At 38.1% G+C, this 144,179-nt stretch overlaps 3 protein-coding genes across 4 annotated transcripts; 1 reads left to right on the top strand and 2 right to left on the bottom strand.

The window, feature by feature from the left end:
• Positions 1 to 872: 872 nt before the first annotated feature.
• Positions 873 to 40,090, bottom strand: AGL (amylo-alpha-1, 6-glucosidase, 4-alpha-glucanotransferase). 2 transcript variants are annotated; one of them, XM_059822205.1, is made up of 34 exons: positions 40,073 to 40,090; positions 39,495 to 39,644; positions 36,766 to 36,976; positions 35,673 to 35,839; positions 35,016 to 35,219; positions 30,281 to 30,462; positions 29,931 to 30,042; positions 29,505 to 29,625; positions 29,226 to 29,328; positions 29,029 to 29,126; positions 28,306 to 28,445; positions 25,706 to 25,893; positions 24,026 to 24,149; positions 23,292 to 23,455; positions 22,629 to 22,730; positions 22,227 to 22,379; positions 21,999 to 22,149; positions 20,715 to 20,839; positions 20,492 to 20,604; positions 20,231 to 20,365; positions 19,586 to 19,716; positions 18,819 to 18,955; positions 16,984 to 17,117; positions 15,694 to 15,869; positions 13,814 to 13,916; positions 12,344 to 12,569; positions 11,597 to 11,708; positions 11,094 to 11,229; positions 9,071 to 9,183; positions 7,108 to 7,319; positions 6,430 to 6,527; positions 5,783 to 5,870; positions 5,555 to 5,688; positions 873 to 4,079 (listed from the first exon to the last, which is right to left on the bottom strand). In XM_059822205.1, exons 2-34 carry the CDS (start codon positions 39,574 to 39,576, stop codon positions 3,962 to 3,964), a joined length of 4,593 nt encoding a protein of 1,530 aa, XP_059678188.1. In that variant the 5' UTR covers positions 39,577 to 39,644; positions 40,073 to 40,090; the 3' UTR covers positions 873 to 3,961. The 2 variants fall into 2 exon arrangements, with proteins under 2 accessions (XP_059678188.1, XP_059678189.1); XM_059822206.1 differs by lacking the exon at positions 24,026 to 24,149 and adding an exon at positions 24,511 to 24,634.
• An 18,653-nt stretch (positions 40,091 to 58,743) lies between these two features.
• FRRS1 (ferric chelate reductase 1) lies at positions 58,744 to 69,364 on the top strand. The gene is made up of 15 exons (XM_009810683.2): positions 58,744 to 58,941; positions 59,176 to 59,312; positions 60,511 to 60,605; positions 60,983 to 61,133; positions 61,981 to 62,160; positions 63,080 to 63,178; positions 63,727 to 63,874; positions 64,416 to 64,532; positions 65,325 to 65,440; positions 65,727 to 65,813; positions 66,776 to 66,873; positions 67,058 to 67,116; positions 67,825 to 67,968; positions 69,109 to 69,170; positions 69,272 to 69,364. The coding sequence occupies exons 1-15, from the start codon at positions 58,746 to 58,748 to the stop codon at positions 69,362 to 69,364; spliced, it is 1,782 nt and encodes a 593-aa protein (XP_009808985.1). The 5' UTR covers positions 58,744 to 58,745.
• A 7,061-nt stretch (positions 69,365 to 76,425) lies between these two features.
• PALMD (palmdelphin) lies at positions 76,426 to 104,459 on the bottom strand. Its single transcript, XM_009810684.2, has 8 exons — positions 104,181 to 104,459; positions 98,901 to 98,981; positions 93,277 to 93,407; positions 83,683 to 83,797; positions 82,779 to 82,812; positions 82,579 to 82,689; positions 80,740 to 81,834; positions 76,426 to 76,537 (listed from the first exon to the last, which is right to left on the bottom strand). The coding sequence occupies exons 1-8, from the start codon at positions 104,223 to 104,225 to the stop codon at positions 76,494 to 76,496; spliced, it is 1,656 nt and encodes a 551-aa protein (XP_009808986.1). The 5' UTR covers positions 104,226 to 104,459; the 3' UTR covers positions 76,426 to 76,493.
• Between the last annotated feature and the right edge of the window lie 39,720 nt (positions 104,460 to 144,179).

Here is a 144,179-nt window from a genome sequence, read left to right on the forward strand (position 1 = left end):
TCAGGAAGGTGAGCTACACGACCTTTTGAAAGTGAACTAATGCACAGTACGCAGTAGCCGCAGTAAACGCCAGACACAGCTAAAGGCTAGTTTGAGCGCACGGTTGTGATTAATCGCGTCTCTACCAGCCCGATCACCCGCCGCTTGCGCTGCCCGGCCCGCCGCCAGCGCTGAGGGGGGGCCGGCCCTGCGGCGCCGCTTCCCGCCCTCTGCCGGCAGCTCTCGGCTTAGCGGCTGCCCCCGGCACCTCCACCCGCCCTCTCCACACTTCCTTCGCCAGTTTTCAGCAGGGTATTTAATGAAAAAACTATACAATAGCGTAATAGAAATTACTTTCTTAAAGGAAGTGCTTGAATAGAGGATTAGATAAATCCCGATTTGATAAAGCATGCAATGAAAGGGGGCAGTTGCAGAACACCTTCTCTCGACCACAGGCAGTTGTGCTGCGAGAGGTGATTTTACCAAGCAGAGCTAGAAAGTGAAAGGAAAGCTGGAAAGCCATAGGAATTTTGCACTGACAGTTAACTAAGAACCATGAATCACTAGGGCAGCTGTTAATCAGTATACCTTAGGACTGTTCTCTTAGGGAATTTGCAATACCATGACTTAAAACCACATTAATGATTTCTAGCCCAATCCCACTCAGACCCTGCTGAGAGAGCTGACACTGACACAAACATGAGAATCTGCATATAGGACTCAAGTTTATGTTTTTGTTTTTTTTTTTTTTTAAATGAGTTGATGATTGTTAGCACTTTGTTATTAATATTTGACCTGAGGAGTTCAGGATCTGTCCACTGTGTGTAAAACTGCCAAGAATTTAGCAAGCAGCATCATCTCTCATGTTTGACTTTTTTCCAAACAACCATATGAAAAGGTTGACTCTGAATTATTTTATTTTGTGCATTTCAGAAATAAATGAATAATGACATTTTCTAAAATCAGTTGTTGCTGTGCTAAGCAGACACATGTAAAACCCTTCTTTCCATTTTACATTACAACATGCAGTGCGAAAATGATACATTATTTTACTTCAATTATCAAGTTAATAATCTTTGAATAAATCAAGAGCTATTAACTGTACAAACACTGGTTAACAGTCAAAATTATTTCAGTTGGAAGGAAGAAAGAAAAAAGGTGTCTCAATACAATATAGGTCAAGAACCACCAACTGGAACACAACAGATTCACAGTACTACGTTCTTTAGTTTATTTCTAAAACATATTAATCCTAAAACATATTTTACTGAATGTAACTTTGCATTACTAGAAGTTTTTGAGTGTATAATATAAATGATACTAATGAATGAAAATACAGTTCAAGATCAGTCAACATAAGTCAGCTATTTTTAGGGGATAATGACTTGCGTATAGAGGCTCATTTAAGTGTTACATTTAACATTGCTTTCTTCCCTCTTCATTTTTAAACCGTTTGGCTCAACAAAGTGTTGAGTAGCTTTGTGATAAAAACAAAACAAAACAACAAAAAACCCAACAAACCACCACTAACACCTCCCAACAGTTATAATCTCAAATCTTTCTTTTGTTGCTACTTAACAGCAAAGTCAACCAATATGATACATATTTTCTTCCCCATTTAAAACATTTATCTGTCACTAAAACTATGCCCAACTTATCAGTGCAGAAGCAACATTATAAATGGGCAGGTTTAGAAGTTCTGTAACATATGTATTTTTCTGTACACAGTGGTGATTTATCTTTAAAATTTTACTATTAAATTAGGAAAAAACCTAACAGTGACAAATATGCAGTCTCTATCGGCAGTGCAGTTTGCAAAACAGTGGGAAGTCATCTGTAATAATGTAGGAAGGTTTTGATGAATAATTTCTCACTTTTTTCCAACACTGAAAGAGCGTTATTGCCAATGTATATAATTGGACACCTTGTGGAAATCTTTTTCAGTCATAGCTCTTAAGCTGCACTTAAAATTTTAAAATGTTTTCATCAAGAAGGAACAATTTATTCTGCCATATTGTTTCTGCTTTCTAAACCACAGGAGCTATAAAACATACCTTGAAATAATAAATGAGAAATAATTATCTAGGAAAACAGTAAAAAGCTAGTGATACAGTAGGACATAAACCTCAATATCATTACCAAGAATTTTGGAAAGTTCAGTACATCATGAAAAATACTTTATATGCCTCTTGTACATTAAAAAATATAATCTGCGGCTACATTTCAGTAATGTTTTTGATCAAATGACATCTCTCATGCATTGTGTCAAGAAAATAGAAGTTCCCCAACCCATGTACTGCAGCAGCTCAAAAGTTGAGGTACAATATAGAAGCTATGATTAGGGAAGGTCTAAGTACTGAACACTTCAGCAAGGGAGTTCAAATACTTATTAACCTTTCAAATAAATAGTGTAAATAAAGCCACTTCTTACAATTCATCTATCTTCGGCCTATTAACTTGCCCTTAAAATGTATCTGTAACACATCTCCCTGAACAAGACAGCACACTTGCACTGTACTTTAGACAGGGTACAGAAACTTTAAAATATAGATATAAAAAAATCTCAACCTACATGTTATTAGTGCATTATAATTACATCCTGGGTATATTTTTTCAGCATATGTTGTCTAATATTAAGAAATGCAGTCTTAGTTTTGCTTTCCCCCCCCTGTGACGTGGGAAGTGTTGTCAGCCTCACTCTATGCCTGTTTATTGTACTAAGATAGAAAAAAAAAAAGAATCACATGAATAAATAGTTGAGAATTACCAACTGCGCTTCTGAAAACCACCCTTCAGTTTGGGAACACTGAACTGAACTCAACAAGAACCTGCAGGCATCCAAATATGAAAGAACATACGTGTTTTGCATCATGTTCGCTGGATGCTGTTACCAAAGAACACCACAATAAGCATGCTACCTCTATGTTGTTGGTGTGATTTCAAAAGGCCCAGAAACCTCATCTTCTCTTCTCTGGTGGTAGACTAGTATCTCTTCCCACTGGTGTTAGGTGTTTCCACCTGCTTCAAAAGAGCTAGGATTTTCCTAAGAATAAAGGGCTGAAGTGACCATGTAATTAATTTAATTATGCAGTCAAGCACATTGACTTCTGTATCTTTGGCCTCCCCTAACATATAGACTGTGCATCGCATGCACATGCACATGTTTCGTATGAATTCCTCATGGTGAAAAACAGATTTAAATAAAGAAATAGGTTTGCTGCATGGCCCACAGTATTTAAATAAATTTAAAAATGGATTAGCATAGCGTATTACCTCATTATTGCTCAAGTTAACTCTCAAAGTAGTTTAAAGTTTTTGAAAGTTTTATATATAACTTCAAAGGTTGGTTTATTACAGTATTCGTAAACTTTATTTCTGTGGTTGATTAATGGAGTGTTCAACTGAACACATACAAAAAAATCCCCATAATACAGTTCAGAAAGACAACATATTTCGCCTTTGTTAATGTATGGTACTACAGCACAAAGCACACCAAACTCGGAAAGCTATAGGTTAGTCTTCTCCCCTTTAAGCATGCATTTGCAAAACATCCATTTACTCTTTAAGAGACAAAGAAAAAAAAAAAAACATAAGAGCTGTGCTACTTATTTTTAGCTCAGGAACGAGCCACTTCACTTTGTTACAGATCTCTGTTAAGATTTTGATTTGAAAAGTCTAAAAAACCAAAGCTACTTAAAATTAAGTTTGTGCATATTCTTAAAATTGCTCCTTACTAAAAGTTTCTGCATCAAGTGTGCACTGCAGTTTTATTTTATTGTCATGGCCTGATTTTCAAAAAACAACCCAAGCTCCACACAGTTATAGGGCATAGGAGCTGCTGGCATTCAGCATCTTTGAAAGTCAGGTCACAGCTTAAGTGATTGTGCAGAACAGGACATTTCCCTTGCAGTATAAGCCAAGTGTTCATTTATGCCCAATAGCAAGACCACAGAAGTTTCATTAAATCAATCAAAATAAACTTTTACAAGTCGTAGAGGATTTCAAGGATAACACCAATTGACCAGGCCTGAGTTTCACAGCTAAAAGGGCAATACTGTCCATTTTCATTGGTCAGTTCTGGAAGCCCTTTCCAGGATGACCTGATAAAAGAAAAAACAAATGAGTATTGTTGTTAGATTATACACTGAAATTAAAACATTTCATTTTAAAACCTTTTAGAAGATTATCTCAGTAGGAAACTGAAAACCATGACTAAAGGCCTGTTGTCCTACAGGCACAGTATGTTCTTTAATAACTGAGATCTAATTCAGTTTTTTCTTTTTCCTATAGCTGGTAATTCTAGTTTATTTGTGGGGGTGCCTCTCCTTCAAAGTAGACTCTCTGCTACTAATATCTGAACTTACACTACTGACATGTTGCTCCTGTTTCTTATTCAGATCGTTTTGCAGTTGGAAGAATGTGAATGATCTTTGAGATAACTGAATGGTATTCAAACTACACTTGAGCCTGGACTAAGGTGCTAAAAAGTGGTAGCTGGAAGTTAGCATGACTACATAAGCCTTTTTTTCCTCCACAGGGATAAAAAAACGCCACAAACTAACACACTTACAGAAATACTCCTAAGTTGAGCCTGTTGCTATATTAATAATTTTGTACGTAAATGAAATACCAAAACAGAGTAAAAGTATACTACTTAAGTAGTAAGACAGAAAAAACAAAGAATGTTACCAAACTGCAAGTTATTTGCATGATAATACTATTATAATACTACCAAACAAGATACTGGGACAAGACACTGTGTAAGGCAAAAAGTTGCCTAACAAATCCCTTTTCTTCCTCATGTGGTCAGACAAACCCTTCCATCATGACCAGGTCCTACTGAGTTACTCTTATGGGTACAAATAAATGCATATTTGAAGTATTGCAGGACAGATTATACAGAAGAGATGAAAAACAAACAAACCAAAGATCTTGCCTTTTATTTGTGTCAAATTCTTAAGAATTAAAAATAAAAACAGACAGAAAAAGGGGAAAATAGTGTGCGTTTGGTGGTTTGGTTTTTAAGAGGGAGAACTCAAAAGTACAAAGGAACATTTACGGGCTATAAGCAAGTTCCTCTGCCTTCTTAGAATATCAAGGTTATTAAGATTCTGAAAGACTGTCATACTAATTTCCTCATTTATAACACAAGAAATCCTAACAATATTTTGCATCAGCTTATCTGCCGCAATTTTAATCTGTCACTACTAGCCCTTTAAAGATTTTGTTTTGCAGGTTGCTTTGAAATATTTTTATTTTTTAAAAAACAACTCACCAACATGTTTTTCTGAAATTAATTTTCTGTGTGAAAGGGGATCCTAATTTTTACATAAGGTTTATTTCACCCAGTCTTCACATGGGTAAGTATTAGTAATTCTGCAATGTATAAAAAGCACCAGACCTCAGCTGTACTTGAAACCCGACTTGAGATCTGCTATTGCACATATAGTGGTGAACTTTGTATGTAGAAAACAGATGCTGTTTATATTATAGATCTGTACTTTTACATGCAATTGGATAGTGGATACCGCTAGCTTGAATGAATATTTTGAATCTGTGTTAGTTGGTGTCTTACCTTTCAAGGTGAACATAGTGGCGAGAAAGAACATTCTTAATCATAACAACAGTTTTTGCATATATCTCTGGACCAATCAACTTTGAGAAGTACAATTTGGCACGAAGAAAATATCCAATTGGCCACAGCCATTCCTAAGCAAAGAATGAAAAGAGATTATTATTATTATAGCTGTCAGTTTGGAAAGGTGACAGCACTTTTTCTAAAATTAAAGAAACTGGCTCTTACAGGTCCTTGGTGATAATTAAAACCTCTGGCTACATTATAGTTGTCATTGTCAAGAGCATTATCATACACTCCACAGTAAACCATATCACTGCAAGAAAGAAAAAATAAATTATGCAAACAAAGTCTTAACAAAAACGATACATAAAAATGGGAAGCAGAAATGAACCAAAAATTTGTCGTGGCATTTACATTTAACGATGGTTAAGTTAGGGAGGTCTGCACCAGGTTCTGTATTTTACATGACAATGGAATTCCAAATATGGTTTAAACTAGTAGGAAAATGGCTAAAGTCTTGGCATTACTTGAATTAATAATTTTGCCCTTATGCTTTTACTCAAACTGTAGTGCTGTGCACTATATCATACATAAGTATGTATCAAGATGCAAATTCAACATCTTTCACGATACCAAATTTGACTTGATTATTGTGTGGCATCCAAAAACACCCGGTGATCGTCTACATAAACAAAACCAACTGCATGGACTTTTAGAACAGCAAAGTAATTATTCCAAAAGTATTTATTACAGCCTTATTTCACAGGTGTATATGAGGATTTGAACAAAAAAAAATACTACCCCTACGTGTCAAATAATTCCTACTGTCATGTTTTGTAATTAACACTTATTCTTATCTCTACTATACTTACTCTGGGTCTAAGGTTTTCATGCCTAATGGACCAAGCAGTTTTTCCTCTGCTATCTGCAGAGCCTTCCAAGCTCTCTCAGGTGTGAACAACTCAGGGGCCTAATAAAATAATAAAGTTTTAATGAGTAAACTCTGCACATGTACACACATAAGACTGTGCATACAAATGTAGAAGACCACAAAAAAGCCTAAATTTTGTATTACTGAATCAACTTCCGGAACCTACAAGTCAGAGTAAGCAAAAGGACAGAAGCTATCCAGTGCATATTTTTAATTCTTATTTTATTTTAAATATGCTTGCCAAGTATTATTACTGAACCTCTTCACAAACCCAATAAAGACAAACAACCCATGCTTTTTAGCTAATTTGACAGGAAAATCAGCCTCCCAGACCTAACCTTAAAAGACATTCTGAATTCAGTGAACACTGCAAATTTTTCCTAACTATACACCGAACAGCAGTTTCATTTAGGTAAGTCCTGTCAAGGATGTGTTTTTAGGAGGTACTCCAAGATGGACCAGTATTAAAAGCATGGAAAAGAAAAACTTTCAAAAAGTTATTCTAAGCAATGTATGTTCCTGATATAATGCCATGCAGCTGAACCTTACAATGCAAGCTTAGTTCAATATTAAAGAAAATTTTAAGTGCCAATGCTTCCTCCCACCCCCCTTCACTTACCACAACCATTGCTATTGTAAAATTTGGCCTGAGTTGGTAATCACACCATGGACTTGAAGCTCCATAGCTGTCCTTATAAATTCCACGTTTGTGAACGAGATTTGGATGTTTCTCATTAGGATCTGCTGGGTTCTCAGAGACAAAGAACAGCCTTTCAAAGTGTCCTTGAATTTTTCTGTTCCACTCATCGTATGTGATAGTCTCCTCCTTTCCTGCAAGATGTTACATACAGGTTTTATTTTCTGAAAACAGCCACAGTGGTAACACCAGACATACACCTATGTCTATTTTTACTGTTTTGCTTATTGAAGTTTTACTTAAGATACTCCTAACACAATAAAGGCCACAGTAGCATTGCAAAAAGTTGTTATCTAGAAGTTGAATTATACTGCAGATCAACTCCACACATGCACGACCCTTTTTTTCCCCCCAACAACATTTTCTAACTTGCAGTTAGCTAGGAGCAAACAGTACAAGTATTTACTGTAAATAAATACTAAAATAGCACATTTATAATTAACATTTCAGCATGGTAACATGTCAACTCTTTTGTAGTACTTGGTATACATACTCTTGCTATTTTGGAGACTTCAAAGAGAGTGTCAAAACGTTAGGATAAGTGTCACTTTTAAAAGCTTTCTCTGACTGAATTCCTGACACTTAACGTAACAGGAGCAACCTAGGATCACCTCCCTCCAGCTAGTGATTCCCTACACTTAGGCCAATTCTACAGTTCACAGGAACAGCTCACTGAAACTTCAAGTAAGACTAGAAAAACATCAGGTTTTAGTCAGCAGAATTGCGCTAGAGATACCTTCCTGACTGAGATACACATTCATAAAAGCATTGCTTACTTAAGATGTAAGAACCAAAAATAGTGAAGATTTGTACATTAGTTTTATATTAGGCAAGTACAGGAGTATTACCTGTTTTTCTTAAACTACAACTGGAATGTAGCAAAAAGGACAATACTACCAAAATTGAAATATGGTATTTCCAGAAAAACAAAAAGCCTAGAAACTTTAACACTAAGCCTATTCTTAAGAAACAAGGCATAGATAGTGAACAGGAATTAAGGCTTTAACAAAATTTAAACTCAGTTACATGAGATTAACAACAGAAGGGAGTATACACACGTCAAATCAATCTAAAAGTTGCTTATGATTCTGGAACAAAAGAGATAAGACAAGTCATATAAATATTATTTCTACATATATGGATTATAATATTGCTGTGTACTGATTTCTAAATTGTCTTACTCTTCACAGATTTTAAGAAATCCTGAAGTGACAGTTAAGTTCACAACCTAAGAATCTGTACTGTCTAGGACAGACAAGAAAAAACATGCCTCACCTTCACATTTTCTAAAACAGAATAAGAGAACCATTAAATTAATTATTTTCCAATATTATCCTTTACCGAAGAGTAAAAAGGCTTTGCAGGGCATGTATATTCACTTGGGCTGGGTAAGCTCAAAGTAAAGTAATTTTGTAACCAGACCAGTATCCCTCTGAAACATAAAGGACATCTAAAGATATTTACGTAAATATTCACCAAAAGTAGTTTTCTGTGTTGTGAATATTGAAAAAAGAAAAAATAAAAGTGTCTTATGTCATTTTACTTAGCATTCCTGTAATGAATGATGCATCTCATCATAACACATAATAATCCCATCACATATCCATTTGAGTAATGGTATTTAGGCTCCAAAATTCCTTTGTAATCCACACCTTAATACATGGAATAAAATACTTGAAATATTGACAAGACAGTATCAACTCTTAATAAGTTTTTGTAGTAACAAAAGATTTTAGTCATACAAGATACACAAGTTATTCCTCTTTTCCCTCTAAACCTTCTTTAGTAGTTTGATAATTATCCCTGGTATTATATGGCCACCATTTCATCATTTTAGTTATTTTTATACTCCAGTAATACAATTATGAGATGTGCCTGTTTTTACCATGTCTTTTTACAGTGACTCCATGGAATGGAAACACATTTTTCCCAGATAAATCCAGCAACCAGCGAACAGCTGACTTGCACAGGCCAACGATTTCCACAGCAGAGCCATCTCTAAAATAATAATGATCAGAAAAAGGCCAAGAATTACTTTAAGGCAGCTATTAAAGTTGAATAAGTAACTGGGAATAAAGCCCAAAAACCTGTAAGTATCTCATTTAGACACTTTATTTTTCCCTATTCTCCTACTATTCCTCTATTTCTCCTATATGAGCATCCCAAAGTTCTACAGTATTGCAGTGTTTTGTGAATAACAGCTCCATCATCATCACTACTGTCACGATTTTCTAAACTTCAGTCATACCTCTCTCACCCATATTCTCTTGAAACTAAAGAGTCCTTAGACTTTCCAATCTCTCCTTGCAAAGCAGCTACTCCATCCCTTTGAGTTTTAGCTGCCCTTCTCTGTACCATCCTTTATTATGTCCTTCTTGAGACCAGCACTACACGTAACACTCAAGATACAAGTGCATCTTGCAGGTGCAAGGTTTCAAAGAGTCAGAATAATGCCCTTGTCTTGTTCTAAAAAAACCTTTACTGATGACATCCAGTATTACTTTTTTTTTTTTTTTAAAAACTTTTCTGGCTGCTGCTGTACATTAAGATATGACTTCAGAAAGCTACCAATGACTCAAATTTCCTTCCTGTGTTGTAGCTCAGTTCTGACAGCACTGTGTAGGCATGGTTTAGACTATTTTTCCCCTAGATGCATATCTTAACTTTATCTACGCTGAAGCTTATCTGCCACTTTTAGGCACACTGAGTTTTATAGGGTACTTCCAAATTTTCATGAAGGGCTAAGAATAAGAGAAGAGAACATTAGCGTAAGAGTAAATCGACACAGTCTGCTTATTTAGATCAGTAGGATTCCACCTGATGAAGAAACAAGGGAGGAAAGGGTGGAAAACTGGGGAGGTTTTCTATCAGCTAACAGTCAGGGAATGAGCTTGATTGTAAACTGGCTAACAGATACTTTTTGTCTGTACAATATACTAATTTAAAGTGGTATTATCATAACCAGCTAATTTGCACAGATTTAAGATAATTTTATAGCAGTGATAAAGAACATGAAAAAAGGATCAGCCCCAGACAACTTGATTCTCTGACCTTAAAACTGTGTTCAATACAGAGGTTCTCATCTGCACATGCACTTTGGTAACTTAGGTAATATTTCTGCCATACTACATTACTCAAGTCAAAAGTGAAGCATTAAAATAAGCGCTAAACGCACTTCTTGGGCTTGCTTCCTTTTTCAGGTGATTTTCAGATAATCATCATATGCATAAACTATATCATATTGAATTTTACTGCCTACTTGATGTAAAATTTTTCTCCAGCATCACCAATTTAGCCTCTTTAGGGCAGGTACCTCAACCTCTCTTGGTTCCCAATTAAAATGCCTGACTTGGCAAGCAAGGTAATGTTTACCTCCAGTTCTCACCCACAGATGGCAATCTGTTTGAAACTGATGCTGTACTAAACTCAAGCAAGGATGCCTGCAACAGTTCGCTAGTACACAGTAAAGAGATTATTTTTAAAATGTTTAATCTCAACTTTAAAAACTTAGATGCTGTGGATATTTTTGAATTCTAAATAAGAAGTATTCAAACAACACAACAATTATCAATAGGTATCTCCTGTAATAAGTCTCAATAACAAAGTACTGCTAGTGCTACAAATACACAGTTTTTCTTAAATCACATTGCACTACTTGATTTCAAAAGTTGACTCTGCATGGAGCTAAGACCATGCCAGAAGCTGAGGGCTTCACCTGCTAAAAACACAAGTTCTTTCTTCAAATAAGCACAAAGAAAACAATTACCATTAACATTTTAGTAGGCAGAAACATTTAGAACATCTGAGAGATCACCTCTCAGATGTGTTAATGGAAGGCATAGTAGATCTGCAGAAGAATTTCAGTTAAAATGTAATTAAAAATCGCCCCCAAAGCCTGGATTTTGTACCTTGGAGTAGCAGGAATTCCTCTGTTGCGAGCTCTGTCGCTCTCTCCCATTTTATCCATCCAAGTGCCACAATTGAAGCGGTTCCCTCCAAAGACAAAGCCAGTTTCATGGTCAACACCCGCAGTTACATTAAAACCTGCCAAGCAAGAATATCACCTGTGAAGTCTGTATTTTAAACAAAACAAAACCCCAACTGCCCCGGCCCCAGCCCAAACCTCCTAAATAAACAAAAAACCTTCATATGAGGGATCTGAGGTGGGTTTCTGAAGGCAACTGTAGTTTTTAGGCGAACTTTTATTTAAAGATAACTTGTAGCACAACATATAAACAATTGCTGATAATAAACAATTAGGCGCTTTTAAAACATTGGATGTATTTGAAGTAATAGTTTTAGTTGCATTAAACATAATTGTTTTTTCAAAAATATACTCAATAGCTAGAGGAAAAGAAATATAAAATACAATCATCATCTTTTGAATTGCATAGCAAGTGTTCTATGTTACCTTCATCTCTCATGTTTTGATCTATCTGCGGACCAGCATTCCTTTCTCGGAAATTTATGCCTTCCATGTGTCGTTGCATTGCTTCCTGTATTACTTCATAAAGCGGCTGATCCTTCATTTATTGCGTGTTTGGATGACATATGAAAGGCAAGATGAAAAATGAGTCGTATCTAATAAAATGAGAGTATCTAATGTGCAAATAGTAGCAATTCTTAGTCTCTAGTTTATGATACTTCAAAAAAAAGCATCTAACATTTTCAGTAGCATCTCTGTCAAAGGCAATGCATTGTATACAATTTTTAATATAAACATATTTTCAAGACAAAAAGCAAAGAAAAAAATTTAGAAGCTGATGGAACATTGCTTTCCTCCATCCCCAACCCCCTGCACCTGTCTAATCATGTGATGCAGATGTAGTGAGAATCACAGAATCACTATGGTTGGCAAAGACCCGTAAGGTCATCAAGTCCAACCATCAACTAACACCACCATGCCCATTAAACCATGTCCCACAACGCCTCGTCCACACGTTCCTTGAACACCGCCAGTGATGGTGACTCCACCACTTCCCCGGGCAGCTTATTCCAGTGTTTCACCACTAAAGTGGTGAAATATGGAATTCTTGTGCTGTAATTAAATTATACCATAAACAACAAATAGCAACAGGTTCTTGTAGCTAGAAAAATTAAATCCTTTCATTAAAAATGTATACTTGTGTTAAATACTTAAACCAGAAGTGATCTTTACCATAGTGCCTGCAGGCTGAGGAGAAGAGTCATCTCTTGGGTACATCCTAGAAACAGGACACCTGAGAATGTCTAATCCATTTGGAACAATTTTACAGTAGTCCTGAATACACTGAAGCCACCACCATACAGCATCACGACAGTTGTATCTGGCATGTGTCCCCTGACCAAGCAGATTGGGAATGAGACCATGTCTTAAAGTCCCACCAAACGCTAAAATGATGTTTCTAGAATAAAAGGAAAACACGGTTTCGACTAAGTTACTTTTAAGGCCATTATTGGACCAAGTATTAAGTACAAAGTGTTCAAATTTACCTTAATAGTAAGGTAAGTCAAGGAGACAAATAGGATCTTAAAGACAGATGCCATTAGTTTGCTGTTGAAAGCTACAAATCACTCTATTTAGCATGAACTTTTTTTACAATAAAAAGTCATCTATTCCCTACAAATTCCCCAACATTAATACATTTAAATCCATTTGTACAAAACATACAACATCTGCTAACGTGAAAAAGCAAACTAGCTATTCCATAGGTAGTCACAGAGAACCTAAATCCAGATTCCACTGAGGTCAGGGAAGGTTTTTACTGACATTGTTTATGATTACCCTGGTATCCATTCTGATGGGTGGGGTGGAATGGGGACGGAGGGCAGGAGTAGATGGGAATTTCCTATTAAAATACAGAGAGGTGACAGCAACAGAGGTTATGAGAAGTTTCATTTGAGAACTGTTATGCATACCTTGCAGAAAACATGGATTCCAACTAGCTTTATAAGGGCATATAAACATACTAGTAGACAGCAGATCTTACTGCATGAGAAACGTAATAGTTGGCCAAATATGCAACAGCATAAATACATGCTAATTTAAAACAACTAATTTTTATGTTTGTATCATGTGGCGAGCTCCACCCAAATTAAAAGATTAATGGAAATATCAAATCAATAGATCTGGCTTATATCTGGCTCATTTGTCAGTTTAAACATTTACAAACAGGTATCAAATTGTAACAATCCACAATTAGCTGATTTCTAGTATTAAGAGACAAATATGAGCAGTTACCAAAAAAAGTCACGAGACACATGCAATCATACCTTTCTGATTAAAATAGTTATTCTCTTGCTACTTCAAATTTTTAAATAAATAATTTTTAAACTATTGCTCAGCAACAATGATGCAAGTACACGTGAGTCACAATCATTTTGTTTAAAGGACAAGAAGTAGTGTTACAGGGGTTAAAACTACCTTATCTATACAGAACATCAGTGCTAAGAAAGCAAGAGAGAATCATTTAAGTAGTATTTTTATCTCCACTTAGAGAGAACTCCCAAATGCATCTAGGGCCATTAAAGTTTTATATTGCACATCAATTGTTACTAAACAGCTTGTGTGTCATCTCAGGTTTTGAGAGCATGCCTTTTTCTTAACCATCTGCAAAACCAGTAAGAACTAAGTGTAAGTCAGTCTTACCTTGCTTCTAGATAGCGCCCAGTAACTAGCATTAGACCTCTCAGTGCAATAAAGGTATCCCTTCCCCAGGAGCGAAAAATTCCAGAAGAGAAGTGAGGTAAACCTAAAAAGAAATGTCATTGTTCATCTGTTATTGATATGGCAGAAATCGCCAAGCACACATGTATGTATAAAATAACCAGAAGTAAAAATATATTCACATTTGTAATTTTTTTTCCTAGATTAAGATACTTGAACAATCTTCTAGACCAAGTTCTTGATAAAATTAAATGAAACCTCATTTTAGAGCAATTATTTTCTAGACTTTCAAGATCACACAACAGAATTTCTCCTATCAATAACAGTCACATTTAAATTTTTATTAAATCACTTTGTAATTTAACCAAGTGCCATCCTTCCATTAAAAGAAGCAGAAAGAAAACTAACAAACAAAAAGCCAGAACTATGACAAGATTTATAATGCTTTGTTGGCAAGAGTTTATGTATAAGAGCCGTGCCACCTCAGTAGCATAAAGGTGATAAGACTGGAGAGCTATGAATTTCTTCAGCCCAAAATTGTTCTCAGCAACTATAAAAAGGAACCCTGCTTCTCTTTTCCAGCAGCTTCTGGAACTACATCTTACTGCAGACATTGCGACATGTAACTTTAAGAATGATTCTGACTGATAAAGCACAATAATTACAACAGTAAGGTCCATTCTTGTCTTTTCTTCCATTTATTAACTTTTGGAATATAACAAAAAAAATTCCATATGGTAAAGTTTCAAAACAGTCTCTTGTGCGTACTTGATAGAACAACATTTTAACTTCTATCACTTACTTTTCCAAAGTATTTGCTAATACTCAAATATGGCCTCCGAACCACTGCAATTTTATAGTACATGGCAACAGCACTTGAGAATGACAATCCATGTACAAGTTAAAAATCTCACAAACAAAACTACCAGTGACTATGTGAAGGGAATAACTAAAACCAAACCTTCTACTGTAATTAATCTTTATGACCCATTTAAGGGAACACTGTGCCTCTGTGCTTCTAGGTAACACTAAAGCAGGCAAATGGAATGTTACTAAAACCGAGAAACTAGAAGCAATAAAGTTCCATGAGAGAAAGAGAGACAGCAAAAAGAAGAACAAAATAAACACCCCAGTGAGACAGATGCCATAGAATCTGTAGACGTTAGGAGTTTCTATGGTTTCAGAAAAGGAATGGGCCAACTCAGAACAAAAATAAATTCATACTAAGCCACTAAATACAGAAGATAATACTTTTGACATAGGAAAAGTGCCCAATTCAAAGACTGCCAGATGCTGGCAGAACATTCGGAGGTATAAACACTTATTTGCTGACTGCTTTTATGCTCTTTCCTGTTGGAGACAGTTTCAGATCAGGCGTTCTGGTCTGCTAATGGTTCTTTCTTTTTCTGAGAAGTTGCAAACAATAAATTCACCCTGGTACTCCATTACAATTCAGTTCTTAAATTCATGTTTAAAAAAGATAAGTATACTTAGGATAAGTTTAGTTTATCTCAAGCAAGTCTTCTGGAAAGAAAGAACATCCTTGTGGATCTCCATATATCATAAAAGCGGATATAACTAAAAACATCTCTAAAGTGTTTATAAGCTCCCCACCCCCCAAAAGCAGTAACAAAATGGTTGTCCCCAAGACAAAACTCCCATATTTTTAAGTACAGGCAAATCTTTATCTTAAACACAAGTTAAAACACAGGAGAAAAGTGAGGAAAACTGCTACCTACCTTTTACACATGGTTGCTGACATACGGATCCCAAGCACAATGGAGACAATTCTAATATAGTTACTAAAACCAGTTTAACTATTTTGGAATACTTTTTTTTTTTTAAATGTTGTCCTCACTTACCAGCTGCCAAGGAAACACAACACTGTTCTTTCTCATTTGTAATCTCATTCAGCCTATAGGGAACATCATGTAAGGAAGGAGATAGATCTGGCAGACAAGAATATTTTCCTATCCCACACATCTGGACTGAACCCAAGGAAAGGTGTTTAACAAATGTTGATCCATTCTGGACAAAGCTGTAATTCAAGATACTTAAATTAAAATAACTTTGCATTCAGCAATATCAGTCTATATAATGTACCCTTTTTCATTTACAGAAGATTATTATAAGTATTATGCATAATAAATATAACAAACTAACAATGAGTTGATATTAGTATTTTGCATTAACTAATTTTGTACATAAGCTTTAACTTGTAAATCACTTCTTTCCTCAAAAAGGGTGTCCAATGTCAGCCTTAAATTTTAATTTATGAATGCCAATGGAAGTGTTTATGTCAAATACTTCTAGGGAAAAGGGTAAAAAAGGTAATTGGTTTGGTTTACTTGATGCCTACATACAGGCCTAAGACCTCAAAAATACGATAAAGGTTATTTTACTCTTAATAAAAAAGTTTGTCAAACCTAGTCAGTATTTTTAAAGATTTCCACATTTCTATATATATTCAGATATAAAAAAAATTTTGAATCAGTAAATCAGTTAACACATTGTCTAAAATAATGCAATCCACATTCCTGACTAGCTCATCTCCAAGCATTTTTTTCATAAAATATACTACTTTCCACATGATTTTACAGCCATACCAAATTCCATGCTCATTGTAACATCTATTTTTATAAAGCAATACTGATTTGTTCAGAATGTTCATAGCTAGAATAAAACCTCCATTAAATCAATCTCCCTTCCCTTTCCAAGAAACAAACAAGCAGCAGACACTGAAGATTAAACAAGAACTAAGCAAAGTGCTCAGATAATAAAGGATATTTAGCTGTGTTAGAGAAGTGTTGAACAAAGTACAATCTAGTATTTTCTTTTAAGGAACCATTGCAGTTGTACTAAAATTATAGCAAAAAAAGTTTCCGAAGGCTAGCAAAGAAATGCTGTCTTAAGGTTTCCTCCTCCTGCTGCACAATGCCAACAGTACTTATAAATTCAAACCCTGGATAGACGTCTGAACTCTCAACTTTCCAAACCACCACTGTTATAAGATGGATTTGATATCCACTGCCAGTTTTACCCTTTTACATTGGACTAGTGTAAAAATATACAAATTACATTCTCCAGCAGAAAAAACTTAAAAGGTGCAAATATATACAGCTATCTCTACAGCTCTGATATGCCAAGCATACCTAGACATCTGATGCCATCCCACATCCAGAAGCGTTGTGTATGCACCTACTAATATGGCATCAAAGTAACATGGGATGAGGTAACGTGGAATTCTCTTTAGGTAGACAAACATGGCCTTCAACCATTTACCAACCTATTAAAATACAATATAATTAGAACTTGATAATACCAGGGTTCAAAAAACAGTGCTTTCAGGATCCATCTAGTTAAAGTATTTGTCACAGTTTTTGTACATTAATGACACCCAAGTTACGCTTGACCACCACAAAGATGAGGTTATCTTCAGTTATTAATAACATCACTAGCAGGCAACCATTCATGTCTAAAAAGTTGTCCATGCTAGACATTTGTGGTAGAATTGCTGTTTCCTCCTGCTCCAAAATTTCAGCTAAGAGAGATGAACTCTAAGAAAAGTAGTAGGGAAAAATCTGTACTATATCTGTACTGACATAAATGGGCAAGAACATCAACTATAGAAAAAGATTATATTTTGCTAGTCTTATAGGAAAAAAAGAAAAAAATATTATCACAAAGCAGTTATTAAAACTGATTAGCAAAGGAAAGCTGCAACTCAAAAGGCATCACTACAACTCAAGTGTGGGGAGGAGATTTCTCATTGCTTAAAAAGACAGGACTGAGGAGATGACGCTTGAGACCAGGGATAGAAAAATTATCAGAAGGCTAAATTATGTACGGCCACTAGTGAAAGTGACTGCAGATCTGGCTCTAGGACTCAGGATTCTGGAGCTTCACCATCCCTGTGTCACTGCAAAATGTTTGACACCTGGAAAGTATTTATCTTCTTTCCTTCTAGTACTGTTAAAGAACATTATCACAACCTACTAGAAAGTCACTAAAGATTTAAACCTTGCAGATGAAGACTGCGCAGATGAAGAAAGTACATGTCAATGTACTACATGATGACACTATACTTTTAACATGGAAATTATGAAGGGAAAGTTACTTATGCAAACAGTGAAATTGTAAAGTTTAGTTTCATGTGACTTCAGTATAGCTATAGGTACTTTATGTTTTCTGCAAAACAGAATGAGTCATTACAAATTAAGAACTCAAACAGAAAAAATAAGCAACAGTCTTTGACAAACAGAAAATCTAGCAAGTATCAGACTAAGTTCCCTTGTAGAAAAGCTCTGTCTCTGAGGTCAGATTCAGCAGTCACTTCAGTGCAACATTAGACTGCTTTATCCATTCTTCTGCTTTATAGCATTACACTTGACTTCAGGAACAAAATGGAATAGGAATGCTAAAGCCTTTATTTCAATATTTGTTACTTAAGTTACCCAAATCAGGTCTTCATCTTGTGAAATTAATAAAGCAATTGCCGTGCAGGAAAATAAAATACGACAAAGAAAGAAAAGGACTGTATTGTAATGCAGCTATCTCAGTAACTTGACTCTCAGTAATTCCTACCTTCCCAGTGCTTGACTGTGCAATCTTACTATAACTGTATCATAATCATGTATGCTTCAGTAGTATTTAGGCCCTCTTTTGAAAGTACTTACTTAAAAAAATGGTTACTTAATTTTTATTTGAGGCAAAGTAATAAACAAACAGGGAAGGACCCTTGCAGGCCTTTATGTAAGAGCTAACAACTCCCCCATGCCCTACATATTTTTCAGTTCCCTTTTGCAGTCTATTCTTAAATAGGATTGAGGAGAGGGAAGAAAAACATTAATGGTTTAATCTCCTAGAAGAAATTGCCTAGACAAGAAATGTTACAGACAGACTGAATTTTAAAATATACACCAGTAACTGAAAAGAAAACAAACTAGTACTTTAAAACCCCAGTCACCAAATAAGTATTTTTACTCACTTCTGCACAGGCTCCTGCACGTGAAATCAGACGATTACTGACATAATCAATCATCCAGTCTCCAGATCTTAAATTATCACAAAAGGGATGACCCAAATCATTCTTTGGTCTAATGTCTGCCATCACTGACATTAACCCTGAAGATACAAACCCAACTCTGTATTAAAAGACACACTATTATCACACACAGCAACTACAATTCAGGAGGAAAAGTCACTATTACCACAAACAGCAACTACAATTCAGAAGGAAAAGTATACAGCAACAGATGCTTTAAATGGATTTAACTGCATTACTTCTCTTAATCTGCAGAACGAGTTAAGATACAACTCGATTTTAGTTTCCTCAGCATACATCCTAGACAGTTATTAAAAAATCATTGTGGAATAACTAGCATGATGGAATTCATACATTTGATAAATGATCGACACTCATCAGTAATCTAGCAATGCCTAGGGTTTAATTGATGTGACTTTTCACTGGAGGTATATGTATTTTCTTTTTATTTTAAAAGCAAGGACATTGGTGTTAAAACATCTATTGAAACTTAATTTTGCAGCCCAGAGTATCGAGAGAGAGGATTCTTGTTTTAGTATACGATTTCCTGGGTACAACACTCATTAGTAGCACAGTCAAGCAGAAAAGACCTTACCGTTTTTTATCCAAACAACGGCACTAGCCATAAAATAGCATTAAGGTATGATCTAGATTGAACAGCTCTATTTTACTTTTGTTCTTGACAGAAAAAAGAATGCTAAAACTATTACCTTGGAGGCCTGCATACTTCAGCGGTGACCAGTTTGGTATATTGTAACAACCTCCACCATCTTCTTGTTCTTCTGCCTCACACCTATACAGTACTTGATTTAGGTCAGTCAAAGTTAGTTTAGATGCAATACTGAAAAAACAGTGGAGAAAAAAAAGTTCCAAACCCAAAAGCAACATTAGTAGGGAAATAGAGAAAGGATTTCAAAAACAATTCTATTTTCAGACTTACATTAAAATAATTAAATATATACAACTCTCTCACTAAATCTTGGAAATCAAGTCTCATTTTTCAGATGTTTCGAGATGTTCTGCTCGGATTTTTCGCTATTTATTTAGAAACACAGTATTAAGTACAAACCCCAAACAATCATACCCAAACACTGACAAGCACTCCCTATTAGTACATCTACTTTACACAGCAATTACAGAGAACATGAGCAAAAGAGCCTGGGAAGTTTTTAAGTGTTAATCCTGCTTAGTATTATACATATAATAAGAATATCTCAGAGTTTTTATTGCACTCTGACAATCCCAATCTATCTGTAGTAACAACAACAAAAAATCCTCACTTAAAATTTACAGACCGTTTTTGGCTTCCACTGTAGCGCTCTCAGTTCTACTTCAGAAACTTAAAGAATACTTACGAAGAAAATAATGTTTTTAATATAGATGCTGAGTGATCATCAGGAAGACTTCCAGATTTAAAATGAGGGCTGAACTGGATCAAATGATTGCGGAGTACACCAACAGCCTCTTGTGCCTTTGGGTCAAGACTAACTCTGTAAATATGAACGTATAACTTGTAGAAATGTAGCACTTAAAATAACTATTCCCAAGTTTCAAAATGAGGAATCCTATCATTCTATTTTAACTAACAAAGCCATCTGGCAATTATAATAACGTACCTGAATACTATTACACTTCCTGGTGTTAATTTTTCAAATTCTATTTCTTGAACAAATTCATTTGGCCCTTTTATGGCAGTTCCAGCTTGCTTTATAATTTTACTGTCTTTAATCTTAGGAAAGAAAACACATTTGCAACTGAAAGTCAATGTCTTTTTTCTAATGTAAAATATCACAAATTACAAAATATTACATCAGAACATGGGTGAAGGAGGCTAATTACCTGGATATGCTCTCTGAGTTCCATTGTGAAATTAGGCAATCCATTTATAAAACGTTCATCTTTTTTGTAAGGACTAGTATTTCTCTCAATAGTCCTAGCCTCGAGTACTACTTCTTCTATTTTACCTAAGAAACATTGAATCATGTTATAGCTGTTAAGGTATTTTTAATTTAAAGTGATTCTTTTGAAAACACGAAGTAAAACCAAAAACTGAAAACATAAATATTCAAAATACAAGTCTCAGTTGTATCGCTGAAGAACAACCAAATGTGACAAAACGTAGGGGGAGGTGTTTTAAATATCCTATAAACATTCATTGGCTGTATTGTATTTAAAACAGCAATGTTGTTATTTTATAATAAATTGACCATAAAAAAAAATAATCAGTCAACAATTAGTGAATTACAACCTGTCTTTTACTAATCACCAGCTCTATTAGTTACGTTACTATCTTTTAGGAGACTGTATTAGATTGGTTTCCAAACTGCAGCTACAGATGTTTTATCTTAAAAGTATAACAACTTATATTAATGTTCAAATATTCTTATTTTCTCTATCCTTTCAGTAATCTACAAACTAAGGTATACAAGTCTTGCAGCCACTTGTAAATATCTTAACATATAATGTGACTGACTTTAAAACAGGCACGCACATGCATTCAAAGAAGTGACTATACTTAAAAAGTCAGTTTGAAAAGCTTCTCTTCAGAAATACAGCCAGGTAATGTGTAGAAGTTGTTATACTTTGCTACTATTAACTATAGTAAATACTTTGCACATTTAATTAATATTATGTATGTATTACCTATATATTATCTTTATATTAACTTATGCATTACAATGTCGTTTCTTAAGACGTACTTTAAAACCACAAAAATAGTCATATATAAGAAAGCTGAATAGCAATGACATCAACAAACATGATAAGATTTTAGCCTTTTTCACCAGTATAATAAATAGTAATCCCCCCCCCAACTCTGTACACTTAACCATCTTGCTGTTAACTGTTTCTTACCAATTCACAAACAAGACAGTAAATAAAACCCCACCTCATGGGGAGCTTATTACAAGAAGTACATTCAATATGAATGCCTTTGAAAACCTTAAGCAAGGTAAGTTTGTTTCTTTAACCACTTTTGGTGCATGCATATTAGTACATATAAAAGGAGTGTTATATACTGAAAATTCTCATATTGATTTCATGTGTTTGAGGTTAAAATGTATGGAATTAGAACAACTTGAATTTTTTGTACACCTGCCATCTCTTGAAAAGACATCTGATTACCTGGGATACACATTTCAGGTACTTCTTTACTGTAGAAGGAAGTTTTAGGATCCCTGAAAGCAGTTCGACTTACAGCCACAACAGACTGGTGTGTGTTAGGACAATGTCTTGTCACTGCCACTATATCTTCATCAACTTGATCTACGTACACCTAGAAAAGACATACCATTGCAATGGTGCTCACTCAGAACATAAATATGGAGAAATCACGTTACCCTCACTTCTTGCCTGATTAAAGCCTTTAGCCCCCAGCTCCTGATGCAGCCGGTTTATGGCCAGCCTTCCTGCTAGAATTCCTGTCTGCAAATTAACTTCACCAGAAGTCAGGTGTGCTGCTGGATTCCATTTTGCATAAAACCTCTCTTCAGATACCACAGAGATCTGTGAAGAAATTAAGATTCAAGCAAATACCAATTACTGGGGGCGGGGGGGAACAACAACAACAAAAACAGCTGGAGGTCTCAACTATATTATCAATTCAAGTTTCAGATGAAATTGGACAATCCAGAGTAATGCCAGCTAGAAAACTGCTTGGAATTCCAAATAATCAATGTTAAAATATATATCCTAGGACAAGAATAAAGTTTATATTTTAAAAAGTAAGTTAGGAGTTAAACTGTAGAGACATACCTGGTGTGGTACCAGTTCATCATAGCCTTTGGTGCTTCCTGTAGCACAGCATGCCATGGAAACAATCATTGCACTAGGAAGAGCATCATATGCAGATCGGTGCTACATTAAAAAATAAATAGGTAATAAATAGTGAAACAAAGACATAATTCACCCCTCCTAATTCAGCATACAGAAGATATACTCAGTTTAACAGAAAAACTGCTAATCACATGATCATCATTTTTTGAATCACAATAGAATTATTGAAAGAAATTACTACAAATGCACTAACAACAGCAACTTAAGAGAAACCCTCAAAAAAAAGCACTCCAATTCCCACCATTCTCTCTCATTCTCTCCTGTAAAACAGGAGCTTAGGAGAACAGGTTAACAAGCAGAGACAGAACCACTTATAGTAGCTGGAATGAAAGAATCAAAACAGCTCATTAAGTAGCTTTATATATACTTTTTCCCCTTGAAAGACAAGAAATCCTGGATGTCAGAAGGAGTTGTTATAAAATTTTATAATTCTCTGCATGAAAGCTTGAAGATCTGAAACACATCTTTCCTAAAACATCGCTCAGCAAAAACATCCAGATTGCATCAAGCCCTCCTATAGTTCAGAAATATCAATTCAGAAAACATTAAATGTAAACTTTGGGTTTTGGTTTAGGTGCTCACCTGAATTGGACATTCATTATCATGTGTAATATCCATAAACAGTGCATGAGCAATAGCTGGCATCAAAGGCCTCAAACGTGGCTGAACAAAAGAGCCAACAGGTTCACCTCCAAAACGATAAACTAATCTTCCCTCTTCATGGCTATTATAAGCAGTCATTGCCTCTAAAGAACAAAATAGGTGTTTGCATAAGAATAACTACCATAGAGTACAGCATGCACAAAGATGTTAGTGCAGCATTTTACAGTTGTTATTTTGGTGTGTTCAATCATTTAAAAATCACGTTAAAACTACGTTCTCCAATTTGGTACACAACCTTGGAGTATTCTATTTACTATAAATATACTAAGGCAGAGAAAGGTAAGGGAAAAAAGGGAGAAAAAAAGCAGAGATCTGAAACTGTTTCTCATAGGCTTTAAGAAACTCATGCAACAGAAGTCAGACATGATGCAGCACTTGCATAGCAGAACTGTGCTACAACTTCTTTTTCTCTTGCTAGAATAAGAGTGAAATATTTAACCTTCTGTAAACTAATGCAGGATGTCGTCTCTTATTTTACAGTTAGTACTGTATCTTTTGCCAAATATCAAAAAAGTCACAATACAAAAACTGTACTTCTGATTACATGGAGTATGAAATTAAAAGTGTATAATCCAGAAGAAACCTCTTCCTTGGAAAAAGCACGTCATCTATAATCTCTCGTTGGAAAGAGACCACACACACAGCAAGCCTACCTCTTATTAAGGAGGTAATGCCCAGCCTATTCACAAAGATATTGTCCAGCTCCTCATTTCCTGTGAACAGTTCAGCCACTACATACAAATCCGCTCGCAATTTTCTAGCTGTGTCCAGCATGTACTGCAAAAAGCACAGCCAAAAAAGCCACAGAAGGGGGAAGGTAGATACAAAAAAGGACAAGTTTCAAAGCTAGGCAGGGATTGGACAATAGGAAAACGCCATGCAGCAAAGACAAATAGAAAGCCAAAATTAAGGAACAAAAAAGTTGTTACACAGAAGAGGACACACAAACACAAGCAAAATCAAGAATTAGCATACAACACAAGAGAAGTTAAATAAAACATGAAGAAGAAAAGGTAATTGCGTAAGCAAAAAACATGAATATGTAAGAAAAATAAAAAAGCATACCAATGTTAGTTTCACATTAAAAACTCCAAACCATACACGACAATCCTACATAATTTTCAACTGCTTATTGTACCTCTAATCAGGCTGGTAATTCCCAGGCGGTTGACAAAAACATTGTCAATGTACTCACTGCCCGTGAAGAGTTCAGCTATCACATAAAGATTAGGTCTGACTGATCTGGCTGTTGCTAGCATCTCCTATAGATCATAATATATTTTTAATGCAAGACAACCATTGTCAGCTACGTATATGCAATCATTAACATGACTCATTTATATTTGGTTAACATTCATTCATATATGCAGTTCATTAAAAAATATTAGCAACAAGTCACATTCATAAAACCATGTTTGTGATTTACAGAGACTGTTTATGGACTGAGTAATTCTAGGAGATTCTTGGAAAACTTTTAGCTAATTACAACTTTGTTTTTAAACGAAATCTTAACTCAAAATGCAAGAACAAAGGTTGGCTAAAAGAGATACCTGTTAAGATAAGAAATCTTAGGAGGACTTCAGTTTAAGCCTTCAAAGTTACCATTTCAAAACCAGTAACAATAAATGACAGAATGGCAGAAGTTGTGAAATGGCTGCATTTAAGAGCCACTTAACTTTTGTGTGGGCATATCAACTTGTTTTAGTGATCTCTTCATAGATTTAGGTAAGCTCTGTAAGCAAGCTAAGACTAAGCACTAACAAGCTGCACTACTCAAATCTATTTAAAGCTAATTTACTAGGTAAGTACAATTTCTTGATGTAGTCAGCTCTGTGGTAAACACTAAGCACTAATTTTAGCAATAAGCCTGCCAGACTAAACTTTCTGCAGGTGTTCTTTACCAAGTTTTAAATTCTGGGAAGTAAAACACTTCCTGTTTAATTCAGCAATAGCAAAATATATATATGGCAAAGAAACACTAAGACTTTCAACCAAGTCTTGGCAATGACCCCAGCTAAAACTGACATACTGGATACTGGCAGTCATGCATTAAGTCCATAGCTATGTAAGGGAAATGTTAGTCAGGTCCATCTGCAATTTTTCAGCTAAAGTGGAGGATTAAGACACTAGAGTAGTATAGCTATCATAACTGTTTAAAGTAGCTGAAACTGTTATCTAAATATCACCAGTCAAGAAACCTTGCTTATGCTGTGAGGAAGATTCAGTCACACCTGAACTCTGCCATGTAGATGCTACAGATTTTGTAGCAACAGTGCAGGACTTACTTCACAGGTAGAAGCTGCTTTATAACAAACATGCTTAATTTTGCGTACCTCAGCTACATGAATAGGTGTTGAGTGACAGTTGTCAAGACGAACACCATGGAAATATTTGGCAGTGATTTCAGTGTATTTTTTCATATGTGCCCACAGGTATGGGCAGTCTTCAGGTTTATTACCGTAACGCAGTTTCACACTGTCTCCCCAACAAATAAGCTCTCTTCTCAAGTAAACATTTGAACCTGTAAGGGAAATAAATTCACTATAGTGTATATATATAGTATAGAATGCGCACCATAATGAAAAGGTGGTATTTCATTTTCTACTGCTGAAGAGTAGAACACTGTGATGAAGAGCAAAAATTCTAACAATAATCATATAAACTCAAAATCTATGTACCCTACACTGATGCATAATTTCAGACTACTCCAAGGGAAAATGTAACTTCTACAGTGATACTGAAATAATTCTTCAGATTGAAATCAAATTCCTTTTAATTCTTCAAAGTAGTATAAAAACTGTACTTGAGAAAAAGAGAAGCAGCAAACAAATGAACAAGATCAGTAGTTCAGTTGTTTATACCAGCCAAATTCAAAAAAGCATCTCACTGTGTTACCATCAACTGCCACAGCCACAATTTAAAATTTTATCTTCTGTTAACAGCAGACTGTGATGATGTAAGGCAAATTTCTCAAGTACTTAGGCAGGTAGATCACTTAAATGGACAAAGTCCCTAAATATTTTTTTTTGTGTGTATGAAAATATTTATCCTCTATCTAGTCTAGTTTCATACACTATTTTTTTGCCTTCTTTTTGATGCAATCAGTAAAAAAAAATCTTTAAATCTGAGTTCACCTGTAATATACTTACTGCACAGAATATACTGAAGGAGGTTTAACTGTGACAAAGACTTAAATAATCAGTCATATCTAAAAAGTGACTTCTCTCCTAAATAAATCATGTATTTGACAGTGGCAGTAATATAATTTAAAAAAACAAACAAAACCACCAAAACAGCACACTATTTGCAACATGTCATATCCAGACACAATCATGGAATTGTCAATAATCAGACACCACATAAGAGAAATATAGTTATCTTTGAGTCATCAGCCTTCTGAAGGTCTGTTTACATTCATCTTACATAAACCTGATCAAAGCATGAACAGGGACAGCACCACACAGGATGGTAAGACAGAGCTTTCTGCTACTCCTAGACCAGCTATACTGATGCATCACCACAGTTATTTTACAGGTTGAACCTTGATTTAGTTCAGGAAACTTGTTCAGCTGAAAAGTAATCCTGCCTTAGCAAAGAGATTATTTTTCAGCCAGACTAATTTCCTAAGGCTCACATTACAGACACCTAAGTGATTGGGTCTACACATGAAAGATTTACAATAAGAGTAAGCAGCTAGTAAGTAAAGAGGAGGCATTGTAAGTCACCACTACTTCCACTTAAGCACAGCCTACCTTTTATCTTCATTAATGGCAACATAGCTGCATGGACAGAAAAACTGGCTTTCTTTGGATGTACACCATGATTTTTAAGGGCTATTTACAGAACTAGCTGCATTGGTTTTGCAATTCCTATATTTGTGCCCTTATGTATCATCTTTTGACATTGTATTCTCAGTTGAAATAATGTGTAGCATAAAACAAAGGTACAACACAAGTATAAAGCAGTCAAAAAGCTACAGACAAATTAAGAGAGAAAACTCAGTAATGGACGTTAGGGATCTTAACTAATGCCAATGACTAAAGAAAAAAACATACAACCATCTGCCCAGAAGAAAGGGCAATTAGCTGAAAGGCAACTGAACAAAAACACTCTTGAAACACTTATTATCTTCATCCTTGTGAAGGAGGAAAAAAGTAAATAAAAAGCAGTGAAAGGGCTGTGATTATTTTGCAGAAATCAGGTGTTTGCTAACTCCAAATCACTCTGGAGTTATCAATCAGATTAGCTTTTAAAGCAGACTCAAACTTGTAGATAGACGTTTTTAATTAGAATTAAACTGGCCTTTGTTTCAGTTTACAAAGTAAATGACTACTCTGAAAACAGGAGTTGTCAACTTTGCTTTTATTGGATATCAACACTGTCTCCAAGGGAGTTAGAATACAACTATTTTAGTGCATGGTGAATTCATACCCTATCTTACCTTCACAAGTAATCTGCATACTTATGTTGGATTAATTGGGTCACCTCTTGACTGACTGACTGCTACTCACTGGACCTTTCAAGGATCCAGTTTTTGCTGACTAATGCAGTAAAACACCATCCACCTTTTTATTGCATTAGTTTTCTGCCACACTGTCATTGTCTTACGGAAATGCCAACAAGCAGTGGTGTTGGAACAAAGTACAAAGTAAGCAAAGCAATGACAGAAGTGGAGAGGCAGGATATCCCCATTTCAGTGGCAGAAAGATGGTAACTTCCCTCACAAATCTTGCAAAACTGTACCTCAAATCCCAGTTCTTACAGTTGATTTGTATGCTGAATGAGAAGTAAAAGTGCTATAAACTGACTATCTGTCTGCCATTCTGCAGCTTCATAGGAATACAACTGAAAAAAGATGGATTAAATAAAATACTTTTTGCTTTGGCTAGAATATCAATAGGTTTATAAGATGATTCAAAGTTCTCTTACAAACCTGGTTCTGCAAAGTTTCTAAGAGGATCATCTCCCATAACCCAGCCATTATGAGCCATGAAATAACAAGCTTTATCTGGCTGATGTATCATAGTTTCTTCTTCCTCCACAGTCAGCTCTTTGAATGGATAAGTAAAATACCTACGGAATAGACAGGCAATTTAAAAAAAACCCCAACCCATAAGGTAACCTAAGCCAAAATTCATTGTCTTTGAAATTAAAATATCTGCTATGAACTGGCTTGTAGATAAAACAGATACAAAAAAATACCAGCTGCTAGACTATAAATGATGGGGAGTTTTCTATTTTGTAGCACTTCTTGAAGGAGGAAAGCACAGGTGTTGCTACTATCTCTGTGTCAGCTGGTAGCGTTAAGATTAAAGCCCTAGCCCTTCAGATACATGAGTGGCATCAAGTACATCAAACTTGAAAGGTGTAAGCTTTCCTAGTTCCACCCCTCTTCCACCTACAAGAGCAATTTGCACTATGCAAGCCTTCGATGTGCTCCAAGTATTGTTTCATGCTCTCTGGTCACATTTGTTTATTAAACAGTTATCATCGTTCCTTTAAAAAAAGGAAATCAACTCATTAAGTGGCACTTGTCCATGGGGAAAAAAAAAACCAACATACACTTGTAGATACAAATGTATACTTTCAATGAACTTAGAAGTCACTTTCCCTGGATAGATTCTAATAGTTTCCAAACAAAACAAAATCAAAATACCTGGTAACTAAAGGATATTTTCTACTGATTGGACCCAGCTTAGGACCATCACCAGCCAGTCGTTCATAAACCACAGTCCCCACAAGACAATTGACAGCCTAGAAATAATTTAAGTTATGCATTATTGAAATGCCTACATTTATTTGCAACTTAAAACAATAAAACAATTCAGCATTAAAACACAGTAATTATAAGACCTGCTCTTGATGGTGATTAGTTTGTCTGTATTGTTCAGCATTCAGTTCCTCAATCCTCTTACGAAACCAGTTACAACATTCTTCTATTGCAGCTGGTCCATTGCTTATCAGAAGGACATTAAAAGCAGAGAACAATTAATTTATTTTAAAACATGCAGTATACTTAACTAAAAGGAATGAAAAATAAAATTATTTTCAGAGATGGGAAAAATTTTAGTTTATTTGGTTTTGCAAATCTAACTTCCCTTGTTATTTAACTTGTAATCAATAATGCAATACCTGTGTGGTATGAATGTTGCCAATGCTATATTCATATCTACAGTACAGCCAAATCGTCTATAATCAGGGTCCTGAACTATTTGAAGATGTTGATTTGGATCAGATTTAGTGCTCATTTTGCCTAAGAACAAGACAGAAAAGAGTATTCATAAAGTAAAAATAGAAATTACATTTAAAAGACATACAAATTCTATAATTCTAGTATAAGCAAGATATGGGTAGATAAAGGCTTTGAAGGCATGCAAAGTCTTCAATGACTTTACTAGCCCTTAAAGCATTCTTGTATACTTAAATCAGTGCAGTACATTTCTCACATAGCAAAAAATGGGATTATTTTGTTTTCCAGCTTATTGTTAAGTTTACCTATAAGTTCCTTGAACTATAAATATATAATCCACGTGCTTCAGCAACATACCCTTCCTTTACCTTGAGTTAGAAGGGTTTTAAATTGCTGCACAGCTTTGTTAACATCCACTTGGAAAAATTCCCATAGCTTAATTTTTGGATATACTTCTTCCCAAATTATTTTACGGATACACTGTAAAAATAAAAATTATCTTAGTTAATAATGTTGATGATTAATATAATTAAAGAAAAGCTAAATGCTTATAGGAATTGTTCAGAAAAAAAATATTGGGGAGCAAAGGGTTATTTCATTAAATATATCTGCAAAATAAACACCATTTTTTGTGCATTTCCACAACCGTAGAAGCATTAAAGGTTTATTCAGCTATTTACAGTGGTCACTAGCTTTTACTTAGTTCTCATTCACTTACATTCAGGTGATGATCATTTTCAATCAAGGGAGGGACCCCTTTAGCAGTATACTTTCCATCAGCCACCATACAGGTCAAGTGCCACAAAGCTCTATCCAAGACCCAAGCTGGCTTCAGGTGAGGAGAATTTACAAGGTTATAGCCACATTCTGGATGCATCCTGAGCCATTCACTGTTAGTAGCTTATTCAAGAAAGGGAGGGGGGAAAAAAAAAGTAAGTACACAAGCTGAACACTTAGTTGTTTTGTGCAAACGTCTTAACACCAAGAAGTTAAGGTACTATAGCCTGTATATTTAGTTCACATTTTAACTAAAGTTTTCCGTGCCAATAGGAAATCATGTCTTATGCAGAGGTGTGCATTACTGATACCATTTGTTTTGCAACAAATACAGTTGCAGAGACTGCAGAGAAACAACTTTAGTTACATAAAAATACGCAATAGTACCACCAATTCTAAAACACTTAAAAAAATCAAATCACATTTTTGTTGCAGGAAATACATCAAATAATGGACATGAAATGCTCTTTGTGTGTTGAAAGCCAAACATACATCCCAAACCAAGATTTAAGATGGCCTAGGTTGTTTATTTTTTAATATTCTTAACCCTATCAGATGATATACACACAGAGCCAAAGAGCAAGAGTGCACACACACCACCCAAGAAATAATTAATGAAAAATGTAGTTAAATGGGCTTTTAAGAAAGGATTAGCTGTGACACTGTTGTGTGCATAATAAGAAGCAGAGTGGTGGGAAGCAATGCCACCAAGTCTTAAACAGGAGGATGAGTGCACTGTCTGCTGCGTGCAAACGGAACAGTCGTTCAGATCAAACACTACACTCTACTGTGTCTATTCTAAACCTCCCCTGTAGCATCAACAAGCACCAGAAGATATGCTGAATATTAAGAATTAACTCAGAGAAGGTAATGAGCCTTCACTAGAAAGTAAGTGTAATATTCTAATATAGACTGTAGTGTGCATGCAGCAATGTGAGTAAATACTTATATAGCAAAGAGAATTTTGATTTTGGAAGTATGATGATGAAGAAAAAATCCTCAAGAGTTAATTTTTTTCCATTTTTGGAACTGTCCTAAACACAGTTTAACTGAAAATAATTTTCATATATCCTTTTGAATTAGTCTCTGCAATTGAAAAACCAAATGCAAAAAAAAATGCACAGAGTGCATAAGAACAAAAAAAAAAATATTACTCAGGTTTTACCAGTTTTGTTTTTTTTCAAAATCATTTGTCATAGAACATGTCTTATTAATCCACTGTTTTAGAAGAGCAGAGAAAAATAGTAGTACTTCAGACAAGGGAAAAATATATTATTATATTGGAAACACAAGGAAAGAGCCATTAACATGTCCAAAATTATAACAGAAAAATTAACACCTAAACCCCAAGTTTGCTTAGTTCAAATAAGTTCAAACAAAAATGTCAAAGGGAAAGAAAAGTGTACTCTCTCAGTCTATAGTATGAACAGCTCTTCCGAACACCCTCTTACATTACATCTTAAGACCATTATGAACATGGTTTATAAGGTCAAACCATTTGTGGAAATTAAGATCTTAATGGTTTAAATACCACCTACAACTAAAACTACCATACTTATTTTAAAGTTACAAAAAGCAGTAATAAGCTCAGGCTGTTAAAGGCTGTTCTAGGACAACCAGCTCCACCCCCCCACCCTTTTTTTTTTTTTAAATACATATACTACTACTGAAAAAAATATTTTCATCCAAAAAGCAAAATTAGCTTACTCTATTCATCTAGCAAGAACCATGATTTACTATAAGGAATTTAATGAGTAAATACAACTAATTCTAAAAAGACAATGTATCATTTAAATCTAAGGTGTTATCATGCAAAAAAAAAAAGTCAAACAGGCCTTCCACTAATTCTGGACAGAACAGAATGATATTTTCTGATCAGAAAGTAAGCTCCAATGATTCGCAACGTAACACCAAAAGAAATCTAATTTGCCCAAAATTTGCCCAAAACATCACTTCTGGTTACATTTGTTAGAGCTAGGGAGAAAATACACAGAAGTATGAAAATATGGAAATATGAAGATGAGGAATTACAGAAAACGCTTATAAAGCTGAGAAAAGGTGGTGTTTGATGCAATTAGTCAAGTGCTTAGAATTAGGATTTCCTCAAGTGTTAAACTGCAATTAGACAATAGTAGCCTCTTCTGAAAGATAAAGAAAATATAATTTATTTCAGTTTATTTTATTACTTCATATGATTTATTACAGCCACTGAAAGCTCAGAAAAGAAAAAAACAACTCTCCTTTTTCTTTCTCCTGGTGAAATGTAAATGCTAGCAAACCCCGTATTTCTTATTTGAGGGTGTTTGAACACCCTGAAGGAAATGGCAGCCCAAAAAGAGCACATCTACCCAGTTACCAGACAGGGTTTGCAAGTTTATCTATGACACTCCTGCTAACATGCCAAAGGTACATCTATATTTAACATTAGTTCATGCATCTACTTTTAAAGTCAGGCCATGGATGCTGGCTTTCATTAGAGACTAACAGAGACATTAACATCAAAAACTGATTCCCATCATTCTCTACTATGCAAGCAGTCTGTTATCCATTCCAGCGTAAAAACCAAACACCTTAGCTTAACTGCTTAATATCGAAAGTGAGCTGTCTGACTTTACAACAGGAACAGACAGGAAGCATTGCCATTTTTATACAGTGGTCTCAACTAGAAGGCAGAAACTACCAACAGATACAACCACTGTAAGCTGAGGGCTCATGAGCTGTTAGAATTACCAGCGTTAGAAGATTTACTGAGACAACTTAAGCTTTTAATGCAGACATGCTGCAGAATTAATAATGATGTGCAAATATCCATAATCTGCTCAAAATAACTGACTATACATTTTGTGTCTTTTATATTCAAATGGGTCTATGAAACACATTTTACAATAAAATCACCCTAATGTGCAGGAATGAACTAATTTAACTACTAGAAATTACTGTTCAATTAAAATACCAAAGAAAAGTGAAGTTAAATTTCCACCTAATCAAGATCAAGTCAAGAAGAACCCCAAAAACTATTTGCCTATTTTCTTATTTCAGAAATCCCCAAAATATTTTACCTCCACAAGCATATACAACATCATTGCTTACTCAGACATTTATCATCAATTATCTTTCTGCTTATGCTAAATTTAGCATTTAACAAAGTTTGGAGTCAGTTGTTAATCAAGAGGTTTTGATTATAAACAACAAAGAGGGGGAAAAAAATTCGAGTTTAAAAGTTCGAAAGAAGGAAATAAAGCCATCGAGTATACCTTGCTTAATGAGGAAAGTCAGGACCATGGTCATTTGAATATTTCTATCCTGTTAGAAGATACCTCTAAACATCCTTTCACTATAGTATAAATGTCTAGTCATCCATCCCAATGAAGATTACTTTGAACTCCGAATGTAACCTGAAAAAGTCCTTCTACAAATGTAGCCAAGTAATAATGTGACATTTTTCTTTTAAAATATATTTTGGAGTCTAATAATTAGTTTAGACTTAGATATTTCTGTCCTTAAAAAAAAAAAATCATTCTCCTTGGTAGCATGCAAATATACACAGTAAAAACATGGCTGGATCTCAAGCATGTGTGAAACTGGACTTCTAGTTGGTAAAGTGCAAGAAATTTTTTATCCAAAATTGGGAGAACGTTTAAAAGCCTAATTCCTTCAGACACATAGCCAGTAACTATACTTAGTAACTTTTCAACAAACAGATAGGGCAAACAACAGGGCCCACACTGCATTGCAGACTGACTGGATAGGAATGTTTGGCAGTCAACACCAAAAAACTAAAGCAAATAAAGCTTGAAATTCACAGGTATCTGTGGTTAGTGTTTTTTTTAAGCCTCAAAGGACTGTAAAACCAACATAAAGAACCATTTGTTGTACTCTCTGCTATGAGAATGCTAATTATTGTGATCTTTAGGATTACAGCATAAAATGAAAACTGCATCATAAACATAATCAAAGTAAACTCATTATCCAAATAATCAGCAAACTTACAAATGAAGTACTATAATTTCATCAGATCATAGTGAAGAAGACCCACTGTACCTCTCTGCACAACAGACAACTTGAGCTATGAAAAGCAATTAAGAGAAGTAAAGCCTTCAATGCATTGTTGTGTCTATGCTTAGAAAACCTCCACCCGAAACAAAGCTATCTCTGTTTTTTCTTCTTTCCCCACAGACTGCGCTGTAATATTTCCTCCATTGCTTAATCCTAGCATCTTGCCCCTATTCTGTTCGTCGTCTGCACTTTAGATCCAAATTTGAGCAGTTTCTTGTTAAACAGGGTATTACTCTTGTAACTGCTTAAAAGTAAGTACTCAGTTTGTGTTCACCAAATAATTCATAATGCAGATTCCATTAATTTATGTGGGAGCTGAACACTGCAGATCATAAAAATAAGCATATTATAAAAATACAAACACATGCACAGTTCATTAATTCTCTCTAAGAAGGGCTCTACTCACTCTTTCAGTAACAATACTAAATTCCCTTACATCTGTTATGGAGACATACCAGTTATAATTGTAAAGAGTTATCCTGGATTTGAGAGATTCAAAGACAGAAACAACTAAGTTGCTTAAAACAGCTACTAAAAGATGGGCTCAAGGGAGAAAAGTTAAGGGAAATAATGAAATATAATTATAGGACCAATCTGGTTATTACACACAAAAATCATACCAGTGTGATTGTAGACTACATCTGTGATGCAAAGCATATTCCATTCATTTTTCAGTTTTTCCACAAGAGCTCCTATATCGCTCCAAGTGCACTTTTTATTATGGCTTGAAAATTCAGGATTTACTTCTAACTGATCAGCCAGTGAATAACATGATCTAGACAGTCCAAGCTTCTGCAGTGGTGTAAAATGAATCATGTTGTAACCTACATAATAAGAAGCCATTTATTTAATAAGAAAACCAAATTTCAAAGTTAATTGACAGAAGCATAATTAGTTACAGTTAAAACATGTACTTAAAGCTAATGTTTGGAATAACCAGTGCAAATGAATCTGAATCTTCCCCTTGAAATTCTACATAACACAAGCTTTACAAAATTCACCCTGTCAGTTCTACAAACTTCTAAGTCTATCTGAAATCAAAACAATAAAACTTAAGTGGTTTCGTGTATCAGGAAATTCCTGAATTTTTGCACCTCTGCAAATATTTTAATAATTTCACTGACTTAATCTGTTAACTAAATTGAATCTAGTGGAAAATATTTACCCTACTGACTAAAGAACAAATGAGCTGTTTACATTGAAGCTCTTCAGTGTAACTTTCGTTTTTGATCAATAAGACAAAAACATATATCCTTTAATATGTGTATTGGCATTACCTGTTTCTTTTGCAACTTTAAGCCTATCTTCCCATTCATGAAATGGTCCCAGACACTTAGCGAGGAACGTCTGGAGTGTAACACAATCCAAAGGTAGCACATGATTATTGGCTCCAACATGCAAAATAGGATCCACGACTATGTAACCTCCACCACTTTTTTCATTTCTAGGAAAAAATTATTTTCATTGGTATAGTAAACACCCATTGTACCAGTCAGTTTCAGAAAGACGACCCAACAAGCACAGCTATTTCAAAAACACAGTAGTCCAGTACAGTAGTTGCGAGGAGGTAGGGAACAGGACTGCAAGGCACCTGAAGAAAATAGGAAACACTGAAGATATGTTCATCTCTTAGGCGTCATCCCTCTCCTGGACTTATGCCAGTTGCTTACAAGAACGCAACTGGGATACAGAGCTTTAAACTCTCTGCAAAAAGTGAGATACCTTTTTTATTTTCTGAAACAGTGTACTAGTTCCTTCTTTTACGATATTGACAGCAACAAAGAAAGCATGACTGCCCATCTTTTATACAAAGTCCTCCATTTGGAGCACCATCCTCAGGAAGAGGCCTGATGACCTAAATGCCTTTTTAAGCCTGAGGAAATTTAACCACCCATCTTCCAGAAACTCGGAATACCAGACTACAATCATTACGAATACTGGGATTCTCCTCTGCACTTATCCTGTTGAAACAAAAGGAGGAAGTAAAGAGTGTGAAGTAAAGAATGCCAGAACCTCTGTGCTAGAAAAATAGAAAACGATCTTCAAAGTCAATGAAGAAAGTACAAATTAATCATTCAGATACTTAGAATGCTGATGACTGAAAACTTGTAGAAATGGCTTGCCTTTCCAACATTTACAGAAAACTGATCAACTTTGTCCTATATATTCTCCAGAATATCTTTGCATCAGAAAGTATTAGACAGCCACCACAGCTATTGTCTTTCATTTGCAGAGTCAGATAGGCCCCATGGTTGCAATTTGAAAAATGCACGGAAAAAATGTTTTTATTCTTAACAGTGATTTTTTCAGGTCAAAACGTAGACCAAGGGAGCAGACTGCATTTGGCTCTAAGTATAGAATTTCACTTACCCAAGACTGAAGTAGTACTGGTATGATCCAGAAATTTGGAGATCCAGCTTGCAGTATTTGTCAGAGTCATCTTCTTTTCCTGTGGGATTGTGCCATGATAGTGTCCTGAACTTGTGACGATCAAATATCTCCCCAGAAGCTGGATAATTTGTGTACACGGTAACGGGCTTGCCTTGAAGAGTCGGGCCCAATCGGAACTGTAGTTCAAAACCTCAAGAAAAAAGGATAAAATCACTTTATCAGACAGACTAGATATTTCTATTCTGTAATTACAAATCATAATTTGATATTATGTTAAGAAGAAAGTCCCCCAACATATCTGCCAAGAATTTTGACAGACTGGTATTTTTCTACAGCATAATCTCTCCCCAGTTTCCTAATGTTGTTCTTTGCACACTTTACATATAGTCCTTTTCCTTTACTTATATAGCGCTATTTATCTCCTTTCCAATTTGTTCCTCTGTGCTATACAAAAAGCCTTAAAAACAAAATACAGCAAAACATCGTGATCATCAGACTACGTACAATTTTTTGCAGATTTTGGTTTATGTAGTATTTAAGTATTTAGGTTTACCAAGTCTATATTAAGCTGACCCATGAAAACATCTGAAAAAAAATTAGGAACACATTTCAAAACAGAAAATATTTCAGATTCCTTCATTCTCCATTGAGGGTTCACTAAACAATGCTGTAAAATGATACATATTTGTGTGTAATCTACAACATACAACCAAATTGTTAAACTTTCAGAGAGCTCAACAAATCAAAGGGAGTTTTTTATATGTGCTACAGGTCACACACCCATAGAAAGAGCAGTATTTAGGCTTAAGATACCTGTGATAACAAGAACAAAATTAAGTTAAAATACTGGGATTTAAAACCATACTATAGTCTGTTCAGTTGGATATGAAAAATTCAGTTTAGTCAACAGGTTTCAGAATAGGTTTCCACTCGCAGGTACGAGGGCCACCATCATGTGCATGGCTAATTACAGGGTCCTTTCAAGTGACTGAAACAGATATAAGTGCTTGCACAATATTTTTTACTAAATTACATACCAGTCATGTAGTTAACTGTAGTAACACACCTACTACCTCTAGCAGTCTAACAAATTGGGAGTAAAAGAAACCTGAGTATTTGTAAAAAGATAAAATTATTAATACACAAATAATGAATTGTAAAGTGTAAAAAAACCTGAATGATGGCATGTTCCAGTATCTTACACTGAAAAAGGCCACTTGCTTATTAAGTAGAATCATGGGGACTCTACTATCAGAATTCAATGTCTGAATACACTTAAATGCAAGTCTTAAAAAGCTCGCAGTTTTTATTAACATAATCACCACTGCACCAAAACCACCATGTAAAGCAGTGGTTTTAGGATCTGAATGCCTGTCAAGTAAGATGAAGCTCATTTGATTGCAAAAAAACCCCTTCCATTAAAAAAATCACTTTTGGAAAGTTAAGTACATTGTTCCCAGTACTGTCCTGACATTTTATTACAGGGATTACTAAAATTAGAGCACAGGGATATAAGCCATTGATATCTTATTTCCTGTAACAGTTATACTGACATCAGGAATGCTGTGCTCAAAATTAGCTATGCCCTCTCAGAGACTGCTACCAGCAAAGGCTCTTTGAATGTTTGATAGCCATGCGCGTCTGTGGGACTCCTTTCAATAAAATTTATACAACTGGAAGGATGCGTTAATAATGGAGGTTATGGTCAACTCTGCACTTCTTCACTACTGACGTTTTCTTAGATTACACTGTCAGAAAATGTTGAAATCAACACAGCTGAAGAGAATTCTTATTCTCAAGAACCAAAATCTTGCTCTTCTACTAAATCACATTGTTGTTGATCGAGGAGCCTAATATCAAAGTAATCAACCCCACAAAATTTCATGAGTAATAAAAATTGTTGTATCATTAAAAATTATTTCTAAAGACAGTGGCTTTAGTTTTATAGTCTGAATTTGCTGACCAGCATAGTAGTGGACCAATTAGTGGGGTGTGGTTTTTTCGGTTTTTTTTTTTTCAAATAGACTTAAAAACACTTTCAGAGAAAAATAGTGTCAAGTTTTTAGAAGTACGCAACCAGATCACTAAGCTAGCACAACTATAAGGAATCTGACAGGCAAGATAAGATTTAGGAGGAGCTAAAGATGGCACATGCTGAAACATTACCTCAAACCTTGCAAAATGTTAATACTAACTAATGTATTTCAAAATTCAAAATATTAAAGATGGGTGTTGCATAACACATTGCAGATAAATACTAGACAGCTTGACTTATGAGGCCTTTTTTGGGTCACTGAACTACAGGTTATAAAAGGAGAGGTCCTATCCTGCAATGCCTGTCTAAAAAATGCTTCACACTTCATTCCCATGAAGTCTGACAGCTCCTAGCCCATTTGCTTTTCACTTCTCAGGAGTTTTATGAGCCAGACCGAATCACAGCTAGAGCCCATAGAGCTCTGCGGTGGAAGCAAGCATGTCAGAAATTGTTTCACGTTAAAGCAACGAAAAAAGAAAAAAAAAACCCAAACCAAACCCAACCCACAAAAACTCCACCAAACAAAGAGAACACCAGAGCAGGCTGAGCTCCCTTTCCATTGCTGCCTGAAGAAGGTGGCGAGCTCCCGGCCCCTTCCCTCTCACCCGGCCGCGGGGGCTCCCCGCCGAGGAGGAGGAGGTTGAGGAGGCCGCCGCCCGCCGCCCCGACCTACCTTGCTCCAGCCTGAAGAGGGTCTTGTCCAGCTTCTCCATCTCGCTGAGGTGCAGCAGCCGCGTCTCCTTACCGCTCGGCATGGCTGCGGCCGTCCGCCCGGCGCTCCTCCCGCGCCAGGAGACTCACTTCGGGGAGGGAGAAGCGAGCCCTGCCGTGAGGGAACACAGACAAAAACCCACAGGTCAGCGGCGACCCCCGGGAGGACGGCGGCCGTCTGGGAACGCCTCACGCCGGCGGTCTCGCTTACATGTTCCCCAGCCCCCGCGGAGAGAGGGGACGAGGCGCGGCAGGGCAGGGCGGAGGGGGAAGAGGGTGTGCGGGAGCTGTCAGGAGGCACCCAGCCCTTCCCTGGCCGGGGACCGCCGCCGGCAGCACCCCAGAGCAGCTCCCCGGCCCGCAGCCAGAGCCGCGGAGGTGCCCCCTGCCCGAGCCGCCCCCGGGGGGGGGGGGGGGGGGCTGGACACCTGTCACTCTCCCCGCTCGCCCCGGTGCTGCCGGGAGTCACCGCCAGGCCCCTTATCGCCGCCCTGCCTCTGTGGGGAGCGGTGCCCACCTCAGCCATCCTACCATACTCACAAGCGGGCCCGGGGAGCGGCGGAGGCGCAGCTCCCCGCTGAGGGCGACGGCTGCCGAGGCCGAGCGGAACCGGGGCGGGGGCTCGAGCGGCCCGTCCTCCTTCGCCTGCTGCGGCAGCCCCGGGCGGGCAGTCACTCACGCACTCGCCAGCGGCTGCGACAGACTGAGCGGGACCGCTTTTTTCCTCCTCTTTTCTTGCTTTTTTTGAAACAAACTTTATTGGTTCCGCCGCGTCCGCGCAGGCAGACGGGCGGCGCCGGCGCAGCTCCCGCGAGAGCGCAGGGCCCGCCCCGGCGGCGGTGCGGGGCGGCCGGGCCGGGCCAGGCTGGCTCTGCCCCGCCCTTCCCCTCTACGCCCCGCCCCTGCCGGGCCTGCCCCGCCCCGCCCCGGGCAGCGCGCCCTGAGGAGAGAGGCAGGTTACCTCAGAAGCACGCCCCGTCACCGCCGTTGCTGTTGCTGCGAGCGGGCTGACCTCGCCGCGAGTCCGGGCCCCGGAGCGCCCCGGGGCTTTCGGGGAGCGCAGCGTGGTGGTACCTGATCTTCTGCCCCCGCCTTTACAGCCGTAGCCCCCCCCAAGCGCCTTTACACGCGGCTTGTGCATACCGGCACGAGAGACCGCCCACCGAGGGGGCTCAGGCACCCGAAACTAAACCTCTGGGTGATCTAACAGGCATTCCGCTGAGGAAAGCGTGACTTTAAGGCTGCCTGAAGTAGCCTGGCTGACGCCTTTGGGCCCAGCCGCTCCTTGCCGTGATGGAAACGCCGCTCCTCGGGGCTTCCTCAGCGCTCCCGCCCTGCTGCCTCAGGGGCCGGCGCGGGCAGGAGCCCGCTGCCTCCCGCCGCGTCGCGGGCAGGCAGCGGGCAGGCAGCCGGCTCCTGTCCGATAGGCTGCGCTGCAGAAAAAACATGGTGTCAGCTAGGGTTTAAGTGCTATATATAGTATGTGGACAAGACTACAAACTCCGAGGATCTGTCTTTGACCAAGAGGTAAGGTGGTTCAAAGAAAGAAAAAAACAAACCCCAAACCCCACCGCCCTTGCTTTGAAGAATACTGTCAGCCGAACCGCTGCCACCAGCCAGCCCTGGCCATTGCTTTCTATTGCAGAATACCTGGGACAGTTTCTCCAGGCTTCTCACCAGCGAAATCAGTAACTGCACCCCACTGTAAAGGTCAGCCTTGCAGCTTTGGAAGGTCAGTCTATTTTTATTGCCTAGAACTACGTTAAAAAAAAAAAAAAAGGTGCTTCTCAGTTTACAGTCACTATGTTATACTGTTGGGGTTTTTTTTCCTTTCAAAGGTGGCGTATTTTGTGGAATTGTGAGGAGTCTGCAGAACAATTTAGACCTAACCATTTACTTCCAGTCATCCCATGTATACCCTTATAACTGTGTCTTACTGCAATGTGTTCATCCAATTACAATGCATTTAGGGGCAGTCCAAAGGCCTTGATATTCATGGAAACACTTCCACCCATTTCAAACCAAATTTGTTACATTTTGGTAGCTAATTTTTTTCTTTCTTCCTTCACCTGCTCCTCCCTCTGAACATTTTAAGGAATCTGTTTATTCTTCATTACAGTTCACATTTTTTGGTATTGTTGAGAAAGGTTTTCATATTGACGTGAGTATGTGAGCTTTTATGCCCCCTGGCAGTGTTAGGATCCCTAGGCAGACTGGGGGAAGAATTCCTAGTAAAAGCCCCGCTGTGTGTTTGTGCAGTTCCCCTAACATTCACCTCAGTGAGACTCATTCAGATATGATTCAAACACGATACTTCCAATCTGGATTATTTTACACTGATATTTCCTGGGGGCCCAGCAGGATTCTCCCATCTTCCTTGTCTTTCTTAGCCCCCTTATTCCTTACTCAGCTTGCTGGTCTGTGTGCTTTGTATACAGAACAGACTTGTACCTAGCAGAAGCCCAGCTCTCCTGGTATGCTATTTTCTTTGAATTGGACACGTCCTAGTAAAGAAGATAAAACACAGGTATGAGAGTCGCAGGAACAAAACCAACAGACATGTCATTGAAGGAGATCTGGACCATCTTTATGCTATGGTTCTCAGCAGGCTTCAGTATCCTGAAGTGAGTTTGCAGTCAGTCTGACACAGAGGCTTGCACAAGTGCCTCTTCCTCCAGGCTTGCTATTGTCCTGTCACGTATAGCAAATGGGGCGGGATTTAGAAATTTTGTGAGCTGCTTACACAGTGAACAGTTCTAAGAGAGGAAGAGCAAATAATGCCCATGTAGCCAAGTCCGTGGCATAAATAGTTACCTTAAAGTGCATGCTGAATACCTTGTCAAAAGCAAGAAAAACACAAAATGGTATTACTGAAGGCAATTTCACCACTGCTGCTATGTTTTAAAATGTGGCTCTTTTGTTTTCCCCACTTAATAGGGAAACTCACCCTACTCTAGTTACTAGGTTTGCACTGCCACATCTCCACTATACTGTGCATTTAGACAGGTTTTGAAATGTATTGAAGTTTATGAAAAAGGATTTTTAAGTTTCTCAAGACAAAAATCATTAAGAAACCAAACTAGCATACAGTCTCCTGATTCCAAATCCTGAAGCAGTTATTTTGACCAACATTCATGACTGTAGCCGAAACAGATGTCAACAGTCTAAATGAAGGACGGGAGCCACAGCAAAAAAGTTCCCTAAGTACTATTAAATCATTTCGTAATTATAACAGTATCATTTAATTGGCCTTCAATTCAATATGCAAAAAAAAAAAAGACTATTATAAAGATACTGAATGAATATAGCAGGTCCCGTGATGAAGTGTAATCAGGAAAGCAGAGCAGACTGCTCTAATCCTTTCTCCATCAACATCACCTCTTATGCTGGCACATCCCTTACAGACTTAGGGGCTGTGTTAATTTAGCAGACATAAATTGACCAGGCTTTCTGTGTATGGGAACCATACCAGCAAAACATCAATGCACAAGTGCTACCATTTAGCATTGCAGATATTGTACAGGACACAGCCAACAGCAATCGCGCATGGCATTTGCTACACTGGCATCTAAATGGTGGATTTCACAGTGCCATTTTATCTTCAGTGCGCAGTTCCTCTGTGTGTGATACGATATACCACAGCAGGAAAAGATCAACAGTTGCTTCAAAATAACAGTGGACACCATATCAATGTCATTATCAGGAAATAATTTTCTAGCTTTTTCCAATATATTAGTACCAGAATTCTTCAGTCCTTTTACATACACCTTCCCAGTACTCCCTCCCTTCCCGCCTTCTGTTTTGCAACACAGTATTACAGAACACTTATCCTAGTGGTGGCCTCAATACGCTTTAGGGATCCTGTTCACTGGGAGTCAGATGACACTCATGTTATATTGCTTATGCCTATTTTAAAGGTTATGACTGTAAAGTGTAGGAACTCAAGAGTACTTACATGACAGTACTCTTTTTTTTTTTAAATAACAAAACAATAGCTCCCAATAACAACAGTAAAAGCCAACTAGCACAGAGAGAACTTAACTGAACTTCTAACTAAAATTAAAAGCAGATTCCTTTGGCCTGTATGCAGGAGATATGCATAAAATTTAAAGTGATAGCAGAGTTTTTCTCAATGCCCCACACTCATGACCTGTAAATTCATGAATTAACACTGTGCTGCTGTTCAAACAATGGGAAGCTTCAGAGGTGTTGAATCTTCTGTGTAGCTTTTGTCTTCTAACGGTGAGATCTCATCCAGAAATGCAAACCTGATTTTGAAAGAAAGCTCATTTTCTTTAAAACTGTATTGCTGCAATTTGATTAGACTCCAGTTTAGAATGCAAGTTAGATCTTTTCTATGCAGTGGCTGAAAACAAGTGCTGTTCTTAAACACATTATGCGCTCAGCAGGAATTTATGTCTTGCCTTGGACATTAGAATCTAGTATTGAGATAAAATATTGATCAGAACACTGAAGTAATCACCTGTAGCACATTCTTTTTAAAATCCCTTCTAATAGCTAAACAGATTGCAATAGCCTGATAGGCAGGGAATAAATAATAGGCCGGAATAAAAATGTCTATATAAGTAAGAAATCAAATGAGAGGGAGAGGCTAGGACACTAGGCTATGCAATTTGTTCTTACTGAACATGTAAATGCCCTTTCCTCTTGGTAGTGTCAGTTTGACCTTTCAAAGATGAACCTGGTGTCATCATGAATTTTTGGATTGCAGAAACATTTTTGGTTTGTTTTTAATCCCAGCTCAACCATTCTTTTATTGTGTGGCCTCAAACAATCAATGCTCTCTGCTTTAACTTCTGTATACAGTTAGACTGCTAGTAATTTTTAATAGAAAATTGTAAAATTCGATGCATTTATCTTTAAAGAGGTCCAAATAAAATTTTATTACAGTTAAATAGCTTTTCATATAATCGATTAAGATACATTTGACTATGCTTTAGCTAACAGCATCACATTAATTTGGTATCAATAATCTTCTGCAAATGTGGTGACTTGGCAAACAAAATTTTAAACCAAGTGTCTGAATGGTATTCTTGTACCATTTAACTAAGTGTAAAATAAATTCACATGTACTGGTGCAATTTTTATTGTACAAGGAGAACATATTACACCAGTTTGCTGAATCACTACCAGCACTTTTATCTTCCTGTAAATTGTTCCATTTAACACTAGTGAGATATGCTGAGATTTAAGACTTCAGAGTATCTATTCTGTAGGACCTGTGGTAATGTTTTATCAAGCAGACCTACTCTTTCAGCTTAACGTTTCCTTCTCAAAAACAAATATTTAAAGAGTGTCTCTTGCACACTCCATTTTCTTTATGATGCTCCTTCCTACTGTATCAAACTATAGTGAGAATACCATTGATATTTTCTTGGTCCATTAAAATAATAATTCTTGAATGTTATCTAGACAGCTCTTTAATCTCAAATGGTAAACAATTGATTGGACTCGCGCCTGTTGTATAAAATTGGCATCTGATTTTTAAGCAAAGAAATAGCTACGTACTAGCCCCACATAACCTGAGGTTATCTGAAAGCTAATACTGAGGTCCGTGGGCCTGCTTTGTAATCTTTCAGCGCAGACAGAATTCAAGCCATAGTAATTTAAACAATCTACCATGCTGTGATATGTTGCAGAAGGAGAATATTTCACCAAATGTATGACTACAGCAAGCGTTTGTTTTAAAAGATAATTTTCATCTCTTCCTCATCCTCATGCCTTGGAACAAACTCCTGATTTCTCATTGCCACATCACTTTCAGTCCCAGGCCTCTTTTCAACCAGTTTTTTGCATTCTACCACCAAGTTAAACATGAGCAGGAAAAGCGGGGAAGATGATTCAATAGTGGTTTGCACTAGAATGTTACAAAGCTAAAATTCAGACTGACAAATCTTTTTTTGCTATATAGCAATTAGTGCACCTAATTCAACATTTACAGTTGAAACATCACCAAATGCTGCTGCCAGAAATTCAAAGTCCTTACTCAATGTTTGTCTTACTGATATCGTCAGATCTTTTGGTTAGCCATGAACTTCAGCTTAGGATTGCCGATCAGACGTAGTTTGCCCATAACTGGGCAGTGGCTCCTATGTGAACTCACAGGAGCTAGGAAATTACTGCTGTATGGGGCAAACCGCTGTGGCTGCCTAGCTCTTCAGAGTATCTTACCTCTGCACAAACCACCAGCTCTCCATTCCAGCTGGATTATTCTTGGTGGAGGAGTCACTGTCTCATACAGTGGTGCAATATTGATATTGTGCCTCCGAGTATGTCAGTGACATATTTGTTGGGTCACTGCAGGTGCTGTGCAGCAGGTTCCCCCAAAGTCTGGAACTTCCTTAGAGGTACCGGCTTGCCCAGAGATGATGTACTAACCTGGCTCTGCAGGAGGCAGCTTTCCATAGCATCTCTGGCCTGGGTCACTTTACCACTCGCTTGATATTCCCCTGTGCTCATTAAGTGAGGTATGAACCAATCTTCTCTCTCTTACTCTTCTCCCAACTCTCCTATGTTGGATATGCCTTTTACCAGCTCTGTTATAATCTGACCAGTTTATTAGCTTTTGAAATTCTCTGCAAGCATTTAGGTGAGATTTGTTAAAGTAAGAGCTAAAATCCCTGCAAGCATTCCTTCCAAGCATACTCAAACATCACCACATGGTTCCCTCACAGGGGTACTGGGCATGGTGCTACTAACTAGCTTTGCTACAACTAACAGCATTGCCCATCATGCATCATCCCTACAGAACGATTGCTTGTGCTTGAACTCAGAGCAACCACAAAATCCACAGACTTACCAGTTCTGAACAAAGAATGCATTTATATGCCATGAAGGAGACAAATTGAGAGCTGCTGAGAAAAAGTTGAAAAGCTGGAAATGGGTTTTCTGTGAAAGGACCTCTGAGGTGAGATGAAAAAAAGTGGGAAAATTAATTCCTAGTCCGAGTGAAAGGAAAGAGGAAAAAAGCTGTGGGGCAGAGGTGGAATTGAGATTGGCTAGCAAAGAAATTGATCAGTGTGTGGAACTGCATTGTACCAGATTTCACTTAAACTTGTAGTTTCACATTACGCATTGTGTAATCAGGTCTAAAGTCCCTTAAACTGAAGCACTTACAGGTCAACGCTTTGCCAGCAAGCTCTTTGCTCCCTGTGAAATGGAATAATAGGATCTCATCACATCTCACTGATACAATAAAATTAATAATTTTTAAAAGCACCACAGAAATGATAAAAAATATAGAAAACTCAAAAAAGTTAGTAATTCGGTATTTTCATCAGATCAAACTTCAGTAGTGTGCATCAGATAAAGCGATGGTCCACGTCCCTTGAAGTGGGTAAAATGATTTTACTGCAGTCCTTTATCCATTGATTTAATTGTGCTGTGCACTGAATTAAGTGAAGACTCTTCCAGAAAGCTGGCTGAATATGAGCCAGCAGTGTGCCCAGGTGGCCAAGGCGGCCAACGGCATCCTGGTCTGTATCAGAAATAGTGTGGCCAGCAGGAGCAGGGAGGTGATCGTGCACCTGTACTCGGTACTGGTGAGGCCGCACCTCGAATACTGTGTTCAGTTTTGGGCCCCTCACTACAAGAAGGACATTGAGGTGCTGGAGCGTGTCCAGAGAAGGGCAACAAAGCTGGTGAGGGGTCTGGAGCACAAGTCTTATGAGGAGCGGCTGAGGGAACTGGGGTTGTTCAGTCTGGAGAAGAGGAGGCTGAGGGGAGACCTTATTGCTCTACAATTACCTGAAAGGGGGTTGCAGAGTGGTGGGTGTTGGTCTCTTCTCCCAAGTGACAAGTGACAGGACAAGAGGAAATGGCCTCAAGTTGTGCCAGGGGAGGTTTAGGCTGGATATTAGGAAAAATTTCTTTACTGAGAGAGCGGTGACACACTGGAATAAGCTGCCCAGGGAAGTGGTGGAGTCACCATCACTGGAGGTGTTCAAGGAACATGCGGACGAGGCATTGTGGGACATGGTTTAATGGGCATGGTGGTGTTAGTTGATGGTTGGACTTGATGATCTTACAGGTCTTTTCCAACTGTAGTGATTCTGTGATTCAGGTTGTCATTGTATCATAGCACCTATACAGACCTGGGTCAAATTCGTATCAGGGAACCAAACTTAATTCTTTCATTTCAGATAAGAAAGGAAGTATTTTTTTTGAAAAAAATTCTCTTTAAGTCGATGCACATTTTGGTAGAAAGCTATCGTGCGCATACTTCAGCTGTTGATGTGTCAGAATAGAGACAGAAAAAGAAAGTAGGTTTCTGTGTAGTCAAGAGTGGAAAACGTTATTTTACTTAGTGGCTAATGCCACCAGGTGGCTAGTTAGTGTAATTGACTGAAAGCCATAAAATGTGGTTTTCTTTTACCTCTAGGTAAGCAAGTATTTTCGTATAAATACGTTTCCAAGTGTGAATTTTTATGTTTGACATAAAAAAATTTTAAAATAGTAACAGTAGAAAGGGCTGATTAGTAGAGAGTAATAAAGACTAAAGAGAAGCATACATAAAAAGAATATTTCTGGAGGTCAGTGGAATACATTTACCTAGTTTGTAGGTTAACAGTAAGTCAGTTGGTAAAACAGGTAAGTATGAAACAGTGCTAAAGCTCAAGGGAAAAGAATTATAATGAATTATGGAGCAAAATATGTCATCCTACATTGTGACTTTTATCATAATTTATTTCGTCTTTTAGAAATTTAGATTGTTTCAATTACTCAACATTCCCCTCTCTTTGGGAAAAAAAGCATATGCAAATTGCTTTGGTAGGAAAAATTCTTCCTATCTTAGATAATATTATTGTTATTATTTCCCTAATACATATTTAGCTAAGACGATAGCAGTGAAAAGCTTGAAAAATACTTAAGTCTAGTCTTGTAAGTATAGGATACACAAGAGGGAGATGAATAAATACAGGTGTCAGGACTGCTGTCTTCATAGGAAGACCAGTCTCCTGCATGTATTCAGCCAAATCTAAATGCACTTTTCCAAACACACGTCAATTTATCAAAATAGTGAACAGTAGTAACAAAAACTTCTTAGATCCAAGTTATCCATTATCAAAACAATCTGATAGGGATGCAGCCTTTTTGCACATCAATTTGTGAACTCAAGTGACGTTTTACAGTGATAATCTTGCCAGTAACATAGAGAAACCATTTGCCTAGTGCACGCATACTTGAAGCTTGAGCAAGGGTTGACCTTCTAAAATACCACAGTTTTGCTGTATTCCTAAGAGGAAAAGTGATTACAAGGAACCACATAATAACACAGGTTCTCTTCAGACCTACCTTCAATGGCTTATTGTTGTCCATATTACTTTGGGTTTAAAAAATAGCATAACTATCAGTATATGCCTTGGACTGCACAATATTTAATTTCCAAAATTATATGTATTTTACTTACTTGTTTCCTCAGTTGTTAAGCAACAGAAATTCCTCTTTTATACTCAGCATGCAGTCTCCTTTATGAAATTGCTGTTGCTTTCAAAATTATAAGCTTTCATTTACTTCCTTGACATCCTGTAACAAACTATGCAAAAAAAGTCATCAGCTTCTTTCCATGTTAGATATTATTTTGTTCATTTGCCACTTGACGTCTTCATCTTCTGACATAGTTCAATAGTAGATTACTTTATCTCTCTCTTAGGCTTGCAATAAGATTAAGAACCAACCCCCAGCCCTCTATGTCTCTAACTGATCATTCGGTTAAGCTAGAAACTTTTGCTTTGCAATAAATACAGAATTATTATGAACACACTACCAGAACTATAATTGCAGTACACTTTACAAAGAAGATGCATCTGCTGGCTTTTTATAGTTCATATACCCTAATGCATTTTATTTCCTTGATACAACTTGGATATTGACACTTAATAAATTAGCATGCAGTACTCTTTCACAGAAATATTTTCATTAAGAGTGTAGAACTGTTGATTATTAATTTTTTTTAAGGAGACTAGTATGTTTGAAAAGAGTCCTTCCAGAAAGATTGATGATTGCCTATGCGGAAGGAGTATGGGTACTTGTACTCAGTAGTTAGAGAGTAATTGTTTTTTTCCTGGTTCTCTTGATTTTTTCACTGGTTTTCTTGCTTTCTAGCTCTTTGGCAATAACTAAGACCTTCTGAAATAAAAGAAGATCTAAAATGAGGAGCAAAACAGTATTCCCTCCCTTACCCACTTTACCTTTCACAAATAAATGAATTTATTTTCTTAAACTCTGATTACAGTTTCCAATGGGATTGTAGCTTGCATTTTCATCCCTCCTTGGGGGTCTTAATGAGGAAATTACTTCCATATATTCTTATATTTATAACAATGTTTCAGAAGTATAGACCCCATTCTGTCAATGGGCTAAGACCCTAAAATAAGATCTTAAAAAAATATTTGGGTATTAATTCCTACTATAATCTGTGTAAGTTATGAAGCTAAATATTGTCAAGAATATTGGTCACTGTGATGAGCAGTTTTCATTCTGTAAATGTATTTATGTTAGTATTTGTCATACTAATAACCTATCTGCAAGGAAGGCTGTTTTTAATTAGCATAAATTAATTAGAAACACACAAGCACTTAGTAAAGCATATATGTACTTGGGCTTACAATTTTATCACTCTTTCATATTTTGGGGACTTTACGAACGGCTGTTGTCAACTGAATGAGGTTTTTTTTCCCCACCTAGGAGGAAATAGCCATATTTAATTTTAAGGTATTGATTATGCGTTATGTTTCTTCAGTTGCTGGACGCTTAGTGAGGTCTCAGCTTCCCAGTGATTTCCATGAGCAAGATAATACAAGTGCAACAGTCAAAGCATTTGTCTGATGAGGCAAGGTAGTTAATCATTGTTTTTCACATGGAATATATCTTATAATAAGCTATTGCAGAGTACCTCTAAGGTTAATGCTGCTTTTATAGAAACCAAGAAAACAGTAGAGCACTAACAGAGAATTTGCAAGTCTGCTGTATTTTAGTAGATAGTACTTTTTAAGAAAATATGACTAAATTAATAGTATTGAGATCACTAGAGCTGCTCAGACCTCCTAACAAGCAACTGAATTACCAGAGCCCTCCAGTCAAGTTGCTTGTTAACACAAACACAGTATTTCTTTTCCGTGGGAGGGCAAAATTCCCATTATCTTTTTGTACTGGTTTGATTTGTGAGCAATTGAGAACTTAGAATAAAACAAAGAAAAACAGAACTCTGAGAAGCCTGTGTAAATAGCTGGAGTTTCTGCTAGCAAAACCCCCCATCACAGCCAGTACTTATTTGCTTTCTTGATAAGAAAAACCTGATTTTGCAAGCCTGCGTACGAGAACACCTTTAGGCATACGAACGGCACCGCAAATGAGCTCTACGAGCTTTTACAAGGACAATCTCTCAGTAAAACCCATCGCGCAGGGCTCTCGTTGCAAAACCAGGACGTTCATCAACACCTCCAACGTTTGGAGACCGCAGAGAAATTACGTGCCATTAACGCATTTCACAGGGCCCCAATTCTTCTGGGGGTTCACACCGGGCAGACTTACACGAGAGCACGGAGCTGTCCCAACGCGCCTCCCCGGGCGGCCCGGCCCCAGCAGCGGGGCAGTCCCGCTCCCGAGAGCGGCCTCTTCCCGCCTGGCTCCGCTCGCCGCCCGCCCCGCCCTTCTCCTGCGCTTCCTCAGCCGCCGCCCGGCGGGAGACCGCCCCCCGCAGCCAGAAAGGCGACCGCTGCCGCGGAGGGAGGCTCGAGCAGAGAAAGGGGCCGGCCCGCCCCGCCCCGCCCCGCCTGCTTGCCGCTTTCCCGCTGCCCTTTGCTGGGGGAGCGGTGCCGGAGAGGAGAGACGAGCAGAGCGTGGGGCGGCCTGGAGTCAGGGTGGTGTGCGGCCGGGCGGGCTTGTCTTAAGAGAAGCTGCTGTAGTTCCAGAGCGCTTTGGTTAAAGTGACGCTCGTGAGTGTTAAAAGTATGGATACTGCAAGCTTTTTGAAAACTATATATGCTTAATAGAATATCTGCAGCAGCTATAAAGCAAATTAAAATCTGGTGGTGCTTTTAAAGCACCTTGTAGCTGCTGCCTTTCATGCAAGCATTTCTGAATTGCTTTAGAGAAAACTCTTTAAGTGTTTGCCTTAATGAGTAAAGGTAAGCTATGGCTTGTTTTACCTGGAAGCCCCTCCAACCATGTTCCTCTTGCATCTTGTTTGCTTCCTAATGTTATGTGAATATTACTTTATTTTGTTTCTTTGTTAATGTGCATAGGAGATGGCTGTGTGGTAACTGTTACAGTTACCTGTACCTGATGTTGTAGTTGGATTTGCTTGTTGGGGTAACAAACTATGTTGTTTTTAGGTCAACCTGCAACTTTAGGTTCTTCATATAGATAAAAGTTTGCAAGGTTGGGGCCTTAAAGATTATCTGCAGAGCAGTTGTCTGACAAAGTAAACAACTGGACAGGCCAAATCCTTGCCTCTTGTTCATTCTTGGTGGGATATATGGAAAATAAACTTACCATATTCCTTTTTAAGATTGCTTATTCCTCTTCTAAAAGAAAGTGTCTCTTTGATAGGGAGTAAATGCATAACAAGCTTTAAAATCATGCTGCAAATTTTTACCAACTTGTGCTTTGAGGAAGAAGATATCAAAAGTTGTGGTTTGTTTGGTTTCGGTTTTTTCCCCCCTTAACTGCACCAGAAGATAATTAAAATAATTAGTTAATATGAAACTCTCTGAGTACGTACATGCTATGGAAGTACGTGTCTGACAAAGCAAAAGAAGCTTCAGGGTCAGTGCTTCATTACAACTTCACACACTTCAGCTGAAGTGTAGGGTCTTATGGGCTTAGCTTGGGAAGTAGTATAAAATGTGTGCCTGAAGTAAAGAATGCTCTTATAAATGTTTCTTTCTTTTGTATGTGTGCTGTTTCTTCTTTCAGACAAACTTCCTCTGATCCTGGGTGTGATAAAGGTTAGTTCTGTTAGATTCAAATCAAATAGAAGAAGTTACCATGTAATGTAAGTTGTCTTACTATAAGTAGAAAGCTAATGGCAATTTTACTCAGGCTTGGTTGCTGTAATAGAAGGATTGGCTGTAGGTTAAGTACCTACACTTAAACTGTTAAAAAATTCACTTTGAAACATACAAGCCTTGAAGCTCTCTTTGAATGTTTCCTGAGTAGAAAGACCAAGAGGTTGAGGTGTGTATGTTTTGTCAACTTGTGGGCATGGGTGTGTGTGTTTGTTTTTTAAAAGTAATGAATTATTGTGAAGTGACCACTACTTGTTTTCTGCCTTGCTCATCCAGCTATTGTGATATGACCACATTTAAATGAGCAGGAGACATTACCCCAAGCTCTTTTTCTGAACTTGGAGGGAAGTTGACTCTTGGACAGCAAGGCTGTCCACTTTTGCTTTGTAAGAGTGTATTTCTAAAGAGACATGGCACAAACACCTTCTGTTAACACAGCTTATTCTCCTTTAAATAGCTTTTTCCTTTGCTGCTTGTTCTCTTGTCTGATGGTGCTCAGAAGAAAAGTTCTGGCTATGATAGTTTTTGTACCTCTGAATTGCCTTGCCCCTCCTTTCATCTCCTCTTCCTCTCTGAAACTAGTCTTAGATTTCATACTCTGCAGCTAATGAAGTTCTGTTAAACAGCTAAAAGAAGATAATTTCTGTGAAGAGATCCTGAGTTTGTGTGTGAACATTGCACTCTTGAGGAATTAGGCTACCAGGGCTTTCTTAGCTGTTGATGCCTACAGACACTGTAGGAGTTCTTTCAACACAGGAGGAGTAACTTACTGCTCTCCATTTATCCAAATCCAGTTATTGTAAGATCGTGAGATGTAATCAGGAGAATAAATTTCCATGTATACTAAATACCATGAGAAGATTCCCACTAAATTTTGGTATGACTGGTTCAGGCTTTTAAAGATTCTGTTCCTAAAATTATAGCACTCATTTTTTTCCAACCATTTCTTATTCTTTCTTCCTCCCTCCTTAGGAGGAGAAGGAGATGACTCCTGAATGAATGGGATGATAAATTCTGAATGTTCAGACAAGTGTTGTTGTATTGCATTGAAACTTTAGAGAAGCTGTTAGCTATTATTATGAGCAAACCCGTATTTCTCTTTGCAATCTGCCTTGCTAAGCAGAATCTCTTGAGGTTAAGCCAAAGATAATTACTTTGGCCTTTAATCATTAATGTTTGAATTATCACAGAGGTGTTCCTGTCTTGTCATGGTCCATCATAAGTATGAAGAATGCTAGCTACTTCATCTCCATTTATACTAACTGAAATGGTTGTTTCTAGTTCACTTTTTCAGGAATATCTGTTGTAGTTTCTCTGAACTTTTTTTGGCTGCCTCTTATTTTAAATAACTGTTCTGCAACCCACTACTTTGGAATAACTGGCTGCACATGGAGTACCTTTGGGACCCCATTCTGATTTTTTTTTTAACATGACTTTCCTCCAAATTTCTGGTGCGTGGTATGCAATGTACGTTCCTAAAAAAGGGTGCACTAACAAAAGCTCTATTTCTGTCTTGAGTTCTGATCTGGCCTGGAAACATATGAAATAACTTGGTAGTATGGCTCAAGAAACGCTTGACTGAAACTTCAGATTAATTTAGAAGTCAGCTGTTAGTATTGAGTAATCTCTGTATGAAATTGAATTTTATAGTCATAATCAAGTTCTATATGAAGTAAATATTAATTGACATGCCGATTACTCGGCTTCCTTGTCTAAAGCATTTTGCCCAAGTTAGGCAAGGGTGATGAGAAGATGACTGTCACTCCATATTTTTTGGCTTTCTATTAATTAGAGGGCTATATTATAAATGGCTTAAGGTACACAATTTTCTCCCTCCCTCTGCCCAAACATGATATTTGAAATGCTGTTAGAATTACAGGTAATGATGAAGTTTCTTTGAACAAACTTGTTCTAAAGCTTTCTTTCCTGCCAGGGGGTGTGAGTTATGTATTGTACTGAAGATTTAAGTAGGGAGGGTGAGGGAGGGAATAACAAATTTGCAGGCTTGCTTCAAACTAACAAGTATTGAAATATTTTTTCCGTTCTAAATAAAGGTATGAAACATAGTGGTTTGAATAACTGTCTTATAGTATAATGGTGTGATATGCACTAGTATTTATCTGTAGAGAAAGGACTCCTGGATCTTATGCTGTCTTTGGTTGTATATAACATACTGAAAAGTCTGTGTATAGTACAAGACTAAGTAAAATCAGCAATCAATGCTACATGATTGTGTTCTGTTTATGGAGCTAGTATGCTCTGTGGCACATCCTTGTAACCTTGAGTGGGGCATTTACTGATGCATGCTACCACATGGTGTGCAGCTGGCATGCAGGTAGGATAGAGGAAGGAGATTGTATGTGCTCTCAGGCCCTTGGTTAACACAAGCATTTCAGTGTAATGCATTTATCTTGGAAAACAAGTCACTGGATAGTGCAGAAATCCTTAAACTCCCTGTTGTTCTTCCAGGCTGTTCAAACAATAGTAAGTTAAAAAAAAACCACGGGAGAATTGCCAGTTGAAAAATGCTGCAGAAATTAGCTTTTATGTTTTTTAACATCATTATGCTTCAGTCTTGAAGTCATTTATTCCTGTTCCTCTTTAGTACAGGGAACTTGACTGTCTGCTAATTTGTAGGCTGTCACCAATGAGTTGTTGTATTTCAAAGGGTTATAAAAAAGACGCTCTGGCCAAAGCTGCTTAATACAGTTTGCAAGCAAAATCTGTCAAGAAGGACAAATCTACGGTTTATAGTAAGTTATGGTGGAAACAGAGTATTTTCAAATGCTATAGGTAATAGCAGGTTCTTCCACAGCTTACACACCTCCAAACTTGTGTTAATGTAGATTCTCATTTTGAATCTAGCTTTAGTGGCAATACTTGGTGATTTAAGGTTTTGATGCAGTTTGTTATGTTGCTCTTATATACAAAAGGCAATCTTGCAGAGATCTGCTGGTTCATCTTTATTAGGAAGCAAATTAACTGTGGTTTTTTTTAATTCAGCCATGTTTCTGGGAGGAGTAGCATAATAGAGTGAGTAACAGTTCTGTAAGATGTGATAGCTTTGATCAGTCTCTCAGATCCTTCTTGATACAGGTGGAGAACTGATTTTGGTTTTACTTTATTCTTTAAGAGACATTTATTCTTTAGTGGTGAGGTTAAGCATGATTCACATATCACACTTCAGCTTTCCTGAACCTAACCTCTCTGTAACAAATCATTTCCATGCCATTAATCCTAATGCTTTTTGTTCGTGGTTGTCCTTATGTATGTAGTTGTGAGATTTAGTTGTCTTCCTCTGTTTTTCCTCAAAGGGGGATATCAGAAAAAAGTTGCATATTCTGCAGTTTATTGTACGTTCACTTATTACAAACCTTGATTCCTTTACCTCTGTGTGTGGTTAGTTTAAAATTTTAAAGCTAGTTACTCCTCTAATTCTAAATAACTTCTCTGCATTGTGGTATATATGACATGCTAAATGTCTAAAGATGCAGTCAATTCTGACAGCATCACTTGGAGGGAAATAACGCTATCATGGCTGTAGAACTCTAATCAGAGAAAGAAGGAAACCATGTAATCTTAGAGAAGAAGAGGTGGCTGTTTTATATAGGAGTGCCTTGTTGCTTGCCAGTGGCTGACTTTTTTTGGTCGGTTGGTTTTTTGTTTAGCAAAACAGATGATCTATTGTGCAAATACTTGGCTGAGGATGGATATAATTGCTTATTGATCTTCAGCCTGAGTATAAAGATACTTTTTCTTGTCCCTTCTCAGAATTGCTTATTACTGATTCATTAGTTTAATTATGTATCTTCCTTAGGTGTTCTGCTGTGTTATAAAAAGGGTTTTACTACGGTATTTGATTTAAAGTCCAGAGTTCTTTAATCTGAAATTAAGGTATAATTTCTTAAAGCTTCACTTCTCTAGAATACTGACCTATTGTCTACAATAACACTTTAGGAGGTATTTTGCTAAAAATACAAAATGAATCTTTAACCACTGAATGATTGTTATAAGAGTGCTTCTCATTTTCCCTCTGCCTCTTTTACTGTGTAAGTGGAGAACATAGTGTCACAATTTTATTTCCAGATTAAAGGAGGAAAGAGACTTCTCAAGGCAACTGAGTAAATGTTGTTTGAGGAAGGCTAAATTTTAATATGGAAATAACTATTCTTTATACGATCTAGCTCTCATTGTTGAATGTGCAAAGAGAAGACTGCTCTTCTACAGTTAACCCTGTTTAAAAAATAAAAGTTTTAAAAAATTGCTTTTCAGTACAGTACTTCTTTCAGATTTCACCTTTTTCATTCTTTTCATCTCTGCTGCTTCCTCTTTCTCTTCTGCCAGCTTTGAGTCAGTTGAGTCTGCCAAAGAATCTTTCTTGTTTCATTTTAAATCCCTACCACATCCTCTGCTACTTAAACTAGAATACTAACCTACTCTCTTTCTTGTCTCTGCGGTATGCAGCCTTATCTATTCTGGCAGCAACTTGTTTTGAATATTTCACTGGTACATATAAAAGTTGCTTTAATGCCACCATTATACTGAACCTTAGTTTTTAGCTTCCTATAGGCTTCCTTAACATGAATAAAATCATGTTGATGTAGATTTGTGACAGTTTGGAGAAGTATTTGAAACTAAAGGAAAGGTTTACTTCAACTAGAAGTTAAAGATATTATCATAATGTTATCTTGAATCTTTGGGAGGAGGAGTTGAGTGTTGAGTTTTTTTCTAGTTCCTGAAGTGTAACTGTTCAACCCCTTCTCCCCTCTGATTTTCTTCTATTTACTGGTGTAAAGTTGCCAAGGAGCTCTTATGTTGAAGTACAAATGTAGTATTGCCCTGGATATTGTGGATTTTTGCACTGAATGTATGAGAACTTTTGAAGAGTTAATGTTGATGACTCCTAGAGTGTGTAGGACTAATCCCATGCCTTGTCTTCATTTGACTGCTTTTTAGGTATCAGAGTTCAGTCTGAAATGGCTCTGGGCCTTTCTTATCTTCATGTGTGCTGTCAGGGAACTTCATAACCTGATACTTCTTACCACTTGGTGCAAAACAGGCATGGCTCTTCCAGAAGGCAGATGTACTTGCCTGATACAGGTTCCACTAGAGCTGATAACACACTTCTTGTGCCTAAGGATTGAAAGGAAGTTTATCTCTGTTCTCCCAGCCTTTTGGACATGCAAACGCTCTTTCTTGTTGGCTAAGGTGTTCTGTAAACAACGACACAACTGCAAACCCTGCACACTGCTGAGTTACAAAACAATTACCACAGCTTTTTTGAAAACAGTATTGTGACAGAGCAGTACATCATATGATGAGTGCTGGGATTAGGGGTTCGTATGACTGTTTTAGGCTCTTCGGTCCTACTACCCTACATGTTTTTCATGTATACTGTTCCCTTAATGATAGCCTGACAAGCAATGATATTGTTTGACTAATTGTCTGGAGGCCCAATATCCAAAAGGAAGAGTTCGAAGGAAAAGTCTTGTGCTTGTCTGTAACAAACATACACATTTCTTTGTCTAAATCTTTATACACGTGCAAAAGAGTGGGAATTCAGTATAATCTATTTCTGACATTTGCCAACTTTAGTTTCCCTGCAGAAAGAAGAACTTGTTACTGGGGAATTATTTGTCATGTGTGAAGAAATAGACACGAGTTCTGGAAACAAAAGGCAGTCTTAATGAGGCACAATTTGGAGCTATGATTAATAAGAGTGGGCTTGATACTAGTTGTGTAGTTCCTCAGTACTGTGGACCTTTATACATCAATGAAACATGTTTTAAGATCCATCTGTCCTGTGCAGATGTTTAAGGGACTTAGATTTTTTTTTTTTGAGAGAGAGAGAATGGGGGAGGCATAAGCAAAAGAAATTTTAAGTGATGTCAAAATGCACTGAGAGAAATAATCCACCTAGTAGATGGAGGGATCCATCTACTGTCTATACTCTTCATGGCCTGAAGCATGATCTCTCTGAACATTCTTGCAAAGTCTGGCAGTTATCAGAAGCATATGTTACTTCTAGCTTCTGCAGCTGGGAACGATGTCTTCTCATGCATACTTTTGTTTTAAACATGGTATTAAATTTCAGTATTCAACTGAATTTTCCAAAGATGAGTGGTGACCTGTAATGTAAATGTTTATTGTATTTAATTGCCTGTAACTCTTACTTTATATAGATGGAGCTGCCTGGCCTTGCTTTTGCTGTTGGGGTGTTTATTTGCTTCTATGCATCTGTGGATGGCTATCCAAGTGGAAAAATAAGAGAAGCCTGCACTAGCATGATACCCTGTCATGGTAGCTCTCCACAACTCTCACCTGAGCACACCATTACAGTGAATGGGACTGAATTTAAACCAGGGGACAACATAGAAGGTATTGTGTCAGTTATAGCTGAAGAGTTTAATTTATTGTTTCTTTGTGTTGTAGCATGTCTTTACTCATCTAGCTATACTAGATCTATCTAAGCAGCTGAATCTTTTCAGGTGATCCATTTAGCAGTTATTCGGTACTTGTAAAATGATCTTCTGGTGGTCATTGAATATTGAAATATTTCATTCTTCCTTTGGAGAATATTTCAACTTCCTTTTATGTTTCTTCTTGCTTTAGTTCATCTGTCTGGACCAGATTTTGAAGGATTTTTCATACAAGCCCGGGATGCAGAACACCTGGATAGCTCTGCAGTTGGCTCTTTCGTGTTAGTTGACCGGAAACTTTCTCAGCTTCTGACATGTGGCCGTACCAAGGTATAGTCTAATGTCTTAAAATAGGACATCAGGCACTGAGGTGTTTGTACTAGACCATGTCCGTAATAGGACAGAGCTAAGCTATGTAATCTTTGAGCTCAGTAAGTCTCTCAGGAAATTGGTCTAACTTGCAGTATAGAGGCATGTCTCGCTGCAACTCTGTTCTTATGAACTATTTAATACCTTTCTACCACCACAATAGTTTGACTGCTTTGGGATGATGCAGCATTTACTTATGCACAATGCATGTAGTGTATTCCTGGTTATTGTACTTAATATTAAAAAGAGGAGGGCATGCTCTACTTGCTTTGAAGAGGAGAGTTATTATAATTTTCCATGCTTGTTAAGGACAGAGAAAATGTCTTGCAGCAAGGAAAGTTTAGGTCAGTTATTGTGGTAAACAAACACTAAATAGACTATCTTTAGTGTTGCTCTGTCAGTTACTGTTAATGGAGCTGCCTTAGTAACAGGTTAGATCACAATCTTCAATATCTGTTTTGGATAAATTGATTCTGCCTCATGTGCAAAAGATGTGAACTCTTGACTAGTGTTTCAGCAACCCACTTGAACTTCATGAACGTGTACAGTGTCATCTGAGCTGGTGTGGTCAAAGTTCTCAATCTGCCTAGACGTTTTTTTTTCTCTCGTGCCACCTGCCCCCCAGTGGCATCCAGTTAATGCATTCATCAATGCTGTAAAGCCATGGGGATGTCTGGGTTGTGCCCTCTGTGCTCTGAGGACTTAGTTCAGTGCTGTGTCTGATCTGTTTATCTTGTGCAAATAACTCTGTGACCGCAAGACTACTTTTGGTTTTTGTCCTCTGGAATACTAGTTCTGTTCTCTCTGTACAGTCATTGCACTGTCCCTTCTTGCTCCTACTATCAAAAAATGGAGTGTTATAACACCATTTCTGCATAATTGCAGCAGGGGCCTCTATCTCATCACTGGAGTCTTCTGGATTGAAAGACTTCTAGTTGTTCCTTTTAGCCTTCAAGTTTGTTAGTACGTATAAGCTTCAGTGGTAGACTTCATCTGAGTTGATCATGACTGATTGGGGAAAAGCCAGTTGGACTGGGTCTGTGCAGTGCAACAGTGCAGTGTCTGTTTAGGACTTAGCTGCAGCCTGTGATGACTGTGTTAGCTGAAATCTCCTTAGTGCGTATCCGCTGTGTAACTGTTGATATGTGTGTGTTTTCAGAATTCAGCTGTTAGTCACACAAGTAAAGCAAAAAAGAAATACATAAAAGTTTATTGGATTGCTCCTGGAGATGCACCAAAACGTGTACAGTTTCTGTAAGTAAACCTAGTATTAGTTCTAGTTTATTAAAATGCAAATAAGGTAAACCTGTACCATTGTCTGTGTCAAATATTGGCCAGCACCTGAAAAGTATGCTTGGACTAACGGCCTGAAAAGTTGACACTTCTTGCTCACTCAGCGTCTACGTTAATGCAGATACTTGTTCTTTAGGGAAAGCTTGGAGATGATTAGTTTGATTTTTGCGGGGAGAGTAGAAGGGGATTCAGAGACCGGTTTCTTTAGTATTTCTGGTTAACTGCTTACTTCAAATAAGTTGAACAAACTATAGAAGCTTTTCCTTTTTCTTTTTTTTTTAAAGTAACAATCAGCTGTTGATGTATACAGTAATGACTCTGTGTTGTGTTTTTTTAAGAGCCACAGTTGTGAAGAAATACAAGACTTTCTGGGTGAAGATTCCTGGTCCTATTGTTTCTCAGCCTAATGCACCATCCCCAACAACAGCCTTGCATGCAACATCAGAGGCTGTATCAACTTCACACCTGGCTTCCTACTTATTAAAACCAGTAAGTAATTATAAACCTAAATAATGTTATCTTTAATGCTTGCGATCAATGGAATTTAATGAAATCACATTGATACAACCTATTGACAGAAAGGGAGACATGATGGGTGAGTAACTTGGATATCAGAGACCAAGAAAATAGACAACTACCCTGTTGTGTTAGTTGAGTTGCCTGAACTTGTATGGGTTAAATGTTGTCATGCCACACATGGGTCAGAAGGTTGATAGAACATTTAAAACTCAATGGCCAGAAAATATTATACATACCTGGGAAGAGAGATGGGAAAAGAGTTGCTCTGGTCTTGACTAATAACTTCTTATTTAGTAACTGTAGGCTCAGAAACTTCCTTCTATGAGTTCATCTGTGTTACTGACTTCCATTACTGATTCTTCAGTGGATTAAGCAAGCATGACTATTTGATCCAGAATACGTGTGACTTCCAATCCATGTATTTTCTCATTGTGTATCAGTGGAGTTGCTACTTTAAAAAGGAAACAAAAAGCTGGTCTTCCCTTCTTTTCTCCCTCATCCTACAGCTGATACTACCTCTCTAAAAATTAAACCAAAGGAAGTTTTTCTGAAGTTCTTACTTTCTTTTCAAAGTTATTCTTTTGTAACGTCTTTAAAGTGGAAATTCAACTTGAGTAAAAGTACAGCTTGGAACTTGCTATCATTTTACCTACTAGCCCTGGGGTAATTGTAGGGATGGGTTAAGAGATTGGTATGTAGACATAGACAGCATTTCTTTGCTGTTCCTTGTATGCTTTCTTCTAGAACAGGGTAGAAAGCGAGGAAGAGGAGGGAAACTCTCATTGCTTATGACTTGTTTGTTTGCTTAATTGTCTAGTTTAATGCATCAGGTTGTGGAAGTATGAAGTTCTGCATTAGGAACCCTTCAAACTGTGATCCTGAAAGTGCCTCCTGTTTTTTTCTATCCTTCCAACACGAGAAGAGTTCAGTATTTATTGAAATGAGTGGTCCAAGTGAAGGATATTTAGCATTTGCATTGTCCCATGACCAGTGGATGGTGAGTGTCCTATTCTACTTCTTTAGTTGCTTTTGTGATCTTAGTGAAGTTTGAATGGTACTCTAGCAAAACATGCATATGAAAAACTGAACTGCTGCTAGATGTCACACAAAGTAACTTCTCTCCCATAGTGCTGAAGCACAGGTTGCCTTTTATAGGTGGATATTCATTTTTAGCTCAGGACTGACTACTTACAGTAGAATTTCCCTGTGGATATCTGTCTTAGCAAAATCCAACCTGTCTGATTGCACAGTAGCTGATTGGAATTCGTGGTTAGATCAATCTTTCTTTGTTACCTAGCCAAAAACCTTCATGTCAGAAGCTGAGTTGCTCTGCTTTCTGAAGACTATTTGCATTTCATCATTGGTTGTACAGGAGTGACTCCATTCAATCTTAAAGTGTTTAGAGATCTTTTTTTCTAATTGGTGTTAAAGTGAAGGGACGATGCTGTTAACAAATGCATAATGCATAAACTAACTGTTGCACGAAGGAGATGCTGTGTATGTTCATGTCCCTAGTGAAAGAACACTTGGTTCTTAACAATACTTTGTCTTTACAGCTATGAGGAAAACCAACTTTTAACTAAAGAGGGTTTTCAAATAACATCAACATCCATCTCTGTCTTGTCTGGTTAATTTAGTAAATTCTAAATAATTAAATAAACTTCTGATAATATGGTTGTTACCCTAGGAGTGAGGGAGGGTGTTTAAAACATAACGTGCCTTAGTATGTGTCACCTGTTTTGAAATAATGTGATTCCTCTGTAATACTGAAGTGTTTGAAAGCTGGGAAATAGTAGCCTGACAGTGAGAGAAAGCTGTCTCAGGTCTTGTTGAATATATTAAATGAAAGAGCTTTTGGAGACTGCCAATAGTGTTTTTATTGGGCTATAAATACCTTTTTCTTTTAAACTCTCCAGGGTGGTGATGATGCATATCTGTGCGTTAGTGAGGACCACCGTGTTCATGTAAGCACTGCCCAACTGAAGGGGCGAACTCCTCCTGTTTTGGATTCAGAGGTACACTTGAAAACAGCTAAGACACTTCCACAAATGTAGGTTTGAAGTAATGGTATGCTGCTGCTTTGTGCTTTTATTTTGCCCAGCAGCTGTAAATAGTAAGGTGGATCCATAATTCATTACGGTGAGATTGGTTGGGCTCTTACTTCCTACTAAGTGTTACCTTTGGAAGTCTAAATTTAATTTTTAAAAAAAGTCATGTGATGGGAACTTCCTCTATTGAGGAACTTTGTGCCCATTATTACTCTGTCACTTTGCTAGGGCTGCAGTTGCAATCGATATATCTTGGGTTAAAGGTTGGAAGGGAAGGGAAAATTGTTGTTATGAGCTGGAAAAATTGGTGGTAATGAGGCCGACCCTTATGTTGCTGTGTTGACTTACTGATGTACCTTCTAAGTTGGTATGCAAGAGACTTTTATTGCACACACCCCCCCCCCCACCCCACCCTTTGTGCACCAGTGACACTCTTGCCTTTTGCAGGGTTATTTTTAAGCCAATTACTCTGCCAGTCTGAAAAGACTGGGTATTAAATGTCTCCTGTTTCACAGAATGCCCTTGAAGATGTGTCATGGAGGCTTGTGGACGGTGTTCTTCAATGTTCTTTCAGAAGGAGTATTCATCTTCCTGCTTATAAAGGGAGATTTAATCTGGATGCCAGTTACTACATATTTCTGGCAGATGGGGAAGCTAGTGAAGGTAAAATTGACTTGCATATGGTTGCTTTTCTTTGAACAGCTGTAAATGAGTTAGTAACACTTATATAAATGTACAGCTTAGCTGAGAATTAGTATCTGAACCAAGGTTTCCAAGTTTGAGGCGCTTAGTCTAGTCATCTTTACTGCCTCTCTGGATCATGGGTTTGCTTTTGGAAGTTACAGTAAACTTATGTAAGTGTGTTGTATGCCCACTTGATGCTAGGAACTGTTAGCTTCTTGAGAAGTGGCCACATCTTTTTGAAATGGAGACTAGCATCAAAGGGAATTATTCTTTGCATCTTGTGGGTGTAGTGGAGAAAGCTATTTTCTGCAGAGGAGTGAGTTGGTTTTTGTACATTAAGTATGCAAGACATCTTAGATGACATCTTAGGTTCTTACCATATTGTGTGTCAGAAACTTAGCTTGTGTGATTATGCTCAGTGGTCACAACAGGGCTTGCATTCATAAATAAGGAGTGGGCACACCTACGAGTGCAGTGGCTTTCATCAGCCATAAATAAACCACTTTATGTCACTGCTTAGGTGGACTAATATACAAACATTGTCGTCAGCCTCTGATCACCAATGGAATATACAATGTCACAGGCCTTCCTCAGGATATTGGAGGTTCCCGGTCCCCACGACTTATCAAGGCTCATGGTAAGCTGCAACTTCTAGTTTTGTTTTCCAGTTCTAGACTTGCTGAGACTGGAGAGTTAAGTGTTCCTCATTATTGCAGAGTAGGTATTTCCTCTTGTCTTCTGGCACTCACGTTATATATACTGTTGGCTAGCAAGATCTGAGACTGTGAAGACAGAGTAAAGTTATTAAAATTTTTTTGCTTCAATAACAGTGTTATAAAATTCTTTTTGCCCAGGAAAATGAACTTGCATTTGCCTTTTAGATTTATAATTAGGACTTTTTTCTACTTACCTCTTTCTCTCTGTTTTAATTTGTTCTAGTTGCATTATTGGCTTAATTCTATTTGAAATGAGAAATCCCTCAACTGACAGTTCAGAGCCATTGAAGTTAATAGGAATTTTTTCTCTCATGGTACTGGATTTTAAAGCAGGCCCATGAGAGAACTATCACAAATTCTTTGTCAGACAAATTGTAAGAAATGTCACCTTTCATCCTCTGACATCTAAGTTGGTGACAGAATGGCATCTCTCACCCGTATGTACTGACTGTACTGGCACATATGAAATGCGCAGTAGCCAGAGCTGCTCTGTAGTGCTGTGTGGGCATAGTATGATTATCTTTTATATGGGTGTTTCTGCCCTCTAGCAAGACAAATGCTGTGAAGTTGTAGTCTGAATCGGGGGATTACAAACATGCCACTGGTAAATTCCAACCGTATGTATATGGACTAAACTATTACACAGTCTTTGAAGCTGTATTCATATGCACCTAAATTACTCATGTTTACCTTGTATTTTTTTCAATTTTCAGGAGCGCTAATGTTTGTTGCTTGGATTACCACAGTTAGTATTGGTGTTATTGTTGCACGATTCTTCAAACCTGTCTGGTCTCATTCATTCCTGTTTGGAAAGGAGATGTGGTTTCAGGTGGGCAAAATCTCCCCATATCTCCAGCTGTATTTTCTAGCTTTATTGTAAGCAGAATTATAAACCTACTAGATCCAAGAAATAGGAGATTAAACTTGGTGTGATTTTTACCTTTCTTTGATCTTATAAAATGGAAAAATTACAAATCAGAAGTTCACCTACTTTACTAGTAAAAGCAGTCTAAAGAGGACAGTAAGAACATCTTTAACTGTAGATCTGTTAAATGTATTTTAATGGTATATTAAGAAAGCTGTAGATTTTCTAAAAGCAAACTTAACTCTTCTAGGTGCATCGTGTGCTTATGTTGACCACAGTCATGCTTACAAGCATTTCTTTTGTTTTGCCTTTTATATACCGAGGAGGTTGGAGCCAAGTAAGTGTGTGCTTTTTTCTTGTTAACTCAAATGTTATGGTTGGACCAAATGAATGAGAAGGAGGTCCACTGATGACTAACAAGTTACAACTGTTGCCAAAGAAATTGCTGTGAAAGCTGTCCTTTAAATAGGCTGATTACAAATCCTAGCAGCACAGAAGACAAATGTTGCTGCCTCTAACTACAGTTAAAAAACTTCAGTACTTTTCCTTCCTTCCTCTTTCTCCCAAATAATGTCCTTGCTCATAGTTTCTTTATTTCTTCTTCCCATTTCCTTAGAGAACTTGAATTTGGAGTGGGAGTGAGGATGGGACAGTTGACTTATTAACATGGTAAACCTGCTGGGAATAAGTGTTGTTATGAACTTGGAATTGAGTAACTATCTAGTGATTAAGCTTAGTCTGGTACATTAGATATATAGAGATTGTATACCTGTTGCTGTCACCTGTATAATATTTGGTGCAAGGTGATATCAGAAATTGGAAAGTCTCGAGAGTATCTGAATTAAAGTGGGAGAAGAATGTGGTCACAGGTATGAGCTAGGGAAATTGAATAAAATGTTTTAGGGTTAAGATAGAACAGATAGGGTGAGAAAGGAGACCAGTGCTGGGAGGAGTTATGAAATAGGCCTCTCCTGAAGACACAGGTTTAAGGATGAAGAGCTTAGAGCATAGCTTCTGCAGTCATATTGCTCTCTGCTCTTCAGCTGGTAAATTTCTCAATACAGCAAAAAAGGGGGACAAACCCTGGACAGACTTAAGAGTCTCATGCTGCTAAGGAGAACCATCTCCATCCAGCTGCGGGGCAACTTATTGTGTCCTGTTGCTGCTGCCAGCCTAAACACAGTGCTGTTCCACCATTGTAACTTAGTAATGCAAGCATAAATAAAATTACCAACTTCTTTGTATTTTTTCTGTATCTTTATATAGATAGGATATTAAAGAAAAATTTCCTGTGTTTAGCAAGCAGGTTTTCATCCCTATCTCGGCTGTACCATGATGGCTGTGACAATCTTTCAACCACTTATGGCAGGTTTCAGACCATCTCGTCATGCACCAAGGTACTCACAACTAACTCAAAGTTACAGCAACAGGAATTAAATATACCTGTTTTCTTTAAAAATACTTTCTATACTGAAAAGATATATTTAAAGTGGGTAACAATGTTCTTTGATTTTTATTTATTTATTTATTTTTCTTCCCCCAAACTATGTAATCAATAAAATGCTTTTCATTGTTTTATAGGAGGCCATTGTTTAACTGGTTTCACTGGAGTACTGGTACAACAGCTAGAATACTAGCTGGTGAGTAGGAGTAATAGTTGTAACTCCCTTTTAAGTGCTTTAAAGGAACTTTGTTCATTGTCTGGGCTATTGCTTGTCTAAAACATTTATAGACATCCAGTCCGGGCATCTCTGAAGATTCTTTTTCTTGCTGTCCCTCTTCTGTGTGAGTTTTAAGTGGTCATCAGGTATGGCTTTAGGGAGAATAAGTGACGATGTAAAAACAGAGATTACAGACAAATCTGAAAGATCTCTGTAATGAGGACCTGGTCTTATCTTGAGTAATTTCTTTTTGTCTTGGAAGATTTGAGGATGGTGTTCTTACAGTAATATAGTTCAATGTTATTTAATGGGGGAGGGGAAACTCACAGAACCAGAAGCTGAGTTTAATTCTGTTAATAGTGAGAAGTTTCCATAGGCAGCTTAAGCACAAATGTTGTAGTGACTGTGGTCTTGTTGGTAGAGTCACAAATGGTAGTGTTTGTGACTGGGATGTGATAGGGCATTGAGCAGGATGAAAACTATCTTGGCCTTTTCCTTTCCTCCCTGCCTTCCCCCTCGCACTGCCAAAAAAACTTTTATCTGCATGGACTCCTTTAACCTTATTCCCCATGCAGTTGTAGGCAGTTCATGGGAAAGCTATTGCCAAAGGTGTTGAGAGCATTTTTTTTTTTTAACAACCCTGACACAGCACTCTTAATGTCTTTTTATCTTGTTTTTACTGACTAGTGGTGACTATGTTCTTGGGAATGGATCTACCAGCACTTGACCTACCAGACCCATGGGACACCTATACGATGATTGGTTTTGTAGCTTGGCATGTCGGTATTGATGTTCTTCTGGAAATACACAGCTACTGTCTCATACGTAAAGGTACAAACCCAGCAAAACTCCTGTTGTTACCTTGCTTGCTGAGGATTATGTGAAAAATGTATCTGAGGGGATTGGATTTCAGGAGATGTTCTTTGGCCTCTAACTTGGAAGCTGAAAGGGAATAATTCTTGAGTAATAGTGTCGTATCTTCTGTACAAAGTAAATGGGAGTAAACCAGTTTTCAAGACCAAAGTGTTCTAGAAAAATTGGTTTTGTGCCATTTTAAATAGTAGCCTCTTACTTCTCAAACCTCGGTTCATAGGAGCAGACTGAAATGCATGTTTTCAAGTATCTATCACTGCTATGATTTTGATCCCAGGTGGGTAGGTAAAGTCCAGATTAATTCACACAGATTTAGTCTGTGTTTTATTGTGACAAATTGCTGGTATGAATGGCTGTTATCACATGAGAAAAATGATCAGGAACTTGAGCACAAACGCTTGCAATTTTGAGTTAACGGCGGTGAAGATGAAATCCTGACTCCAATACGTCTAGTGAAGAGAGACGTAGTAATTTCATTGGAAATTCTTAGCTTCGCTGGCTGGTGTCACTGAGAGGAGATGACACTGCACATGTAAATGACCTGTATCTAAGGCAGAGATGAGACATTTGCAGAATTGAAGAAGTGTGATTAGTTAAGAGGCTGTGTAAGGTGGCATGTGGAGAAGGAATGATTATAAAAGATGTGAATTTAAATTTAACTGCAGTAATTACTTCCTAGAAATAGAGAAATGAACCTGGAATATTTGAACAATGAATGTTGTCGTGTTGGCTAATGGAAAATACTTCTTAATGAAATCTGATTATCTTAAAATGAAAGGGTTTTAAATAAAACCCATGTTTTGTTCAGCTCAAAACTCAGTGTTGTGATGATTCACTCTAGTAAAAGAGACAAAATGTTTTGCCACTTCAATGTCCAGAAGTTACTTTTTTGTAGGTCAGCTCTAGAATAATTTTTCACTTGTGCTGTGAGCATGATAGTACAGGTCGTGAAATGTCAAATGAAACTTCCAAGTGCTTTTCAAACTTGATGCTGTATAACGCGTAGTTACTTAGTCACAGGATCAAGACTTCTGCAGTATAAAAACGAAAACCCCCCTTCCTCTTAAGAGTAGGCTTTATTTTTCTTCCCACTAACAGTTGAAGTGATAGAGGATGACAGAGTACAGATACTGCAGTCGCTCACATCTGCAGAAGCAGAGGTAAGTCACAATTTTGTAAATAACTATGAGATCAATGGTTCTTTGTTTACCCCAATAAAAAGACTGACACTTCTATGGCTTTTCTTCCCCTTCTTTTGCAGGGTCGTCTGTTTAAACAGATTGTGTTAACTATCTACACCTGTGGAAATATAGTATTCCTCATTGCCTTCCTGGCAGCAATCAACCAAATATGAAATAAGTCATTGAGAATTTTGTGATGAAATATTGTACAGTTGAAAAACCTGTAAGGAATGCTTTCTATTACAACTTTTCCCTCAACACCTCCCTGAAGATGTAATTGAAGAACAATAGCACACGTGTGTCATGCTCGGTGTTAGGGAGAACTTGCATTCAAATCTGTAGAAGGATGCTGCAGTCCTGCAAAAGCTGTCTTCTGATGGGACTTTTAATGGGAGTCTTTGCCTGAGTAAGGAATGAAGTCTATTTTTTTTTTTAGGTGCAGTTAGTAACTTGATTGAAGCTTATAGGTTAAGACTGAAATGATGTGCTGGACATGCTGTATTGATAGTCAGTTCTCTAAACCTTTTGTGAGTATTATTAGGAAAACTGAAATGATTGGTCCGAAATCTTATCATATCTCTTGACTTTACTGTGTTCTAATGGCACGTGATGTGACAACTTCCTGCTCATGAGTTTTGTGAACTAAAAAACCCCCACAACTTAGTGAAAAACTGTCACATGCAGGTTGATGCATGAGCGAAGTGCTGTTGCCTATCTTTGCAGTTAAATGCAAAAAATGTTCTCTCTGCTCTGAGAGCAGTACACTTACACAAGCATATGGGTTTGGGAACTTCAGTCCCTTAGTAAAACCACCATTTGCCTCACTCAATATACTGTTCTGCCCTGTCCCCCTCAGTGCTTCTAAACCATAAAGAGAAAATGTGTTTGCAATGTAAGTGCATTAAAACTGGTTGTACTTATCCAAAACTCAAACAGGAAGAACCTATCTGTGTGGATGGATTTCTGTGTTTTGCTGTCTTTGGTTGCTTCTGGCTTTTGAATTACTTTTCTGTGTAAATAAGGTGGATTTATGCCACTTGATGCTTAAATGGAAGTGAAAATATTTGCTGAGGAATGTTGCAGTTGTGTTCTCACTATTGAGCGAAATGTAGATTAAGAGTTGGTTTGACTTCAGGAAAAGCAACTTCTGTTAATGTCAAGTGAGAGTCCTTTGAGCTGGCATATCTAGGAGTCAGAACTGTCTTTACAAGAACATGGGGGGGCATTTTTTAGTCAACAAAAGATTTATCTAAATATATGAACTAGGTACAGGGAATGGAAAGAGACTATATTGTTTAACTTTTTTGGTTCATGGTTTGCCTGAGTACAGAAGAACACTCTTGAAATGGCATCTCAGAAATGAACCCTTAATATGCCATGCAGTACAGTTCTTCTCAGAGCTGCAAAAAACACATGCACAGTTTGCTTCCACATGTCATTTTTGATACTGGAAAGTATCAATTTTTAGTTGTAATGCTTCAGAACATGTCTTCAGCCTAGGGCTACTAAGCTAGCTGGGAATAAAGGTGTTGGAGTATCGGATAGAATAGGAAATGGTGAGGCCTGGCTTGGTATAGACTATCATAAACAACACCTCTCTACTACCTGTGGGCCAGCTCTAAAATACTCATACGTGTAGGTTAGGTAGTGGTTCTCTCCATTTACTAAAGCTGTCTATTTCTGTCTCTTCCCCCATCTTCCCAAATCCACAATGCAGCCCGTTGCAGGGACAAGTCATATTCAGAAAGCTACAAGTTTGTAGTCAGTGATCTTCTTTTTGGCTGCTCAAGTAATTGGTTTAGCCATAAGGGCATTTATAGAGCTGGGATTAATTCCTTTGTTGGCGATGGCAGCAGCAGAATGCACATGAGTGTAAGTTGAATCGTCCCCCTTCCTCCTGGAGGCTGGAAAAGTCATGTGTGGATTGGGAAAGGGGAACTATGAAGAAATATGGCAAAACCCAGGCTGGAGAGCAAGAAGTATATGGCTAGTTGTGTGGGTTTGTGGGTTTTTTGAGAACTCTAACCTTCAAAGCCTGGGAATCACAGGCCCATCTACTTCTAAGGTTTTGGGGGACTCTTTCATATACCATGAGTTTATAGAAGAAAAATCTCTCAACCTAGGCACAATTGATGGCTTTTTACATTAAAGTTAATGCTAGATTCTTTCGGTAATACAATAGCTGTACTGTGTGTCGTTTCATTTGTATGTGACAATGAATACACAGGGTTTTTAAAAACAGAAATGTAAATATCTTAATAAAAGGTTTTGTCTCTTTTAGTAAGGTGAAAACACTATGAAATAGAAACTAGAAAAGAATAGTCTTGCCAAGCAGCAAAATGGATTGTCTGTTTTCTTTGTAGATGTTGTTTTATAAATTAAAGCTATCTAAATTCTTCCTGGAGAAACTCTTATTGAAATTGAATGTTAAAATAGTGTGCCTCTGTAGTGCAGAGTTTCTTCTCAAGAAGAAAAAAAAAAATCCTTGTTCCACATCTAATACAGCTTTAAACTTGGAAAAATTGTCAGTTGCTCTTAGGGTAACTTGTTCCTTCCCAGTGCTAGCAATGTTGCATAGTTTCTTATGTGAGGCCTTATGTGCAGTATTGTAACTTATTTGATGGAAAAACTTGTTAATTTTATGCAATGTTAGTTCACACCGCCCCTGCCCTCTTACTGCATGACTAGTAAGAGGAAGCAATGTGTCATTGTATTCTAGTGACTTCCAAAATTTATAGTATGCTCCTTTTGAAAAAGAGAAGAAAAAAGTCTATGGAAGTGTTTGATATCAGCCGGAAAATATGTGACAGGCAGTTTGGTTCTAGAGACAGTGGTGGCTGCTGTGTATTTTTTTTTTTCTTGAATGGTAAATTATTGTATGGAAGAAAGTTGTCATTGCTTTGCTTCATAAAGGAATCCCGCTGAAGTCAAGAAAACTTCTTCACAAGAAGAGCTCAAGAAGGTTTCAGTGTCCTCTTTTACTCTCAGATTAAACTTGTGATGACAAAGCAATATTAGCATATTTCTTTTTGGGTTCTTGTAGGCAGGCAAATGCTCCCAGTCAGGTAGAAACTTGTGATCAGTCTCATAACAAGTAGTTTACTGTTTTGATTGAGTTGTTAGGTGCAGCCTCCAAATACTGGTCATGTGCTCTTGACTCATGCAAGAAACATGATTTGTTAGTTATGTTTTGAATGAAAACTAAGTGACACAGATAGCTCAAATGCAATGGAATTCACTGCTACTTTGCTTTCTTGAACTAATTTTTTTGCTAGCTGACATGCAGGCTGCAGAATGAACTAAGAAAAGGTGTGCTTTGTTTCTCTTCCTTACACTGAACGCTGCACTGTTTTCTGTTTTGTCAAAAATCGCAAGATGAGGAGACTTCATATGCAGTGTAATAATGTCTATGTTTTTTCTTTACCCAGGTTTGGGAAGGCTAGGGAGAGATTGCCTGCCTTTTGTTTTCCATCCCGGTTTGTAACACTACGTGGCGCTCTTGTTCAAATAACTGCATTTTTATTTTGCTTGCTTTCTTCAATCAGTCAGTGAGAGGTTGAGACATGTAAAGGATGTCCAAAACAGGATGTGTTCCTACATGAACTAATCAGAAAAATTCTCAAGCTTTATTAAGAAATTTGATCTTTAAATTCAAGCCAGTTCATACATATAGACATTATGAAATGGGTTTTTACTTCATGTCTATGCTTAAGCTTTTGTTTGAATAGTTACGGCCTGTTTTCGTTTGTCATGTGTGTAAACTGTGCTCTACATGGGTACATGCCTTTCTAAACAACTTATGGTGAATGGCAATCGAGGGAAAAACTGCAATCTTCTACATTTCAATGCAGAAGTTAATACCTCAGTGATTTTAGACCTTCAGTGCAGGCTGAAGTAAGAAAGACTTCAAGTGAATAGAAGGATGGTTAAGAGGTATGATCTGGTAGTAATTCGGAGAAATTCTTTGCTCGCATCAGTCTGATACCAGCTTCTCTAAGGGGTATATGTGAAGTGGGGAGCTGTTGCCTTCACTTACCTCCTGAGGGAGTGGCATAGCAGAATTGGCACAGGACAAGTGCTTCAGAACACGCCTGGTACCATCTGTTTTGGTGTATACATGAGCTAATTCAACCACTGTATAGCTTCTGATGGTCTTCCTCGGCGCTGTGCAAAAGTGACTTTACATATTGCAAACCACAAAAGCTGAACACCTGCATCACACTGAACCAGGTATCTATGAGAGTCATCCTGGAGAAATGATACTGCATGAAGAAGGACTCGAGCTTTGGCTTTGTTTCAGAGAGAATTTTGTCTTGCTGGGCTTTAGAAATCATTCAGCTTCAGCGATGAATTGGAATTTTGCATGGCATGGCATCTGTACTGACATGTGAAAAAGATGATTTGCCTTCTTGTAATACTGTTCTTGCTGATGTGGCATGTGGGAAAGCTCTGGGGCTGCAGCACTTAGATGGTGAACATCCCGGCTTCCCAGAAGCACACAATTCTTGAATGTTCCATTTTGTGTTTCTGTATCTCCAAATTAATGACCTGATATCCATGCTGTTACATACCTAGTGTGTTAGTGTGGGACACTTCAGATTCATCTGGCACAAATGGAATAGTTTTAATATATGCGACATCAGAATTGCCACATGGCAAAGCACAGATCTACTGAGCCCCATACTGTCTCCAGAAGTGGTACTAAGTGGAGTGCTTAGAGCAAAAGATGTAACAAGACTGCAGTGATATTTTTCTCTTCCCAGCAAGATCTCCTTGCTACTTGCCAGAATTCGTGCAAGGATGTCCTAAGCTAGAAACTGCATCTGGACCATGAAGTTTTATAGTGATGGGATTTTATCTGTGAAGTGTGCAAGGAACTATTAAAATTAATGCTTTTGCCCTCCCATTTAATTAGTCAGTGTGACAAAGTGCTTCTTGATATCGTCTTTAATGATCTGTATTTTGTTTTTACCTTTCTGCTTTTATCACAGTCCTCTAGGCCTTTCATGTCTGTCCCTTACTGTTTTTTTTTTCCCTTGCATGACTGCTGCTGTATTTAGCCATTTTGCACTTCTCATAATCTTCATTACCCTTCTCTATTTGTCTCTTCAGAGATGGGCTGACCAAATTCTACTCAAGCTCTAAATACAAAGTTCTATGACACAGTTGTGTTTTGATTTGTTTTCTATGCCTTCCCTAATGAGTCCTAAAGCTCTCTTTGTTTTCATGGCTTCTGAGCACAGAGTTGGTATTTTTCAGAGTACTATCTAAAATAATGCCAAGGTGTTCTGTTTCCTAGCCAAGAGGTTCGTAACATCAACTTAACACTACTTCTTATGCTGTGTATGGTTAGGGTTACTTCTATTTTTTTATGTTACTTTTCACGTATTGGTAGTGAATTTCACCTGTAGATTTACTATGCATTCACTATTGTAAATTCTCTCTTCAGGCTCCTTTCTTTTAAACTACTCTGAATAATATTATGTTGGCAGCAGCATTTTTGCTGCCTTTTCCAGATTATTTAAGTTTAATAGCACAGATTATTGGGGAAGGCAGGGGATGAGTGTCCATAGCAATCTGCTGCTGTTACAAAAACTGCTTGTGACTACTTCATATCACTCTCCTACTCCCTCACTTTTTGGTGTATCCTGTTAAGAACCTTTTGAGAAGATGTAAAAATAGAGAGTTGAGGGTAACCCCCTTTTCTCCCAGAATCAACAAATAAAAGAAGAAATATAAGGGGGGGAGGGGAAAACCCACTACAAAAAAAAACCCCAAACCCAAAAAAACCAGAGTAGACAGAAAGTGTAATATTTAATATATTTATTCTTATCTACTATTCCACTCTTCAGGTAATCATCTCTGACAAGTCCTAAAACTTGAGATTATTACTCACTTCAGACTGGGAGCCGCCAAGTGTTCAGAGGCTACAAGTCAGCTGATTACTACCATTGTGCCTCAGTATGAGGTAGTAGCTTCAGTTTCCTGCTCTGAAACGAGGAAGACCAGCAAAAAAGTTATGGCTGGTTTTTTGCTGGTGCATAATTTGAGTCAGCTATACTAGAGAAACACCACCTGACCTTTATCTGCTTAGTGATGCAAACCAGGCTAAGGCCTAGCAAAATAAAGCTATCATACTGATTTAAATATAAGGATGTAGTGCTGTGAGGCACTCCCCCCCCAAGAACTATGTATTGGAAAAACCTGACTTGCATGTGATTTTTCTAAGTGTAATTCTACCTTATGGCTGCTTTAAGGGCCATTAGCCCCTCCCTCATGTGGAAGGAATTAACCTGTTCCTTGATGGGAGCCTTGGACCTTGCTGGAGAGCTGTGCCCAGCAGTGGCTGCCGGACAAGCCATTGGCAACTCAGTATTTCTGATGGGAGGCTTGCACTAATTTTAGCTTCCCTAGCCAACTGAAACCTGTACGCTAAGCAGTTTGGTTGTTTTTTTGATGGACAGGCACTGCCTGTCTGGCAACCAGTTTCCTGGAAAAGCAGGGCTTTCTGTAGCAAGCTAGGAGGTGAAACTGTGCTTGGGAGGGAGGTCAGGCTGTTCATAGTGTTACGCACAGGACCAGTCTGCGAAGTTATGGGTGGGCAGCATGTATGTGGCATGGGGACGGGAGCAGGGCCTGAAGATGGCTATACTGTTGTATGTAAAATAGAAGGGTGGGTGGACTGTGGAGCTCTAGAAGGTGGCTAAATACTTAAATGCTGACTTTACTATTTTTGGTTTGTTTTGCTGTCACTTAAAAAGGAATGCTTTAAATTTTGGCCGAGGTGGTATGTTTGGAAACCAGCTTTTATATTTACATTTCTTCCTGCGCCTATTGCTCATGTTTAGTTTTTTATTAACCAATGCTTTTGCTAGAAAAATGCTGGGACAGCATTTTCAATCAAAATCGGGTAGATTGGCACATTTTGAAGTAAAACAATGTCCTGCGCAGTTCCATGGAGATAGGTGTTTATCTGGTGTGTGTAAATAGCAACAATGTATTCCTGATGGTGGGAACAGGTACGCACGTGTCTTCATACTTAGATATACACTGCATTTATCGTCTTAAATAAGTTTCCACTACTTTCAGCAAGATCCAGGATGTGATTTGTGTATATGTGGTAGTTGGTCAAATCTAAAAGTCTGTTAAAGTCCATTGGATTATGCAGAGGGCAAAATAACTCAGATGCTTATACCAGAGGAGTAAAACAAGCATTATGATCCAAAAAGGCGTGTTGAAGAAACTCTTCTTAGCTTTATTCTGCTTTGAGTAGTAAATTTTACTTCCATGTCATTACAGCTGTTAAATCACCTTTTTCCCCAGCTTTGCCATTCTCATTCTCAGAGCTGAAAAAAAGAAAACAAAGCCATTGCATTTTAAGACTAATTTTCTATTTCTGATGCTAAATCTCCTTATTTAGAAAAATGAAGAATACACATACCTCCGGTAGTTAATCCAGCAGAATAAGCGTTGTTTTATTGTTACAGAAAGAAATCAGTAGAAGGCATTAGTTCTGGTAACTTTTGTAATAAAGCAAGTATATTAAGAAAATACGCTGTTATCACTATTTGAAAATTAGCACAGCTCTTTTCTAACTGTTTTGTTTGTTACCTTCACTAAGGTGTTGCAGACAGATGGTGTTGTCCTTGACTAGATGCTGACAGATTAAAAGGATGTATGAATAATTAAACAAACTCTTTGTTTAAACTAAACTCCTCAGCGGGAGCTGTAACTGTTTGGAAGCCTTTATCTTTTGTGTTGATGTTCACCGAAAACTTTCCTCTCTTGCTGGTGTAGTGAGTCAGAGTGGGAGTTAGTCACATTCTTGATTTGTCTGATGGAGTAACTTAGTACTCCTATAAACATCAGTATGGCTATTACCTGTAACTGGGTATAATGTGGGCTAGTTTGAAAGTGGCAGTGCAGGGCAGATGATTAAATGTTAAGGTTATTTTTAGAACAGCAATATAATGCTGTTGTTTGATATGTAAGAACCTCCCCCTACCGCGTAGTTGATTTGAGAACGCAGTGGGAATAATCTCCAGCTCTCTGACATGTTAGGTTGAAGAGTCACCCAAAATAGCATGTCTCATTCTCTCATCCTGCATGTGTCTGTACTGAGAGACAGGGGCTCAAAGCAGCTGTTTACTTGATTTATGCATGTCAGCAAATGTCCAACTTGAGTTATGTTTTGAATGCTGAAGTTGTTGCAAATCAGAAGCATCTGAGTGTAACTTTATATCATAGGGCCACTGATGTTAAGTTTAGCTCTTAAAAAGACCCACAGTACTGTTTGCAGATCAAGGAATTCTGAAGGATTCAAGTCCTGGTTGTGGTTTGAGAGAACAATCAGTCTGATGCTTCATTTACAGCCAATAGTCCATTTTTTGTCTTGCTGTATGTGTTAGAGAAACAGATGGCATGTATGAATGTTTCTCTATTAAAAAGTTTTGTTGTATGTTACTTTTTTTGACGCAAATGGAGCTAAGTCTCCATTGTGTTTTTTGAAGGTTGCACAGCTTCCAGTGATAAGGAAAAAAATTAGCTCATCTAGACTAGCTACCTGCCAAATGCCTTGGACCTTCATGTCCCATGAGAGCCTGTTCCACACTGTCAGTAGGTTTTACTGCCTATTCAGCTTCAGTTTTTTCTTTCCTTCTTCATTCCATTATGTCTAGCCTTTGTCCCCCCCCATTTCCCTAATGAGTATTGAATCTTCAAAACATTTGCACACTAATTCATTTGACTGAAATTTAAAGAAGAAAATAAACTCTAAAATGCAAAACACTGGTGTCCTAATTATAGCGTTGTCACCCATCTCTCTGTATGGTTTTTCTGAGGGCCTGTGCTTCAAGATGTTGGTCTCCCACCAAGCTCAAGGAGAAAGTAAAATTGCTCCCATATGGAAAGAGTTATGTCCTACATTTCTGTCAGTTTGGGGGCGTGATGAAAGCTCCTAATTTAATCTAATATTTCTCTATATAGATTGGCACATGGAACAATTCCTCTGCCTCCTAGTTGTCCTTGGCCATCATTAACTTTTTCAGTAACTTGCTCAGAAGGTTCATTTCTTTCCCAAAGCAAGATTGTTACATAAGGGACCATCTCCCTGGTCTGTCCTGTCTTTCCTTGCTTTCCATCCTCTTTCAGAGAGTCCTCAGTGCCTGTTTAATGTTCAAATGCTGCAATTACCTCCCAAAGCTTCCATTTCAGGGAGGATTGTTTTTTCTGTTGTACAGTTTGTTGTTTTAGTAATGAATGATGAGGTACCAAAAATAATTTTGACTCCCCTCTTTTCACTGGTGGTGTTTAGGGTGAACCTGCTAGGCTGGGCATCGGTGGCTGCTTTGAAAACAGTTTATTTCCCTAAGAAACAGCTCTGTGTAATGCATTGTTCTAGATTTAAGAGGCTTTCCTGGTTTTATTTCCTTTTTAGAAGTCACAGTAGGATTACAGGACTGCTTGGGAAAAATTGAGTCACTTCCTGGCTTTTTTCACTGATCAAAATGTCCCAGGGAGTGGCAATGAATAGGTTGAGGGGTAGAGAGTAATATGGCTTAGTTCCAAATTCTGCTGGGCACTTAAGACACTCACTTGGAGGCAGTGCCGACTGTTGGGATGTATTTTTGAGGCAGTTGCCAAACTGCTTTTAATTTAATTGGGACCAGTTTTTTTCCTAATTGGCCTTTTTCTCCTTCATGGAATACTTGTAAGTAAATGGGTAAGACCAAATACAGACTTATGCTTATCCCCCTTCCCTGAAAGTCAGTGTTTGTTTTCCACTAACCTCAAAAGAGAGAGAACCTAGGTTGTTCAGAGTGTCTATGAGTGGCAGGGAAAATTGTAGATGTTTCAGATGCTTCTTTCAGGAGACAAAAATAAACAAAGGTTTTTAGAGATAGATGTGCTCAGCTAACATCTCGTGGCCTGTATACGGCCCATCTGAATGGTACTGCCAGCTCATAGTTACTTCTTAGAAACATCTTTCCCAGGATCTGTTCAGGAGCGCCCACACAGCAGGCCGTAAGATGAATGAATTGTTTCACTAGCAACCAGCTAGTGGGTGGGTGAGTGTCGCTTCTCCATTATATGCCTATACATATGTGATGCGGGAATTAAGGGACAATCCCCAAAATATAATGGGCTGGAGCAGTTGCTGGAGTGATTTATTTTGCCTGTACCAGCTACTTCTGCTTTCAGTTGCTGGCATAAGAGTTGCTGGCAGTAGCCTTTGTTCTTGGAGGACACAGGGAAGTGCACAAATGGCAAGATTGGTGCTTGGGAGAAGCAAAGGTCCTCTCAAGTGATAGAAAAGTGCAGTGGCCTCATTGATCAGAGAGGCTGGGCAGCACTGCTGGAATATTTCAGGCTGTTGTGTGCATGGCTGCACGAGGTTGATACTCCTATAAACTGAGAGCATTACGTACTGAAAAGCTCTTCCCAATCAGTGCATACTGATGCAAAAATACTTGAAACTCCTTATGTGATCCAATGACCGCGCTCTCTCCTGGCCTTACCTGCATTGTAAAGAAATGCTGGGCTGCCAATGCAGCTTTAGGCAGGGCCCAAACTTACTTTTGGTGCCAAATTGCAAAATTATTCAGAATATAGTCTGGAAGAGGAGCAGGGAGAGAATGTGGGATCAGGACCCCTGATCTTCCTATAATTCAAGTACAGTGTTCTTTCCTTGAAGTGGAATGTGACTACTGTCTGAAATCTGCTGCTCTGTAAATATACTTTAACGCATACAATTAAACTGGATTTAAGTGGAACGCAATCATAAAGAGCTTTCTCTGTTTCTGGAACATCTTGCTATTGTTCTTTCAACCTTTTATAATTAAACTTTATAGTAATAAATAGACAACTTGACTATTAATAGAATATAAAAAGTGTTAAAAAATAACACTACGGACTGCATGGACTAACCGCATGTAGTGATGAAAACTGTTGCATTGTCTTTCAGAGGCTATAAAAATATCTAACTCAGGTTAACAAAAAAATGTTAAAACTTGCATAAACATTGTTAAGGCAAGGTTGGCAATGCTGATTACAGAAAATACAAAGCAAAGCTGGTTATTAAACAGTCTTTCTGATTTAAGTATCAATTTGGATTATCTAGGAAGTAGTTAGAATGCAGATAGGCACAAAAACATTCCAGTAAGGAGACAGTGTTAAGAAGCAATGCTGTTAGTTACCCGGCAGAAATGAAAACTAATTCTGCTAATTGAGGTAGCATTAATGGAACTTTTAATTGTCACTGGAAAGAGAACCACTTTTAGTCTTTGAAGGTTACAGAAATAGCTTTTCTGAGATACCAAAATTTGGAAAATAAACTATGGTAACTAGTGCATTGCTAAAGATGAAATAATTCAACAGTACCAAAATGCAGATGGGCATTTGTTAACAAACAAGAGCGAAGAAATGATTAGTATTTTCATATTAGTCTATAAAACAATCTAAATAGTGAAGTGAAACAGTTGCTAGCAGGTAAGAGTATCAGTTTGCTACATGAGCAAACAGCAGTGACATGATTTTCCTTTTCTGTTACCTGTTAGTGAGGGATCTTCAGTACCGTCTCCAGATACCTGGTCGTGAAGATGAGCACGGTGTGTTGGTGAGCTTAAGTGTTCCTCTTGTTCTTGCAGGGAGATGGAATTTTTGTGGGGTACCTTGTTCAGGCTCGTGCCCAGACTGCTCACAGCGTTCGTCTGTGGGACTTCTGTGATTTTCCTGCTCGGTGGCTGATAAACCTGACTATGGTGGCCTATGGGATGATACGCTGGTTTCTCAGATTTGCTGTCGTCATCATCATCATCATCAATGATAACTAATTCTGCACGGATAACCCCATCGTATCGTGACAACTTTTGGTCTGCTTCTGCATCGTCATCAATGCGCTGATAACCCATAAAAATCATTGTTACTGGTTCAGAATCATCCACGTAACATGGTACAGCTTGGACAATGCTGTATTGAACATCTTCTTCATCTTGAGGTGCAGAGGATGTTTCGTTAAGATGGCAGGGACTTAAAAACCTTGTCTCGTTATGTCTTTCTCTTGTATTCTGGTAAAGTTCTAATTCTTCATGTGCAGCTTTTCCTTCTTCGTTATGTACCATCCTGTTCTCAGGGTTAGTGTGCACTTTCTTCTCTGAATGGGAAAGTACTGGAGAGGGAGACTTTGGCTGTATTACCTTTGGAAGATCAAGCCCATTCTCTTTATGTTGCTGCATAAAGGGCTCTCTTTTGGAGGAGAATTCTTTCTGATGATTGCTAAATCCATTCATCTGTCTTCTGTGAGTGTCTTCCAGTTTTGGTCCAGGGACTAATTTGTCTTTCTGAGGAGTAACCGGCCTGCAAAATTTGTTTGCAAACACAGGCTCATGATACTCTGTGGGAGACTGGGCATTTTTTTCAGTTGCCTGCCGTAGCAGGTCCTCCACCTCAACAGGAGCAAGTTCATCCATCCCGTTTTGTGTTGTGCTGCCATTTGAGGACACTGCATAGACTGACTTCCTGCCATCGTCATAGACTTTAATTCCTGTCTCTTTAAACTCCTTTGAGGGAAGAGGTATTGTTGATAACACTGTGTTTTCTCCTGTCTTCATGTCTTTTTCAACTTTAATTTCCATGGCAAACAATGCTGTTGAAAGAAACAAGTGCTTAAACTGATAGTGCAGCAGCTGCAAGAAATATTATAAAGAGTTCTGACAGTGATAAGAAGTGACTGTTAGAATGAATTATCAAAAACGTGAAATTATCACATACATAACCAATATATTGGATTCTCATTTTGAAGGCCCCCTTCCATCCTGTCAAAACTTGAAGTGGAAAAAAATTATTTTCATTTGGATCTAATTCTGTGAGGAAAAATAAGCTGTTGAGGAGCCAGTTTTCATTACGTGATTGAGAAAGCAAGATTTAACCTTAGCCCCTGGTGTTGTGCTGGGCAATAGCAGTTGAAAGAACTCAACGTGCTACAAGACTAAAGAGTCTTGGGCACTCAGAAGGGTCAGGAGGCTTTGTAGTAGTTGGGAGATAACCAGGCTACTGCTGGCTGCCCAGTAGGTATAAGTGCTGATAGAAAATGTGAAGTGTATGACACGAAGGGAGGAATTACTTAAAGTTATGCCAGGTAGGGGAATGAAGTGCTGGAAGGAAGTGTCAATATTGAAAACACTTGATCCTTATTCGCAATGGCACATACCTTACACCAGTGTCCCACCTCTCAGTTTTGATGACCTCACTGATAACATAACACAGCTTAAATGAGAACAACATTGTCCCATATCTGTAATGTCTATCCTTCCCTTAAAGTGTATTAGATTCAATTTATAGGAAGTCTTTGCACATATTGACACCCTTTGGAGTTAGTAATAAGCAGTACCTTTTCTCTTTTCTTCATCATCGGTGGCAGCACGTGCTGTACTTTTCAGTGCGGAAGGCCTGAAATATTTGGGAAGGTCAGGTATGCTGGCGTATATGTAGTCTGCTGCCTCTGAATAAAGAAGATCCACAAAGCATTTAGTATGTTTTCACTGACTTCTACAAGAATCTTTCTAAAAAATTTTTTTTTACTAAACATACCTTTTTCAACTCCTGCTTTTTCAGTCTTCACAGACTAGGAAAGAAAACAACAATAAATGTGATTAGTCAGTTTTAAGATGTTAACTAGATAGTGCTTTGCTTTACCTGATAGTTTTAACTTCTTGTGTGCGCGGCTTCATACTGAGAAGGGGCTAAAAGCAGAACCTGCTCAGTTGGAGCATGGCAAGGGAGAGAGTGAAATTTTTCTGGTGTTTTTTGCCAATATGATTCCAAGTTATATAGGGAAAGACAGGACATTACAAAGTGTTAATCAGTCACACAGCCTCACACTGTGGCCCAAGCTGGCTGGCTTCAAAGATTTTCAAAGGCTCTGCTTTGGCTTTCCAGTTGTGCTTATCTCCCTGAGTGTCTTTAGAGAGAGAGTGTGTGTGTAAGAACAACTGGAGAACTGAAGTTTAGTTTCATCACTATATCTTTTTGAGATAGTCTAAGATCATTTTCAAATCTCAAAATGACCTTTTGACAAAGACTAATGATTGATAATATTAAGTCATGTTTCACTGTAACCTCTCTCAGGGATTTGGGGGAAAACATGATGCAGTTTAGCTGGGCACATCACCTGAAAGAGTAAGAATACGTCAGCCTCTGTACCCGTTATGTTTGTCTCTGGCTGAGATGCAAAGTTGCTGGTTGGTGTCAGTGCTATTTTTTTGAGATGTGCTATAGGTGAGTAGTGATAGAAATTGCTCCCCCACTCCCATAAACAAGCAAATAGAGACGTTTGGGTACTGGAACACTATAATATCTTGACCCCTCTTATTTGAACTATTGTCACTATAGACAAAAGCTCATGACCACTCACAGGATCCAGCTAATTCCCCTTTCTCTCGTTGTTATAATGAATGAGTAATGAATTCTACTTCTGGAGTAATTTGGCACTAACCTTTATTATGTCTTCTGTTGTTTTCTCAACAGACTTAAGTTTCTTTAAAATTGCTTCTTCCTTAGCTGAGACTTCCATTTCCTCTCTTTCCAGAGCCTCAATTTCCTTCTCCAGTCTGCAATCACAATTCCCTTTGATTTAATACCAGGCAGAGTAGAACATTGCAGATTCAATACGTTGTGAATATGGACTTTAGTGGGGCTGGTTCTACTTACCTGGATGAATTTTTGTCTAATATGAGATCAGCTTATAATTTCACATGCATCAGGAAGTACTGTGAAAGAGTATTATTTTTTTATTTAAAAAAAAAAAAATAGTACCTGCCATGGATTCCATCTGAGCCTACTTTGAAAACAGTGGCTGAAATTAACGTGCTTTTCAGGAGGGAATAGATTGGAAATATAGGCTACCACAGCATTTCCTCATCTCTAAGCAAATTTTCTCTCCTACGTTGTCTCAAGAATTGTGATTACTCTGTTGTAATTAAGGTGTAGGAATCTGGTATACAGGGGTTAGACACCAGGGTTATGACTCTGTTTGTCTCTTAATTTTGTATGTGTACTTGTACACATGATGAAAAGAAGCAAATTCTTTTGTTGTAAAAAAGTCAGAGGAATGTTCTTGTACCTGGTAGTACTTAAAAGGCTAGAGTACATCACCTCATACGTTGTATTTTAATATGTGTAGCCAAACAGTATTCAGGAGGATCCCCTGTGAAGGAAAGGTCTAGTTAATCCATAATTAGAAGCTAAAATTCCAGAACAACCACGTCTATCAATTAAAATCAAATTGCATTCGTGTTTCTGAGGGGTGGAACAGGTTTCACTTTTTTGATAAAATAATAATGGTGATTGCAAGTACTTTTTGTGGATGAAACAGCTCTTAACTAATTTTCTAATATGTAAATTAATACTGCTAGAAATTATAATAGTGATGTGCTTTGAGGGCTACTTTTATGAAGTGATAATTCATAATTCTGTGGATTTTGAAAACTAAGCAACCTGCATAGTGGGAGGATGCTCAAGAGACTAAAGTCTGAAGCATTGTTTTTCAGTCTGTCTAGGATTGAGAATGAAGAATTTACAAACACCCAGGATGCTGAAGGAGCTTTCTGAGAGGGTGCGTGTGTGATCAGATCCAAGATGTCAAGACAATTCTCCACTGTTTTGCATGTGCGAACGTGGGTTCTGGGATTTCAGAATTCTTTGCTTAGGTAAAACAGGTGTAGCGGTGCTTGACTGACAGTCTGAAGCTTGATTGTTCAGGGGGAAAAATCTTGATTAAAAATGCAAGATACTGCTGATGTGGGGTGGGTGTTATTGTAGCGTTCCTGATAGACTAGACCAGAGCTTGTGTAGCTATACACTTACTAATATTTTTAAGTTCTAAGGGCTCCTCTTTGGGGCTGTCCACTAAGGCTTTTAGACATACATGTGTCCTTCTTAGTCACTCGTCGGCATTTTGTGTACTTAATTCTCTGGGAAAAGTGCTGAAATCTTGTTTCTGGAAAGCATTCCTTTTCAGCAGAACAGCAGTCACTTAAGACACACTGGTTCAATTCACCTAGGACAAGCAGCTGGGAAGGTTAATGTTTGCAGGGTTTGCTCAAGTAATATCCTCACAAGTACTGCCAATGAATTTGCAAGAGAAAACTGGGTAGTTCACATAGGTGTGATACATGTTGCATCGGGTACTAATAGCAATTGCTTTCTAAGATGGCAATTAAGTGAGATTTCCAACAATAGGAGACAACTGTTAAGGGTCTGTCTGTTAGAGGAGGAGCCTTGATTATACCCAGGTCTAGTCAGTAAGAGCTTTGTTTTACAAAGACTACAAGCCTACCTCTTATGAATACCAAATATACTAACTTTGGATATTCTCTAAGACCACAGGCTATTCAGCAATTGACTTATCTCTGTCGGATTTTAGAAGTGCAAACCAGAAGTATCTTGCCAGTTGAGACTTGGCTGATGGGCTAACTATTTTCTTAAAAAACTTTATCATGATGTAAAAGGGAGATTGAAGCTCAGCAGTCAAATTTTCTTTTCGGCTATTGACTTCTGCTGTAGGTTTGTACATCATTTAAAAGGGGTCACAGCTCCCTTTCCCTCCCCTTTTTGTTGTATGTTAAATCTGTGTTATGTGGTTTCTTGCATGTTAATGCTGAGAACAATGTTTAAGGCATCTTTTTCCTAATTAGAGTTTTTATTTTCTTTGCACTAAGATGTTTGACGAAACGCTTCTAGAAAGGTCCAAGATAAAATATCTAGTCTCTATGTGTGTGAGAGAGGGAGAAAGCTATGCCTGGTTAAAGCACATGTCTAAGGTAAAGTATCTCAGTCAAATTATTTTCTCTGGTGATTACGGCAGTGACTTAAGCAGGTGTCCCATATCCTATTGTTCCTCTTTCTAGACAAGACTGTTCCTTTCTGCGTAAGTGCATATTTTCTGGGTTTCAGAACGAAATTTGCCTTATTAGCCTAGTAGTTGGGAAGTCACTTTTTCATGAAGATCTAGAATCAAGTCCAGATTTAACTCTGAACTGGGACTTGAACTGGATCTCTCATGCTATAAGTGAGTGCCATATAGCTTCAGTCTCCTGGCTCATCTACCTTTTCTTTTTGGGATTGTTTTTGGAAGAACTTTTTTTAACTTAAAGGAAAAAACAAAAACAAATTTAAAAAACCTTCCATATTTGAGTGAAATATGCCTTCCATTGTTTTTGAATCCATGTCAGAAATTGATGACTGTAGACTTAAGGCAACTGCAACTGATGTTGCTAGTTGCTGAGATCAGTCGGAATAGAGTTACAACTAGATGATCTGAGTCAAAGTTATACATAAAGTAATGATGGCCTATAACCTTGATAGAAAAAATTGGTTTATGTTTTGACTTATTCTTTAGTATGTGCTAGGATCCATGATATTACACCAAAGTCAACATTAGTAATAGAAACATGTCATCCCTTTGAAGTAAGCAGACCAGAGAAGTTAAATGCAGGCTGGCAGAGAAGCATTACTTATCTCCTTCTGTGTGACTGCTTGCGGAGTCTGAATTAACACTGTGGCTCTTGCCCTATTTAAACTCAGATTTGTAGAGCTACAATAATAGGATACTACGTGGACTTTTATCTGTTGGTGAGAATATCCTCTTCTTTGAAACGCAAAGATATCACATACCTCAGAACTGAGATGTGAAGAAAAATGCAATCAGGATGAAAGTAAAAGCTAAAAAAAAAATAAAATTTAAAAGCAGATAACACTTTGGACCTCAGCTCTGCAAGATGTCCTTAGGAAGCCGCTCAAAGGCTGATTATAGTGCTAAAATTTAAAAATTTTATAATGAAGGGGATGAATATTCTTGCAGTGCTATAAAATGAAGTAATGCAATGACCATGTGCCATATTTCTGTACTTCTTACAGAATAGTATTTGTTCAAGATATTGAAATGTTATATTTTTACATGAGACTTGATTGCAATATTATCATAATGTGAAAATTAATCATTAAAAGCTCACAGAAGCATAATGAACTGAAGAATCGTTAACCTTTACTATGGGTTTATTTCAGTCTGGAGTCTAAACACTCCTAGACACACAAGTGGAAGAAGAGGAGGAAAAGTCCTGCATTAAAAACAAAAAAGGGGGGGGGGGGGGGAGGGGTGGAGAGAGAAAGAGAAAACACAACCCCAAATAAATCAAAGATGATAAACCCCGTATAGTTATCTGGGAGATCAAGAAAAGTATTATTTAAGTTTATATATGCTCTCACACCCCTACCAATACCCACTTCATATGGTAGTTAAGAGGACTGATTCAGTGCTCAGTGGGATTAGGGAAAAATTCTCATACCCATGTAACAGAAATTGCATCTTACTTGGACCTTAAGTATCTCTTTTGCACTCATACTTGCATATAGACATAGATTTTATGTTTCATTTTCAGAGGATGTTATGAGTGTGCATGCTGGAATTTGTTGAAAGGAAACTTTTAAACAATGCAATCTGTATAGTTAAGAAACCAAAGTCCTTTTGACTTTGTGCAGTTGAAAAGTTAGGCCAGAATCTTTCTGGTGTATTTAAATCTTTAGAAACTTCTAAATCAATGACATTTTTATGAAGTTACTTCACAGTTTGTATTTGTCTTGAATGGGTCTAGCAGCTACACTAGCAATTATAAGAAACTATATTTTGACAGTGCTGACATGTTTTGTAGATAAATGGAAGTATGACATAGCTACTGTATTAAATCGATCCTTTGGATATTTTTCCTTCTCTCCTTGAGTAGTGTTCATTATTTGAGAGGGGAGAATAAGTAGTATGGAGGTGTGGATGAAAGAAGGAACCTTAGAAGCTGAGATGCTAAATTGGAGGTTTCTCTGCCAAAGTAGTAACTGAATTAAGAAATTCTACAGAGTATACCTGACTGCTGCTGGCCACTAGCTAATCTGCTGCGGTTGTCACAGCTGCCCCCCTAGAAGAAAATTAAACTGTTTAAGAATGAAAAGCAGATAGGAGGATACCACCCTGGAAAATACCGGATTGAGAGGAAAAGGCAGTTTAGCTAAGTCCTCACATGTTTTGAGGTGAGTCAAATGCTTTAGCAGCTCTGGAGTCCATCTAGCCTTAGCCTGCCTTCATGTATCACATTACAAACTATTGAATAGACCTTAGTTAACTGTGATGTTGTTTGTGCATTTTTAAGTATGTTGTGTAGCAACTAATTCCATTGAGAATGAGTGCTATTTGTTGAAAATTAAATGAGAAAATGGGACTCCTAATTCTTCATTCAGCTTGTACCCTGACCAAGGACATGCTCACTTGGCTCATTGTAACTTCAAACACGTAAAGAGGGTTCAGTAGAACAGGTAATGTAAATGCTGTTTTTTGTCTGTAACCAGAGCATTCAGCTATTTGACTGCAAGGTGGTTCAGGCCACTCACTATTCACTGTATTGTTGTTGATACAAAGAATGGAACTCTCCCTTTTATCAAAAAACGCTCAAATCTGAACCAATTAGCAGAGATACACTAGCTCTATTCAACACCAGAGTAAAGAATATTTCAAAACAGAGGTCCAGTTTCGGAGGGTGATGGAAAGGCCCATGCTACTACTGGAAGTAATCTGCCTACAATTGCGATTGTTCTCTCAGCAGGAAGAAACAAAGACTGGTCTAAGGGTATTCAAAAAGTCTTTAAAGTGATTCAAATTTTTTTAACTGATGATAAAACCCACACAGAATAATCATAAGAGCGGACAGAATCTATCTGAATCAAGTGAAGTTTAATAATCAGATGCCCAGAAGAAAGAATTCTTACTGCTACTGCATGACGTGTGTCTACATGATCAGTTTAGCAATCTTTGATTTACAGGGCAGGTCAAAGGTATGACTTCACACATAGGTAGTCAAGCAAGCTTTTGTTAGCTTGGGTGCTATCTATGGCATAGCAAAAGCACTGTGCAGGCACTGTATGGTGCATATTTTGTGCTTTTTAGTGGACTTTGTTCGTGCTGAACTCTGTATTGCCAGGTTTCTGTATTGCTGCTGGCTGGTTTGAAACTGGGCTGGGTATGTATAAACAAAACGTAATGGTATCTGGAAGGCAGCATGGATGTTTTTCTAGAGGCTTTTGCTAGACAGCTATTGAGGAGTGGTAGGAACTAAATTTATAGCTAAAAATGCTTGATGTAATAAACCTGCTTAAATTCCTAGTTCAGAGGGAAGTTCCCACATGACTCCAGGTACGTTCTTCTGCCTCCATTCTCCATCTGTAAAATCCAATGTCCTTGTCTGAGTCCTCCGAGTATCATGAAAATAAAAGCTGCCAAAGACTCTAAGGTGTGTACACTGTTTGGTTATGAGAGTAAGTACGTCAGTTCTTTTGATACCAAGACTTTAAAAATCTCTAAACTGGCTTTAGAAATTCAGCAATGGTGAATTAAGTCCTCTTAATTCAAGGTGGCTCAGGAATGTAATTAGGAGCATTTCTGTGCTGATTTTCATTTCTAGGATGCATTATACTTGTGAAGTTGTTATTGTAAGAGTGAAGACAGCATGTCATTTTGTGTTATACTTTCTTTGTCAGTTAATCTTTTCATTTTATGCTGATGTAATCTGTCTGATTCATTTCACTACAAATAAACCTGAAGTATTTCAGATGTATGTCAAGAAGTAGGAATCATTTTAAGGAGGAAGCAATTTGGTGGAGCTTCCCAGGAGAAGGTCACAGGCAGGAAAAATTCATTGGTACCACTGGTATTAACAACAAATAGCTCTGGAAATACTTAGTTCGCCCTTGCCATGAAAGAGCAGCATATATAAAATAAAAGAGGAACCATTCACAGGCTTCATTAAGCAAGTGTAGTAAACCAGGTAGCCTTATATTCTTGGAAAAAGAATAATATTTTTAATAAGAGGAGAAAGGCCAGCAACTACAATCAAACATTTATTGCAGTTTTTTCCACTGTAGTGCTTAAAGTTGCATGTAAACTTATTTAATTTCATTTTCATCTGCATTTAAATTGCTGGTTTATGATCAGAATACCAGCCATCTAGATATACAAATGTTACTTGTGCTTGTAATTAACTGAATCTGGAACTATGTAGGAAAAAGAATTCATACCTAATACATTTCTCCTAAATGCAGGCATATAAATAGAAACTATTAAAAAAAACCCCACAAACCCACCAAAAAACAAACCAAAACCAACACAACAAAACAAACCTGTCATACCTGCATCCCACCTACATGGGAAAGGAATTCTAAAATGGATTTTTTTGTATATGCTGAATGTTAACGAAGTCTCTGACAAAACTTGTAGTGGGACGGTAACAGGCATGTTTCTATAGTTAGGCTGTTACAGGCTCAGGCATGCATCAAATGTATGAGCTGAGGAATCTCTGCCTTGTTTGGTATAATATGTGTGCTCTCAGTCATGTGATGCAGTACGAAATGTGCAGTCTTCCCATTCACAGCGTATCTGCATCTAGTCCTTGTAATTATCAGAAAATAGAGATGGGCTGAGATGCTGCTCCAGGATCCATGTTGTGATGTAAGAAAGCAATCGGGGACAAATGATGGGTTTGGCATTTACATTTCTTGTTCCTTAAAGCACAAATGCATTTAGAAATCTTCCTTTAAATGCCTATGGGCATCTTTTAAAAAACCTGGAAGCTTCTAATTCAGATAAACTTTAAAATTTATAACCCCTTGTCAACTTCTGGATCCAATCAAGAATTAAAGCAGAAGGAATATTCCTCTGTGATGCTAATTTACCTACATGAATCAAATGAATTTTTCAGGTTTGAAGCTCCAGTTGGATTACTGTTTTACTATTTGTAATAGTGATAAATTCTAGTCATGCTAAAAAAAAAATTTTTTTTATGGCTATATTCTGAGAAGTAAAGCTCACTATGTGTGTTCAGTTTTGGTCTCTGAGGAAATAAAATTTGGGGCCACTGAGCTGACGACAAATTCAGACAGTAATTACAAAAACAGTATCAAAAGACTCTACAGCTGTATTTACAAACGCAGGATTCTGCAGGACATGGAAATGACATTATGTATGTGAATAATCAACCCTATTTGCTGAAATCTCTCAACTAGAATTGTAGGAAGGTTTTTAAGTCCTACTCCTGCTTTCCATGTCTTCCCAGGGATACGACAGGAGGGACCCGCTGCCAGTGTTGCTGTGAGATAGCTCAATTACAATGACTTGGATGCAGAGAACCCTAAAGTTATGTTATGAGGTGACAGACTAGATTTAGATGCTGGAGATACAGTACACTTTCTGCTAAAATAATTCACTGTTTTTTAAGGCAGCCAGTATGTCAGGAGTTCAGTAGCTTTCTAGTGGCATAGACATTCACAGACCTGCACTATAAGAGCATTGCTTGTTCTTTACTTGGGTGTTGTCAAATGAATTGGAAACAGTGTAGATGTAGAATAAAAGCATCCTTCCCCCAACATTGCCACACACCAAATCCAGTTCTTGACTTGGTTCTGAGATTTAAAAAATAAAAAAAAGTATTTATAAAGATCTCACATCACCAAATTTCTTAGGGCATAAAGGAGATCTCAGCTAAACCTCAAGCTCTTACTCAAAGTCAACAGGACTTTGAAAATCTACTCTATTCTCCCAGTGCTTGGGAGGATAGACTTCTCCAAGCACTAGTCTATTCTCCCAGTGCTTGGGAGGATAGACTTCTCCAAGCACTAGTCTATCTCCCAGTGCTTGGGAGGATAGACTTCTCCAAGCACTAGTCTATCTCCCAGTGCTTGGAGAAGGGCTGAATTTCCAGTGGGCTGGTGGGGAGCTACCTGCTCAGTGCAACTTCCCTGTTGCTCCTGAGCCAGTCCTTCCCCACACAGCGCTCTCTCCTGGTGATCTCACTGTCCTAGGGAGCCCTCTGGCAAGTCTTCATAATCACAACCTGCTTGAATGTTTTTAGTGCACGCTGTCTACCTCCTACCACTGCAACAAAGAATTCCACAAAGGTGTGTGAAAAACTGTTCTGTTGAGAAAAGTGCTTTCAAGCAAGAAGTCAGAATAATTATAGGACAAACTAGCACTAGGCTGCTGCCTGTCAGCCAAGAGAATTATCGTTGGTGTCAGAGAGATGGAGTAAGGAGGGAAGTGGGTGGGAGATAACTGGAGGAGGTAATCTTGGTGACAACTTTGCCAAAAGAGTGTGTGTAGGAGGACAGTGGAGGAAGAGGAGAGTGTGGAGGAAGATGCTATTGAACTGAAATAGAGGAAGAAGCCTCAAAAAAGGACAATGAAACTTTCCAGAATCTGAAGAAACAGGAACACTTAATCTTTTCTGTGGGTGCTGTAGTACCAGTCAGTATGCCTGGACCCAGGGAAGGAGCTGATTGGTACAGAGCCCTGTGGTATTTGGGAAAGGCTAACTGCAGCTAATAAGTACCTAGAGTCATGTCCATAGTAAATAAAGGAGTTGTATGTGAGACTGTCAATGCAGTTTGATGTTAGCCGTAGGTGGTAGGGAGGCACTAGGCAATGAGATTTGTAGGAACATCTCTAATAAAAGGTAGGAAAAGGCTTTTGCTATAACAGGCCTCTGGGAATAAATTGAGGACAAAACAGCATGGAAGGTAAGTGAAAATGAGGCAAGTGATACTAATGGGACTAGGCAGCTTGTACTGTCCTGAAGTGCTGTGTTATGGTAGAAGTCAGTTATTAAAGGCTGTGCAGGACCTAGTGAAAATGACAAACTTATAAAACTATTTACTCTTATTCTGAAATTCTGATTCAACAATTGCTATCTCAGAGCAAAACCCATATACTGTGGCTTACCCCTTTCATGCTATATGCGATAGGTGTATCTGGAACTAGAGAAACAAATACTCTGCAGGATATTTATTGTGCAGTTTGATAAGACTCACAGTATGGAAGCTTGCATTTTGTATTCTCTAATTCTAGCTGACCAGAAAATGTAACAATGATTGCTTTACTCTGTGTATCAAACTGCGTATGTTTAGCCCTTGCTGACATTTTAATCTTTTGCAAAATAAGGCAGGACTTTTAAGAAGGGACTATTTTAACCCAGACAGAAGGGCAGGGGTGCTACCCTACCTGAAAATGTCTTGTTCCAGCTCATAAGTCTGTTGTTGGTCCTCCCAATTCTGCTTTTGCATTTCTTCTTGCTCTTTTGGAGTGAGAGAACTAAGGCCATCCAAGAGCCATTTTTCTCGCAAGGCCTTTTTCTGATGGGGAAAAATACAGACAAGTAAATGTACTTTAAAAATTAGGCAATTCAATCATTTACTGTATTTGTCTTGATGCCATAGGCGTGGTCCGCATTCTTGTGCTATATCTAGCATAAGGCAATCTGACAGCGATAAGTGCCACTAAAAGAGAAATACTAAAAAACATTTGTGCTTTGAGATTGTTCTTAATGATCTTGGTTTTAAGTCAATGTCCCATTTTATTAGTCCACCCAACAAATATGTAGAGGATGTCAGTTGCTACCTGTAACAGATTAATATTTATAAGTGGATCCAGTGGTGTGTTTGTCCTCAATAAAGCAAAGCAGTTATACCAAGGTGTACATATTACAGACCCACGCAAAAGGCCCCAGTCAGAAGTGCTATAGTTTTATTTCAATAGCCCTGATTTCTGGGGTTGTGGCATTGCGTAAATTCTGGGAGGGGGTATAAAAGGTGAAAAGTTTCTGTAAATAAGGTTGTATAGGGGGAAGAGATGCAATTCTATCTCTGGAGTTTACAAGGAACTCGGGTAATTATGGTAGTGAACTTGCATTTCATCTGATGAGGGTGTGTGGGGTAAGAGTGGGACTGGAAAGGTGGAGCATGGGTTGCTGATGTCTAGTTAGTTTTTCACAGACCTGCTACGTATTCAGAACTGCTGTTGTAGGGGCGATCCAGGGCTTATGTATTTAGGTTCTGAACTGTTTAGTGCCTAGTGGAGCTCCTTCTGTACAGCAGTGGCTTATAAATGGGCATATTGCATGTGTACAGGTGAGCGGATCTCTCAGCTGTGTTTTCAAATTTTGAAAAATATGGCTGTGTGCACTGATTGCTTTCTACAGATGCTTTACAATATGAAAGGTGGCATCTGAAAGTCATCAGCGCTCTCTAAAATATCCCTGATGGGAAAAAATATTCATGGAGATAAGTTCATATTTGCAGGCTAGAGGTTGTAAACCATGCAAACTTTATTGCACTTTTTACTCCCTTCAGTCTAACTCAGGAGTATAGATCCAGTTGCTGCCTTGGGGAAGAAGTGGGAGTCAGGACTCCTTACAAAAACTCTTTCAACAGGGAAAAAAGCACGCATATAAGGGTTTTAATTAACCATGAATTTTCCATTTGTAATTTAGATTCTTTGAGCTGTCTGATTTCCATGTTAGGGTTTCCAGTTTTTTTCCTATATAGTTTCAGTAATTGTAGGATGTGGATGAAGATTAAATTGGATTTTGATTACTGCTGCTTTGAGGCAGAGCTGTGCCCAGCACTGGTGAGAAGGCTGCATTAACCTCAGTGCTGCTTGCAGCAGCTATTGGAATCCCTGCCTGCATCCTGTGTGTTGAGTCACTTAAACTGTTGCTTCCTACACTTTTCTGTTTACTATATACTTTACGTGAGGTTATTACTGAGGCCCAACTGATGGAGCAGGATACACGTAGGACCTGACTGCAGTTAAATGCAATTTTCGACTTGCTTGGTGTGTGACATACATGATGTGATAGAAACTGTGGGTAAAACCAGGTTTGTTAGGAATTCTGTGGCACTCCACAGTACTAATTTTTTTTATTTTTATTTTTTTGTGGAACATAGGAGCAATGTTTACAGGTGCCTTAGCCCTGCGGCACAGTATTCTGTCTCTCAACACTGGATCCTAGGAAATCTGTGGGAAACAAGGGCTGCTCAAGACTGATGTCCTGAGCCTTGACTCTGGCTGTAGGATCACTTGGCAGCACTTCCTGACAGTTGTGTCTTAGGCTCGAATGAAGTAAGTGGAGATTTTAATAGAATGGTTTTACCTGATCTGGTAGGTGCATGTAGTCTGGTGTTGGCATAGATATTATTGACCACAAAATACTCTTTTCTCAAGTTGGAGGGAACACAGTTATTAATTCCCTTTCAGTCAAGCCGTTTAGATTTTAATGATAAGTAGGGCTCCCAGAAAAGTGAAATTTTAATCCTGGATGGAACTGAATTAATCTAGCATTGCTATCTCCAAAAATAGATCTATAATTCCTGGGAGAATTACGGCGGGGCTGGCATTGTAGACCTCAGAAACCAATAACGCCCACTGAAATCAACAAAAGCTTCATGTACGTATAGGGTTAGGCCCAAGAAAACAAACTCCCTAAATACAGGCATAACACAATAGTGTTATTTTTGCTTTTCCTAGAATAGTTTGCTGCTGCTCCCAACTAAATGCCATGTAATCTTTTTAATTTAATTAGCCACTTTTGAAAGAATGACACGTTGCATAGTTTGGAAACAGCCTTTGAACAACAGACAGTTTCAAGGTGCTCCACTGAGTCCTTGGCATAAGCCAGTCAGTGCAGGAGCAGCTGCTTTGGGGCTGTCAGGTTCTTTCTGCTGTCTACCATTTCCTTCCACTTCAAAGCATCTCTAGCTCAGTACTAGGTTGTGCATGTGTGCACTTATATGAAAGCACTTATATGAAAGCACTTGCATTTTGCATTAGGCTTGGTATGTTAAGGGGAAGGTATACTTATACGTTGTGATGTGATGAGACCCTGGGAATAGCCAGAGTGCTGGAAAGCAATCACTTTCTGTTGTAGGTAGATGGTCACATCAGGAGTACTGAGACAATATTCTGCAAATTCTGTGAATGAAGTCCTACGTGTGCTCCAGGTATAACTCCGCTGTTATCCTTAACAAGGCTGGACTAACACTGAAAGGGTCATCCTTCCCTGGAAGGCACAGGTGTTTTGAGTTTGTGGGTCTTGCTCTCCCAGTGATATGGCAGTTCACCTTATGGCATGTTGGGGGAGGCATAAATAAGTTTTGCAGTTTTCATGGAAGATGTAGTTCACCACTATTAACTCCTGTAATAAGGTGGAGTTCAGACATGTCAGAAACCAAAAACTTAGTAAACTAAACTAGAAAAGCTCTTGGAAAGTACACGCAAATCAGCACTGACTACACTTTTCAAGCAACTCTGTCTGGTCCTTTCCCTTGTTGCCTCAGTGAGAATTCCAGGTAGGAGGAAGAATTAGTTGCATCTAGAATTACTTGAGGATGAAATTTCCCTTGTACCCTTATTAGCAGCCCCCATTACTCCTTGCAGTTCCATGAAGGCCTATCCACACAGGTGTCTGTATTTGCTTGCATGTCCTCTACTTCATGTGGTAGAGGCGCACACATAGGGAATAAATATTCCTTCTCCAGTCTGGTTCTACTGGATAACTAAGACCTGTTATGATACTTCATCTGTCTCTTTCTAGTAAGAAGTTAGCTTGGGGACAGCAAAGTCATTGGGAAGCCAGAACAGAGATTCCTATTTACAAAGGAAGTTTTAAAAAAAAAAAAAAACCTCACACCCAAAATCCCCACAAAACAAAACAACCTTTTAATAAACCTGTTGCTAAGAGTTATAAATAGGAATGAAGGACAAAATGAGGAACAGGATAGTGATATCCAGCTAGCAGGAACATCTATATGACAGTGAGATTTACTAACCTGCAATAGTTTCCTAAGGGACAGGTGCAAGTTATGTTGAATAGGTCATGGAGCTCTAGATTTCACTGTGCGTAACTGGTAGGAGTATAGATGAGTGAAATCAACCTGGCTCGCTAGGGAAATGAGCCCTCAATAAATTTTATGGAAGTGCTTAAACATTTTAGAAGTCTAAATCTGTTTTAAAGTGATTTCTGCGCTAGATTCTTGTGGTGTTTGACTCCATAGAAATACCTGAATTAGTCTGAAGCATAAATGTTCGTTAAAGGACAAGGCTTCTAGGGCATCAAGCAGAGGATGTTCATATAGTAATGTTCCATCTTGACATTAGGTGCCTGTCTCAGTACTCAGTTGGAAAAAATAGTCTCCATTTTGGGTGCTCCAAATAGGTAATTATAGGTATGTATTTATACACCATACATAGATATATTTTTAAATATATGCTTGTTCCCTCTTTGCCAAGTGAATAACTTCCTCTACAGATCCTTGATTTGCCTCATATGCAATATGACTGATTTTAATTTAAAAACTTTTCTGTATGATATCTGTATGATTTTTCATAGAACAGGCAAACAAATCACATCTTCTGTCCTCTTCCAAAGGAAGAGCATTTCAGTAATATTTTTCCAGGAGTGTTTTAGCTTCTGTAAAATTCCATAAAGCATCTTCAGAATAAGTGCCAGGCGGGTTTTTGTTTTCTTAACTTTTTAACTCTGTGGTACCTATTAATGTTAGCTGAAGGCATGTACTAAATCTGTAGGAAAACTGCCCTAGGACCCTGATTGCATGCAGTAGTAGTGAGGATTAGCTGGTTGTCTAAAACAGATCAGTTTATCCTTCTTAAAAGAAGGGCAAAAGAGTCATTCTGAATTTATAGGCCCAGAAACTTGAAACATAAATTGCAGTACTCCATGTAACCATGTCCTAAGATGGAGGAAAACAGTCGCATGTTTGCTCCTCATTAGTTACAGGACTTGGAAAAGATAGTCCCCTTTCTTTTAGGCAAGGCATTACACAATTGGCCAAGCCTGTCCTTATTGTCACTACCTTCCAATAAAACCTAAGCATGGGTGACTTTTGCATTGTCTTGCCTGGCCCAGTGAAATAGTTTATCATAACTTCTCATTTTTTTGGCTTGACACAAAAGAAGAGGGTAGATGAAACCCAAGATCAGGTGTCTATTTTTAAGAGGAGTCTGTTTTAAATATGCTTCTCCCACATTTGCTTAAGGAGACACGCCACGCTCCTGGTATTGCATTCAACATATCTTTCTTGAAAATGCTTATCCACTCACATAATTAAAAGGGTATGTAAAATAACAAGTCTTGCGTATTCTAGAAGAATAGATTTTGTCTCATCTCCCTAAACGACGTGTACTGCCAAACTGCAATAGACACGTAAAGAATGGTGGCGTAGGTAGAAATCACTGCAATTTCAAGTGTCTACAGAGGTGGATCTTTTGGGTTTTTTTGTAATTTGGACTTTGTAATCATGAGTTTAGCAAGCCATATTTCAGGACATTTGCAGCATTTATGTGATATTATTTTTTTTAATATACAAAGGAACAGCATTATTCTACCACAGACTCATTAAACAAGCTAAAAGAAGGCTATAGCCAAATAAAAATAGGCTGCTTTTTTTTCCCCCAGAAAAAAGTGCAATTAGACCTCATGATTGTGCTGCACCCTGTATCAAGTGAGGTTTTGCTGTAGTAGAATTAAGGAGCGAACACACCCAGTCTGAAATGTGAGGCTTAATTTTCAGCTGTGAGTTATTCCTGGTTATGATCTCATTTTATGCCATGAAAGTGATCAAATAACATTAGCTCCTGAGTGTAATTTTTTTTTCAAAGGGTGATGCTTATTAAATCAAATGGAGTCCTGGCAAGACTCCAAAAAGCTCTGCAAATTTGACAGTAAAAGCATGACTTAAATGCATGAAGATTTGCATTCCAAAATCCAAAACCTTTATTCATGCTGAACAACATGAGGCTGTCTTTAGTTACATAAATCCAATACTTACCTTTAAATGTTGGTGTTTCATTTTTTCCTCTTCCACTTTTAGACGTTTCTGTGTAATTTCTTCTTGCAGTTTTCTTTTGTCCTACAAATTAAGAGAACAATAAAACTTTGTTTAGAGAAATTACTTGTTGCTAAAAAAAAGTTTGTGTTGTTCAGTAGGGTGAAATCAATCCATGCAAATAAAGACTTAATTTAAAGCTTATATGGTGCTCAGGCAGTGCATAATTCTTAGCAGCAACAGCTCATGTGTCCTATACAGGTATGATTTCCATTACTTTCTCTGAAGTACATTTAAACATGTTAATTACCACAAAGCAGGGATGATCCAAATGAAAAATATTTTACTGTTTGGAAGGGTAGGGGAAGAAAACAGGAAGAAATAACATTTGAGCACAATCATACATGCAAAATGAGGTTAGAAATGGGTCCTGACCAAAATTCCTAAGGCAGCCCACACATCATTTAGGAGAGGAAAGAGTCTGCATGGTCTACACTGTGCAGCTGTGATGCATCACTAAAGGAAATGGGCTGTTGGTGAATCCAGCACTGAGCTTATGTATCTTGTGGCTAATAGCTGAAATAAACAGGAATAAATAAAGACAGAAATTTATTTCATTAGTTGAATAGGGGTAAAGCTGAACACAGAGAAATGTAGTGTGCTTCATATATGTTGTTGTTACCTCTCAATTTAAAAAAAAAAAAAAATTGTCAGTGCAAAGGCTGTTTTCATGGCTGCTAAACTTTAGAAGGAAAGACTTCAAGTAGTACTGATCTATCATAGTGCCACTTTCATCCTTTTTGCTACAGGTTATAGAAAAAATGAAATGGGTGAATAATCTCTGAACACTGGCAATATTTTAGCCTCTTGTGTCTTTGGATAGCTGCTGTCATGTGGAGTGTTCTTGTGGCTCCTCTATATGAGGCCAAACACTGGTTTAGTATTTTGTGTCCTCAGCAGGCAGTGGGAAAGAAATTATGCCAAAGGAAGCTAACTTTTACTGTTACAAGCTGTATTAACAGGCTTTTCTCTTGGTCAGCCTTAATACTATAAAATCCTGTTATTGGACATGGCGACTTTTGCACTTGTTTCTTGGTATGTTTTAGGGAAGTAAATTAAATCATCTGTTGTCCTGTGCAGACATGTTTGCTGACTGGAGGCTAATCCCCCTTTCCTTTCAATCAGAACAGATTACTGGCAGGTTTTTTTAACAGTCTGTTTTCAGACAAGTACTGTTTAGGAAGCAGTTAAGTTCTTCACAAACATAGGAAGAGACTTGCCCTTTCAGCTCATCTGAGGAATCAGCTGTGTGTAAGGAGTGTAGAGTCAGTAAGAAGGAAGTGCTGGGCATAAGGCTGGGAGTTGTTCTAGACTGTTTCCCAAGGATCTGGGATTTAGAAACGGGAAGAGATATAGTGTGCTTGGCTGAATCACTTCACTCTTACTGGAAATTAACAGTAGGGGCACAGGCTGTAGGGACACCTTGTTGAAGGACAGGAAGCAGAAGAAACCACCTAGCCTTGTGGAGACTGAGGGCAGGACTACAGGGTGGCCAAGCATGACTGATGGTATGCTGGGGTTTAGTAGATGAATAAGTGTCAGTGATCTCTTCTCTTGCAGTCTATAGAGTGCAGTAGCTATCTATAAACACCATCTGTACTTAAATTTTTTCCTTGATGGTGTTAGTCTGCCTCTTTAATACACAGAGCAGGTAGGGATCTTGCCTCAAGATACATGATACCTTCATCTCTGTAGGGGTTTTGAGTTTTGCCAATGCTCTTTAATACAGTTAACAAAGCTACTGATTTAGGATCACTACAATAGGTAATTTTTCTGCAATGTCCCTTTTTAGAGACTTTATCCAAGAGCTTCTATGCTGAGTTTTGTTCAACCAGTCCTGATTTTGGAGGCAATAGCATCTGGTCTTTGACCTTCACATCTTTCCTTAATTAGGAAATATTCCTGATCTCCAGAGAATGAACTTTATTTAGAATATTTTTAATATTATAAACCAAGTCAATTTAAATATTCTTTTTATACCAGTGGAGATGTGTACTAAGAGTTTGGGCAGTCTGAAATGAGAAGTGGTACACAAAAATACTGTGCAGAAAGAAGTCAGAGTGTAAAGGCACAAATAACTGCATTTTAAATTAACTATGTAATAAGGAACCTATTTAGGAATGAAACTTTTGCCTGTTTCTCTTGTTAGAGGTCTATGTTTCTTTTGCATCCCATATTTTCTCTCTTAAATTTTTCTACTTATATCCTTTGGTGTTCTAGCATGTTTTAATTTCACTGGTTGGTAATAAACATCCATTATACAATTATTCAGATTAAAAGACAATCTATTTCAACCTATTTATATATCTAGTCAAAGAAAGCTGAAAGTCTAATGCCAGAAGCTAAATTCAAGGAAGATGTATGAGGAACCTTTTTGAACCTTGTGTTGCCAGAATAATTTTTAAAACCTGTTAGGACACTTCCCACAGTGTATTCTGCTATGCTTTGCAAATCATGTTTTGCTGTACAAAGCTTTGACTATACATGTAATGGAATAAGTGTTTATTCCTAGATAGCTAAGATATCTATGCTTCTACTAAACTTCATACTCTGTCCCTGTAGATAATCAGGTTGCTGGCAGAAGTCCTCTAGTCATCCTATGCTCTTGTTAATGTGGGCAAGATTTTCTTTTTATAAAAGAACACCTTCATCCCTTCCTTTCTGTTGTGCATCAGCGCAAGGTGAGACTTGAGCCTTGGTCCTAATTTTCACTCCTACTGAAACATGCAGGAACCTTTACTGACTTTCAAGCATAGGAAAGAATCGTGTTCTAAATTGGATCCATCTTGAAAGGAAGGGAAATGCATCTACAGAGCAGTGTCTTGCTAGGTATCTTGTGTGCCAAGTCCATTAGTTTGTGTCAGTGTTCCACAGTGGTGCCAATGTTAGTCTGCTTGGTCCCATGGCAGATGCCATATACTATCAAGGCCAATGGAGCAGCTAATGTTTTAGCTGATGTATTTTTGTTTTCACATAATTTTCCAGAGGTAATGCTCAGTTATAGAGGGGGCTTATCTGGAGGTATGGCCACTTTAGTCTGATGGCATGAGACTGCAGAAATGTCGTAATTCAAATCTTTAATCATAATTCAAATCTTCTATCATTTTTGTTTTCCCATAGAATGGAGAGTTTTATGAGAACGGATTAAGCCTAAGGTTCCTCTTTGTTTTGTCTCAACATGTTTGCCACAGCAAACACTAAAGTTTTTGTATTTTAAGATACGACAGTCTGACTAACAAAGTGGAAGTATTTTATTTTTCACTTGTTATATTCTATATACATCAGCAGCAGGTTTTCCTTTTTGCTTTGCTACATAGAGAAGACATGAAAAAGAATTTGAAAACCCCTCGTGGCTCAGTGAGAGCCAGATGCTGTAAAGGAGCCAGGCATTAACAACAGAAACCAAACAGGTTTTAGTGCAAATGTGGTTGTTTACTGCTCTGAGTACCTGAGTGCCCCTTACTATCCTCTGTTAGAACCTTTACAACACACATCTTGTAGGTAGCATTTGAAATTCCCAGGTACGTTGCTTGGGACAAACCTTCCCAGGGCCACTGAGTAACATGCAATTGTAATTGTAGCGAGTTGTTTTCTTAGACAACTTGTATTGCAGATTCTTAAACCTGATGATAACTTCACCTTATTTAGGCACCTTCATTTCTGCAGTGCATTACAACAAATAGGCTGAGTGTTTCAATTAAATGCTCTTAATTGATGAAAGTAGAGAGCAAATAGTTCCTTTACACAGCAAGTGTAATAAATGAAGTCATGGCCAGAACCTAAATATTATTTCCTGTTTCCTGTAATGCAAGACACTGGAAGCTGTCACAGTTTCTTAAAAAATACTTCTCCAGTACTTGTCTGGAGGCAAAGATGCAGCCAGAAGACGCTAACTCTAGTACGTTCACCGGAGTCCTCATCAGGCAAGCGTGCTGCCCCGTTCCTCCCGCCAGATACCGGGAAGTATAAAACATTTCAAGTCCTGGACTTCTCTGGCGCGCCAAAACATTTCTTATCGTTTGAGCCCATACGCTGGAGACAAAGTCCAGGTTATGAGTCTGGTTCAAACACCATTACAGTTAAACAAACAAATGTACTCTAAACCCTCTAAAACATTTCAAATTACCTTATTGTGGGCTTGAGTCAGGTCTCAAGTAAATATGATGAAGGGGCCTGTTGGCTTTTATCAAGTGTCATAATTAAAACCCAACCAAATTAAAAACCAACCTATTCAACTCCTGTAGACTTTCAGTTATGCCTTCTCACATTTATTCTGGTTCCAATAAGGTATTTTTTAACTCTGCCCACCATTTATTCAGCCAGTAGTGTTTGTTTCACAACTAATCTATCATACTAAGAGTGTGAAAAATACCTTTGTTCCCGTTATTTGTTTTTAAAGATTGCCTGTGACAGTGAGTGATCCTTCTGCAGTTTTCCTTTCACCCCAAAGGGCCAAATTTGGTTTCAGTTTTATTCTTTTGTAACTGAATAGGTTTCAGTGGAGATCAAATCAGAGGAGAATTTGGATTCAGCCATTTTTGTTACATCAGGTTATATTACTTTAAAAAATAACTCAGTAGTTCCTTTAAACACAATAAATCTTTTGAATCAGATTTCCCTTTAGAAGAGAAACTGTAAATGTTTTCTAATGTTTTCAGCATAAACTTCCCTGAGTTCTTCCCCCCCACCCCCCCTCTGAAAGCCGAAAGGTAGGAATTTGCTTAATCCAAGCTTGTCCTTTTTTGCTTTTCAGACAGCAATATTTACGATCATCAAATAATTCAGAAATTGTATCTAATTCCACAATACAAACCCAAAAATCTTTCATCTCTGTTTTGTTGTGAAATGGGAAAATTAATTTGTTCTGGAATTCTCTAGCTGCCTTTTCACCTGCTGTCCTTCAAGCAAACGCTCAGTTGTGATGATAGTAATATGTATTTTAGACTGTCCAGTAGTGATTTGCACACATACTTTCACTGCTTTGAATTTAATTTGAAAGTGCAATCCAACCCATAATAAAGTCAGTACAGGCAACTTTGCTGTCTTAAAGCAATAGCTTACAAAACAGAATTAAAAAGTAACAATTTCAAGCAGACGTAAGGCTCTTTCTTTTTCCATCCTGGGATAAATCATTCTTCAGAAAACATGCAGTAGCTCATTAACACAATACTACTTCTAAGCCTTTTTTTTTTTTAATAGCGAGTTATAACTATAAGCACTTACTGTTATGGCCTGGAATCTTTCTTTCAGCAGTTCGGCTTCCTCCATTCTAGAAATCAAAAACAGACAAGTAGTGAAGGAAAACAAAATGAGACCATAAGCAAAAAGCCTCCTGGTGGGGCTACAAAAAAAGCTGAGGTGATTTGATCCAATTCCAGAGCTGAAAGAAGGCAGAATTTTTGACTTGTCAGGAGAGTCCCTGAACAGATGAGCAGATCAGTCCAGACAGACACATGTAATGAGGGTGTGTAGAAGAGGCAGACGTGGAGAGTGCTGGCATGAGTTGACTGACAAGTTAGAACAGTGGAGCACAAGCCCTTTTCCTTCAGAAGCTGCCAACTCTTTGTTTTAATGTGCTCAGTTAGCATGCCATTGCTTCTTTAACTGTTAAATGCCCAAAACAGAATCTTCCAGGACCATGATAGAAGTAAACTTTTATTATGTTCCTGTTTCTCTTTCTTCCCTTTGTGTATGCTTATGGTGATAAACAGATATTTTAAACTTATTGAGTATTCCTATTTCTTATGAAACTTATTTCACCTGTGTGTTTTAACCTCTTGTAATGTTAGCACTGTAGATGGCATAGTTTGTTTTTTTTTTTGAGATGGCAGTTTTAATTTAGTTTCCTAGACGAAATTTTTAGAGAAGCTGTATTCAAAGCTGGAAGAATGTTTTAGAACTGCTAACCTAAAGTAAAATAAACTTCAAGCAATCGGGTCTGTCATTGAATGCAAGTGTTAATCTATGCAATTACTGGTCAGCTGTCTAGGACTCAGGGGAAGCTTTGTCTAAGTAAGGATTTCAGGATCATCATTTCATTGTTACCAAGATGAGTCTAAAATGCCAGTGGCTCTCACGCTGGATTTCTGTTGAGCTGATTTGAAGCGTTTTTTTGCTGTGGACTTCTGCTGAAAACAGCATTATGCTCCTTAAGGGATGGCGTACATTTTGACCTTCCCAATTACATGAGTGGGAGTCAGCCTTCCAAAATCAATGTAGGAAACTTGCAAAACAAGTGGAACTGCCTCTCGTAAAATACAGTTGTGGAAAAAAATCTAAGCAAGATAAAGCTGAATTCAAACAGCATAAAGATGTAATGTGAATCTGGAATCCCTTTCTTACCCTCAGTATCATGTAACTTAAGTCTTTGTAAGAACACCAACAGGAGAGTCAGTCAGCATGTTTGGTTTTTTTCCTGCTGATTCATTGAGATGACTAAACTCAGCAGGACTTGGTAAGGGGTTTTATTTTACATGTCAGTACAGTGACCTGAATCTTGGTGGCAAATCAGGCTCATTACTAGCAAATTCTAAGATGTTACGGAATTGAACACTTGGTGAATTTACATCCTCATAATTCAATATAAATCAATATTTAATTTCAATTTCCACCTTTCTAGTATGTCATCACTCATCCATATACACAAGTAGACTATACCCCTCCACACTGGGATTAAAGATGCATTCATATTTTGTTTATACTGTGCTCCACCCTGAGGTTTTGTTCAAACTTGCAAAGACCCCATGCTTTATTCTCCAGTGAAGATATTTTTTTTAAAATATTAATATATGCCTCATTTGGTCAGCACCAGAAATTAAAAAAATTACCACATAAAAGCAAATGTGAAGTTCAAAGGCAGGTGTACTGAAGTATATCAAGAGACAGATTACGTGGGAATTTAAATGCATTCAGTTTATGGATTTCAGAATAAGTTCAACCACCCCACTGAATTAAATACATTCTTGCTGCAGAAGCCAATAGAGAGAGTCTTTCTGGTTAATCTTTCATAAATTAGTATAGCCTGCCTTATTATATTTTGAAATAAACTCCAAACTTATTTCATCTTTGTCTTCTGTGAAGTTCATCTTAAAATTTAAGTGTGTATGTGGACTTCAAAATATTTGAAAATATTTAAAGCAGCAAATGATTACATCAGAAATAAAGAAGTCTGTTTTGGGCCAGAATCTGTACTCCAATATAAATGGGATTCCATTTTCAATGGATGGAGAAATGAGATCAGTATTTCAAGTTCAAATCAGAATCAATGGATTGCATTGCTTTGAATTTTTGTGATCTAAAATAGTTTCCTAACTTTATGCTCCAAAATTATTTAAATGCTTTTAAAAACCTTAATTGTGGATGTTATGTATTTACAGACCAGAAAAGTATTTAACATGTCTTTCCCTAACCTAAACCCCCAGATTTTGAAATAAACTGGAAATGTTTTTTAAAATGTCGCTTCCCTTTTTAAGTGACCATTATTAAGAAAGTATTTAAAGTCCACTTTAAACACTTTAAATTGTTTAAATCATATATCCCCTTGCTAGGCAGGATTTGTTGTTCAGTCAATAGGTTGTTTTCCAGTCATCTTAATCCTATTCTAAATGGGATTTATGTGCAAGAGAAGAAATGGACCAGCTGTCATTTTGTCTGCTCCTTAAGCCTGCTTCACCAATAGGAGTGTCCACGGTGTTATAGGTTAGATCAGTGAATCTGAACAGCTGTGTTTTCAGTCCGCAGGATTCTTGGAACAAGGTTCTTTAGAACTTGCCTGCCAGAAAACTACCCAGGGGAAACTATCTACCTATTCTGCAAGTTGAAGGGGAAAAAAAAAAAAAGAAAGAAAGCAAAAAAATCTTTTGGAAGAATAATGTGTTAGCCTGTGTTTTGGTAACTGGCAACTGTATATTTTTCTTTTGGTAGAACAGATTCTCTGAGTTATGCAGAAAATGTTTGTTGTATCACATGGTGAGTCATACAGGTTGGATTTTTTTCGGCTTCACTTATTCCTGTGTTTATTTCCATTTTGTATGAGGTACCTAACGTAGGAGTAGTAATGAGAATCTAAAGCACAAGGTGAAACAGTTGCATTATGAACTCTTAAAGAAAAATGGGTGGGAATTTAGAAGGATGCAATGTCTTGAACCAAAATCTAGAAGCAGGGCCACAGAAGCACAGCTGGAAATGCAAGTTCCGTTATCCGTTTCTGGAGCAATGTCTGAGTAGTGGCATAGAGAATTCCTGTCACTTCAGAACTGTAGCGGCCGTCCCTGGCCATACTCTAAAACCTAAACCATCCTCAGTTCTACTCTTACTCATCGCACTGGGATTTCTTTTTGAAGCAAATTATTAACCTAAGGTAATACATTACAGTGAGTTTTATAGATTATTGTAGTAGCAAACAATTGCTTCTAAGAAGAAACATCTTATTAAAGGTAAGGAGTAAGAAGCTTTCAGTTTTTGAAAAAGTGAGTTTGAAGTGAATGGAGTTGATCAGATTGTTATCAGTTGAAAACATAAACTATACTTTCTGAAAAGAGTGATTACTGAGTTCCTGACTCACCATTTTGTGCATCTTAACTAGTCTGATTATTTTCCTTCATGATGAGCTGCGTTTGAAATAGGAAAAGGGCATTTTGGACTTGCTATCAAAGTGAATTTTACGTTCTTACAGTGAGCAAGTGTACTGCTGCTATGCATCTGTCTGCATGTAGCCTTGAATCTCTGACAGCAGAGGAATGGAGAGGAGATTAAAATTTATTGAAGGTCCCTCATTGAAAATGTCTACTGCAGTGTCCTGTCAATTGACACAAAGGTCTGGTTGAAAAATGGTTTCTTCTCCAGCTAGAACCAAGTTTTTGCATTTTAAAGGTGAAAAATAAGCCAACAAGAAATAGAAATTTGAAGATCGATAAACTTTTGTTTATTCCAGATGAAATGCATACAAATAGACAACTAAAGCCTTTGGACAGTTGCTCCCCAAACTTTTTTTTTAGAGAGATTTTTCTCTTTAGCGGTTTCATTTTTTTTCCAAAAGAAACAAGGTTCATTTGTCTCACTCAAGGTTGGTTTTGAAGGCTGTTTCTACCATTAGTCTGCAAAGTACTTCCCGCTCTTTCAGTCAACAGTGCATGAATGTTGCACAATAAGCAGCAAACAGCTTTTGTCTAGGATACGTCCAGCTAAAGCGTTCTTCTGGGCTTCATCATGGTGCTATTTTTTTATTGGCTAAAAAGCTTAAGACAGTTATACTTCTCAGTGATGGAAAACTCAGTAAATAAAAGGCTTGAAGTCCAGGGAAAGAATATTAGCCAGAAGCAGCACCTATCTCATTAAATTTGTTTTACTTTAATCTGATTTCTTTCCTATTATAAATAACATCTTTTCATGTATCCATCAAGTTGTAAATTCCAAGCCTAACTGGAAGGTGTTTAATGAAAAACTTGTGTGTTTAATAACAGGGAAAAAAGCTTTAAAATAAGGATAACCTCGAGAGGCAAAGTTAAAAACTATCCCCAGAATATAATTTTTTGTATATGAATATGTATATATATGCAAGTATATATTATATATAAAAATAATTATTAGTAATTAGTAAAGTTATTAGGTATCTTTATGGATACTTATACATGTTTAAATATTGCATCTAGGGGTACGTATAACTACCAGAGCAGTTGTGTGTAGCAACTTTCTCATTGCTTGTTTTACTGCTGTGGCTCATACATCTATAGCTTTCTGGCCTCTCAGTTTCTGTTGGTCACTAAATCTTTAATCTAATGACCTGTTTAGCATGTGGGATTGCCTGACCCTTATCAGGTGAATAAAATTTAAGTTGCTTTCTTTTATACTTTAGTCAGAGTCCAGATTACATTAGCCAGTGTGCTTAAAGATATGTGATAGATCAGGGGGCAAAAAAAAAAAAAATTGTACAAAATTAGAAATTATAATAAAAAAAAGTGTACATTTTTAGGATCTTAGAGGAAGTTCATAATAAAACCTCTGCCAGCTCTTAGGAGGGATTAAAATTTTACCTTGAAGGCCGATTTTGGAGAAGTAATTCCCTACTAGGCAGGTCTTTTAACATAATTAATTTCTTGGGTCCTCTCACTGAAGCAAAACAATGTCTGAGTATCTCAGTTTTATACAGTTTTATGAACCTAAATTCTACCTTCTTTACTTGTATGAGTAGACACACACCCTGAATTTCTGGGAGGAAAAGCCTTGAACTATTTTGTTTCTGTTGGTACAACTCCCTTCCTGTTGCTATTCATAACTATGAATATATTAAGTCTTTAAAATCAAACTAAAGAAACAGCTGTTGGTCATTGTCTTTAATTGTTTTTACGACTATTATTTTAATAATATTTTATAATAGATCTGCTTGTCAGATATCTTTCAATATTATAGAGACGTTTTAGAATGCAGCACAGGCTCCACTGTCTCTTCCATGGTAGGTGTGTATAGTATATGCACAGTGGAGCCTAGCTATAAATGCTTTTGTGCTAAATACAGATCGTCTTGCCCCTGTTTTCTAAAATTACACAGTGAACTTTGTCAAAGTCTATTGATTATTTTTTAATTAGTTAAACATGCTTTTGGTAGCCTTTTTCATGTTTCCAGACACTTGTCAATTCTTGGCCTCATGTATTTTGGAAATGTTTTATGAAACTCTGAACGTGGGAGGCTTTCCAAAGCAGCTTCAACAAACTCTCTTGTCTCATTTAAAAATCATACTTCAGTGAATAGTTTAAGTATAATTACTGCGGTGATATTAAATGTGAGATTCTTAACAGAATGTGTTCAGATTGTTCAGATGCCTAGATAAGTGATAGGATTCTGTTTGGGTTTTTTTTTTTTTTTACATATAAACTGAAATAAATAAAACCACAAAGAGTCTGAAATACTCAGGATCAGAGCCTTAAACATGTTGTGGAATGCATTGCTTGCAACCCAGCATTTTCCAACTGCTGCAGATACACACTTCTAAGAATAGTGTGGAGTTTTAAATCCTACCCAGCCACCTGTGCGGGGAATTTTTAGCAGAGCTCTGAAGAGCCAGCTTTAGTTGTTGGGTAGTTCAGTTGTGTTTTGTTAAGTTGAAACGAAATACCCCATAATCAGGGCCAAATCCTGGCAAAAGCAGCAAAACCCACATGGGTACTGTGCTGTCCGTAGTAAGGTAAACTGCATGACATATTCTTCTGATTCTTGTTTTCTGATGCTCTCACAGAACACAAAGAGAACAATAGTGGTGTTGGGGTCTAATAAGCCTCGGTAGGATTGCGGAGCAAAATTAGGGTCTTGCAGTCATATTTTTGTGAATGCTTAGTGCCAGGTGTAGTTTCTCTGAGTACAAGTGCTGCTGGTGAAAGCCTTGAAAGTATAGATGATTTGGTCTAGAAGATAGAGCTGAAGTAGGAATTCCTTAGGAGAAAATCTTTCTTCAGCTGGAGCTGGGGGGGCATGCAGAAGAGGCAGGGACAAGACTGGAGGTGGTGAAGCCATTCAGCAAGTTCCCCTAATGACCAACCTCTTGTTTGCAGGCTGAAGAATGGAAGCTGTGTAGGTTGCATCAGTTGATTCCCATCTCCTGAGGCATGGGCAGTGCTCTCCCTGCTCCCCTGAGAAGCTGCCTAACTAGCCTACACCTGTAGCAAGCTCTACCCTGAGCACTGGAGCTCAGGTGTTCTGCAAGATGGGATGAACCTTATCTGATAGCTCTCAGCAGCGCAGAGGGGAGCTACTGCTTTCTCCACCCACACTTCCAGCTACATTTTCCAGACACTTTCCTTCCTCTGACTACTCTGTGAACTAATTGAATTTGCTAATCTGTCAGGAAAGTAATTAAAAAAAAAAAAAACGAAAAAACCAAACAAAACCAAACCTAAACCCCCAAATGCATGACTGTCTGCTATGCCAATGAACTGAATAGGGTCAATGGGAGCCGAGAGGAGCAGGAGCATTAGGGAGTAAGAAATAATGGGATTCTGGCTGGGCAATGAGAGAAGATGGAGGAAAATGTGACTCTTCTGGCGGCAGTGAGTTGCTAGATGAACTCAGCCGCCTTGCAGGCCTCAGGCTTACCTTACCACAGTGGTCCAGGGACCATGAGAGACCTTATACTGACATGTATAATAAGCATGTATGCTTAGCTCTTTTTCTGAAACTATAAACTGCTGTGAAAACATGATGACTTCAGACTCTGGCAATCCTTCCTGCGCTGCCAGATACTCAGTATCCTGCACTGTGGGCGGGCAAAAAATATCCCACATACAATTTGTTTTGCGTAAGTCTTTCCAAGTATTAATGGAAAAAAATACGTGATAAGATTATGCAAAATTTTATTGTTAGCAGAGCTGATAAGAATATTTATGGCAGATAACACTTGTTGCAAATACAGGCCTATTTTCTTCAGTGAAGAAGACCTATTTTTTTTCTGATGAGTTTGTTATTTGGAAGCAGTGGCTGAGAAAAACTCTCAACTTGTCAGTCATTCAAACTGTTAACTTCAGCTGTCCCCTGTTCGTTTGCAGTGCCGGGTAGGTCATCTGAATAACACGGGGGCTCTGACTGAACGGCTGACGCCTGCCGCGTGGAGTGCCAAGCAATGCAGCGCAAGCAGCTGAAGCTGAATAGTCATCCGGATGCCTGTGAGAATATGTCACCAACTTATGCTTTTGAACAGATTCAAATATTTCACTTCTGCTTCTCATAGCACTGTATATTTACTTAACTCCTTACCTTAGAGGGGTGATTATTAACTAGGAGCAAAAAAACCTTGGTCTAATATGGTTTCCTTTATTTTTCTTGTAAGATTTGTTTTGATTGTCAGGATTTCAGACCTGTTTCATAGCTACATTTTCTTACCAGAAAGGTAATATTACCTTCCTTCTTTTCACCTGAATCTGAAGTGGATCCTCTGAGTGATATCATACTGTTTGCTTGGTATTCACTGAGGGTAAAATAACACGAGAAGTTTGAACTGATATAATGGCTGTGTGGTGCTGAGAAGAGGCATCCTGCTTCTCTCTCTCTCTCTCAGTCCTGGACATGTATTCCTACAGCTTATTTGGCTGTCTGGTCACTGAATCTGCTCGCTAAGCTGACAGGGAACTAACCAAGCAAAAAGGTGGCTATTGCTGAGCTAGTGAGTCAAATCATTGCCCAGAAAAGTCTGATGAACGCCAAAACATGGTAAAGGAAGAGGGTAGAGGGTGGAACTGTGGCTACTGGAAAATCCAAAGGAGGGGAAAAGAGCAGGGGAAGAGGAGGGAGGAGTAGGAAGAAAGGGAAGTGGTAGTAAGCTGTTAGATAAACTAAGCTGGTAAATGTAAAGTTACTTTTACAGACTATTTAACACAATGTGGGGAAACCTTTTTTCTTTTTTTTTCTTTTTTTTTTTTCTTCCCCCTGAAGGCTGAATAGGCCTTTCAAACACTGTTGGCAGATCAAAGGTTAATATTTTATTATCATCCATGAATAATGCAAAAACTAATCTGGCTGCAAGTTGTATGAAAGAATATTTTTGGGAATATAAAAGCTCTTTTCTTGTCATATCTCCTCAGCTGGGAAAAAGTTCTTTACCCAGTGACATCAGAAAAGCCAAGCTGATCTGCAGGTCATGATACTGCTTAATTAGATGTAATTTCTGAAGAGTGTCTTTGCAAATTTCTCTTCAGCCTAGCAAGCAGGATTTTTGGTTGGTTGGGAGATCCATTATAGTCTTTGCATAGATTTCTCATTGTCCAAATGCACCTGGAGACTGATGGCCTGTGAAGGCTGGAGTTGGATACTATTTTAATCATCATTTTTAGCAAAATGGTTTTACATTTGAAAATAATACCCTTGCATTTAGCCTGTAGGTGAAATGACTTTTGGAAGAGGGTTTTGATGCCCCTGGAAAGGGGCTTGTCAGGTAATTTCTTATTTCACGAAGTATTATAATAGCTTCCTGTAACAAGGGATCTAGCTGTATTGTTGGACTTACAGCCAGTGGAGCTAGGAGACCAAGAAGCCAGTTCTTGGGATTTGGATTAGAAACTTAATCCACAATTCTTGCTTGTAATCATCACTGGATTGGACACAATTAATTTTGGTGTTTGAAGGAAAAGTCAAGAACAGTCTAGCAGTTCTAATTAACTGCTATCTTCCTTTAATTTAGTTGGTCTGTTCTCTTACTCATTTTGGCTAATGCAGTTTAGGATTGTAGTAAAAAATTGTCATTATCTTGTCATACAAGCACTGAGTAGCCACAAGTTTTATATTCTCAGTTTCCAGTGGACTGTCAGCAATGGGAGAAGAACCAAGGAATAAGTAGCACACAGTAATCTGTCCTTTCACTGAAGGAACAGCACATGTCAGTGTAAGTATCAACATCTTTTCACATAGTCTACACTTCAAATACCAGTAAAAAGTTAATAATTTATATACATGTATAAAAATATACATGTATATTTTTTTCTGCTGAGATTCAAGAATGTTCTTTAGGTAAATATCCTTTCTCCAATTGTATGAAGTATATGTTCATGTATGTTCATATTAACGCTTGATTCTCTCAGGGGACAGCATTTTATATAAGTATTGCTTGGAATTCATACTATAAATCTCAGTAACTGTTGCACTGATATATTGTTGAGTTGTTTAATGTTATAGCTCAGAAACTAAAGTGCTGAAGTTAGATAGATCAAACAACTTCAATAACATCAATCTGGATGTCCAGCTAGCAGAGGAAGGCACTTTTGGGGACCTAATGATCTCTCTGAAGGAAATGTTGGCTTAAACACAGCTGAGGGACCTTAGCTCTCTTTAGTCCTAAGAAATGTCCTACAGCAAGGTCATATTTTTCTGAACAGATTCTTTTTACCAGTATGGAATTTATTTCATGGATGACACAGTTTCATTTCATATGAAATGCTCATATCTAGAGAACTTCATGCCTTTTAATCATATAGGCATATTTCTTATATCATCTCCTAGCCCCTCATTAATTTCATAATCCTGTAAATATCTGAATTAATAATACTGACAGGCCATGATTTCAGATTCCTATTTTGAATACTGGTTGTAGCAAAGTAGATTAAATAAAATGAATTTGCATTTTTTTAAGAGTACCCTGCCACCACCACAAATTGTTCAATTTCTGCAATTAGAAGTCTTGAGGGTTACCTGTTCTTAACAGAGGCAGAAAAAGGCTTTTGTAGTAATCATTTGGCTTCAGAGAACTTCAGAAACAAGTTCCCCTTATTGAGAGAGCTGATTGCTGGCTTTCTGAAGCTAGGTTAAAACAATTTTTTAAGGTATGTGCATGAATTCTCAAGAAGTGCAATACAGATCAGAAAAGGAGCAGTTTCTACACATTATTACCACAACTCTTAGCTACGTTTAGCTTAGTTTGTCTGTGTTCGTATAGTGACATTGGGACCTGTCCTGAAAAATAGGTGAAGGTGTGTGTCGGGGATTTTCAGAGCTGTGTGAGTGTCCCATGCTTGCACTAACTGGGTTGTCCAGAGCTAAGATAACACTGCCAGTTGTGTGCCACCATATGCAAATTAGCAATTAGAACTGATGATGAAGGTACTGGAATGGGTTTGTTCAGTGGTTCCTGCTAGGGGGTTAAAACCAACTCTTCTTCTAAGCCCTTATTCCTTTGACTGCAGCCTTTTGTCTTAATTGCCTTATCATTACGACAGCTTCAGCAAAACTGACAGCAACACTTGAGCTGCCCACTGGTACTTTCTCCAAACTGATAGCATCTGCTTTCCAAAAAACCTTCTGTGAGCCTCAGCCTCTTCCACCTCCTCCTCCCACTTCTGCTAGACATTATCCTAATCCTCAGTCTTTCTCCGATCCTATATTAATCCTATAAACCCTGAGCAAATCTACCTCTGTCAGTGTTTGGTGAGGAAGGTCCTGTTCTCCAGAGTGACAGCTCTCAGCATGCACAGTCTGCACTGACAGGCACAGTCAAAACTGACCACAGTTTGAATCCCCTGGTTTAATTGTCCCTAACCTAAGCAATTATGAAACTCTCAGAGCAGCTTTAAGTGCTTGTAGGACATTCTGAATATATTCTTTACATACTGGTCCCTTAGGTTGTGTTGTGTATAATGCTTGTGGTGTACAACTGTCTTTGAGTGAAATTTAAATGCCAGTTTTGAAAACAACATGAATAATACAAGAATAGATATATAGGGCAGACTTTGAAACATCATGAGCATGACTGAAGCAATCAGGATTTTATTCTGGTTACACAGAGCTTTCAAAGAGAAATTTGAATCAACAAAACATCTTGACTCTTGATTCTTCTTGTTTCTCTTCTAGAAAATTACTTTAAATTCTCTAATTAACCTTTCCTTGGAAGTACTGATTCACTTGTGATTTTCTAATTCCTGTAGGTAAAAGCTATCTGTAGTACAGCTTGTCAAAAACATTGGGTATGAAAGGCAAATATACTAGAGACTGTCACAAATCCTCCTGTGCTAAATCAATGCTTTCAGATCCACTTTCCATTCTGTTTTTTTCCCCCCTATACTTCTATCTGCATGCTGTGAATGAATCCTACAATTATTAGATCCTACAATCTATTATCCTAGATTAACCTCTTAGTTTTATTTTTTTATCTAGTTTTGCCTTTAATTTACTTACTTGACCTTTTGAGTGATTAGCCAACAAGCTTTGGTCTGATTTGCAAGAACACTCCTAGCTGGTGAGACAATGATTAATCTCTCTAATTTAGTTACCTCTAGTATCTAGATACCCTTGGTTTCAGACATGAAAGTGGGATAAGAATGATTTTAGTTCTTTGGCTTGTACATCTTTGATTATTCAATTATTTTGTCATTTAATCATTCTAAATAGTTGGATCCTCCCGAGTAATGAAAAGGTTTACAACAATTCATGAACAAGGTGCCATCTCATTCCATGTAGCTGTGGGATGATTAATAAGCAGATTGAGATCTGTCATGCATTCTCATTTATCTGTAGGCTAAATTAGTAGTCTGCCTGGGTTAATCTCAGCACTTCAGAAGTTTCCAGAGAGTCTCTGACAGCATCTGCCTCCAATCTGCTTAATTACAAAACAGTTAGATTTGCCTAATCAGGCTTTTGGTTTTTTTCCTTTCAAAGTCTGGTTTGCAAGGCTCATATCAAAAACAAAGCATTGTGACAGAATGGCTGAAGATCTCTAATTTCCTTTGGACTTCTGCATATTGTGAGAATTCTTCATTAGCAGTGTTTCATATTTTTTTCTCTGACAATAATGCCTATGTGTGGCAAATAGACCATTGCAGTGGCCCTCTGCAATTCAGAAATTACAAACTGCTCCATATGTGTTTTGTAGTTCTAAGAAAGGGAATCTTATTTTTTTTACTTAAGGCTCACATATATGAGAGGCATAATGTAAATGACAGTACTAGTTTACAATTATTATAATTCAAAACCAGTACTGCTTAGAGCTAAAACAACAGTACAGTATTCACAGTGGTTGATATTTTGATGTGCTATTGTGCAGTAGGAAGATGATGCTTGTGAAATCCAACTATAAGTGGCCTTTTGTACTCTTCAGTGTTTTGATTTGTGGTGCTTTTTCAAAAAACAGGAACTGACTGAAAGCAGCTGAATCTAAACCATTTGATTCATCTGGTAGTGGCTTACCATTAGGTATCTCGATCAGACAATTCTTGCTTGAGGATTAATATATTGGCTGGGAAAATAATGTAATCATTGCAAATTCTTCTTTGTTCCTTTAAACAAGAATAAAAAAGTGCTAGCAACTTACAACTTATCTTCATTGCCATATAAAAACTCTTTGCAAGAGAAACTTGTGATATAGAAGTAGAGAATAAATTGACAACATTTTGAAGACGAGTTGACTGAACATCAAAATTAGTTTTTTGTGGTTTTTCTCCCCACTCAACACCACGAGAGATCAGAATTGGTGTTCGTAGGCCTGCATTAAATGAAAAACGAGTAATGCTACACAGACAAGAAACAGTTATACATCTACCACATCATATTAAATTTTGACAGAGTTTCTAGTGATTTCTAACAAACTACGTTACTTTCCAACTGAACTGCTGTGATACTTGAAGACAGTAGTAGCTGCTTTCACAAAACCTTAAAGCCTTGGCTGTGGTTTCTCTCCTTTGCAGATGTCATTTTCTCTTGAGTGGAGGGAACCATTTCTTAGCCATTCTTTAGTACAATAAGTAGAAGTGTAGTCATCAACAAAAGTTATTGATTTAATCTGTAGCATGTACTGCAGTTTTAAATTCCTGAGAGAAATGTGCATTGCCATTAAGAGGTAGATAGTATGACCCAGATAATTTTTGGCTTGTCAGTCTATCATCATCGGTACCAGGCAAAATGTTGGGTAGGCTGATACAAGATCTAATAATGCATTAAAGGAAAATTATATAGCGAGTACCAACACATTGGAAATAAATTCTGTCACTCTAATTTGATGTTACTTTTGGGAAAGGTAATAGATTAGATATTTTTATTGATATCTTCATTAGGAACCAAATTTACATGAAGCCAACTCAAGAACACAGAGATTGCGAGACCTAAAAAGTAAAGATGAGAGTTCACTGGCACGGGGTGATCTGGAACAGTAGCAGACTGTGTGCTCATAACCAACGTTCATTTCAGTACCGTCAAAAGCAGGGTCATATGCTTAGGAAAGATGAAATTCCTCAGATTAAGGCACTGCCCTGAAATATCATGGTGCTGAGGAGATCTTGGGAGTCATGCTGGATAATCAGATGAATATTAATTCTGATAGCAAACCTGTAGCTAACATGGCTAATGTTGTAAAGAGATTTCAAGTTCCTCTGTGTTTGGGAATGAGTGCAACTGTTGTGGGGAGTAGATTGTCCAATTTTGCTGGCAATGTTTCAAGAGGGATGTTAAAATCTGTCTGGAATGTTATGAGAGGAATGATAGAAGGATTTAATAGAAACTATATTCTGCAAAAGGAGCTTAACTTCTTAGATAGAAAGTTAAGTGGTTCTTCAGGAACGCTCTATAAGAAACAGAAATTTGACAATAAAGGGCCTCTTACTTTAGGAAAATGATAATGAAATTCAGTGACTGGATGTTGAAAGTTGAAAATTCTGCATGCAGGAAGAGATTTTTAACAGGGATATTAAGCCGTTAATGCAACCAGGTGTGAGAGTAGTCTCCATTTCTGCAGACTTAAAAAAGTGGATTTCTTTCACCTTATAATCAATGGACAATAATGCTGGAGGAGTGGCAAAAGCAAAATGATGAAACCTGTGACAAAACCTGGCAAATTTCTTAGCATGCTCAGGAAAGTGACAAATTAGATGATACAAAAATGGCTTAATCAAGGGTCTGCCAAACTTGTTAGTGCCGTTTTGGGCATTTACTGAAATAAGAGTATCAAAAATCCCTGACATAGGGCTGGTATTTCCTTTCTCCCAGCAATTCTGCCATCCCAGCCATCAGAAACACTCTTTGCTCTTCCACAATTTCTCTGGAGCTGTTCTCAGGTTGTGAAAACACCTAAACTTTCCTTACCATCTTGGACAACACTTTCTAGTTTTAATGAAACATTCCCATGGTTTTCTCTGAAGATAAAGTAAAACTATTCAAGTTATTTGGAAACAAATGTCTTACTGAATAATTGAAAACATTGCTTACAGGACAATTTAAAAATATTTCATATCGATATTTTTTCAATTTTCTTCTGACTTTTCACATTACCAGAAGAAATTTTTAAAAAATCTAACACATCAGAATTTGCTATTTGTCACAGGTAGGTGGTGTTTTTGGCAGTTAGCTGTCAGTATTATAATAGCATCTACAGTCCTACTGTGCCAGTTACAGAACTTATTTACAGAACATGTTTGTTGCGACAGTTGCTGAATCCACTTGCTTGCAACCTTCCTTTTGCAACTTTGTACATTTTGAGCTGTCTTTTATAATCCAGAACCAGTGATTTTCAAATGGGGGCTGGATTTGCTGGTGGTTTGGTGGTCTGAGTAATGAAATGTAAGTATAAAGACTGTCTGTCCTCATTGTCTTATCACGAGCCTAGATGAAATATGAATGAGTTTGAGTAAATCAGGAAAATCACCCCTGTTCCACTGTGATTCCTGCTTCCCATCTGACAGATGGGGAGAATAGTACTTTCCTAGCTCACGGGGAGGGAGTGCTGTTATTGAACATGGACTACTCCTTGCACAGCCATTTAGATGAGATCTGAATTCAGAATCCAGTTAAAATAATGGTTCGTCCTTTGGTAAAATAAACATTGGAAAAAAATCACTTTAAACAGCCTTTTTGACTTATAGATGTCCATGCAAAATAACAATTGCAACCAACCATAGCAATAATGGAATATCGCCAAAATTGTGCTACCAAAACGCAGGCCATCCCAGCCCAGAAGAGAACTGAAACAGCTGCTTGATTCCTGTTGAAAATCCTGGAAGTCATAAGCAAGTGCTCACTGTGAAGTATGAGCTGTCTGTGTTTCAAAGGGTGTCTCCTTTCCATTTTATTTCTGTTGCAATAGGCTGCTGTGCCGTACTAGTCTCCATAGCTTTATCTTTTAACAAATTATTTTGAATGGCACAGACCCAGCAGTAGGCTAATATACTATAGTCGTTATTAGCAAATGTGATTTGCCATTGAACAGTCTCCTAAACTAATAATTTTATGCTATCACCATCCTTTTTCAGGAGTAGCTGTATTTGCTAAAAACAACCTGCCCCTTTCGATTTGCCAAGGGAAGGTCTTGTCATGTGATTTAGTACCTCTCAAAAATGTCTCTGTGTGGCTTTGCTGACTTCTCAATTCTGTGCCTGCTGAGACTGTTTGAATACAGCAGGCTGACTATCTTCACAGAGGGCTATATAGTTCAGCTCTCATCTTCGTGCCCTTTCTAAATCAGCAACCAGACTGATGTTATGCATTAGCAGATGACAGCACTTGGTTTGGTGATGAGGAGTGGCATTTTTCACCCTGGGAGACTGGAGGCTGAGCCAGGGGCTGCCATTGAATTTCTCCCCAGTCACAGCTTGTGCAGAAGTCCCTGGCTGTTTTGATATGCAGCAGAAAATGCAATCAGTAAGCAGGGCTTCTGGTAAATCCTGTGTCTCCTTCCATTCAGGGTTTCCTTAGGGGTCAGCCTGATGGCATCAAGACGTACTACCGGGGAGGAATAGTACTTCTCCCACTTGGCAGAAGCACCATCTCTGTTATATTGCAGCAGTATCTCTGCCTCAGTTTAATCTTTGTGACAAGGATGTTTGCAGCAGACACAACTGCTCTTTACAAATGCATTGCTTGTGTGACAGGCTCAGCACACTGGGGCAGGTTTTCAAGAGGGCTCAGTCAGCTCTTGCAATGCTTACAGGCAGTTTTCTGAAGACCCGGGACAGTGAGCTCTGAACAGAGAAGAGCTGTAGAAACTCTGCCTCTGTCAGCAGTGCAGGGAGTCTGTTTCTGTGTGCAGCAAACATCTATTTGTGCCAGGAGCGACCACAAGTTATCCTGTGTTCAGAGGGGCTGTTTATTGGCTTTTGAAAGGAAAAATGTGACTTGTCAATAACTGAGCTTCTAGTTGGTATTGAATTCCTTCTGCCTTGATAAGTGGTAGCTGGTGGTGATAGATTATTGTATAGTGTATATACAGCACAAGCCACAATATTGTGCAGAAGAGGTAATAACACCTCTTTCTAGCTGCCTGCACCTATCAGCAAAGGTGTCTATCTATGAATGTAAAATCCACAAATCCAGGTATTCTTCTTATGCATGTATCTCTATAAATAACCCCTCCTTCATTCAGAGAACTGACCATGACAGAACACAGTCTTTGCAGAATCTTTTACAACCAATGAAGCATGTTGTGCTCCAGTCATACCAGGTGTGTTACAAACACTTGGGCAGGTGATGGTGCCAATGGTGAGCTTATAAACTAAGAAAATAAAAGGGGACTTCATAAAAGGCTTGGCTTTGAATCTGTGATGCTTTGTATGTGCTACCTTTTCTAATAATGTAGAGGCCTTTTCTATACTGGGCAAAGCGCACTGTTAGAAAACATGTATTTTAATGTACTTTAAATAACATAACATGATTCAATGCTTACTGTGACCAAAGATCATCTAAAGCTAGCTGGACTTACTTAGCCTTCCACTCCCTTAACTTTAGCTGTAACCAGATAACTCATTTTTTAACTCAGCTCTCTGTATTTATTCTAGACAATAGTCTGGTATTTATAGTGTTGTTTTTTTCTAAAAAAACCTTCCAGTTTGGGAAAGATACAGAACATTTCACTGCCTGAAAGATTACAAAATTTAATGGGAAAGGTAGGGCATAGCGAGTCATGGTCCTGAACACTCACAGTATGCGAATAAACTGATGTTTCTGAAGAGCAGTCATAGGGGATTGGCAGAAAAACGTATCTGGTAGTGGGAGATTTTTCTGGGCTGTAGTACTGACAATGAGCGAGATGAGGGGAAAATTAACCCCAAAAGGGGTATTTAAGACCAGAAAGAAAAATAGTTAGAGAAACGTACAGGAAACCCACTACTTTCTTTTGATTATTTTGATTTCATTTTACTTTTGTTACTATTTCATGTCAGTCACTAACTTACAGATGTGCCTTAGCACCTCTGGAAACATTCAAATAGATCATGCTTGAACTTCTGGAAGAGATCTTATTATAAAGGTAACCTCAGGAACACATAAAACAGGGAAGAGATCATGAGGATCAGAGATCATGATGAACACTAGGAAAAAGTTAACTGATACATGAGAACGTAAATTGCTGAAGAAGCAGTATTCATGATCTATAGTTTGGTCTTTTGTCTGGCCATCAGCAGGTATATAATAACAAAGCTTGAAAGCTCTTTGATCAGCAGTTCAGCTCCCACGCTGGGAATGAGGCAGGGCTTGCTCAGCTGATACCTCATTCTGACAAATAGATTGAGTTACAGGATGGACATCAAGCAGGATTCGGTGTGGCATCAGTGAGAACAGTGATAGAGTAAACCTCTACCAACCACTGTTTGTAGGAGAAGTAAGAGCATGGAAAGGTTAACCAACAGCACATCTAGTATTACTTGTTCAGCTGGAGTAAAGGAAGCACTTTCAAAAAAGGAAGCACAGAAACTGGCCTTGCTCCAGGGATGAACCTGCTAGGGCTTGTAGATGTCGGCTGTCTGTAGTGGGTGGGTAGATTCTATACATTCTATCCTGTCAGGGTCTGCACTGCCTATGAAGAGGTCTGGGTTGTGTTCTGGCAGGTAAATATGGGATGGCACAGTAGCTTAAGTGTGGAAACAACACAATGACACAGTGATCAGACTGCATGAAACTCGGTGAGAGCAGAAAGACACTGCTTGATCTGGGATTTTAATGTAAGAGAGAGTTCACAGAATCACTAAGGTTGGAAAAGACCTGTAAGATCATCAAGTCCAACCATCAACCCAACACCACCATGCCCACTAAACCATGTCCCACAATGCCTCGTCCACATGTTCCTTGAACGCCTCCAGTGAGGGTGACTCCACCACCTCCCTGCGCAGTCTGTTCCAATGCTTCACCACTCTCTCAGTAAAGACATTTTTTCCTAATATCCAGCCTAAACCTCCCCTGGCACAACTTGAGGCCATTTCCTCTTGTCCTGTTGCTAGTCACTTGGGAGAAGAGACCAACACCCACCTCTCTGCAACCGCTTTTCAAGTAATCGTAGAGTGCGATAAAGTCTCCCCTCAGCCTCCTCTATAGTGGTTCTTTCTGAGGGTACCAGCAACTCCCTTTGCATGTTTTTGTACTGAATGAAACTAATGTTGCCAAGGAAATATCCATAGGTGCTTGTATACCATGGCTCTGAGAGCCGTGATTGCTAGCACACACTTCATAGTTAGCGATTATGATCCTTCCAGCCTGCAGCATAGGGAAATTAATACTAACAGCTCCATGTGGCTAGGACTTAATTATATGGAACCTGATCCTCAACTTACAAAGCCTGATTCTCTATGTCTGTTCACCAGTTCAGCTCTAGCCTAAGTCCCCCAAATCTGATGTGTGACCTTCACAGAGTTACTTCAGGTTTCTGTCAACAGCACACAGATTCAGGCCTGCTATTCGTGAGCAGCTCCTGGCACTGTTGACCAACATGAGGTTCCAAAGAGCTTTAGACCCCTGAGTTACAGCACAAAGTTTGCTCCTGGAGATGAGATGGGGGGAAAGTTGCTTTAATTATTTGTAGAGATCAGATTTGTCAAAGAAGGTTCTGACTGTGCAATGTAATTTCTGTATAGCATCTGCTGGGATATTGCAAGCTTGGTCTGAAGGAGGGGCCAGCCAAACAGCTTAGCATCTCATCTGCACTGAGGGAGCCAGCCAAAAGAACATTATTCTTGTAATGCTCAAAATTGACTGGAAAACTAGAAGTGATTTTCAGTGGCGTGTAGAAGGTAGGTTCTGGCACATTCATAGTAGTTCATGGTGGGTAGTTTTCTAAAATAACATTTATGTGGGTATCTTTCTAAAGGCACACATACAATATTTATCCTCCTAGCATTGACTTTGTAAGGAAGATTAAGTATCATTGTCTGTTATTTTGATAGATGTTGTAGAGTTACACTAGGAATAATAAACAACCTGGATTTATCCTCTACCTGGGAGTCCTTGAAAAGCTCCATGTAGATGGGAAATACCACTTCTTACTGCAGTTCAATTCTCACCTCAGAGAAGGTAATTTCTGTGTACTCTGTGAACCTCTTGGAAAGAACATGTTTATTTTGAAAAAAAATTCTTGAACTTCAGCTAAAAATCCCACTTAGGGGATGGACTGTGTCCATCTTTATGCTCAGTTTTGCATGGATCGCAGTGCATGTCCCAAAACAGCAGCCGTGCATTATTAGTTTAAGCATCCCTAAAATCTAATTCTTAAGTAATATGTTCGTAGAGAGATACAGTTTAGTTTTTGTTTCACTATGTAAAAGAACATCTTGAAATATAAGGATTGATTAGAAAAATTTCTCATCTCATTATAAGGAATTTCTCTTACGGAATTTGCTGACTCTTTTTGGACTCCACTAAGCAATCCCAGGGCATGGTGATCTGTACTATGCAGGGGCTGAGGAGGCAAAAAGCACCTAGAAATGAAGTATTTGTAGTTCAAAACAGATAATTACATGCTCTGTCTGGGCAGATTCAAGGTCAGGCTTGTTGCCTGGAGACAGAGAGTCTTTATGGGAAATGGCAGCTATGGTTTCACTCAATAGAGGAATATATTTGCCCCCTGCCCAAATACAAGACAAACTGCATTAATGTGCTTCAGTACATTGAATTACTCTGCAACACAATTAGGAGTATCTGCCAAGAAGTTTTTTTGGAGAAGATAAATCTTTGATTTCTGGCAGCAGCATGTGGACAGACAAATGACAGTCAAGACACATATCATCCTGACTCTTCTGCAGTCAACTAGGAGCTCTGCACTCGCTGCATTAGGGGAAAAGGAAATACGATTACCCTGGCATTTCCTGAGTCTTCTAGCTTTCATTTATGGCTAGTCAGCCATTACCAAAGCAAACAGGGCCAAATGCATTCCCTGGGTATTTTTTAAATCAGTGGAGTTATGGTTGTACTAAGTCCCAAGCTTCTTAGTATAAAGGCTGTGCCGAATCTTGCAGGAGAATCTCCTTTTGAGAGCTTTTCTCTAATGGAATGTAGTGTTTAGCATGGCTTTTCATTATTCATCACGAGTCATCTTGCTGCCTGTTCAAAAGCTGCATCTGCAAAGAAGTGGTTTTGTCCTTTCTAAGTTTTCAGTGGAACATGAAAAAATCTCATGAAAACAATTAAGAATCATGCTTAGGCCCATCAGTATGCTGTGGGTTAATGATGAGATGGGTCAACTAGGGTAAAGGTCATTTTAGTGACAATGTTTTGTTTCCATTACTACATTTAAACATCTGTCGATGCCCAAAAGACTTCATAGGGTTCCTTTTGCTATTACAGTGCTGTCTCTTTACCTCATCCTCTCTCCTGTGTGTAAAAAGTCACGATAGGCCTGGTGTCTTTGCAGTCTTTGACATAGGTTACAGCCAGGGTCACTGGCAGAGAAAAATGTCTGTTCTCCTTTAGCCTCACTGTTAATGTAGGCACTGATTTTATCTACCTCTTAAGCTGATACAAAAAGTAGTAGAAGTTGTTTGCGCAAATGTTTGCATGATCCCACTAGGATGAGCATGACCCTGGTTCAGATTTTTTCCACTGGCTGCGTCATATTCCTTGTGATGGCTTTTTCCTTGGAGAATTAAATTGTTTTTTCTGCACCTGATAATCCCCATGGTAGATTTCCCCCAATACTCTGAGGTTAGCATCATATTATAATGATTTCAACAGGACTGACTCACATCACTTGCAACCTAGACCAAGTTGCAAATACTTGGCATTCCAGTCAAATACTTACCTTCAAGTATTTGCTTTTGGGAGGCCATCACAATGAAACTCAAATTGGTGACAAACCCAGGCTTGGAGACAAACGTTTGTTAGTTTTCCCACTTTATTCTGTTTCACAAAACAGCTGCTGTATTTTCCAGCTTACTGTTTCCTCAGCTAGTATTTCCAACATTAGCTGTTTCCAGACTAATGGAAACGTTCTTCTGAATGAAGTGAGTTGTACTGCCATCTATTTGAAGATGGAAAACATTTGTAATCTTTACATACAAAGAAATAAGATCTTACCGTAAATATAGAAGCAAAGCACTGTTTGTGCCCAGATCTCAAATACATCTTTGAAATAGCTGTGAGCTGGAAAAACGTTTGGGTATGTGAAGGAAGATGAGCGCTGTAAACACCTCATTGTGAAATGCAAAAAGTTATTCTTTTATTTTGCTGCTTGAGCTCTTTATTCCCACAGGAGATGGCCTTTTGAAAAAGGAAATGTGGCAAGCAGCAAAAGAAGGCATTTAAGAAAGAAGCATAACTGTAGCCAGAATTGCTGGCTTGGCCTTATCTCATTCGAGATAGAGGAATGGAAGATGAATGGATTCACACCCAAATTCCACTGCAGTCATCAGCAGAAACTTAAGAACTGGGCTCAGGGGCCATGTATCCACCTCCATGTGCAGCTGTTAAAGTGCAAAGATCTCTGAGCCTGTGTCCTGACGTGCTTTTAGTTGGTTGATCCTGTTCTATAAACGGGAGTGGTCAGGTATTATGGGTGCAACCACAGTGACAGAGATGTCTGTAACCTACCTAACAGAGAGGTCTTGTGTAATTTTTGTGACAGGGATTCATGATCCAACAAATCTGGCCTTTTTGTTCTCTAGTCAGCATTTTCAGGCTTCTCAAAAGAGCATGACTGCTGTCTTCATTCTTTTGTCTGCAGTCTGCAGCCAAAGTGTTGCATGGTATTTTGTTCAGTACATAAAATGCTGATCTCTTGAATTGTTTCTCAGATTTATCTAGTGTATGGAATAACTTCATAATTAATGCAGTTTTGCACATTCAGAAATGCCTCAATTAGAAGACAGACAGAACTGCAGAAATGAAGCTACAAGTAAATAGACATTTAAAAATATTCCAACTTTCTGTAACAAGCTTTAGACAGACCAGGTTTCATAGTTAAAAATTAAGATATTGTGATCTCCCTGTCTTAAAACTAGATTAGGAAATGCAAATAGATTATCAACTGAATGAATTGATTGTCACTGTTTATGTATATATATAACAGAGGGAGCCATGCTTTTCTGTAACTTTCATGTGGCAACTGCCAGAAAAGAAGAAGTAAAGAAACCAGAAAAAAGTACTGGTTTATATAACTTTATTTGCATATTCATATAGACTATGTAATTGCTAGAAGTGGTTGCTTTGCAGGAATAGGGCGTGACAAGTCATCCATCACTTGATACCTGGTCCCCCAGCAGACATTTTGAGAAGTTAAGGAACTCTGCAGTAGCTTCTATGTGTTTGTTTTCATAAGAACATTCATTGGCAGGCCTGTCAAGTGCTTGCTGCAACAATGATCTCTCCAAAGTCTTTCTTATAGTTGTTAATTGCCTGAAAATTGCTATGGTATGCTCATTTCAGGGATTTTATTACAGGCCAAAGGTAAGTACAGTGTTATAAAGTAAACCAGGAAAAAATTAATCTCTTCTCCCATGATTTAATTTGTCCAGAGGTCTATGTTGACTCTTTCATTCAATGCATGGCTTGTCCAACGTAGAATATGATATATGAATTTGAGAATTAAACTGTCAGCATAGCACCACTGAGTTTTAGTTCATTTATACCACAATGAATGCATAATCAAATATTTTTGAACCTGTTTGCACTGCTTGACACTCTTTAAATGTTAGACTAATATTATTAACTGTGAGACCTTCCTATGCTGGGAATATTCCTTATCAGATCTGGGTAATCTTCCTGTTGAAATATCTCTCAGTCAACAGATGGAGTGGGAATCTCCCTAATAGGTAAGTGCTGTTCATTAGAGGTTTCCCTTTCATACTTACCGCTTGCCATCTAGCCTTTGGCAAACTTGATTCTTGTAATCTCTTTAGTAATCAGTATGGACAAAGGTACTTCAAGGTGTGCAGGAATTAAATAGAAAAAGAGAACTGTGTTGGCTCTAGCATAAGCAAAAGGAACTTTTCCAAAATGATCGTAAGTGAAGGTTTGGTACTATAGGTGGAAAAAACCCTATAACTACACCTTCATAGTGTTTGCTAGGAATCACATTGTCCACTGGCATGTATGGAAATATACAGTAGTGGAGAATCTGACACTGTATTTCCATAGCGGATTGTGAATTCTCCTTAGAATTCCAAATCTTGAAGTGTCTTTAAACAAATAGAAGCAGCTCTCTTGAATCTTTTGATTCAAATGCTTCCGTAAAGTTACTCTGTTTTGTTACAGAAAATACCACCTGGAAACATCTGGATAGGTGTTGAGTTATGATTACTACCACTGAGTCCTGCTATGTAGCACTGCTGGAAATTGTGCGCACTGATAGACCATGGTCAAACAGGCTATTATTGCTGTCACTCTGAGTCAGTCCAGTTTCCCCTCAACACCCAGCCTTCCTACCCTCCCCTGAACCCTTCTACCTTCAGACTTTCATGACGTGACCTATTATGCCCTTTCTTTGCTGCTTCCAAGTACTTAAATTAGTGAAATCGTACAAGCTTCTGTTGCTCTGTGTGCAGATAAACTTTGCTATCAGTTGCATAGCTGGTTGTGACTGATTTATACAAGTCCCAGCCTGAAGGTGATATGGACGATGCCAGGCAATCACAGCACTGCTGTTTGCTATCTGCCTTTTGCTCTATATAGCCACATTCTGTGTGCTTCTGACACGGTCCCACCAGGAATTTTTTAAAAAACATTTTTCTGATGCAAACTGAAAGAGGAATGGCACTAGAGCACTGCTGAAAAACTGGAAAACATTTATGTTCATCTAGGTCCTGGATTTCTGAGAGGAATTTACCACGACACTTCAGCCAACAGGAGCACAGAAACACTGGGACAACTTTATATGTCTTTTCTTCAGGAAAAAAGCTATAGAAATCAATGTCTGTCTGTTCGACTGAAGCTGACAGAATTTTATTTCAGCCTTCTCTGTGCCTGAGGTTGGATTTATTTTCATTTTTAAAACCAAAATCAATGAAAATCTTCACTATGTATTAACCTGCATCTGCTTAATACCTCTCACAGGAAGTTAGCAGAGCAGTTCTTTGTTGAAATAGACATCCTGAGATTAAACTAATTACGCACCAATATTGTTTAGAAGTTTGTGGGAGAGTGTCATTCCACCAGTTCCATGTACAAGTTTCAGTATAAATGTAGGATAGACTTTAGATTCCCTCTGCAGTCAGTGGAGATGGACATCTCCAGAGGGCACTTTGGCCATTCCTAAAATAGATGAGCTGCTATCTGGAAGTGGCTGACTCCTTATGCTGACTACAGAGCCTCTTTCTGCTGTGCTAGTTTTCATGTTGACAAAACAATGTTCTTGATTTTTTTGTACTCGAAAAACCAATGCAGGTTAGAAAAAGTCTAATGTGTGGGCAAATGAAAGTCCACTGACTTTGAAAATATATTAAGTCAACGTTTTAATATGAACAGAAACATTTATGTTGCATTTTCATGTGAATGTCCATTCTTTATCCCCCCTAATATGAGCATTCAGGAGTGTTAAGTCTATTAGACTGTTGACTACTGTCAAATTTAGGAAAACTGAAATGCCATCCTGGAAGGGAACCAAGCTGGATCTATGTCTATTAAGCCTTTGCCAGCACTGCCCAGCCCAGTACTGATTCTTCTGACAAATGCTTACTAGCCTCACATAGGCAGATAAGGAATAATCTGCTCTTCCTTCATGGGCCTAGCAATTAACTATTGGCTTGAATTCAGAAATATTAAATAATTTTTTTACAAAGCTGATATTTTAATTGTACTTGAAAATTGTGGAAATAACTGCTTAATCCCTTTCTTAATATTGAATCATAGGTTTCAACTGCCTCCTGTGGCAACAGATTCCACAGTTTGATTACACAGTGAGTGTAAAAGTAGTATTTTGATTTTCTAACTTTTATGAAATGCCTCCTTGTTTTTGAACAGAGATGCACACAGATTAGGAGTTTTTAATCTTCCTTACTTTGTCTGCTCCTTTCTGCATTGTTTCTAAAACAAGTGATTTTAATAGTCTCTGTTTTTCAGGGAGTAAGGTCTTTTTTTTACCCTTCCCCAAGTCTGTTCTAATTCTCCAAAATCCTCTCCATAGATGCAGAGACCAGAGTGCATATAATTTCTAGGCAAATTTGTGCTAATGATTTCTCTAAACACATTCTAACATTCTGTTATTCACAGTTTCAGCCTTTATATATCTTATTTGCATTTTTGGCTACAGCTGTGTACACAGTTACATCTTTGCTTACCTAACATAATTTCTTGACCAAGTATTGCCATGTAAACATACCTACAGCTAATTCAGAGTTCAGCAAAGTGTCCTAGTAATTCACACCACGTTTATCAGCTTTGATTCTCCTTTCTCATCTTGGTGTCCATTCACCTAGTGTGCTTAGATCCCATTGTGTAATAATTTCAATTTTTATTGTGATGTGCATGGTGTGTTGATTGATAGTGGAACTGAGATTTTAAGTTCCTAGGTAGAAATAATAACCCATGGTAATCTGCATGGGAAAACTTTAATTTAATTTTAACTAAGCATATTAAGGAAAAAACCCCCTATGTTATGTGTATTATTTAAATGAAATAATGAACACTAACAGCTAAAGTTAAATGAGTGAGAAAGAAAAAAGCACAGGAAAATTTTAGTAATTTCTAAACCAGTTCCTAATTAATCTGCTTATTTCTCTAAAACAGACAAATGTCACTACCAAAACAAATCCAAAACTGTTGGTGTTCAGGGTTGTAATTTACCACAAAGCAGGCAAAAATGACTGTGGTTAATTTTCTTCTCTGAGTTCGATCTGAAATGAATATTCTGAGCATCACTATTAAAGCAGAATGTGAGAGAAAGGTAAACAGCCAGGGGAGACTTCTCTTTCATGCAAAAGGAAAGCCCCTTGCATTTAAAAGAAGCTCCATTTGTTCAGGCAAGTTCTATAGTCAGACAAGGTCGGGGCTAGGGAGAGGAGGGGCAAAACGCAACAGAGAAAATTGGAAGAAGAGACATTGAAATAAAATGACAATATAAGGATATAATTCAGAGCGGCAAGAGAGAAAAGATTGAAATTATCTGTTTTCAGCAACTTAAAGAGAAGATTAAGGTGTCAGAGTGTTTGAAAGGTGAAATAACCAATTTTGAGAGTGAGAAAAGCTGAAATGCAGTTATAATTTATGGAGGTTAGGAACTGAGAAGTTAGGTCAAACATGAGCTTCATGAGAATGCGACTTATGATAATGGAATCATCACATAAGACAGCAGAAAACTCAATGTGGGGAATGTTTAAGGCAATCCATTGCTGGATATAGCTCTGATGTCCAAAGAACATGCACAGAGCAAAGCAAAAGTCATCTTTGTTTACACTCGTTTCTCAGTGATGGCTCTCCTCACAGTGCTTTTTGCTGCCTTTCCTGATCATACAGAATGTTTAAACTAGAAGTGGCTAATTAGACTCTCATATTAAAATAAATAGTTCTAGTTCTGACAGTGAAAAGTTGTGGTTTAAATTTAAGCCAAACCACACAATGTGTGTAGCTATGTAAGGTGTGATTATTGCTATGCATGGCTGTTTTGCTGATGGCCAAATCAGCACAGGGACCACAGTGTTTCTTCTGTATTCAAAAATCACTCTCTAATACTGTTTCATGTCACAGAAGCAGGTTTAGAACAGTTGGATTAAATTTAACTATATTTCAATATCCCCTTCTCCGTTCTTCCTCACCTGTCTTTCTATCCTCTCTCTCCCTGTTTTCCTCTTGTCTCCCAAGAACAGCTATAGTCACAGTCACACAGATATTTTAAGATTTGTGTAGTTCTAACTTTGAAATAGATACTCATGTCTTGTGAATGGGCACAAATGCATTGAAGGTATGCTGGATTAATATAAATAGTTCTCTGTCCTGTACTCCCACATCTGAAAGCACAAGAACTCATAATCCAGATCCACACCATAATTGTAGATGTATAAACTAGGAATTTTTTTTAGTAAGCAAGAAAAGCAGAAAGAAGAGCAGGTTCAAAATACTATGGAAGGACGGATTTTAATACTCACATTTCTTAAAAGCAGTATGCAGCCTAAATAGATTTTAAGAAATTGGGATCTTACCTTTTTTGTCTTTGATATTCAGAAACCAAAGCGTCAGACTGCATTTTGATGTCACATTTATCACTACCACTTTGCAAATGACGACACGGTAGAAGACTGAAAGAAGTACCGTCTGAGATGATAAATCCTTTTGATGCTGTGTTATTGTGCTTTATTCATGCACATATCCATCCAGGTGAAGTTTGGTTTTCTTTTGTGGGGTTAAGAAAAACAGATAGAAAAAGATATTTTAGAAATTTCCGTAGTGGGGCTAAGAAATGCTTGCTAAAGACTTTTCCTCTGATAAATCAGTTACCATCTAAGGGACGTACTTGTCGTGTTTGCTGGTTATAATCTAGTAACTATTTAACTTGCTAAATAAGAGACTTGGGGCTGTGTGATTTATAAGTGGGTGTAGCCCTTACTTTAGCATTTATTGTGGCCCTTTGTTCTGGACATAGCCTAACTAAATGAGCAGGTGAGGTAAAGATTGTGGTGATTTACTGTAATTTCTGGACAGATAAAAATGCTAGGTAGGTGCTAAAGGTTGCTTTTAACAAAAATTATAAACTTTCATATCATGAACTATTTTAAATTAAATAAGTGTCTTCAGGAAAAATCACAGCAAATGCATTCTAAAATTGAGCTTCTGTGATCAGGAATGCTAAATTTGCTTAGAGATACAATGAGAGTACTGTATTGGACATGGAATCAATAGATGTTTTGTTTCAGGCAAAATTGCTTTGAAAGCAATAATTTCATGGCTCCTGTTCGATTTTCCTGTGTCAAGGTTCATGACGCCTTGATTTATCAATCTAATGATGTGTGAAGAATGAAAGAAAATGTGGCTCCATATTTGAGAGGATGCCATACTTGCTGTCTGAGCTATGTCTCAGACTGTGCAGGATTCAGCACACATGATGCAGAGAATGTCTGCATCAAATCTGCAAAGGATTTGGCCAAAAGAATGTAGGGTGTCAAATATTCAAGTTGTATAGTAGACAAATTGAAAAATCTGGGAAAGATGCTTCTCTAAACGGGTGTGTCAGGAACAAAGAGTTAAGGAAGCGGGGAGATTGGGAACAGGTCAGAAATGTGAGGGGCCATTGCCACTTGCAGTGGAAGTTTTAGGGGTTGGGGAATCTGGCATGTAAATCTCTGAACTATCACAGAAAGACATGGTCTTCTTAGTTCTTTCCATTTTGGCGATGTGGGATCTCTTTGAGATGTGGAAATACTCAAAGGCCAGCTGGGTTATTGTTCTGTGTTTTGTAATATAAGTAAAGGTAGGTTGGGACAGGCATTGGTTAGCACAGTAACACCAGCTGTGTGGCAATCTGGGTGCAAGTCTACGATACTTGTGCTGGCTGATCCAAGCTTTGCTCTGCAAGCAGTGTACCCCATTTCCCAGAGGTGACTCCTGCTGTGCAAGATTACTAGGTATAAATAAGGTCTGCTCTTTGTTGATGGGGAGATCTGCTGACTTACGAGTCTCGCTAGTCCCAGAGTTTTGGCCTCCTATCAGCAGAGCTGAAGGCTGCTGAACTGTGTCATGGTACCACTTCCTAGCCTTCCTTCTTAACTCATGGTCCCATTTTTTGGGTAGGTAAATGTAGGTGTCCTTTCTACACTTGGCCAGGTAAAACTCCTAAAAATCTTGTGCTTCTTGTATATATTGCCCTAGGTATTTGTCTTCAGGAAAAGATAAGAGAAATATGTTAAATATTAGTGAGGAAATAATTTTAAAGGAGATTAAAAAAAAATCTTTAACTACGCTGACTTGAATATTAACTCCTCTATGCAAAAATTGCATCTTTAGATTGAGTAAGAACCCAAATTTTGTAATTTTTAAAATATTTCCTTTAAAAATAATTCTTTACACTGCAGACATTCTGGAAAGATTTAAATGTATCTGGCTGTAGCGTGGATTAGGTCTTGATAAAATAGCTTCTGAGAGTTTTATTTTAAGTATCTCACTTGCAAGGTCTGGTGCGATAAAGTCTCCCTCTTACGGGATCTCTCTGGTATTGCAAGGACTTGCAAAGATTCTGGCAGCGTTGAGACAGGCATGTGGACGGGGCGCGCTGCCGCCGCGGAGGAGGGCTGGGCTGGGCTGGGCTGGGGGCTCCGCGGGGCGCGGGGCTGCGGTGCAGCAGGGCTGTGACACCTCGCCGTTGTCCTGGGGTAGCTGCGGAATGGCTTGCGGGAAGTCAGCAAGCAAAGGTGGCGAGCAGCCTTTCAGATGTGAAAGAAAAACAGGCAATCCCAAATCCCAAACACTGCTCACTTTCTTGACACCTCAGAAAGGCAACTACCAGCAGGAACAGAGCACTGAATCTCAAGCTTGATTATTAACTGTGTAGTGGCTCAGGACACAATTATTTTTAGAGCAATGTAAGAGTCCTAATTCATTAAAAAGTTTGTGCTTCTTACTTGGACAGAAACAATATAGCTTGTTTTTGAATATTTCTCTTCTGTATTGTTTTTTATGATCTCTAAAAAAGTACACATGGGATTATTTTTTGCTATAGGCCTGTCACCCTTTAAAAGGGGGTCAGAAGTGTAATTCTGGTATTAAAATTACATAATTTATATGCATCCCTTATATATATTTTAGGACTCACTGTGTGCCATGTTCAAGCATTACTCACAAAGTTTTAGTTCTGGTCTACTGTGAATGTTTCAGTCAAATTCAGGTAAACCACTACCTGAATAGTAACACTAAAAGTGGGATGGGAATGTAATGAACATACACAAATATTCAGAAAAGGCTGGACAAAACAGAGGGTACCTGCCAGACTGTGACTGGTAAGAAAATCTCCCTTCCTTCATAACATAAAAATTTTCTTGTTTATTCATGAAAGCATTGTTTGGGTCTATGTGATGCGAAAGACAGGACCGTGCAGTTAGTGCTCTACAGGTTTTATCTTGGACATTCAAAAATATACATAGATGTACGTTAAGGACCACAGACCATGTTGGCTTTACTTTATATTGAGACTTTGGTCTTCATATAGTGGCATCTGCAAATCATCTTACTATTATTTGTTGTACTACAGGAACACTGCTTGTCTGAAGAAATAATTTTATTCCCAGAACTGCTACACAGTGTTATAGATGTGATGATACTTTCTGGATTACTTTCTTTTGAGTCTTGCTGCTATTGAATTTTAACCCAAAACAGCTTTAAAGCAAAAGAATGCCTTTTCCTCCTCTGTTAAGATATCATCTTTTTTACTGTTGCTCGGTTTAACCAGAACACAGAAGCAGTAGCATGGTGGGTTGGCAACTGAACAGCTCCGGGCAGCTGATGGATTTATCCTTCATTATTTTCTGTTCAGCTGGTCAGATATGAGAGGCAGTAGCCAAGTGTGTGAAGTCTCAGCTTTTCTACATGTTTCTCATGAAGTGCCACCTAAGTCAGACAAGAGCTGTACATACTTAGACTTCCTTAAAATAGAGAATTTTATGGAGAGGTTGAAATGCAAATTTATAGCTTGACTTGAAGTCTCTACAGATTTGCAAATATCACCTATGATCATTAAGAACTGATCCACTGCAGTGCATAAATATTGTGTTTCATTTGGCACACCTTTCAGATTAGTATTCTTGAAATTAATTTAAATTATGTTTAATAATATATTGTTCAATTTTGTGTTATATGAAAGTGACCCACGCTTGCTGTGTCATTCCCTATGCATCATTTTCCTACACAAAGTACTGCCAGACTTTAATCTGAAACACTGAAGTGCTGCTCTGATTGAATTTGATTCCTGGCATTAGAAATCTGCACTAACTTAGTTGTCTGCTTTTTAAGTGTGTTGTAAATGTTTCCAAACAAATAAATACAATTGTTAATGTCTTCCAGCCTCTCACAGTGTGCTGAAAATAGATTGCTTTGAAGTTTTGTTACTATATTTAATTTCGGTCTGAATTAAAAAAAAAATAATTTCTATTTAGGCATGTCAAAATACCTTTGGTTAATTTTGTGTGACAAAGCCTAGATACAGAACAGCTGAGAGTGTCACAGGTCTTAAGCCTGTAAAAATCCTCATCTTTTTTCTGTCATTTGAACGTCACTGGAGAAAGATCCAAGACACTGGAGGAGACACTACTCTTTGTGCTTAGCTCTGTGGCTCGTGCTGCATAGGTGCTCTCATTCACTTAAAATGTAACAGCAAATTTTACTCTTGGGGGGAGTAAAATTACTTTAAATTGCCTCATTCCATTATCTCTAATTTAAAAAATTGCCTGCCCATTTGTTTGTCTTTCACATAGCATCACCTCACTTTGGAAGATGCATCCTAATTCCACTTTTCAGGGATGCATCTCTGGGCATAGCACAGAATGTATTTTATTCCTCTATATAATTCTGCTGTTAGGGTCTCATGCAGAAGAATTTATAGTGTGTCTTGATTAGTGGTTTAGTTCAGATCAGGAATGTGCTTTTGCAGCCAATCTGTTTGTCCCTGCTAAACGTGCTTTGATTCACATCATGGAGCAGTCTTGGGGTGCTTTACTGGATCTCTTTCAGATGAAACTGAAGAGGACAATGTATTCCAAGAGCATATTCAATGCTCACCAACTGCATTCAGCCCTTAATGGGACCTGATTAGTTCTTGTCTGAGGTGCACCCCCATGAAATATGCACAGTGAGGACGTCAGGTCATCAGCACCAACTGTTTCATTCCACAGCTTTGTTTCTAGTGAACCCCAGGCTTTGCTGATGTGTACACGGCCTCTGTCTTGTTAGTCTGATTCCTTTTAGCAGAGGCGGTATCTGTCTGTTTGGTCTTGGAAGTCCCTGTGGAATTGTCTCTTAACAATTATGTTGCTGTGAGACCACACATCCAATTGCGCTTTCTCTATTTTAGGAGGGAAGGAGGAAGGAAATGGGTTCTTGGCCAGAGCCCAGTCTGAGGTTTTACTGAATATATGGCAGATTGCTCAGTGCTGGGATTCTGCTTTGGCTAAATTAGAGAAGCTGGAATCAACTGTGTTTGGGTTCAAATATCCCCAGAATCAGAGTATTTCCCAGGTACACACTAGAGCTTAGCGTGAGGCTTGCCCCTTCTACAAAAGGAGGGGCGTGGAGAGAAACACAAAGGGAGGTTTGCCAGCTAGCAACAGTGAAGTGACAAAATGGGGCGTTCTCTCCTTACACCATATAAATAACCATTTCTGAAGTCTTCTGGAACACATTTTCATTTCCATTTTCTTTCTTGCCTTCCCAAAAACCTCATCCCAAAAAGAAGTGATAGAGGCTGACCTTCAGGTGTCATGTTTCTTCATGTGGTATTGTTTTTGAGAAAGCTTGACTCTAGTGAGACTGAAAGAAAAATAAATTTCAGTAATGATGAACTAATGCAGTCCTAATGAAATGCTTCTAGCCTGGCTGGGATTTAATGGCATGGCAGTGTAGCAAATTCCTGGTTTTTAATGAGATAAGCAAAATAACTGCCCTTTACATGATACTATTAATAGGCTGAACTTGATTAAATTAGAACAGAAGCAGTTTGCAGATCGGGGACAGGTATACTGTGGAAACACTGAGTTCAACATCAGTGACATAGCAAAGAATTTTAGGTATAAATCACAGCCACAGGAACTTGGAAAGCTGCACACATTAGCAGGTTGGATTGTTGATGCTTCTTCAAGTTTTTTTTTCCTTTCTTTTGTTTTTTTTTTTCTTTCTTTCTTTTTCCTGCTCTGTAAAAGCCCAGAGTTCTGTATAGGTTGTAATAAACTCTGAAACAGAAAATGCATAAATGTCAAATCTGAATAGTTTGAAATCAAATACCCTCAGTAAGATGGGAATATTTGGTGCCTATAGAACAGTTCAGAGCAGTTTTGAGGTGATCCTAGTTTTCTGATTTTTACCATGATTTGGCACTTGTAATTCTATACTATGGTTGAAGCTGGCATTCATTGCTATGTCTGAGGTTGATGTGTCTCTAGCACCTAAGACAAGGAAGTGATCTTCCTTAAGATTTTGGGCAATTAGTCTGCGGAATTTAGGTAATCCTATGGTAAAAGTGTCCTTCAGTTAGAAGTTCGGTCCAAGCAAATGGCTTGAGCTGAACTCACAAAGTACTTGACGTACTTTTCAGATATGAAATATGCTAGTCATTTTGTTCCTCACTGGCTTCAAAGAGATTAGTGTAGATGTTAGTGCAGTGTGTTATTAACTCCTCTTTGCAGTTGGATGAAGCCTTGAAGAATTGGGATAAAACTGAGCTGTCTTAATGAAACAGCATTTTTAAAATTGTATTATGTACCAAGCTAATAGCTGCTTCAAAATTTTGCTTTGTTAACTGGGAAGCATTGAAAGCTCAAAACCACTGTGAAGGATGTGTTAATCAAAAATATTAATGAAATGTGCTGACCTCCATATATATGTTCCCATGCACAAAAAAAAGGGCTCTGTAATTGAGACCCATTAAGTGTTGTGGCTATATTGGCTGAGTTAGCAGCCTCAGGTGCTGGCTGGCATTCAATATTGCCAATTTTTTGCTCTGTTAGCTATATAAATGGGGGGGGGGGGGGCGGCGGGAAGAGAGCATTAACAGCAGTCCAGTCTTTACTAAGGTGCTTAAGATGCAAATGAAAAGCTCTCCTATCCCTTCTTTCAATATATATAGTAAGTGTATTCAGTCTGTCCTCGCTTTCCTCCTGTTAAAATAAATTCATTATTTGAGACTGAGCTGTGCAGATTTCTATGCTGCTCAGTGGTTGTGCTACAATACAAAGATCATAGATCTCATTCCCATGTAAGGACACCTCTTTCTGTAGCAGAAACTCATTAATTTTAATACACACCAGTGAAGCAGCTGAGTGGGCTTTGAGGTCTCCTTCATAGCAGCATGTTGTGTTGCTTCTGCACCACTGAGTTCATTATTCTTTTATTAAGAAAGCAAGGAGGAATACAGTGTGTACAGTCCTAATGCTATCTTGCTCAGATATCACAGGGCATCAGTAGTCTCCAGAAACATAGAAAGCCTGCTTGAAAAATGAAATGAAGCATTCTTTGTTTTGTTTAATCCATGAGTGAGGAACACGTGACACATATTTCTACATGATTTGCTGCTTCTCTATTTCTTCTTACTCTAAAGTTATGCAGGTCAAGGCTAGGAAAATTGGCTGTGTAAGAAATAAATGCCAGCATTGCTACATAGGGCCATTAAAGGACTTGGCTGCATTTCCTCTGCAAACAACTGTATGTAAGGTATTTCCTCAAGCCTCCAATATTGAACTGTGCTGACGTGAGTATTTTTAGAGGTACACATTTGCTTTCTGTGTTGCTTCTTTAGGATTGAGACTTATTTCGTGTCTTGGGAGCCCCGTTCCATTTCTGCCAGTTCCTAAATGGGTCTGAAAGTCTCACTCAGCCCAGTTCTGCCAGGATGCACGAGAGTGGCATTCATCTAGTATTCAGGTCAGTGAAACTTTTTAGGGGAGGCATGCAGTGGTGCTCAAGACCTGTGCGTATTGATTCAGGTCCAATTCAGAATGGAGGTCTGTTTCAGCTGTCACGTCTTCCAGCCTCTTTGTCTGACCTCTGTTCTGTCATTACAAAAATAAATATCAAATAGAGAATCTGTAAATTTTAGCACACTGTCATTTGAAGTTGGTACTCAGGCAGAATACGTGGTCATTTCTGCATATCCAGTATTAGACATGTTTCTACTTTGTTCATTAAAGAAGGGTCTATTTAATTTCAGTTTTGATTCTCCAGAATTTCTCAGGACTCAGCTATGGGGATCAAATACCAGCAGCAGTTCTTAAAGTTTCTAAGACCAAGTCTCCCTTCTTCCTCTTTTTAGGTTTGTCTCTCCTTACTGTCCCTATGTAAATACACCTTTTTTTCCTGGTTTGCCCCAAGTTTTGTTAATTCTAATTTACAGACCCAAAAGTCTCCTCTGTATGCAGTAATTCCCATACTCTGAAAAATGTGCATCCCAAGCTCCAGCAGAGCCTTATCCAACCTACCTTTCCTGAGCAATCATTCAGTAAAAAGAATGAAGGAAAGCATATTGGAATGTCTCCCAGTAACCCCATGCTGTTGTCTCCCTGTGGTGATCAATTAGTGTCCTGTCAAGAACTGCACACATTAATTGATGTGCTGTGTGATAGAGGGTATCTGTTGTGTTTGCTTGTTTGCGATTCATGTACAACAGAAACATTCTATGTAGTGTCTTTCTGTTCTGCACTGGGAACTGGGGTGTGGCTGGACAGCAAAGAGGCAGGCAACTTTGCTTTCTTGTTGTTGTTGCCTACATAACAGGTTGGGTGAATCCTTTGGCAGGAAGACAAAGCAGCTGAGCATGTTTTGCTAAGCAGACTATTGTCTGGCATGCGCAGAGGCTGGAGGTCTCCTGTGAAGAACACAGAGTAGACAAAAAGCCAAACATTGGAAATGCTAAAAGAAAAAAGACCTTCCTAAGGACCTAGAGTGGTGTGCTGCAATCTAAAGATGAAGCAGAGTTTATTGTATGTATTTTTCTCCCCCATGTCTGCATTAGTGTCAGTGCTTTCATGGTTCCCTGAGAGTTTTATCAGCCATCAAAAATCCAACTTTTAGTCAGATCAGTGTTTCTGAATCTTTACACAGTACTCCATTTGCCAGTCAAATGGGAAGGAGGTGAAGGTTGTGATCTCTTGGAAGCAGTGTGGCCTTGGATCAGTGTAAGCTGATTGGAAAGATTCTCTCACCTTTAATCATACATCGCCCTGTCAGGCAGAAAATAATATTTGCCTCAGAGTAAGTAAACAACCTGTTTATATTTAAGTTAATCACTGGAGGAGTTGGTAACACCCATTTACTGTAGGAGGGAAGGTGTTTTCCATGACCAGATGTCTGCATTCCCTTGTTAGGAAAACATAGTCAGGACCCTGGTGGCTGGCATGCTAAAAGTAACTGGCTTGCTATCAAGAAATCTCTGGTAGATGATTGAGGAGAGTTGGAATCAGAATAGTAGGTCTGAATATGAAAAGACACATAAATCAACATCCTGCCTCTGTCCTCAGTGCTCAGTTAGGCAAAGGGAGCTGGATGCCTAGCCAAGAGGCTGGGTAAATATTCTGGGAGTGTAGTGGCTGGAGAGAAAGGCTTGCTGCTTGGACAGTGGCAAATCCGTATTGTGAAATATCTTCATGAAAAGCATTGAAGCTTTCTACACAGAGAAAAACAGGCCTGGAGATAACTGAGATTTAGAAAATGTCAGATTTTATGAAAAGAGCCAGATGATGGCAGCATAGAATGCAACAGAAGGCTGAGAAAATTCTTGGGTTAAGTAGCAAAATACCTGGCCTTGAAAACTGAATCAGAGTTCAACCTTTCCATCTCATCCTCCACTTCAGCAGTGGCTTTTGAAATATAGGTTTATGGTTCTGGGAAGAAGAAAAGAAAACAATGATTTTGTTCTGTGTATATGTGTTGATCTTTCATAAGCTATGCAATAAATCAGCTCAGAAAATTTTCTGTGTGGCATCAGAGATAAACAATTCTGCTTCATCCTTTCAGACCCAGAAATCTTGTATTTTTTCCTCAGCTGTATAAATTCTTCTAGCAAGTCCTACTCTCTACAAATAGTACCTTCCTAATTCTTGTCATCAAAACCTAATCTGTAACTACTGCAGCCTCCAAGACAGAATTCAGAATATAGCTCTGGATATAAAGGAAAATACAAGCCATGTGCATGTTAGCTTTTCAAGCTTAACAACTGATGTTTGAATCAAAGGTGATTGACTTGGGCACCTAAGAAACTAATGTCTTTTTTTGTTATGTCATAGAGAAGTGCTGTCTCTGTGGCAAAATACCAGCCTGCATCTTCCTGGAGCACTGTTTACTGGTATTGGCAAAGGACAAGGTGATCACTGCGCAGTGGCTGTTTTCTCTAGATCTACTTGTTTGTATTGGTCACGAAAGCAGGGGGTTGGGTTTTAACACAACCCTTCAGAATTGCTTCTGCAGAGGTAGCCTTACAGTCCTGGGGAAAGCAAGCATGCAGCAGAGCGCTTTCAGGACACATACCGTCATGAGATAGGAAGGGAAGACAGTGGAGCAACACAAGATCACAACACATTCACAGCTGCTGTGGATATGCCTTACCTCTATGCTGGTACCATTTGGAAGTGGGATTGCCAAGCTTCTCCAGTGGTTTTATTGTAATGTTTGTTGATAATCTTCCCTTCACAAGCTTATAGAAATAGTTTCCTGGATAAGCAAAAGATAAATGGCTGTAATGCATTTGAACATCAAATGTTCTTCTGCCAACAGAGACTACTGAATTGATACTCATTACATCTGCAAACTCCTGAATCTCCTTGGGGTTTAATTTGAAATTTCAAGAACATGGGTACTTTACACTACTGAATGCTTACAGAAAGAAGAGATGCTGCAAAGAGGAACTGGGACTGTACCAGCTTCTGAGTTTTTGGGTGGGATGGAAGTGCAATATGTCTTAAGTTCAACTGTTTTCTGGAATGGCAGACTCTCATTGCTGCTGTGACAGGCTTTGGCTCTACAAATCTGTTATTGTACAGTTGGCCCTAGTTTGTAGAGCAGAACCAACTCTTTTGCCTGCACTTCCTGCCACCTGAAAACAAGGTGGTCTGCTAGAAACAGCCGGAATTGTCAAGCCCTGCTTCACTGGGCTACTTTGAAAAAACTAAGAACAATAACTTTTATCCTTATATTTGTGTAAGCACCATTCCCGAGACTGTGCTCATTGTGACTTTCTACCCCAGCACTTGCAAAAGACGAGATTCTGGCTTATTCTGGTTCTGTTAGTTGTGATAGTAAATAAGGGCATTGGAGCTAGAAAAAGGGATATTTCCTTGTGAAACCTACCCGGGACAGCTCAGTGTTATGGCAGGAGAGCAGGCCTCAGAAGAAAGTTGACTCTACTTTCCATTCCGAGAGATCATACAAATAGTAGATGTCTGATGGGTTCCTCTAGCTGGTAAAAGCAAATTCAAACCATTCAGTAGCATGAGTAAGGGATGTCTGGAATTCCCATGGACAGAGAAGTGAAGCCCTCAGCTAGCATATGTGCGATAAAACAGGAAGGGGAAAATACCTTAAGCGGGGCAGGGGAGTAAGATACCTGCTGCTACTTACTGTCCAATGCAAACTAAAATCCTTGCCAATAGGGACAAATTACTTAGTATCCATGCAGCACTTTGAAGATCTAAAGTATGGTAAGTGCTATTATTATTATTTTTACTACCGAAGCTAAGATTGCTCTTCTAAATAGATGTATTGCAGTTTTATCTTTAAAACATGGTATTAAAAAAGGCCTATGAAATTTTTCTAAAGAGGAATGAATGATACAGTACATTTATCAACACAGTAATGAAGCATTCACAAATAGGCCCTCCACTTTGTATAGGCTTGGAGGAAAGGAATTTCTGAGTCAGCATGTGGTGCCATTAAACGTATTTAAAGGTAGTTTAATAATAGTCTTTTCACATCTTTTTAGTGCATATGACTCTTACTTTAAAAATAAAACCAGAAAATTGCTCCTGGGGGTTGAGTGCACTGCATTCATGCTGTTCTGCACCTCTGATTGTAAGTACTACAATCAGGAGAGTGAACAAAACATGACCATGAAAATGGGCATCATAATTGTGGAGTGATACTGCTAGTGCACATTTTCCAGGAATGCTAATTAGGTGCATCTCAGGGATAAGCAGACAGAACCTCAGTACACAGCTGTGCTGCTCCCCCTTGGAGATCTGCATTTCTAGTCAGGAAGTCTTTGGTGTCATTTCTAACCCATAATTTTCAAGACAACCACGTATTGGTGTGTCTGCTGTACAGTCTCTGCTGTTATTCCTTTGGAGTGAACAGGAATATCCTGACACTGTATCTTGTTGCAGTCAATTTTAAGGTTTTGAACAGCTCCAAGAAAACACTTTGCTCCTAATTAGCAGCTAGTTTAATACACAAAAGTTTTGCACCTGTCACCTGGCTATGCTGAAAATGTTGCGCTCTTGGTTACAAAAGGTTGCAATGCTGGAATGAGGACAAGACCTGCTAGTCATTTACTGTAGAATCAGTAACATTGTCTTTACATCTTTATCTTTTTTGGGTCAGGAAGGACCACTGTGGCTAGGTTATGAAGATAAATGTGATACTAAGACTGCTGTGACTTTGTGTGACCAGGCCTGGGTTACTGTGCATGGACAGCAATTCTTAGAAAGAGAAAATCAAAAGGTAGGATCTGGCAGTTGAACTTCCTGGGTTCTTTGAAAATCCTCATCTCAAAAATCTCTGTAAATAAAAACTACATTTCCAGTTTCATTTTAAGTCCAGTGAATGATTTTGTAGTAAGTTCTTCTGGGAGCTCTATAAATATGCATAATAATATAATTTATGTTCTATGTCTACTTAATATTCATTTGATTTGTTAGGCAGCATTTAGAATTGCCTTCTTACGGCACATAAACGTAATATGAATAT

This window comes from Gavia stellata, chromosome 10, assembly GCF_030936135.1.
Source record: "Gavia stellata isolate bGavSte3 chromosome 10, bGavSte3.hap2, whole genome shotgun sequence".
NCBI classification, from domain to species: Eukaryota; Metazoa; Chordata; class Aves; order Gaviiformes; family Gaviidae; genus Gavia; species Gavia stellata.

What these genes read in the sequence shown, in the direction of transcription:
- AGL (XM_059822205.1), bottom strand. Translation starts at nt 39,576, where the DNA reads ATGCCGAGCGGTAAGGAGACGCGGCTGCTGCACCTCAGCGAGATGGAG. An exon ending in AAATATCCTTTAGTTACCAG is followed by an intron (nt 28,446 to 29,028) that starts GTATTTTGATTT and finishes TCTATTCCGTAG; the next exon opens with GTATTTTACTTATCCATTCA. An exon ending in GAAGTATGCAGGCCTCCAAG is followed by an intron (nt 18,956 to 19,585) that starts GTAATAGTTTTA and finishes TTGTATCTTCAG; the next exon opens with GGTTAATGTCAGTGATGGCA.
- FRRS1 (XM_009810683.2), top strand. Translation starts at nt 58,746, where the DNA reads ATGGAGCTGCCTGGCCTTGCTTTTGCTGTTGGGGTGTTTATTTGCTTC. An exon ending in CCATCTCGTCATGCACCAAG is followed by an intron (nt 66,874 to 67,057) that starts GTACTCACAACT and finishes ATTGTTTTATAG; the next exon opens with GAGGCCATTGTTTAACTGGT. An exon ending in CTACTGTCTCATACGTAAAG is followed by an intron (nt 67,969 to 69,108) that starts GTACAAACCCAG and finishes TCCCACTAACAG; the next exon opens with TTGAAGTGATAGAGGATGAC.
- PALMD (XM_009810684.2), bottom strand. Translation starts at nt 104,225, where the DNA reads ATGGAGGAAGCCGAACTGCTGAAAGAAAGATTCCAGGCCATAACA. An exon ending in AAAGATTCCAGGCCATAACA is followed by an intron (nt 98,982 to 104,180) that starts GTAAGTGCTTAT and finishes CTTAATTTGTAG; the next exon opens with GACAAAAGAAAACTGCAAGA. An exon ending in CTGGAACAAGACATTTTCAG is followed by an intron (nt 83,798 to 93,276) that starts GTAGGGTAGCAC and finishes TTGTGATTGCAG; the next exon opens with ACTGGAGAAGGAAATTGAGG.